The sequence below is a fragment of the Eublepharis macularius genome, chromosome 2 (genome assembly GCF_028583425.1).
Source record: "Eublepharis macularius isolate TG4126 chromosome 2, MPM_Emac_v1.0, whole genome shotgun sequence".
NCBI classification, from domain to species: domain Eukaryota; kingdom Metazoa; phylum Chordata; class Lepidosauria; order Squamata; family Eublepharidae; genus Eublepharis; species Eublepharis macularius.
This window is the reverse complement of record NC_072791.1, coordinates 233,880,437-233,996,314: the sequence shown is the minus strand read 5'-3', so window position 1 is coordinate 233,996,314 and position 115,878 is coordinate 233,880,437. Positions and strand designations below refer to the sequence as shown.

The following is a 115,878-nucleotide window of genomic DNA, read 5'->3' as shown; positions in this document are numbered from 1 at the left end:
CTCTCCCTGACAAGTTCACTGTCCCTCTTTGAACCTCTCCCTCTCTGTAACACTCTGACCCCTCCAAACGACATCTCCTCTCCCTCCCGTCCTTTCCGCGAAAGCAGGAAGGTGGGTGATGTTAGCTGCCGCTGCTGAGTACCTCAGTGGGATCCTCAGATGAGGCCTCGCAACTGTTGGGATCTTCCCAGTCCCCGGTCCCTCTTTCGACCTTGCCCTCTCTGGAACACTCTGACCCCTCCAAACAACATCTCCTCTCCCTCCTGTCCTTTCTGCGAAAGCAAGAAGGTGGGTGATGTCAGCTGTCAGCGGCCAGACCCCCCCACCCCCTAGAGGGGGGGTGGCCCGCTGCTGCTTCCCTGAGCCCACCAGGCCCGGCGGCCTCACTCATCACCCACGTCCCTGTCTGCACAGGAAAGTGCAGTGCAGTAGTCTGAGGCCTGGCAGGCAGGCACGTGGGGGGGGGGGTGCTACCAGTGAGCAGCCAGACCCCCTGCCCTCTAGAGAGGAGGCAGCTCGCTGCCGCCTCCCCGAGCTCAACAGGCCCAGCGGCCGCACTCATCACTGACATCCCTGTCTGCGCAGGAAATGCAGTGCAGCCCCTCCTGTCCTTTGCGCGAAAGCAAGAAGGTGGGTGATGTCAGCTGTCAGCGGCCAGACCCCCCGCCCCCTAGAGGGGGGGTGGCCCGCTGCTGCTTCCCTGAGCCCACCAGGCCCGGCAGCCGCACTCATCACCCACGTCCCTGTCTGCACAGGAAAGTGCAGTGCAGTACTCTGAGGCCTGGCAGGCAGGCACGTGGGGGGTGCCACTGGTGAGCGGCCAGACCCCCCGCCCCCTAGAGGGGAGATGGCCCACCTTCGAGCCCTTCACTTGTAAATGGGGCCAAGGTCAACTGATGGCTCCAATTGTATCAAATGGGAGTTTCCTGGGGGCATCAGATTTGGAAACGTATAACTCCAAGATCCGTATTGCAATCTTGACCAAACTTGAGTGATGGCTGGAGGGGAGCCTGCTGAACGCTTGCTGTGAATATGGGCTCTCTAAGTCCAATGGGGGCCATTCTGGCCCCCATGAACAACGAACAACAAACATGTTCATTAACTGGACATGTTTGTTACTGTTCATCTGTCCGTGTTCGTCGATGGCAACGAACTACGAACAGCATGTTAGTTTTTTTCCTGTTCGTGCCCATGTCTAGTCATCATCACCCCTGATGTCACAGACACTGTCCAATAGGCGCTTGCAACACTTGCACATCCATATCCCAAACAGAAATTGCAAGGCCAATGGATGAATGAGCCAAGGGAAATGATTTCATATTCGCAGCAGCAAACAACAAGGTTTGAACTTTGAATAAATACAAGGTTATATCCTGTGCTAACCTTGAGATCCCCTGGAACAAAATGAGCATTGGTTAAAAAATGAGAGGGTCACCCTGAGTTGGTTTAAAGAATGCTCACTTGCATGGTTTAAGTGTCTAAAAACCCTGCAATTGACTTATATGAAAACAAGAAGCTACATTGGTCATTATTGCAGATGGTCTGTGCTGGGCTAAAGCTGAATCCAGCGTTTTAATCATCAGGATAATGGAAGACAACTGTGAATTGTACTACTACAAAGTAGTTTTTCAGCTGTCTTTTCACCATACATAGAGAACCTATGCAGAAAGATCACCAGTCCTTAAGTTGCTAAAAGAGCCAGTGTAGCCAAGATTGACAACCCAGAAGGGAGGGGGGACAAGCCCTTCAGGAAAAAGGAAAAGGACAGGCCATGCAGGGAAAACTGAGGTTCTCTCATCCCTAGCAGAGCCTTAGAAAAAATCTGGGCCTCCCAACTTGCATGAAATGTCTTTCTGTTGGAGCTTGCGAGCAATTTGCTTTTCTGTTAGATAAAAGCTGCTATCAGACAGCTGAATGCCTTAGCGTGAAATTATGTTATCATAATATAATAAATATAATACAATACTGTATAAATTCACAATATGCTACAAACACAAATGCCAAACATATGAAAAAATGCAAAATAACAGAAATCCTATGCGTAAGGTATATTGATAATAAATACAAACTATACATCCACGTGTACTAAAATATACACATAAACAAGCAAGTAAACTACAATACCAGCCAGGAATAGAACGAGCTGAAATTTGCTGTCTTCAGAATTATCACAGCAAGGCAGCGGCCATTTCCCGCCCAGAACTGATCTGCAAATGGGAAACTTGTACTGTACAGCAGGAGATGTATTACCTCAATCTTCTTATCAGAGGCAAAGGAATTACTGTCACTTTTACTGTCCTTCTTATGGCCTATATTTAGAACTTGCTTCCTTTCTTCTGTTGTCGCAGACGAGAAGGTAAATGAGAAGAACAGAAAAAAGAAAATTCAAGAGATGACTTCACGAGGGTGCATTCAAGAGTACGTCCAATGCCTAAAGTTAATGCCATAAAATGGCAAATCAGTAGCTTGTTGTGGAGAGAAGAAAATGGGGCACGTGACATCAGAGAGCGAAAAGAGGGAGGAGAGCACGGAGCCGGAAGAAGGTGGAAACTGGGGCAGGCTAGACGTGGAGTTGTTTTATTTGCTTTGGTTTACTTATATTGCATCTTTTGTTTTTGTTGTGAGCCAATTTGGGTCCTTTGGGGAGAAAAGTGGAATCCAATCAAACTAACAAATTCTTGCCTGTGTTAGGGAATGCTTTAATCTATATGACACCTGCCCATCCTTTAAAATACACAGGTGACAGACTGACAACGAAGCAACAGAACAGGGTCTTTATTGTGATGTTTCTCAATAACTTTACTCTGTGCCGAAGCCCATGAGCCTTCAGGCAACAACACAAGGCAAAATTTTAAAGGTACACTTGAAGGTTCTGAGATAATTTGGTTCTTTCAGGCTGAATATTGTTTCAGTAGATCTTTCCAGTTGATTTCATTGTAAGATGCTTTAATTGGTCTCTTGGAAAGGCAGGACATAAACTTACAAAGAACATTGTCAGGATATACTTGAAGTACAAAAGCAAATAGGAGGCAATTAAACATACAATGAATCCTCAATCAATTAGGGAACATTTTGAGAGGAGAAAAATGCCCAGATGGCTCAAACCGAGAAGAGCGTGCAGACAGGCTTACGAAAGAACTCTGTTTGTGTAGTCTTCTTACAACCTCTTTCTGGAGATATTGTAAGGTAATGTTCCCGCGCACCATAACTTGGCAGCAAGACTGACTCAGCTCAGAGGGGCTTACTTCAGGATAAACACGCACGAGATTAGCCAGCAGTGCCTCTAAGGTCAGCGATGAAATGTTGTTAGAGACAAAAATCCCTGTTGTTCTCTCAAGCTTCCTACTGGACAATCACCAGGCAGACTCTGCAGAGGAAGGCCCTGGCAAAGCCCCTCTGCTTCTCACTTGCCTTGAAAGCCCCTTCCTGGGGTCTCCATAAGTCACTTGCAACTTGAAGGTGCACGCACGCACGCACGCACGCACGCACGCACGCACAGTGAGCAGCCCCTTCTGGACTACAAGTCACTATTGCAGGGGCCACTGAGCTCAGCAGTATCAAAAGGGGGGGGGCGGGCAGTCGCTCACTTATTGCTTCCACCCACAAACTGGAGGCAGTGTGGGAGGGGCCACTTGGTGAACTGACACCGACGGCCATTGCTGATAAAGGGGCTGAGCCCAGAAGCCCCCCAGGCATTGGCAGAGCTGCTGAGTCTTGGCTTTGCTTGTTCCTAGCCAGGGAATTTCCTTGTAAGGTAAGTGGTCCCATGGGCCTAAATAATTCAGACAGACATTCAAGGTATTTCCAGCAACTGGTGCCCTAAAAGACTATTTCAATATAAAATACTAGCTTGACTATTTCAGTATAAAATACATGCTTCGCTACGGTATTTAACTACTTTAAATTCCATTATAATACTGATGGGTATGTAACATTTTTTGGTTTGTGGGGTTTTTTAAAGTTGGTTTTGTAGCATAATAGCATAGTACCTGCGCTTCACAAAAGTGTTTGAATAAAACGGAGCATATTGATGCCTAAAACTGAAGAAGTGAATTTTGAAATGTAACATTTACTGAAGAGAATTTTAAAAGGAAAAGAGTGTAGTGCAATAAACAAAGTGAAAAATACGTACCACCTTTTTTTTTTCTACTGAAGGACCTCATTGGTGGTTTCCCCCCACTTTGGAGCCCCCACTTTGAGGAGACGCTTCTGGGCTGGGAAGCCAGGAGGGCTGAGCATGTTGAGGAACTCCACGGGGTAGTGGACCGCACCATCCACTGGCACCGCTGAGTCCACAGATCTGTACTCCAGTTCTGCCCCTTCGAGGGAGAAGTTGTGTTTCATTAATGATGGCAGCCTTGCCATTCTTAGGGGTCAGAATGGCACGCTTGCACAGCCCGTCCACGGACTTCTCCCTGATAGTGACGATATCAGGGCATATCGTGGCTGTTAGGTCTCCTAGGGTCATCACTGCTGTGCCCAGGCCTGCAGGGATGGTCACCTTTCCCTTGGACTCGGGACGTGCTGGTACTTGCCCACTGCTGCTCAGTGCACTGCAGGAGTATGATGTGCATATTTCTTTGCCGCATCTCTAAGAGCCAAGCTACAAGTGATGCCTGACACAGGCTGGACACTTGTCAGCTTCCCTCAAGTTTTGATGGGAAATGTAGGCAGCTTGGCGGAATGTTGGACAAGTGACAGTTGAAAAGTTCGTTGGACAGCAGCCAAGCTGCAAGACCAGGACGCCTACATTTCCCATCAAAACTTGAGGGAAGCTGACAAGTGTCCAAGTGACAAGTGTTATAAAGTTCATTGAAGCTGTGGTTAGAACTATATTGATTTGAACTTACTATGACAACCTCGTGAAATGCTATTTTACAAAACGTGTCATGTTCAGTCTTATTTGTAATGAACCTATTTTTTTCATGGCAATTCTGAACAGCCATGTGGAGCCATGATGTACAGATAATTAAGAAATACACTGGGGTTTCACCAGGGCCAATGCAATAATCCTTCTGGCATTCGCTTATAGAAACTGTTTTGAGTTCAGGTGCCAATTAATAGATTTTTGAATTTATACTTTTACTTAGATGGATCTTCTACAAGATTCTTTTCTACCTTTTATTACACAGGTGTTCAAAATCCTATGCCATTTTTAATTAGGAATCCTTTGAAGACAAAAATAACCTTTCAAGAGAATGCCAACAGACTACTAGCCCACCGCTTACCCCGCTGGACACAGTTTTGTTTTGAGCAACTTAGGACAACGAATACAGTGATACAAACACACAATATTCTTGCCACCTTGGCCAACTCTAGTCAGTTTCTGGATCAGTTATAGATCAATCAGTTCCTGATGTGCTACAGATCTAAGCATGTGTCCTCTCGCTTCTTCTTCATTTCTATCCCCTCACTCGTTTCCCTGCTTGGCCCCCGCCCCTCCTTGCATGGTCACTGACACCACAGTATTCTGGGTTTCCAAAACAAGCTCCCAGTGGCAAGGCCTCTGTTGCATGTTTTGTTTCTTTAGTTGCCGAAGGGTTTAATGCCCTCTGCCAAGGTTTGCCTTGACAGCCCAAAATGACAACTGAGATCGGACCATTGGATACTCACCGTGAAGGGTCCTTCTCCTCTGAGGAAAGGAGGACATCTTGATGGGTGATTCCCACCCTCTAGTCAGGGAGGCAGGAACAAATTTTCTACTTCCTGTCTTCCTAGTGGGAGTCACTCTTTCTTTCAGTTTTGGCAACTCCAAAAGCAGTTATAATGTCATAATTATGAATACGACACTCTAGAATTGAATAACAAGGAGAAAGGTGAGAATAAACATGTTAAGGGGAAACATCAGGACAGGAAGTAAATTGGTCAGGCAGAAGAGAGTGAAAAGACAATGATTTTGGGAGGGGCAAGATGTCCTCCTTTCCTCAGAGGAGAAGGACCCTTCACGGTGAGTATCCAATGGTCCATTCTCCCTCTGAGGCGGAGGACATCTTGATGGGACCTCCCAGAGCAGTGTCCCTATTTTCTGGGTGGGTCATTGTCATCTGGTCATATGTTGTAATACTCTTCTGCCAAACGCTGCATCAGCTGAGTTGTAAGTGTTCAGCTTATAGTGTTTAATAAAGGTAGATACAGACGACCAAGTAGCTGCCTTGCAAATCTCTTAACTGTAGCACATCTGGCAAATGCTGCGCTGGTGCAGCACTTCATATTGAGTGAGTAGTAATCCTAGCTGGTATGTCTAGTTTTTTAATTTTGTGTGCTTTGATAATGCATGCCTTGAAGTTACTGCTAATGGCAGATTTAGACGCCCTCATTCCTTTATTCGGTGAGGATACAGAGATAAATAAGGAAGCTGTTTTCCAGATCTGCTCTGTTCTATAAAGAAATGCTTTTAGAATAAGTCTTATGTCCACAGCATGCCACATTTCTTCTTTGGGGTGAAAAGTATTTGGTCAACTGATAGTAGACATAATTCCAGTGATCTGTGTGAGAGATCACTTTTGGTATGACGGTAGGATCTGTTCTCAGGACCGTTTTGTCCTTGTGTAAGATACGTAGCTCAAGCTAATTGACAGGGTACCCAGTTCCGAAACCCTTCTTGCAGATGTAACTGCGGAGAGGAACAAAGCCCTCAAGCACATAAGAGGAATTTCCTTGACAGAGACTGAGGGCCAAGCTACACATGACGAATGACACTTGAACGGCAAGTGTATTTCTCCCTGTTCACTTGCCCTCCACTCAATCCACTTGCCATTCAAGTGTCATTCGTCATGTGTAGCTTGGCCCTCAGAACCCTGGGGAGAGCAGGCCCCATTCCCTGGAGGGAAAAAAAGGGCACGTAGGCATATATGGAACCAACAGGGGGAAAAGACTTCACTCTCTGCCCACGTTTCCCTTTCCCTTTCTTTTTCTGGTGCAGGTTTTCCTTTCCGGCTGCCTCAGAGGGCCTGCTAAGATTCCCTGTGTGAGAAACGGCCTCTTCCACAGTTCCCTGTTTGGGGGGGTGGAAGGCCTGGAGGAAGGGCCACAGGGAGGCCCGTCTCTTCCCTCAGCACTCTGACAAAAACTGGCAGTCTCACTTTATGTAACCAAGTTTAGGAAATCTGGAAATAGCATTGCAGTGCCTGACCCAATTGCTTTACTCACAAGTAGACCGTCAGCAGCACTGGACTCTGGGGCCACTGCTATCGGGTGCTCTCGCTGGGTCCTGCGCCTACTGATTGCTTTGGATGTGGGAAACCACTCCGCAGCCACCTCCTGGTCTGTTGGAAAGAAGAAGGGAAAATTCCCTGCAGGAAGCAACGACACTCAATGTGCAAAATCTCTCTTATAATAATAAATATTTGATTTACAAAGTGCACGTGCCTCTTACTTCTTCAAACAGTGTTACAAATCCATTCATAACTACAATTCCTAAACATACAATAATCCAAAGACGGCGCAGTATACAAATGGACTTAGGTTTGGTAGAAACTCAGTCCAGCTCCAGTCCTTCAAATACTTCCTTTAGTTAGTTTGTTCATTCTTCTCATGCTGTTATTTCAATCCCAGGTTCTTCCAGGTAGGTGATACCGTTCTTAATGTTAAGGGGAAAGAAGGACCGCCACGCTCAATCTGGGGCCGGCTGCGAACACAGATTTCGTGCCACCTTCTTCAGGAGTGTGTCACACTCCCCCTCCGAGGAACCATCACCACTTCATATCTCTCCCGTCCTGGACAATGTCTAGACCTGCGCTCTCTTGCGTGCACATTGAGTGTCGTTGCTTCCTGCAGGGAATTTTCCCTTCTTCTTTCCAACCGGTATTGTTGCAGGAACAGCCATTTTTGGGTTACCTCCTGGTCTGTTGGCAAGGCCAGAAATGGCTGCCGTGGCTTTCTGAGGTAAGATAAGCTAGTTGTTTTTTTAAAATAATGTCTAATGACATTTAGGCATTCCTGAGGTACTCCCACAAATCCCTATCCCATCACATTACTCATGAGTAGCCCTCCTTCATTCGCAATGGGCTCTGGAGGCACAAATGATGATTGAATCTCAGGACGGCTTGGCTGCCCCGCACTGGGTCTTACGCCATTAGACAGGCTTCAGGATGTGGAGAAATCCACTCCATAGCCGCCTCCCAGCTGGTGGGCAATGCTGCTCTCATTTGCGAGGCCAGAAATGGCTGCCGTGTTTCCCAGGGAGGAATAGCGCCTTTTGTGCTTCTGGTCTCTTTGCAATACGAGTGGCCGCAACTGCGGCTTCCTCGCGGTTTGCCCCACTGTCTCTGGGGTTGTTGCCAGAAAGCAGTGGTGACGGGGGGCTTCCAACTCTCCTTCGGAGAGGAATCCAATTGTGATGGAAGAGCATGTTCCGCTGGTCCATGATTCTGCCTTGCCATGAAATGGCTGCCACAGCCAAAGGAAGGAAGGAGAAAGCTTCCCCCGCAAGCCTTCTAGCAGGCGCGCAGGGAGAAAGAGAACAGCAAGGAGGTAGAGCAGAAAGGAGTAAACAAGGCCAGGATCAGGTTCTGGAAAGTTCAAGCGAAGGAAAGGAAGAAAAACTGTAGAAAGCCGAGGCAGCACACGGAAGAAGCTGCTCTCCCTGTTGAGGCAGGAATGAAACTGAAAGGAAGGGTGACTCCCTCTAGGAAGACGGGAAGGAGAACGCTTGTTCCTGCCTCCCTGACTAGAGGGTGGGGATCACCCATCAAGATGTCCTCCGCCTCAGAGGGAGAACTCACAAGGTGTTCCTGTGAGACCTCAGGCAGCAAGGAACTCCATTATTTATTTCTGCAACGCTCAGATATCATTGGTACGGTTTGGAGGGCTTTTTAAACACCTCCTTTTTAACAATTAGCAGCTCCCCAGTGTGTTGGCAGGAACTGATAACTTAGTCTTGGAGGCTCCACTGAGCACATTTCTTTGCATGTGTGAGGGGCACCTAGGACAACTGAAGCCAACGCTTTGTTTCAATCAGCAAGTGCTACCTTTGCAATGGGCTGCTGCTAAAAAGAACTGAATGGAAACATCCTTTAAAATAAATATTAACAGAATTAATTACTACTCTGTCTACAGAAAAAACACCTCAGAGCGATGAGGGAACCACGTTAAAATGGGATTTGTAGTGATTTCTACAAAAAAAAAATCACAGAATTAGCAATGTTCTTTATTATGAAAATGGTTCCAATTACAGTTACAGCTCCAACAGACATTTTTTTAAAATAAAGGAGCTACACATAAGCCATGATTCAAACGTCCAAAAGTTATTTGCATTGGCTATACTAACTCAAGTTAATTTTAGCCAGAAGAATATTTTCTGTATCTTCCACTCATCTGTGACAGGCATAATAAAGAACAACACCTGTTTTATGCAAGATGTCAGCAAACATTATCTGTATAAACGAAGAAAACAGTACGTCACAACAGGACACATAATAACAATGAAACAGACATTTTTTTGTGTGTGTTTTTATATAATACTTCAAAAAATAGCATTAAAAAGTGTGGGGTTTTTTGCCAGTTCAGAAGAAATAGGAGCTGCATGTCTCTTGACACGTTAAGCTTACATCTTGATTTTGATCTAGACCTGGGCTTCACACAAGACTTTCGACCCATTCATAACTTGTATCTTTTATTCATCATAAGTCTTGGGCATCCAAAGCTCAGAAGTATGAAAACCACGAGTTCTGTAAACATATGAAATACCGGTTTTAGTGCTGAAGTTTATAAAGGCTAGTGCTTTGCTCTTAAACAGTAAGCAAACAAACAAGACACGAACTGTCAGGCCCGGTGTCTTTACCACCATGAAACCACATTTTGATGGTTTGCAAAGCAGCACCGTCAGCTGCTGCCTGTAACTTTACGTACACAGAAAGAATTCTGCAAGTCTTTCTGAGTGAGAAGTGCAGCAGGCTCCCGATGACGACATTTCTGTTTTAACTTCGGTAGCTGAATTTAGAAAGACACTGAGTGGTTCTATAGTGCATCACAATCTTTCAGCAGCAGCACATGAGTCGAAGGCCTCTTCGCGACGAGGAGAAGTGAGCGGCGCATCCTCTGACCCTGCTTTTATGTGAATTCCATGGAGATGGTATTGCCAAGTCATTTTAATGCCACTGCTGTTTTGGGAAGAACAAATCAATCTTGTCACTTCAAAGGTTACATTTTTTTCCCTTTGTTGAACAAAGCTGCCTTTGCGGTTTCCGTCTTTTTCCTTTTCAGCTGATTTTACGGCTTTTCTGTCCTTTCACAAGGTCAATGAATGACATCCACAGAGTGGTCATACTCTCTCCATTTTAAGTGCTGTCGCAGGGAAAAAGGATAAAGTTCTGCTCAAAAGAGTCCTCCGTTTAGATGGCAACAGAATGCCTTAAGTCAGCTTTTCATGCTGAATCTGGTAGTAACATGCCTGAATGCAACAACAACAACAAAAAAGCGCAATGCATTATTTTCTGTGATAATAATATAATATAATATAATATAATATAATATAATATAATATAATATAATATAATATAATATAATATAATATAATATAATATAATATAATATAATATAATATAATATAATATAATATAATATAATATAATATAATATAATATAATATAATAGAGGAGAGGAGAGGAGAGGAGAGGAGAGGAGAGGAGAGGAGAGGAGAGGAGAGGAGAGGAGAGGAGAGGAGAGGAGAAGAAGAGAGGAGAGGAGGAGCACCTCATGAAAGCCATTTTACATAACCAATCTTACATCCTGGTCCACTTCTAAGCAAAAGCTCGATTTTCCTGTCCACAGTACCAGTAAACTGAAGGTGCTGCCTGAAAGTCTGAGCCATGTTAATGCACCAGCTACTTATAATCATTTGTGAATAAGTTTTGGCTTTCAGCTTCCTCGGTTTCTGCTGACTAAAAAATCAAAACTAGCATCTCGTACTCACTATCAAAGCTGGTGAGATATTTGGTTAAAACTTCAAACAATTCTCTATGTAAATATCAGAGATGCTAAAAGACTTTAAAAACTTTTGCAACGGACACGTGAGCATACCTTCTTTGAAATACCCATGCCAGCTGACTTCTGATGGCACGCATTTTTGCATCTCTGCTGGGTTAACACAGACTTGATGCCATGCCTCAGGTCATAAACAGAGGCTTCTTTTAAAAGCAGCCAAGTTATGCTGCATTTCTGGCTTTGGCACCTGTGCAGTTGGCAACATCCCTCTCGTTCCCTTGGTCTTCATGATCAGGACTCTGTGTCTAAGAAAACCTTGACCCGTTTCAGACTTCCAGGCTCAAAGCTGTGCTCCTCTGAATTAATACACCGAGTGCTAACCCCCCTCCAATAAATGGAAAGTTTCCTAGCAATGCAGAGCAAAACTCCAATGGCAACCTCGTGCGTGTGTTATGTGCTGTCAAGTCACCTCCAACCTATGGCAATCCTATGAATGAGAGACCTACAAAATGTCCTATCCTTTACAGACTTGCTCAGATCCTGCAAACTGGTGGCCGTGGCTTCTCTGATCAAGTCAAGCCATCTCGCTTTAGGTCTTCCTCTTTTCCTACTGCCTTCTACTTTTCCTAGCATTATTGACTTTTCTAGAGAATCTTGTCTTCTCATAATGTGACCAAAGTACAATAGCCTCAGTTTTGTCATTTTAGCTTCTAGGGAGAATTCAGGCTGATTTGATCTAGTACCCACTAGGTATCCACAAAACTCTCCTCCAGCTCCACATTTCAAATGAATCAATTTTCTTCAAATGAATCATTTTTCAACCTCATAAGGTAGCGTTTTATTTCTGGGCAGAAAATGGCTTTATAAAGGGAGAGGTGTGATGAAGAATTACCAGAATACACATGCCCAGATTATTCTCAACCTGAACGGTTTGTCTGCCTTTCTTAAAGGCAGTGGTAAAGACAGAGAAACAACACCTCTGCAAACCACCCATGACTGGCTGGCTGACTTTATTTCTCCCCAGTGGGAACCCAAAGCAGCCCGCGTACTTTTTCTCCCTTCCAATTTATCCTCACAACCACCCTATGAGATAGGTGAGGCTAAGAGGGCGTGACGGACCCAAGGTCCGCCCAGCAAGCACCCATGGCAGAGCCAGGGAACCGGACCCACGTCTCTCAGACTGCAGAGCCTAGCACTCCAAGCAGTGTCCTGTGCTGCCTCTTCCACTATGGAAACTAGCTGTCCTATTGGGCTTAAAGGTTGCAGTTCACAACAGCAGTTAGGTGAAGCCACGGAAAACCAGTATGTGACTGTGCACGTCTAAACTGTTTGAATATAAGCATTTTGTCAAATGCAACCACTTGCAACTGGCAGATAGCTGGGCAACTGGATTGTCTGGATGATTGAGCATCCCTGAAAAATAATGGTCTACAAAGAACAGCAAATGATAAATGGTGGGCAATTCATAGAGAAGATTATTTAAGGCTTGCCTTCAGAGTGGTAAACATAATGCCCTGTTCCCCGTGCTGGAGGTAGGGATCCATCAGGTCCTCGATCAAATGGACTTCAGACCCCAAATTCCTTATCCTGCCACAAAAGGGAGCAGATGATCAATTTAATGGGACATCGTTTCGCAAGATCTTGATCAGAACCAAAGGAATAAAAAGCATGGGAAAATGTTCATACACTCTGCAGGTCATAAACGGAAGCCTCTTCTAGCCACCCTGTCATAGTTTCAACACAAGTAATATTATTGTACTTGTATGTGCTACTGATTTTACGGAAGTTTTTTTTTTTAAACGACACCTCATTTCATAAATGTTACCACATAATCCCCACTTCACAAATACTAGATATTGTGAGGCACATTTTCAGGGTGTATCTAAGGGGAATCATAACTCCAAATGTGAACAGTGAAAGCTCAGCTTTATCTTGCTAAGACCTGACAACACCTGCAGGGCTTGCTTCTGTGCCTGTGATTATTGCCTTATATAAACTACCTCTCTGTTGCTGTAGTCCACAGTATTTTTTTTAAAAGAGCAGATCATGAGAGGGAGGGCAGGAAGGGTTACATCCGGGCTTAGTTCTCGTGGCTCCTTCTTACATGCCCAGGGTAATACCGGTTGCCACTTTGGGGTCAGGAAGCAATTTTTCCCCAGGCCAGTTTGGCTAGGGATCCTGACGGTGTCTTGCCATCTTCTGGGCATGGAGCAAGGGTCACTGGGACGTGTGGTGGGGAAGTAGTTGTGAATTTCCTGCATTGTGCAGGGGGTTGGACTTGATGACCCTGGAGATCCCTTCCAACCCTATGATTCTACGATTCTAATATGGCAGCTGTTCCCTACGCAGGGACCTATTCTCCTGAACTGCAATAGACTTGCCGCAGCAGTACACCAGCCTATCCCCGTGTAATGGATCAATGCAATAAAGTGCACTTTAAAAAAATCAGGCAGGAAGTCCCTTAATGATTTTAGTACAGCCTTAAAGATTTTTTCTTCTTTACTTGAATTCAGCTCAATCCAAAATTGTTTCATTGTTTACTGAACCTCAGATAGTCAGAGTGTTCATTCGTTACAGGATTTGGCAGCGCCTTTCGAAGTAAGACTGCCCACCTGGCACGCAGCACCACATACAGAAATACAGGAAACAGATCATCCATGGACCAAAGGAAATCTTCATGGAGAGTCTCTAGTACATTCTGCGATATCTCCTCGAAGGTCTGCTGGATCACCTTAAGCTTGTCAGCAGGTGTAAAGGTTGTACTGTTGGAAGGGGGAGAGAAATCAACATTATGGTACTATTTAAGTCATTTGTATGCTGCTTTTGGGTCTCCAAGGAAGCCAGCTCCACTAATAAAAACAATCAAGCCTCAAATATTAAATCATGGTCATCCACAGGACACAATGAAAGAGGACAAGAAGAGAAACATCTTTTGAGTATACTCTGGAAGGCCTATACTGATGCACCAGCCTCACTTTCCAGAGAAAAAGTTCTGTAGCTTGTGGGGCTGCAACTGGAAAGGCCTCCCTGCTGGTCTCCCCCCAGTTTTGTCCCAGACAATGTGGGTTATGGCAGGAAGACCCCACTTACTGACCTGAAAGCTTGGGCAGGTTGATACAGGAGAAGGTCCATGAGGCCCAAGCTGTTTATGGAAGAGAGGTTCAGGATCAGCACCTTGAACGGAGCCTGGGAGATCAGTGAAGGTGCAGAAGAACTAGCTATATATGTTCATTTCATGGGGTTCCAGTAAGCACCCCGGCTGCTGTATTTCGGGCTAGGTGAAGCTTCTGCCCCATCTTTAGCGGGCAACTCCACATAGGACATGTTGCCGTGGTGTAATATGGGTGCTACCGAGGCACGTCATGCTTGTGGCTAGATCGCTTTCTGCAGAATCACTAGAGCACTGGCTGATCATACCAAGCTGGAGTAAGTGGAAGTCTTCAGGACACTATGGCAGTAGAAGGGCTCCGGCAAATATGCTCCTTTTGGGGGACTGTAATCCCTTATCATCCACATACCGGCAACAGTATGATCTCTGCCAGTGGTACCATGTAAATGTTAATAATGTCGGTGATAAGACTGGACCTTAAGGGACCCTAGAAGCCAAAGGACTGAACAGAAATCTCTCAGCACCACCTAAAAATGGAAAAGCGTGTGGAGCTGGCACTTAGGAGCAATCACCCATATCTATGACATCATTATGTTACCTCCTGCACAATTAATTCTACTTGCCCTCAATCATTTTGGCCCCGTGAAAGAATAAAACATAGTCACTATGTCCAATAAAAGCTAGAAATTGATGTATAATTCTATGACAAAATACTGCAGAAAGAAAAATATTTCCTTAAATGAAAAAAAAATCCCTTGTCAATTCTGAGAGCTCAGGAGACAGAAAAATCCAAAGACTGCCACCTATTCAACCTCTCCTAGGAAGGGCAAAGTTAGAACACTGCATCCCAAAGTAAAAACCGGCACAGCTGCACCATTCAGTAGACAGACAGGCCAAGATCCAAAACACTGCAGAGATTTTCAGTTCTGGTTCCCTTTCCAGTGGCAGTCCCTGTGTCCTTTATACCAATCTCTCCTCATAGGCAAGAACTCCTTCCGCTTTTTCTTCCAGTGTCTAAATCTGTATTTTGTCTCCAAGTTATGTACGTTAGGAAACTTGTACAACAATCATCTCAAGAACTTTACTAGTGCTCAGAATTATAGATCAAGCCCTTTTGAAGAAAAATTTGTTGGCATATTTTTTCAGCTAATATATTTTTCACCACTAAGTTTTGTTTCAGAACTAAGGGCCATTTTGCACCAAACTTCCCCCAACCCTATTTAACCTCACAGGTGCTGGCATTTGTCAAAACAAACAGGAGGGACACTGAAGCGCAAAATTCAAGGCAATTCTTAACCATGTTGTTTCAGTACCACTTAATGCTACACGCACAGTTCAGCAGGCGGGGGCAAGTCTGGAAAGGCGGCAGGGCAAGAACAAGTCCAGCCATGGGATTACCTGATCTGCTGCAAACACTCCACCGCTGACGCAAAACAGGCGTCTTTTGTATTTGGCAATACCTAAACACAAGGAAGGGTATCTGTGATTACTGCCCGGTTACTTAGAAAAGTAGGTTGAACCACACCAATTTTAGGAATCATTAGGAAAACTGGATTAGGACTGCCAGAAATCTCCACCATGATTATATAATTTCGGAGTTAATCCCAGTTTTGATAGAACACCTTGGAGAGGCCAAAAGGTGGGAATTTTAATTGGTTTTGATTAGAACTGCAAACTTTAAATTTAATTTGGCAAACCAGCTAAACCACAGTTGAAGAATCAGCAGAATTGTAACTTGAGGGCACACTTATCTTTTAAAACTATTTTTTTTTTGGTATTGTTTCAGCACAGTTTTTTTTAAAAAGACGGTTTCTCCTAATTTCAAGTGATAGTTTTTATTTATTGAAAGGCAAGCTATAGCTATACCAAAAAGCCCCTGAAACTGTAGCTTGACTTGGCAGGGAGAGGGGCTTGTGTATAACCCAGAAACGAAGCAATGAGGGAGGCTGGACTGGGCCACACACGTGTTCTGGCCTCCAGCAAACTGGGGATGTCACCTGGTCTCTGAAGCCCAACGGCACCCAGGTTGAAAGGCGAGTATCCCTCCCACCCCCACCCCCGCTCAGTGATAATGCTGTGGGGCCCACACCTGGCATGGGGATGGGACACCGACGGTATACTTGCGAGCTTCCAAACCTGAGGACAAGGTCATGGGCTTCTGATAGAGGAGACAGCCCTTAATAAATCCACAGAATATTAACATTTAAAATGAAACAGCGAACATACATACACAAAGCATCTCCTTCACCCAACCTAACAATTTTTCAGATTGTATGATTAAGTAAAGCACATAAATCTAAGGATCATTTAACAGTTTCAGATATGAGATAAAAACAGGAGAGAATTAGAAATATTACATGTTTTTGGAGCCACGAATCTGGAATTATGAATTAAGGGTCACGGGGAGAACTGTATAATGTAAAGATGATTGACATACAATTAAGAAGTGTCTTACATACTAATAAAAAAGAACAACAAATTTATTTATAACTATACCTACCCACTATCTCTTAATTCAACTCAAAGGCTTAGTACACAAAAATATTAACATACCTTTTTATTTTCACCAAGAATGGGCACAGTTGTTGGCCAAAATTTCCTAAAAGAAATATCATATGTAGAGTTAATGGAAGATTTATTTTGTTTCTGTCATGGAAGGAGGGGCCTTACACTCTCCCTTCCCACTCCTTATCTATCAAGGAAACAACAGACTCATTTTTGACGGGCCAAGGTGTACAAGGAAATAAACCAGGTTTTGAGCTGAGGCTCAGCACTGGCTGCCACAAAGGAGCTGAGGTATTTCACAGATACCAGGTGGCTCCTGGCCCAGTCTCTGGCCACTGTAGACAACACATGATTTGATAGCTTTCAAGTTTGCGTTTTTTCCCTCCTATTTTGCCACTGTCTATATGAATTAGGGAACGGGGATTCATCTGGTTACAAAAAATGGATACTGTGCAGAATACATGATGGCAGAATGGGCTAAATAAAAATTCAAGCTTATGAGGTTTATTATTCTCTCAGTATGAAGCAATGCAAGATTATTTTTTTTAATGGTTAAACACCTCCCTTTGTTTTTACTGGTGTCTGGTCATCAAAATAGCAGGACACATAAGCCACTAAAGATTCCTGTACTTCAAACTGTAGACAATAAAATCAATCTCTTTAGATTACTTTTCCAGATTTTAAACTGTAGGCCTTTTGATCAGTTGAGGGCTACTCAATTCCACGTTAGCCAAGAAGTCAGTCCTTCTATTTGCTGAAAGAAAAGCACACATTAAAGAGACCCCACGCCTGCTTCCTGGGCCTCCTGGGCTGTTCCAATTTATACCCAAGGCAAACTTGAGCGCCCCTAAAACCCCACATGTGCTTTTACATTCACACTGCTCAGGAAAACGATTTATACAAGTGCCTATGAGCGATCACAAGAACCTCCTGTCTCCTACCAGATAAAGGGAATTTATTGTTCTTAGCACCAAACACAGAACTTCCTCCTATTGTCAGACCGTTCAAAAGAGGACCAAAGCAGAAGAAACAAACCTCCTGCCTTTGCTTCCTGCAAGGTCTAGTTATATTTCTTGGAGAAACATCTGAGGCACGGAAAGGCAGCCTTAGGCCCAGATCATGCACAAAAGCTACTGGCCTCCAAGCTAAGAGGCCATCATTGGTCTCAATTCAGTGAAAAACAGCAAATGAGAGTACTATCAGAAAGTACACAAAAACAAAGGCAATATCACATTCTTGCTTTAGTGTTTGAATCCATATTTTCAACGACATCTCGAGGAATGCTTACATCTGTACTCCCAGAAAACTCAACAGAGCTGTGTCCGGCTGTTTGTTCAGACGCAGAACGCACTCCCAATAAACATCTTCCTCGCGTTCATTGTCCAAGGCATACAGCATAAACAGAGGAGGGTACAGACGGGGCAGCAAGACGGGAAGCAACAGCCCGGAGCTGGTGACCACATAGCTTAAAGAGAGAAAATTGAACAAAAATGTTTTAGAATTTGCACTGGATATAATTGATGCCTGCGAAAAGTCAAGAAACATCGATAGCTTATATGTCTTATCAATACCACATTGCTGAGACAGAGAAAATGTATTGTGAAAATTAAGGACATCAGAAATTCCCTCTCCTACACGTCATCCCACTAAGATTACTCTTATGTCACTGAAACTGTGCACCCACTGTTATTCCTGAATGGTTTGAATGTTTATGAGCATTCAATGATACCCCATCACCTAAGCCTGTGAGGAAGAGGATCATTTCAACAAAGTGCAAGTTTATCTCTGGCCACCTGGACTCAACCCAGCTATTATGAAGCCAGCAAACAGGCAGCTCTCTCTCTCTGTCTGCGGTCCTGTGCCAACTCCGTTAATCGAGTCCAGGTCTCACGTATGTCCCCAGCCATGAAAAGGCCAAGGCGGTGGTGGCCCTTCCCAGGGCTTCCTTGGTGGTGGCCAGATGCTGTGCGAAGAGCTGCACTTGAAGTTTCAGACCACCCCAGCTTTCCCTGTCTTTTGTGAGCAGTTAAAGGCTTTCTGGTTTGGAAGAGGCTTTGGTTAGTTATACTATGATTTTATTCCAGCTCTGAGCTACTGGATTTTAAAAGCCGATTTTCATTGTGTAGTATTTGTTATTCTTCTTATCGATGGCTTTTGGTGTATGTAAAACTGCCCTGACTGCAGTTATTTCAGAGAAAGGTGATCTAGAATTCAAACAAACAAGTTCACCAATTTACTTCCTGAGCTATATACTTCAGCAAGATCAGTTCCATAAGCACAAATCACTCATATATGTTAGCTTTCTGAGTTAAATTCCATATTAGACAACCCAGATTAAAAATGAATAGCATCCTTATTTTGTTTATTCACCTATGCAACTAGTTAAAGCATGTGGCAGGGGGTGGGGAGGACTCTTGGGGGTGGGGGGCAGAAACGATGAAGCAATTTTGTTTTCCAGATGTCTCATCACAAGCTCTTGAATAGAAATACCTCACTAAAGCTGGGACCCAAATGAACTCATGTCTCAGCCAACAAAAAGATATTTTTTTAAAGTTACAGACCCCGGTTCTGGAGACTCAGGCCTGGAGTCACTTTTCCCACTGCGGAAGGATCGCCTTCCCTTGGTCTCGGTTACCAAAAGCGGAACTGTGCTGCCCTCTTCAGGGAGGTCAGGAAAGAGGAATCTTGAAATCAAAACATGTAACCCATACATCCAGAAATCACTATCGATGGAATTTTTAAGCAGTTGCAAACAGCAGCACATTAAAAGTCACTGCATCCTAATATCATAGTAGTATTTTTGTACAAGGTCAAAAGCCATTACAATTAGGACATAAAAAGAATGTAAATAAACTACAACAAAATAACATTTAAGTGTTAAAAGCATATAAAAACACATTAAAAACACAAAGGCACCATCTCTAAATGCAGATGGGATTCTAATATTCCATATTGTTTCTTACCTGATCAACTGAAATATGCGTTTGAGGTAGGATTTAATTTCCCTGACTGCCTCCTGTAATAGCCGCCGATTGGCTCCTACTCCTACGTAGGTCATACGGTATACAGCTACGAGAGTCTCCACAAGTTTTCCCAAAGGATGCAAAGGGGTATCACATGCCTTAAAAAAAATGAGGAATATAAAGTCAAACAGCTCTCCATAAGGAAAAGAGGCTGTAGGAGCAAGTTTCACATTTTTAAGATTCTTAAAATAGAGTAGATGCAACAACTATTGAAATGGACAAATGCATCATATTTGCATCTCACACAAATTCAATGCAGCTGATCTAAATTAATATTCTTGCTCTTGTGATCTTTTATAGCAGGGCTGGGGAAGAACTGGATATGATGCTCTTACAAATCTATTAGCAGTGTGCAATGTCGACAACAAGAGGAATTTCAGTAAGAATACATGGTAGTAGACTCTGAAGGTTTTTAGGGTACAAATTTTCCTAGAAAGGAACTTTCCCCACTGGCATACTTGTCAATCAGTTTGACAAGCATCAATCAAAGGAAGCTACTAGCAAAGAATTTAATCAATTTACAGAAAACAGCATCTATTTATTTTGTTTTGATACTGATTGTAAGTTCAACTCTATCAGTAGACAGGAAATATGAATGCTTACACACCAGATAACACCACAGTAGTCATTCATAGGCAAGATACCTTTATTAGATATTTCTTGATGTTCTCATATTTTTCCAGTGTGAAGGCACCAACATGTTGTGGAATGAACTCCAGACTTTCCAGCGTTTGAGTGTGTGATCGGCTTAAAAGTTCTGGACTGTAATGACAGAAAGGACAGATATTTCTCTACTTCTGCACCACTGAAGACAAAATCTTGATGAGCACGTGAGGCTACATTAGCTAATTTCTACTGTCCAGACGCACACTGGAATATTTATATTCTACCAGTATAACATGCTAGGATGGTAAAAACTTTCTGAAAATTCAAGAAGCACTTTAAAAAATGCTTCTACTTCTTCATACAAATGAGAACAAAGTGTACATATTTCACAGTATATATCCCAAGGAAACTCCTAGCAATAAAAGATTTTAAAAAAATAACTGCTGAATTAAATCCAGAGGAGTTAGCCGTGTTAGTCTGTAGTAGCAAAACAGATAAGAGTCCAGAAGCACCTTTAAGACTAACCAACTTTACTGTAGCATAAGCTTTCGAGAATCACAGTTCCGTTCATCAGATGCATGGAGAGTAAGAAGAAACTGGTCAGATATATATAGGTGGTGAGGGGAGGGGGGAGGAGATGCAATCAGTAGCTTCTAATAATGGGATCAGTTTGCTTCTGATAATGAAATTGGCTACTTCTGATAATGAGATAACTATTCATAGTCCCTATTCAATCCAAGCCTGACTGAGTCAAATTTACATATGAATTCCAATTCAGCAGCTTCCCACTGGATTCTGTTTTTGAAAGGTTTATGTTGAACGACAGTGACCTTTAAGTCCTTGATGGAATGTCCTGGTAGATTGAAGTGTTCTCCCACTGGTTTCTGGATGTTGCCATTTTTAATGTCAGATTTGTGTCCATTTATTCTTTTGTGCAGAGGTTGGCTGGTTTGTCCAACGCAGATGGACATTATTGGCGCATGAGGGCATATATCACGTTGGAGGATGAGCAGCTGTAAGAGCCAGAGATAGTGTAGTTGATGTCATTGGGTTCTGTAACTGTATTTGCTAGGCAGATATGAGGGCAGAGCTGGCATCTGGGTCTGTTGCAGGGTCTGGTACCTGTGTTGGTGACTCTGCTAGCCGATTCATGGTTGTAATTGAGAAGTCGTTTAAGGCTGGGGGGGTGTCTGTAGGCAAGGAGAGGTCTTTCACCCAGGGCTGTAGGCAAGGAGAGGTCTTCCACCCAAGCTACTGATTGCATCTACTCCCCACTCCCCTCTCCACCTATATATCTGACCAGTTTCTTCTTGCCCTCCATGCATCTGACAAAGAGAACTGTAATTCTTGAAAGCTTATGCTACAGTACAGTTGGTTAGTCTTAAAGGTGCTACTGGACTTTTCTATTTTGCTGAATTAAAATCGCTGAATTTCATATAGTTACAAAATCATTATTTCACACTGCTTGAAGTAGTTCTATCCCATTCTACTGACCTGTCTTTGTGTTGACGCCGATTAGTTGTCAGGGCAACCGCAATATTGTCCCAGGCCTTCCACCTGTCCCCTTGGCCGGGCTGCTCACAGCCTAATTGCTGCCAGCTTTCTTCAAACACTGCTTTCCACTTCTCGTCTGCAGGGACAGCAAGGATTCCAAACTTCCGCCTGGTAACATTTAACAATAATTGCAACTCATAGAATTATTTAATTATACTCACTTATCCCAGAATGCTAACGTGGGTGACCGATGCTTGTGTTTGCTTTGCCATTGAACAAATACTGCCCTGGTTACAAAGTCTTAGGCTACAGTACTTTCCTTAAATTTCTCAAGGTTACATTTTCAAGACTGCAGTTTTCACAATGAAATTGTTGGAAACCAATAGCATGACACATTAGCTAGCACTGGTGTTTGGTATGCTTAATATGAAGTAGGTAGTTTTTCCTAAATATAGATTATTAATTAGTTCTGCTACCCCAATAAGCTGTAATGGAAGATTTGTATTCACTTGCCGTGAAGCTTCCTTTCTCAGTGGTCCAAGAGTGGGGCAGTCCATACTTGTGGGAAGTAGCTCTTCCTCTAGTGCAGGGTCGGACCGAAATCAATCCCGGAGGGGAGGGGCTCTTCCCTTGGCGCACCAGTCTGTTTTCAAGCCCATATCTCTCCCAACAGTCTCCTATTTCTTTCTTCATGCATTGTCTTCCCTTGTCCTTTGCAACTGGAACATTAATCTATCAACTATACACCTCATTAATAACAACATATATATACATGCGTATATTCGTATAATTCAATCAAACACTATAAAATAGAACTTATATAACCTGGGCAGGTTTTGGACTGCCCCACTCCTGGACCACTGAGAACAGAAGCTTCACAGTAAGTGAATACAAATCTTCCATTCTCCCGTGGTCAGGAGTGAGGCAGTCCATACTTGCAGGATATATACATAGCAGTGCCTCGTTGGGTGGGTTTGCTGTTTTCTATCTTTACAGTATGTGTTGAAGTACCTTCCTCCCAAAGACCGCCTCAGTTGAGGCTATCTGATCTATCTTGTAATGTTTTGTGAATGTGTGTACAGACTTCCATGTAGCTGCCTTACATATCTTTTCTAGGGAAGGGAATGCCCTGTACGCTGCCGAGGTGGTTGCTCCTCTAAGTGAGTGTGCTGTGTGATGTGATTCCCTGATTCTTTGTTCTGTAAGCTAACAGAATGAACTTCCTAATCCATCTGCTTATGGTAGATGTCGACAACTTTTTCCCTAATGAGCCTTTCCTAACAGAAACAAACATGTTCTCTACCTTATGGAATTGTTTGGTCCTTTCTATATAGTAACTAAGGGCTCTCCTGACACCTAACATACCACTCCCTTTCTTTTTTATGTTTAGAGTTAGTACAGAAAGAGGGAAGAACGATGTCTTCCCCTCTATGAAAAGATGAATTCACTTTTGGTATAAAGATTGGGTCAGGTCTTAAAACCATCCTATCATTATGGAAGATACGCAGGTCTCTGTTCACTGATAGTGCTCTTATTTCCAACACCCGTCTTGCCGATGTTACTCCTACTAGGAAAACGGTTTTGAGAGTTAGTTCTTTCAGAGAGTACGTCGCCATAGGTTCAAAGGGTTCCCTTGTGAACACCATGAGTACTCTGTTGAGGTTCCATGTGGGGAACCTGTGAATACTAGGAGGGTTTATCAACATGGTTCCTCTCAAGAATCTTCTAATATGGGGGTGCCTTGTGAGCGATGTTCCCTGCTTGGATCCCCCTACTGCTGAGATAGCCGTCACTTGTTGCTTTAAGGTACTAGTGCTAAGACCTTCGTCCAGCCTCTCTTGTAGAAACAGTAAGACTTGTTTGATCAGTGTAGTTAGCGGATTTTGGTCTCTGTCCTTGCACCAGGAATGGAACGTTTGCCATGTCTTATTATAGCTCATATTTGTTGATCTTTCTCTAGATGCAAGCATGGTTGAAATTACCTTCTCAGAATATCGCAATTCTTTCAGTTGATTGTACTCAGTTTCCAGGCTGCTAGGTTTAGTGATGTCGGGTCTGGGTGTTGGAATCTCCCTTGTGCCAGCAAGTCCTGCCTGTGTGGCAGTTGCCATGGTTCCTCTACTGATATTCTTTTTAATTCCTGGAACCAAAGTCTCCTTGGCCAGAAAGGTACAATTACTGTCACCTCTACTTTCTGTTCCCATATCTTCTGAACAACTCTGTTCATGATTTTTATTGGAGGGAAGGCATACAGAAGAGCCCGAGGCCACTCCTGATTCAGTGTGCCTACACCTATAGCTGTCTGTTCCTTCCTCTTTGAAAAGAACCTTCTCACCTGAGTGTTCTGCGCCATTGCAAACAGGTCCACCTCTGGTTTGCCAAATTTTTGACATATCTATCTGAATACCTGTTTGTTCAGCTTCCGCTCCATCTGGTCTATGGGGCTTCTGCTTAGCCAGTCTACTACTGTGTTTTGCAACCCTGCTACGTGTACTGCTTTTATTGATTTTATGTTTTCCTCTGTCCAGAGGAAGTCTTCCACTTCCTTGTTCAGTACCTTATATCTCATGCCCCCTTGTCTGTTTATGTAAGCCTTTGCCATTGTGTTGTCGGTCTGTACCAAGACATGTTTCCCTGATAGGCTGTCCTGGAATTTCATTAATCCATTCTTGATGGCTCTCCGTTCCAATAGGTTGATACAGGTTTTCTCCTCCTCGTTGAGCCATGGTCCTTGGGTCATCTTGCCCTGTGTGTGGGCTTCCCATCCCTTCAGGCTCGCATCTGTTGTCATTACTACTCTTTTTGGTTCTCTGAGTGGAGTTCCTTCGGTGAATCTGTTTGGTTTTGTCCACCAATTTAACTCCGACTTTAGAGCATTTGGAATCTGAATTCTTTTCCTCCACTTGTTTGCTACGAAACTTGAAAGGGACGCAAAAAACTCTGTAGAGGGCGTGTATGGAATCTAGACCATTGTATGATCTCCTGACAGGACACTATCTTTCCTAGGAGTTTGGCTAGCTGCGCTATGTCTGCTGTTTCCCATTCTGGAATTGACTGTATCATAGAGAAGATTTTCTGTTGTCTTTCCTCTGACAGGAAGGCTTTGTCCTCAATTGTGTCTATTGTAACCCCCACGTGCTGGATCCGAATAAGGCTGCTCTTTTTTGTGTTGACCACAAAGCTGTGCCTCTTCAGACTATCTATGGTTTGCTTCACTGCCTCCACACCCAAGCTCAGTGAGGGAGCCTTGATAAGTATGTTGTCCAGGTATGGAGACAGGGCTATTCCTTGGAGTCTCAGAAAAGCTATCAGGGTCTCTAGGAACTTCGTAAACACTCTTGGAGATGACTTTAGGCCAAACAGAAGAGCTTTGTACTGGTAGTGTTCCCCATCGTACACAAAGCATAGATATTTTCTGTGTGTCTCCCTTATGGGGATGTGTAGATAGGCCTCTGATAGATCTATGGATGCTAGGAACTCCCCTTTCTGGATGGCTTCTGTGGTGGACTTCATAGTTTCCATTTTGAATTTGTGTGATCTTACGTAATGGTTCAGCCATTTCAGATCCAAGATTGCTCTGACATCCCAATTTTTCTTTGGTATGATGAAGAACACTGAATAAACTCTCCTATTCCAGTATTCCTGCGGTACTGGCTCTATTGCTCGTATCCTTAACAGATGTTGTATCACCTTCTTTATTTTTGTGTGTTTCTGTTTCGTCCAATTTCTTGGTATTTGGACGAAGTGATTTGGTGGGATTGCTTCGAATTCCAAAGAGTAACCCTTGGATACTGTGTCCAGTACCCATTTGTCCACTGTTGTTTGTTGCCACTTATGGGCAAACTCCTGTAGGCATCCCCCTATTTGGGTGATCACCTGTTGAGGCTGGTTGTCACGCCTGACCGCCTTTCTTTTGTCCTTTTGCCTATTGTCCTGGTCTGCGAAAGGAGAACAGTCTGCTGTCATTCCTGGATCTAGATTGCCAGCGGCTCTTGAATGGTTTGTCACTTCCTTGTTTGGAGGTACGCTTGGGGTCTCAAAAGGAGCGCCTGCCCTTGTTTCTCACCTCCCATTTCTTTGACAGAAGGACTTTCTTCTTTTCAGCATCTTCCACCAGATATCTAAGGCTTCTCCAAACATCTTGGATCCTGAGAAGGGTATTGCTGCTACCTTATTATGTGCAGGAGGGTCCACGTCCCAGTTCCTCAGCCACGTGTTGCATCTGATGGTAACGTTAAAACCCATGGCTCTGCCTGACGTTTGGAAGGAGTCGAACGTGGCATCTGCTGCAAAGGCTGCTGCCAGGGCTATTTTCTTGACTTCATTGATTTCTTTGGGCACTTTACTATCCGCTGCTGCCAGGTTTGAGGCCCAAGCAAAGGCTTCTCGAGCAAAGAGTGAACTGGTAGCTGACGATCTTAGGGAGGCCGACAATGCTTCAAAATTTCTACATAGCACTTGTTCTATTTTCTTGTCCAATGGGTCTTTTGGCATCCCTTCTATGTCCATGGGTAGGACTGAGGTGGTAGCCAGGCTAGTGATTGGATCATCCACAATAGGTAATTTGAATTTCTTCATGGCGTCTGGTACCAGGGGGTAAAATTTGTTGAAGACAGATTGGTACAGTTTCGGTCTGGCACGGTTTTCCCATTCTGCCTTAAGGGCATTATGAAACATTGCTGTTAAGGGCACTCCTATTTGTGTCAGTCCTGTTTTAGGTAGGGCCTTTTCTAAAACCTGTGGGTAAGTTGAGTCTGTATCTTCTTTCCCTGAACTTGTTTGGGCTATTTCCAAGGTTCTGAAGACCTTTGGTAACATCTTGGAGTGCAGCTCCTGGAGAAATAGTCTGGTTTGGATGGAGCCAACCACTTCCTCTTCTTTATCCGAAAGTTCCCCCTCCTCACTCTCCGACAGAGCATCTGACCCCATTTGTGGGGAGGGCTCAGCCGCCCTGAGCCCATTTGTGGGGAGGGTGGGGTATAAATTGAATAAAATAAATAATAAATAAATCTGACAGCCCTGATCCTGAATTGGGTTCCTCCGAGAGGCTAGATTCCCCTTCTAAGCAGTTTTCCTCTCTTCCACGCCTTTTGGTTTTAACAGGGGAGTGGGATTTTGCTGGTCTTTCGCCCTTACTAGCAACCTGCTTTTGTGGCTGTTGCCCCTTTATTTCCTTCACAGCCTCTCAGAGTTATTTCCTCATCTCATTTCATAGCCATGCCAAGACATTTGTTTTGGCATCATGGCCTGAGAGCTCTAGATCACAATCTCAACTAGGGCCTGGTAATGATTGTGTGGACAGTGGTGAACTTGGTGGCTCCAAATTACTAAGAGCCATTTGGCCATTGCCAGTGGAGTATCGGATCAGGTTCAAGGTTTTGGTATTGACCTATAAGGCCCTGTGTGGACCGGGGCCAGCGTATCTGAGGGACTGTCTCTCCCCGTATATTCCCCAGAGGACCCTCCGATCAGGAGAAATTACTATCAGTCCCTGGCTCCAAGGAGGCTCGCCTGGCCTCAACTAGAGCAAGAGCTTTCTCAGTCTTGGCTCCTACCTGGTGGAACACTCTGTCTACCGAGACCAGGGCCCGGCAGGATTTACTATCTTTCCGCTGGGCCTGTAAGACAGAGTTGTTCCGCCAGGCTTATGGCTGAGGCTGGGCCTCCACTGGCTGGAGGATATAACATCTACTCCCCTCCCTATGAGAGCTGTCCACCACTGTTCTGAAGCTGCTGCCATGTTTCAATTGCACTGCTGCACTTTCTGTAATCGCCACTAAAAAAAAAAAAAAGAGTGCTGCTATTTTTAATATCTTTATATAATGCTTTTAATGTTTTATGATAATGTTTAATGAAATGTTTTAAATGTTTTTAATGCTGTTATCCGCCCTGAGCCTGCTTGTGGGGAGGGCGGAATATAAATATGATAAAATAAATAAATAAATTGTCGAGGCCTCCTTGTTCTCCATTCTCACGCTGCCAACTCTTTTCCTGCCTAAAGTCCAAGATGAGAAAGGGTGGGGGGAAAGAGAGAGTTAAAGAGGACATAAGAACTATGTCTCATCCAAACAGTCTCCAATCTGATTGCTCAAAATCTTCTAGGGTACTCCCGGGGCATATGCTGCACCGGTTCCCCCCCCCCCACTCACCTGTAGGCCCCCCTGAGGGAAAGGAAAGGCGCGGCCCCATCTAGGCAACTTACCACGATTCAGCAAGCTGCGTGAGAATTTGTTGAGGCTCCTGCCGCTGGCAACAAGAGAACAGCTCCTGGGCTTTTCAAAAGATGGCCTTCCTTTCTGTGTGCGGTATTAGGCGGCTGTGCCTGACCTAAGCCTTCTCCCTCATTCGCACGCCCATCTCAGTGGCCTCACCAAAGCCGAGTCCTAGGCAGGCTAGGAGACGTCAGCTTGGTCACTCAACCATCCCTCGTACCTGCCGGCAAGCTCTCTTCTTAGGTAATAGGAGGGGGGGTTGGAAGGAAGGGCCTTCCTTTTACCCTGATGAGCCTCGCGCTGAATGGAGTATTCTTCTTCTTCTTCTTAAAAAGTCTGTCCAGGATCCCTTGCTCTCTGGAGCAAGAAAAAAGCGTCCGTGCCTAAGCAGGGCTGGAAAAAACTGGCACGCCAAGGAAACTTGGTGGCTCCCCTCTGGGATTGATTTCGGTCCAGCCCTGCACTAGAGAAGGAGCTACTTCCCGCAAGTATGGACTGCCCCACTCCTGACCATGGGAGAATTGTCAATGAATCTTGCCAATGGCTACAGTTATATATATTTAAAGTCTCTCTCTCTCTCTCTCTCTCTCTCAGCTACCATGGTGCTATATGAGGAAGGTATCAAGTACAATAAAATGAAAAGGATTAAAACAAAAGAACACACATCAGATTACCACAACTGTATACCTACAAAGACATCCTGAACAGAGGAGTTCTGGCTGGCATCTGTACGGAAGGATTTTCACAATAATGGGGCCGCTCTGGAGAATGCCCTAATCCTATATTCTGCTAGAAGTCATGACCAAATAGCTGGATTAGGACTTTCTCAGTCAACCTTATTAGTTGGACAGGCTTATATGCAAAAGAGGTGCTCCCCAATACACACTTTATCCAGGCTACTTAGGGCTTTTAAAGTAATTACCAGCTTCATTTTATTAATCCACTTTAGTATCAAAAGCCATTGACTAGCCAAGAAGACAAGCAGGGGCTGTTATCTCTCCTGTCAATAACCAAGGCAGCATTTCTGGCCTGGGTTAAATATTTATTGGGATGGATTTGATAAATTTAGGCCTAAATCCAGCACCATTTTATCCCTTAATTCTGAAGTAACTTCAAGGCCCTTCAGAAAGAAAGACCACAGGGGAAAAAATCTGAACTACAGGATGCTTAAAAGGGACAACTGACAACTGCAGCTTCACAGAAAGCTACATACATTTTATTCACAGACTCCTAGCGGGGTGAAAAGCAGCTCCTAAGAACCAGCCCTGAATGCATTCCAGTGTGGGAATCAGTGATGTCAAAACAATTTACTGTAATAGCAAATGGTTTTGAGAACATAAAGGGAAGCCAAAGGGAGAAAAAACCCTAAGGAGTTGTATGGCCCATAAAATATACATATTCTGCTTAATAATAAAACAATCACAGCGCTGACTTAAACTGACCGTCACCAAAGCTCTTCAGAGGTGACACAAGTCATGCACAATGCTTGGGTTTGGCATGCTACCTATTCCCCAACAGTAGTTCTCTGATGATTTACAGAAGTGCTAAAAGTCATGCCTTATGTACCAAACGTGTTTCTCAGCTTCATTTTTATTTTAAATGTGCATTTCCGGTTTTGTATATGTGAGCCTCCCCCCAAGAATATGGATTCCCTTTGTAAGGGTGGAAACCCGTCAGCTTTAAGAGCTAGTACTAATGACAACCCCAAAATGCCATTGCTGCGTTCTCATCTCATCTGCCTCTCCAAACTCAGGGCACTCCCAAGCAGGGGAACTGCAGCAGTGACAGAGGGCCCAAATTGCCCTGAGGCCCCCAACATCCTGATCCATATTGCCCGCAGTTACTGGACAAGCAATCCCCACACAATGCCACTTTCCTTCTGGAGGCGGCTAGAGCAGCGCAGTGGTAAATGGGACTTCCAGAAGGTGGGCTTTTGCAAGGATTCCCCACCCACCCCCACCCCAGGAATTAATACAGCAATATACCATTAGATCAGTATGTCAACTGATCTAAAAAACCTTTTAAAAGCCCACCAAGTGGCACAGGACTGGAGTGAGGGAGGTAAATGGCTGCCAGGGAGTGAAAATGACTATTGTGAGTGCACAACTGGGAAAATCCAGGCTTTCCTGCCCAGACAGCGGCTATCAGGCTTTGTTACAATTTTTTCCCAAAACTGCAAAGCAGGTTTCAGAGATGAAACAGAAAAGCTGCAAAAGTGCACCACAACGCTCCAGGGCAAATATCCTGTGTAGAAGAGGTCGAGGTTGTGCCCCTCTGACCTTTCAACTTTGACCTTCAGGACAGTGGCTTACAGACCCAAACAGGAAGCCTATCTAGTGAACTGGTCTTTGTGGTCATTAATTTGTCACCATTCAGTACCATGCAGATAGGGTTGGGTCTAGCCTACGTTCTTCACTCGCACAAGACACTGGTGTCAGAACAACAGAACTTTCCTGCCTCCCTCCCCCCAAATGCTGCTCTTGGGGAGACCAGAGACCCTCGGGAACAGCAGGAGAGGCAAATGGGTGGACATTTCCCACCCCTCCCATTATCAGGAAATTTAATCTGGATCCAACCCAATGTAAACTACGTAACATATTGATTATGTCAATATTCCATGTACTTTGATGCACTATTTCATCTCTTGGCAGCATTTGGGGAGACACCAGGAGATCGGCCCCAACACTGTGTCTTGCCCCAGGCTCCAAGCCGTTCTGTGCAGCGCTTTGCTGCTCTCAGGCCTGAATTACCAACCACAAACAGCACTGACTCTGGGCCATTCCTATCCACACAGCTTCAGACACATAGCTAGATATGGGCAAACCAGGTGTTATGACCCTTACTTCCTCTGGGGTAGATTTTGCCTTTTAATCTTTCCCTTAACACCCTCTGGGTAATTTGCTGCCACCAGGAATATTATATTCCAAGGTATTTTATTTAAGTTTCCCTTTTTGTAACGTTCCTAAGCGTCAGGCTCCTTCGTGGTTCTATGTGACCCTGAGGATAGGAATGGGATATAGCAATGACAGCTACTCTGGGATATAACAAAAATAAAATAAACTTTTATTTAGTCAAGAAGCGTATCGGTTTCATAAAAGTAGTTCTCGGTTCGTAAAGTTACTTCCTACAAACTCATTCACACAGATCTCTTCTAAGGCTTCACACACAGCCTCTTTCTCTAACTCAATATTCCTCTCACGGAAATGCTTAAAACCAGGGCTTTTTTTCAGCTGGAACACAGCGGAACGGAGTTCCGGAACCTCTTGAAAATGGTCACATGGCTGGTGGCCCCGCCCCCTGACCTCCAGACAGAGGGGAGTTTAGATCGCCCTCTGCACTGCTTGGCGGCACGGAGGGCCATCTCAACTCCCCTCTGTCTGGAGATCAGGGGGCGGGGCCACCAGCCCTGTGACCATTTTCTCCGAGGGCAACCCACTGAGTTCCACCACCTCTTTTCCCCGAAAAAAAGCCCTGCTTAAAACTCCTCAGGCAGCACACAGCCAGCCTCTCTTTCTCTCTGACTCTCATTCACAGAAGTGCTTAAACCTACTCAGGCCTCACACAGCTGACCTCTCTTTCCCTGACTGAGTGTCCTTTCACAAACAGGCTCAGTTCAGGTTCCACACAGGTTATATATCTCTCATAAATACTTCAATATACTCAGGCAGTGCACAGCTAGCCTGCTTTCCTCTGACTGCCTATTTTGCTCTCCATTCTCAGTCTCAAACTGCCTTCACTCCGCCCACACTCTCAGTCATCAACCAATCATATCACTCACTCATCCCTCTCCTTCACCCCACTCTTCACCTATCTCACACCAAGCATTTAAAGATACATGCACACATTTACTTGAACGCATTACACAAGACAACATAAACAGTCACTCTCATCTAAGTCAATGGTCGTGTTCAACTATTTTAACAAGTAATATGCAAAGATACAGTAGAAGCCAACTCTTATCTACTCACAGAGTTTTGGGACGGTCCTTCTCATGATCATAGAGACTGGGTTTGAAGTAGGTTCCAGTAATCTTTATCCCAGACCCCCATTCTCCATTGAAGGTACCTTCAATATAGTCCCCATTCGGCAAAGCCAGTATTCCCTTGGAGGAAGGCGGGGGGGGGGGGGGGAGAAAGCAAGTAAAAATAACGAACTCGCAAATTATAAACTCTTCTTCTATAAGGAAGCAAGCACCCCCAAAATACAAATTACAACCTTCCCATTAAGGGTCCAATTGTCTGAAAACTCTCCTTCATACACTGTATCGTCTTCGGAAAGCAAGACTCCCGTCCCCTGCGTTAAACAGATATCACAATTAATACAAAGAATTTTGGGAGCGACTTTCATATAAACGCTGGCAGACATTAGTGAAGGAAAACAGCAAGACAGGGCACACTGTTACAGGAGCACCACCCAAAACTCACTCCAGAACTTTTATGAAGCAGTTGCTTTTTTATTTCAACACTGTGAATAGCAAAGGACGATGACAACAGAGCGTTGCTCCTCACGAGCCCAGACACAACTCACCATCATTTTATTGCTGTTAAAGGCTCCTTCATAATACAGTCCAAACTGGGTCACCACAACGCCATTGCCTTGGCAAAGGTCATCTTGCCACATTCCCATATATTTTTCTCCCCTGGAGAGACAAGAAACCATTACTGTTCAAAGGTCGTCCTCATTTTGTTTTAAAGGCTCACGGTGACATCTTCTCTTTGGGCCACTCTGGTGTTTAGTCGCGGATTCCTGCCTTCTGTCACACACCATCAAGCAATTACTAGGATCATGTTAAAAAAAAAAGCTGTCTTGCGTTAGACAACCACAAACTGCTGCATGTTTTAAATGCATGTAAATAAATAATTTTCTTGACGTTGATAGATGCAAATGATGGAGAGCCTCCATTAATTATGAAATTCTTATCATCGGTGTGAAAACACTGAATTCTTGTTTTTTAAAAAACATTTTATTTGTTTATACCCTGCCTTTCCCCCCAATGGGGACCCAAAGCAGCGTACATTGTTCTCCTCTCTGGTTTTCCTCACAACAACCCTGTTAGGTAGGCTAGGCTGTGTGTGCGCGCGTGAGAGAGAGAGACTGGCCCACGTCGTCCAGCGAGCTTCCACGGCAGCGTGGGGAATCAAACCAGGGCCACCCAGATCCTAATCCATCCCCCTAGTCACACTATACTGGCTCCCAAAAAGAGTTCAGCCATGAACTGAGAATCACCATGACTAAATCTGGACTTTTCAAATACCTTTTGGACTCTGGCATTTTTGCTAAAACCTTTCTAAAATCAAAGCTTCAATTCTTAACCGCAAGGAACTGAATAGAAGCAATCACCTGGACACAGTCATTTTCACAAAATGGAGTGTTTACAATTTATATATGTTACCTCACAGTCCATCAAGGTGGTTTGCAATAGAGATGGGCATGATCCAAAAAAAACTGCCGATCCAGCTGATCGTGGATCGGTGCCGGTGACGATCCCGACTAAACGATCCAAACCGATCATCTCCCGTTCCCGATCCGTGGATCGTGGAGGCCAAAGCGCGGCGCACTGCTATTCCCAGCTATGTGGGAAGGTGGGTGTTGGCGGCAGCCACAGGGCATGGGGAGACGACGACGAGCCGCCTCCCCTCAGGCGGCAGGGGGTCTGGCCGCTCACCGGCAGCACCCCCCATGTGCCCGCCCGCCAGGCCAAAAGGGAGCGCGCTGGTGAGAAAAGAACAGTGGGTGATGCCGGCGGCATCTGTGTTTGTGTTTGGCCTTCTGTGTTTGGCCGTCAGAGCTGCCTATCAGGGTTTGCAGGGATGAGATTGAAGTGCCCATGGCTACAGAACACCCCCTTCCCCCTCCCTCCCCTGGCTGTCTTCTCCCAACTGGTGACTGCTTTGCTGCTCCGTGGTTGGAAGGAAGCCCTGCTGATCAAGGAAAGCTGGGCTTCCATTCGGGTTTCCAGGGCGACAGAAGGAGGGGAAACACAGCTCAAGCATTCCCATGGCTCTGTTGCCCCGGGAATAGATTACTGGCGCCTGAGTGTCTGGCTTCCCGATCCGAGCACGATCCAGCCCCGATCCAGCCCCCCTCCCGATCGCTGGATCGTTGGCCATGGCTGATCATGATCCGCTGAGTCACGATCGCATGATCGCCATTATCATGGGTTTTTTTGGATCGTAATTCGGATCGTGCCCATCTCTAGTTTGCAATAAAATGAGGTAAACACGAGACAAGGATCCATAGTATAAAAAAAGTGAAGAAAAAAATAACAGGTAGAAAAATCCTTGTCTCAAGCAGAAATTAGACTTTCTGTGTGTAAACAAATGAATTATTCAGATGATTGAATTATTCTCTCAGAAGGAACCTTTTCCTTTCAAGTTCAAAAGAAGCCAAAACTGTGGAGAAAGGCCTATGCAGTCCCTTTGTTTCGTTATCACTACTGCAAGAAAATCCAGTGAACAGCAAGGGCCTGCAAGTCAGGAAGGGAACGGGAATTCCAATTCCAAGGGTTCAGACCTCCCCATTACAGCTCTCTGAGTTCCTTGGAGGAAGGGATAAAAATGCTAGCGATCTAGTTACCAACTAGTGGAGCTGAGTCGTCCTCCTCTACAGATGTAACAATTTAATAAAGCTTTCTACCAGTGCACCCAACAGAGAAATTGGGCTACAGGTTTATAATTTTCCAGAAACTTCCACAGTTCGCTTTTAAAAATGAGCATTAAATTGTGTACCGTCCAATCCTCTGCGAGGGGAACTGACTTTAGCAGTACATCCCATCTTTGTTAGAGGAGCAGCAAGTTCATAGTGGAGCTCTTAAAGACCGGTGATGCTACCCAACCCTGAGGTTCAGTCAGTTCGACTGATCTCTCTACAGCTTCAGCCTTTGTTACCTCTTTTTTACACAACTCCTCTTCTTGTTGGATCCATGATTGTCAGCAGTTGCTATCCTTGAAAAAAAATTAACAGCAATAGAAAGGGAGACATTTTCTTGCCCTTTCTTATGCCTTAAAATAGACTCTTTGCGCCTTTTCCAGCTGCTTTGAATTCACAAAAACGTGGGACAGAAATCTTTGAATAATAATTTAAAAAGCCAACCTTGCTCTGCCTTTTTCTTTTTGCATCGTTCTACCCTGCTGTTGCTAAGCAACTACACAAATGGACTGCCTCATGTACGGTGAGACTATCTCACTGGTGGGACAACTGGTTTGCGAGGGTGGCCTGTGTTTGCTTACAGAGTTGCAGGCGCGGGCTGGATTTATGTCCCTCATTTCCTTTCATCCTGCACTGGAGATACATCCTACCTGAGGCAAAGGTGGATCCACTCAGCGGACCCAGGATGTGGGACACCACTGGAGATCAAACATGATTGGGACTTCTGGGAAATCAGTTGCTGCTTTCATTCAGAGACTGCTGTGATTCAGATTTCAGCTCAAGTTTAAACTTCTATAGAACAAGCAAAAAAAGAGCCCCACGACTTCTGCCATTTAGTACTAGGAATGGTTCTCACCAACAAAATCAGTGCTTTTATATTGTCTTCAAGAGAATAAACATGCCATCATTTTGTAATTTATTTTAAATACACCTACAAATATGTGACAATAGCCTTCTAAAATGGCTTGTTTAGCCGACTACTTGAAGCAAATATCAGCTAAAGTTTTAGAATCTGCAAAAATAAATGCTTATTTTTGATATATTTTTATTTCAAAGCATTAATATACATTACTGAAGATAAAGATTTTAAACGTTTAAATATTTACAATGAGTGTTTGATTATTTAACAAGCTATAAATATACATACTATAATTTGGTAATTAGGTTATTATCTGGCATTGCGGATAGGAGGACAAGTCGAAGGTTCTATTTTTAGTGAATTAACCTAGTTCTCAAGCTAAAGAGTGGAAAGAAAAGCTGATTTTATTGGGAGTGTATCGCTGTTTGAAAGAAAATCGAGGAATGGGAACCATTTTTCAATAAAATTAGTTGTTTGGGGGTAAATTTCCACTGCCTGAAGTCTGTTTGTTATTTTCTCCATTATGAACTGATCCCATATTTGGGGTACCAAGTAGTCATATTTGGGGGATTTTCCCATTTAGTTGCTATTGCTGTTTTCACTGCCACAAAAAGTGTTTCAATTAATTCTTGCTTGATCGGAAGGGAGAGCATAAGATTGCCATTGATTTAGGAAAAGGATTTCCAGTTTCATTGGGCTGTCGTAGAAAACAAAAGCTTCTGACCAGTTCTCGTCCTTCGTATGACATTGCCTCAGCATATTTGATTGGAACGTTAATGATGCGTTTACCTGGTGATATCATCAAATACTCCATATCCCGTCTTCTTATCCATCACCCACTGACCAATGAACATACTCGGTGAGGAAGACGTCAGTTTCCCACTGCGCAGGAGGCCGTGGCCATGGCGCATGTTATCTTGAAAGCTCCCTTCATACACTTCTCCAGAGGCATAGCTGCAACAACAACAACAACAACAAAAAGTCAGAAGATTGGGGGTGGGGGACAGGTAATATATTATCCTCGTCTTCTTGAAAACCCTGCTTCCACGGGTGAAACTGCAGTTATTGAAGGGTAACGTAATTGCTCACCATTTACTTTTCCCCTTTCTTTCTCCTTTCTTCTTTCCTTTTCATCCCCATCCCTTCCATTAAAGAAGTATGAGATGAATTTCAAGGGGAAGTGTCATAAATAAAAGAAGCCACGTCATAGATATGAAGACAACTTTTATGCAGGTATGTATAGGTACACTAACATGGAAGAGCCCCCTGGCGCAGAGTGGCAAGCGGCAGTACTGCAGCCCAAGCTCCACTCATGACCCGAGTTCGATCCTGGCGGAAGCCGGGTTCAGGTAGCCGGCTCAAGGTTGACTCAGCCTTCCATCCTTCCGAGGCCAGTAAAATGAGTACCTAGTGTCCTGGGGGTAAAGTGTAGATGACTGGGGAGTGGGGAAGGCAATGGCAAACCACCCTGTAACAGAAGTCTGCCAAGAAAATGTCGTGATGTGACGTCCCCCCATGGGTCATATCTGTTGGGACTGTAAAAACTGAGTGCACTACTTTCAGTCATGAACATGAGTGATGGTTAGGTCAAGGGGCAGAAATGGTTCTAGTAGCTTTAGTGGATGATTGCTATCTGAATATAAACAAAATCCATGCCTCATTATTGCTCCTCCTGGACCTATCTGCAGTAGACCATGCTATCTTGTTGAGGTGTCTGGAGGCAGAAGTGGGAATAAAAGGATGTACCTTGGACTGGTTTAAATAGTTTCTTATGAAGTGGACTCAAAGGGTTGCTGTTGGAGATCAGTGAGCATTATCTTGTAGGGTTCCACAGGGCGCACTCTTATCCCCCATGTTATTCAAACTCTATGTAAAGCCTTTAGGAGAACTTATTCACAACTATGAACTGGGATGCAGATGACACCCAAATCTGTATTTCACTATCCAAATCAACACAGGGTGCAGTAGAAATCCTGGGTTGCTAACAGCTGTGGTCAAATAGCTGAAAGCACACGAACTGAAACTGAACCCAGACAAGATGAGAGTGATGCTTGTTGGGAAAGCAGATCTTGAAGGGCGATGCACTCCCCACTTCTGATGGAGTTCGTCTGACCCCTGCAGATTCAGTGAAGAGCCTGGGGGTTATATCCAGTGCTACTGCTAGGAAATCAAGTTAAGGCAGCTACAAAAATGCTTTCTACAACCTCACTCTAGCCTGGAAGACGCCCCCCTCCATCTCTACATGGCCAATCCAGCCACCTGGATCCACGCTATGATAACACTGAGACTTGAGTATTGTAATGCACTGTACGTAGATCTACTCTCTAAGTCAACTCAGAGACTCCAGTTGGTGCAGAATGCTGCAGCTCAAGTTATTATCGGGAGCGAGCAGGAGTAATGCAGTAATCCTGCAGTTGCTCCACTGGCTACCTATCAGTTAGCAGGCTCAAAGCAGGCTGGCTATCACCTACAAAGCTCTTCACAGCCTTGGTCCCACAAACCCATGGGACCGCCTCTCTCCCTATGTTCCTTCATGGCAGCTTCGCTCATCTGAATAAGGCCTTCTGCAGGTGCCACCCTGCACATGGGCAAAGTCGACAGCTATCTCTGGGGCCACACCCACCTTATGGAATGGCCTACCCCTGAAGAAGTCAGGAAAGCCCCCACACTCTTGGCTTTCTGCAAACTATGCAAAACTGAATGATCCAGGAGGGCTTTTTGACTCCAGATAGGGAGGGCTGTGCCGTAAGGAGGTGGTCCCACCAAGATGCTTCACTAAAGAGACGTGGACCACAGACTTCACTACCGTGTGCTACTAGGTACTACCTATTACTTTGCGTATGTACTACTATGTACTGTTGTTTTAAGTATGATCTCCTGGGTAGTTCTATGTTGTTTAACATGTCCATCTTAGAATTACTGATGCTCTGGTTCAGCATTTCTTCAACTCCAAATGGGATTTCTGCTGATGTTATGTCTTTGCAAATTCACATTTATAGACCCTATTGCATTGTTTATTGAAACGGCCTTGAAATTGACTGTACTAGTCTCACACTATGTAATCCGTCTTGAGTCTCCATGAGAAAAGTGGGCTATAAATGACATAAATAAATAAAATTGCTATTCCTGTTGAATTTGTACTACTGTGCTGAGGATTATGGGTTGGACGCAGCACAAAATTTCCTCTTGCATTAAAGCTCTTGTGCAAGCAGAAGCATAAGAAAAAGGCCACAGTAGTTGCTTGTGCAAAGTCCAACTTACTTTATTCCGACTTGTATTTCTGCTTGTGCAAGATCTTGCGCAACTCATTTCTGGGTACTGTAATATACAGGGAGGAAATCACTAGGTGTTGCACAAGATCTCACGCGAGTGGAACTGTGTGACGACTGTTTAGGTTTCTGCATCACTGGATCCAAGCCCAGGTATTCACCTGTCAGGTATTCACCTGCCATAACCAACACCCCTCTATACACTGCGTGCTGGGGCTTTGATGCGATGGGTGAAGCTATTCCCTTTCTTGACGGGGAGGTGAAAGTACGCAAGGGAGGGGCCGTCTCTACTGTTATCTGTCTGTTCTCTTACGCTCCTCTTGCCTGAGCCTGGGAAGAGGCGCTTGCACGAACGCTTACAACCTTGAGACTTTTCCTACAACGGCTCTGCTCTTTCCTGCCTAGAGGCTTCTTGAACTTAGCTGACCGTTACCTCAAGTGGGTGAGGATTTGGGAATTCACCTGCGCTTAGAATCCTACATACACTTTGTGCTTGTAGAGAAACGTCATTCCTGTCAAAGATGGAGTAAGATCCTGAAACTGGCAGCTTATCAATAAAGTTCTTTAACTCATGCAGTGAAGTCTTTTTGAGGGTCACCTGGCAGATCCTTAACAGTTTCTTACATTGATAGCATTCCTCTGGAGAACCGTTATGGACCTCTGTAGAAATTAGTGTCAAGTCTGTATGGAGATGACAAACAGGTCCAAATATAGCCTCCTAAAAGATGTCCATACGGTGAAAGTCCCATGTAAGCAACAGTCATATGTGGTGATCTAAACATGGATTTAATGCTGTTTGGCAGATGGAAGTGTTTATAAGAAAAGAATAGTGCGTGATGTGGCTCCTAGAAGTCTCGGCTGCAAGTTCATGATATAAATCATTTAAACTGCTATTCTCTCTTAGACCATATATCTATGCATTGTTTGTATTTTACCTGTAGATTCCTTGGCCACACATTTTGCCTTCCTTCCAATATCCAACATAGTGGTCGCTCTTGTTCATTATTTTGTTGGGTACTTTATATTCACCATGCCTGCCAATATGAATATCACAGACATGAACAACAAAGAGAAAAATATAGTTCGATGAGTAATTCATGATTACCAGGTCTATAAACTCAGGCCACAGTTCTGTAAACATTACTGAAAGAAGGGGATTTTATCTCCCAACTAAAAATATACAGGACAGCACTGAAAATTTAGCACGTCTTATTGTTGAGGAAACAAGACTGACAGAATATAAAATGGACCAGTGATTTTCCTAGTCAAGAAGCTCTAACAAACAAACAAACAAACAAACAAACAAACAAACAAACAAACAAACCAACAAACCAACAAACCAACAAACCAACAAACCAACAAACCAACAAACCAACAGCTACACTGACTGCAAGTTAGCCTGTTTCTGTAATTTTTTGGTATCACGCTAGCTTCAAGATGCTTTGTATTTTCGCTAATACAATCTAGACAAACAATAATAAAAATGTCATGTATATTTTGATAAAGATAAAAATCAGTTCTGTACCACCACAGCATATCAACATTCAGGATGGAAGAGCCATAGAACTTCCACACACTGAATGCTTTTTAAAAATGTACATGAGACACAAAATGCATCTCATTTTGTACAACAATGCCAAATATTCTTTTCAAACTGCACAAGGGGTACTTCAGGCCCTACCATAATCAAAGTCAGGCTAATAGTATGATGTTTTAAGTTCATACTAAAAAACACCTAGAATTGCAACAGAGGGAATTTTTTCCACACAGGTACAGGCAGATCATTTAGTACAAAACAGTTCTTTTAAACAGGTTTCCCTTCTCCACCCTTCAATTGGTCCTGTTCATTGCTCTTACCCATCTTCCAGGCCATTTCGGAACATGCCAGAATACATCCTTCCATCCGCCCATTTTAAGATTCCCCTGCAACACACAGAGCACAATAAATATAACACTTTGTCACTTGGAACATTGTAACTAGGAGTGTGCATGGGGAAAAAATTCGGTTTTACTCGAAGTGGGTTTACCCAAAGCAGGAAAAAGATTTGTAATACCCCGAAATCTGAAGCAGCACGCCACTTTGGCTTTGGGTATTTAAATTGCTTCGGTATGCTCTGTAAAGATTTTGAGCATACCAAAGTGAGGGGGGAAGCTGTCTCCCACCCACCCCACTTAGTCCCCATGTCCTCCCCACCCCCACCCCACCCCACTGGCTGTGGACCCAAGTAAGAAGACCAGCTGGGCCGTGGGGTAGGCTGGAACCCGCGCTTCTGCGGGCCGTACTACCTCCTCTGCCGCCGCAGCGGCCAGCTGGGCAGTGGGGAAGGCTGGAACTGGCACCTCTGCGGCCTGTGCTGCCTCCTCCGCTGCCACAGCAGCTAGCTGGGGGGTGGGGAAGGCTGGAGCCAGCACCTCCGTGGCCCGCACCACCTCCTCCATAGCCAGCTGGGCAGTCGGATAGGCAGGAAACAGCACCTCCACCGCCCGTGCCGCCTCCTCCACCGCAGCGGCCAGCTGGGCGGCAGGGAAGGCCGGAGCCGGCACCTCTGCCGCCCGTGCTGCCTCCTCCGTTGCTGCAGGGAAGGCACAGGTAAGTGGAGTGGTGAGAGGGTGCTCTTTAAACTTCAACTGACCCGCAGGGGTGGCATTCCACTGCGGGCCAGTTGAAGCCTAGGAAAGGCCCCAAACCTTCCCGAAGCGACCCAAATTGCGACCCAAATTGCTTTGGGAAGCTTTGATTCAGGGTTTCCAAATTGGAGGCAGCATGCTGGCCCTAAATCGGAACCCCCAAATCTTTATCAATCGGGTCCAAATTGGGCATTTTTCTCAAATCAGATATCCAAAGCGCACACTGGGGGGACTTCTGGTTTGGATCTATGGCAGTCTGACGTGTTCCAGGGAGCTGGAAAACAGGGTTAACATACCTGTAACTTATGTTCATCGAGTTCTTCTGTGCTGACACACATGGGGACTGTGCAGGCGCAGGCCAGCCGCCGGAGAATTTTCTAGAGCTTCCATGGCTCCGAAGGGGCCGTTTGTCGCGCGCCTCAGCGACCGTTTTCCCGCCCAAACGGTCACGTGATCCTCCAGCGACCAACGGCCCCTTCCCTCAGTTCTCCTTTGCCGCCGCTTGACCAACACACTTCAGCCATAACACCTTAAAAACACCAATTTCCGTTACAGCCAACACATTATAGTGCATTGGAGTTCACAGCGGGGTAGGAGGGAGGGTTGTGTGTCAGCACAGAAGAACTCGATGAACATAAGTTACAGGTATGTTAACCCTGTTTTCATCTTCGTTCTTCTGTGCCTCCACACATGGGAGTGTACCAAGCTTCACACAATAAGGAAGGCGGGGGTGAAGTCCAACACAATTTTATTGAACAAACAAGAACAACAATAAATAGATATGCATATATACATCTATGTAAAAAATACTGTGTAAGGACACATAAATACTCAATAGTTACATATATACACACCCCCAGGTACATATATACACACTTTCACTCAAGGGTACCCAGCAGGTACGCCAAGAAAGTCATTCCTAAACTCCCTTAGGAAAAAAGGGAGTGTAAGACAGCCTTGGCCACAGATACATCCTGTTCCGCATTGACATCAACGGCGTAATGCCTGACAAAGGTGTCTGCAGAGGACCATGTGGCTGCTTTACAAATGTTAACCAGGGGCACCCCCCTGAGGAGTGCCGAAGAGGATGCTTGGGACCGCGTGGAGTGGGCTCTGACATGAAGCGGGCAAGCCACCCCGGCCAGGGAATAGGCCTTGCTAATGGCCGTCACAATCCACCTAGACAGGGTCTGTGAGGAAGCCCTGCTACCCTTGTCCTTGGCCCCAAAACATACAAACAGGTGAGGACAGGAGCGGAATTCCTTCGTCCTATCCAGGTAATAGGCTAGGGCCCTCTTCAAGTCCAGGGAATGAAGGGCCTTTTCCCCCTTAGAGGAAGGTTGAGGAAAGAATGCAGGCAGTGAGATATCCTGCGAGAGGTGGAAGGCGGACACCACCTTGGGCAGGAACCCGAGGCAGGGACGCAGGACCACCTTGTTGGGATGAAACACAAGAAAGGGGGGGTCAGACCGCAGTGCAGACAGCTCACTGACCCTTCTGGCCGATGTGACGGCCACCAAGAATGCTACCTTGTAGGACAGCATATCCAAGGGGCATGTAGCCATAGGTTCAAATGGAGGCAACATGAGACGTGAGAGCACCAAGGACAGCGACCACTGAGGCACTGGCGCCGACACAGGTGGGTAAAGATTGTACATGCCCTTAAGGAACTGGCGGGATTGTGGGTGAGAAAACACCGTAGCACCCTCAACTCGGGCGTGAGCAGCTGATATCGCTGCCAAGTGTACCTTGAGGGAGGACACCTTCAAGCCCAGGCCACGCAAGTGGCACAAATACTCTAACACAACCCCCAAGGGACTGCTGTCAGGCACCACTCCTCTGGCAAGTGCCCAGAGCTCAAACCTGCGCCACTTGGCCGCATAAGCGCGCCTAGTGGATGGCCGACGAGCATTCAGGAGGACCCTCTGTACCTCGTCAGTAAAGCCTACAGGGGAGGAACGATCCGCCAAGCCGTTAGGTGCAGCTTCCTGGGATCGTGGTGGACTAGGCTCCCGTTTAGGAGAAGGTCTTGCCGAGGGGGCAGACTCACATATGCCCGTTGGGACATCCGCAGGAGCTTCGGGAACCAAACCTGCCGTGGCCAGAAGGGGGCCACTAGGATGCAGTCTGTCCCGTCCTCCTCTATCTTGCACAGGACCCTGGGAATCAAGGGGAACGGAGGAAACATGTAGTGCAAGCCCTGCGTCCACGTAAACTGGAAGGCATCCCCAATAGAGAGGGGGTCGCTCCCTGCCCTGGAACAGAACGTGTGGGCCTTGGTGGTCGCCGCAATGGCGAACACGTCTATTACTGGATGACCCCACATCTGGAAGATCGGCCCAATGCACTCTACGTTCAGTTCCCACTCGTGGTCCAGCAAAGGGACCCTGCTGAGGGCATCTGCCCGGGCATTGTCTGACCCAGCCACGTGCATAGCACGGAGCGACACGCCGTTCCTGATAGCCCACTGCCAAGTGAGCGTGGCTTCCCGGCACAGGGCCATGGACACTGTGCCCCCCTGCTGATTCACGTAGTACATGGCAGTCGTGTTGTCCGTCTGCACCAACACCTGACGATTTCTCAGCAGTGCTGTAAGAGACACAAGTGCGAAACGAATGGCCCTTAGTTCAAGCACATTGATATGGAGGGTCTTTTCCCTGTCAGACCAGACATCTTGCACAGACACATCACCACAGTAAGCCCCCCATCCCAACAGAGAGGCATCAGTGGTAACCGTGATGTCATGGTGTTGATACCCAAAAGGGGTCCCTTTAAACAAGTTGTCATCAGACAGCCACCAGTCCAAGGAGGAGAGGATGACCCTCGGGATAGAGAATTTGAGGGACGGAGGGTGCAGTAGAGCATCGTACCTCCGCACAAACCAGTTCTGGAGAGGGCGCATACGCAGCCTAGCGAAAGGCACCACAGAGGTGGCCGCTGCCATATGCCCTAGTAAGCACTGGATAGAGCGCACAGACTGGAACCGGTTCCTTTTAAACATGGACACTAGGCCCCGTAGGGACCGAGCCCTCTCCAAGGGGAGCAGGGCCTTACCCTCCACAGAGTCTAAGAGTGCGCCAATGTAGGACACCTTGCAGCTGGGCACCAGTTTGGATTTCTCCAAGTTCACCAGGAGCCCCAGGCGTTGGCAAGTGCTAAGTACCAAGCCAATGTCCTGCACCAGCCTAGACTCCGATTCAGCCATGATGAGCCAGTCATCGAGGTACGGAAAGATGGTACAGCCTTCTTCCCGTAGGAAGGAAACCACAGGGGCCACACATTTAGTGAACACTCGTGGGGCAGTGGACAGGCCAAAGGGGAGCACCTTATACCGGAAAACCCTTTGCCGGTAAACAAAGCTCAGGTATTTCCTGTGCTCCTTCCGTATGCCCACGTGAAAGTATGCGTCCTTTAAGTCAAGAACCGCAAACCAATCTCCCTGCTTCAGCAAGGCGATCACAGCCGCCAACGTAACCATTTTGAATTTGGTCACCTTGAGGTAGGCATTAAGGCCCCTCAGATCTAAAATGGGACGTAAGCCCCCATCCTTCTTGGGGACCAGGAAGAACCTAGAGAAGAAACCCTTTACAGAATCCTCATAGGGCAATTCTTCCACAGCACCCTTGGCCAAGAGCGACACGATCTCCGCATCCAGCTCGGCCATAGTGTTATTGACAGCCGTCAGGGGTGAACTGCATCTAGGCAGCTCAACAAACTCCAGCCCGTATCCCAGTTCAACAATAGTTAAGACCCATGAGTCAGATGTTATTGACTCCCACTCAGAGAGGAGTGGACTAAGTCTGTCCGAAAAGTTCGGGGATACGGCTGGCGTGACCCGTCAGTACTGCCTCCCGGCGCCCTGCTGATCTTTCTGCTGGGCCGGTTGTTGTGACGGGCGAGGCTTGAAGGGCCGACGCCTCCTCTGCTGTTGTGCGGGAGGGTATGGCCGCTGCTGGTAGGCAGGATACGGTTGGTAGCCCGGCCGCTGATGTTGGTACCTGCCCTGGTAGTGGTAAGGGCCGGACCGGGGAGCGTACCGTGGCCTGGAGGAGGGCTTGTCCGCCGGAGCCAGACCCAAGGACCGTGCCGTCTGCCTGTCCTCTTTTTTCTTTTTCAGGGTCTCGTCGGTCGATTTGGAGAACAGCGAGTCCCCTTCAAAGGGCATGCTCTCCACCCTGGAACGCACCTCCTGGGACAGGGCCGTAGACCGCAACCAGGAGTGGCGCCTGAGGACCACCGCCGAAGCCATCCCCCGAGCAGCAGTGTCAGCAGCGTGGCTCCCGGCATTCATCTGCTGCTTAGACAGCCGGACAGCCTCTGTCTGCAGCAGGGACACCACAGCCTTCTGCTCCGGTGGAAGGTCCCGGGTATAGGATGCCAACTTCTCCCAGAGGTACAGCTGGTACCCTGCCATGATGGTCTGGTAGTTGGCAATCCTCAGACCCAGCGAAGCGACGATGTACTGGCGCCTGCCCATGGCATCCAGCTTCTTGCCCTCTTTATCGGCAGGCACCGAGGAGTGACCCGACCGTCGGGGGTTGAATTCCTCCGTGACCAAGGAGGAAGGTGGAGGGTGTTTCACCAACGCCGGCCAGGTGCCCTGCTTGATCTTGTAAAGCTGCTCGATGCGCTTGGATGTTGGCGGTTGATCACAGGGCACCTGCCACACCTTCTCCACAATCTCCTCAATACCCTCGAGCATGGGGAAGCCAACGTACGCCGGATTATCCCCGTAAATACGTTTGAGGAGCTTGTCCTTGGTCTTTGGGGCTGCTGAAGAGATGTCCATCTCGAGAGCCTTGGCCATTCTTGCCATCTGGTCGGCGTAGATGCGGAGGTCCTCGAATGGGGAGTCCGCAGATGGCACTAGCTCCTCAGCTGGCGATGGTTCGGACCAGGACTCCGACTGGTAGCCGCCAAAGCTCTCCACATCCTCCTCATCGGAACCGAGCTGGGATTCCGGAACCTGGAGCGGAGGGGGAGCCCACGCCGACCTCGATGTCGAAGGCCTCGGTTCCGACACGGAGAAGCCTGCAGGTGCCCCTTCCCACTGGCAACGGTATGGCGAGGGGAGGTAGGAAGCCTGTCGATGCCGGGACGCAGTGGACCGGACCGATCGGACACTGTCCCCGGAACCATGCTGTTCACGACCGACCGGAGGTGGAGACGGACGGACAGGCGACGGATGGCTCCGACGAGGAGACGGGCTCGGTTCCAGCCTCGGCGACCGAAGGGGAAGCGATGGTCGGCTCCGACGGCGCGGGCTCGGCTCCGGCCCCGACGAGAATTCCGCGGGCACCGTCTCGAAGGCCATCGGATCCGGCACCGGCACGGAGATGTCTTCTGGCTCCGGGGAGCCCAGATGAGGGGAAGGCGTGTGAGGAAGCACGATGACCTCCTCCTGAGGAGCGGGACGCGGCGACCGGTGATGCTTGGTCTTCTTCTTCTTCTTTGCTGGTTCCGAAGAAGACCTCGGAACCGACGCGCTCCTCGCCTTCGAAGGGGACCTCGGCTTCGACCTCTTCGCTTTGATCGGGATCGAACCGGCCGTCGGTTCCGACCGGGGACTCAGTACCAGGATCCTCGGTTCCGAAGCTGGTCTCGGATCCGACCTGGTAGATGACGCGCTACGGGGCGGCCGCACCGGTCCCTGCGCTGGAGAGGCCGCTCTCGACGCCGAGGCACTCGGGGGACGCGGTTTCGACCCCGACCTCGCGGAGGCCACTGAGCCAGCTCTCGAATGCCGTTCGGCAGAGGGGCTTGGGCCGGCCTTGGAGGAGGGCAACGGAGCGCCTCCGGACATGACCTTCTGCCACAGGGAGGAGTTTAGTCGGGCCTTGCGCTCCTGCCGGGCCTTGCTGGTGAAGCCCTGGCAAATTTTACAGGCCGTCACATTATGGGTCTCCCCCAAACAGAACAGGCACAGTTCATGGCCATCGGTCTTGGCCATTTTTGTGTGGCATTGCAGGCAATGCTTGAAGAGAGCCTTAGAGGCCATCTTCAGGGGCACGCGAAAGGAAGGTCAAAACAGTCCGAGTCAAATTACCGATTCCACAACAAAGTCCAAAACGAGATCCGAAGAATAGTCGAGGTCACGAAGTCCGAAGTCAAAAGCCAAGCAATCAGTCAGAATAAAGCACGAAGCACAAAAGCACAGAGCAACGAAGCTCACGTTCTCTCCAAGCGGCGGCAAGAAGAGAACTGAGGGAAGGGGCCGTTGGTCGCTGGAGGATCACGTGACCGTTTGGGCGGGAAAACGGTCGCTGAGGCGCGCGACAAACGGCCCCTTCGGAGCCATGGAAGCTCTAGAAAATTCTCCGGCGGCTGGCCTGCGCCTGCGCAGTCCCCATGTGTGGAGGCACAGAAGAACGAAGATGAACATCCGAGTTGTTGTTTGTTAGGCTGGCAGGTGCCTCGACTACCTGCAGCCCCCCGTTTACAGGAAGAAAGCGGGCAGGAACGCTTGTGGCCCCGAGAGTGAGTGATCTCGGCGGAGGGGGGGTTCTGAATCAAGGACTCTCCCCCTGCCTTGAGGTCCCCTCGAAGAAGGGCGGCTTTTATCTCTGCAGCATCTTTGGAGTCAACGAAGTGGCATAAGATCGTCATACCCAAGCCTCAGTAACAGATTTGAGTGACGATTAGCAAAAGGAACAGCGATTACAACCCAAAAGAAGGATTAAGAGGTAAAGATTACTATCTCCCCTTATGGACGCGATTTCGGCTTAAGGACTAAAGCTTTAATTGGGAATTCAAGATCTAATTAAAGGGGAAGAGCTATTAATGCCACCCAGGAAATTTTTTTGAGATTTTGAAAAACTTTAAAACGTAAATGAGCCAAAAAGAACTTTTGTTTACATACCTGTGGTTTGGGAGATAGCGACGCGAAGGGAAGGAGCGTGGGAAGCAGCAGAAGTATTGCGAGAAGACAGTTTGTTTATGAGAGCAGTGAGACGTGTAAAGAAAGGCAGGAAGTGTGTCGGAGAACCAACGGAAGGAAAACATCAGAGGATTGACAGAGGAACAGAAGAGGAAATGGAAGTATGCCATTTTAAGTAAGGGAAAGGTTGAATGCTTCATCATAGAGTTTACCATAGAGAAAAGATGCCCGACATTTTGCCTAGCGCAACAAAGAATTTTGGAACTGTATTTAATTTGAAAAGACATTTACAAATATAAAAATTGACAGACGAGAAAACGGAGCTTAGAAAGAGAGCAGACTCGTGGGCAGGTACTAAAGCAAGCCCAACAATGTCGAAAAAAGGTAAGGACTGGCAGATGGCTATTGAAAACTTGGACAAAAAGTTAACAGAGGGCAATAAGGAGCTTAATGAGACTATACAAAAATCACAACAAACTTTGCTAACGGATATTAAAGAAGCAATAAAATCAGAAGTGGCAGAATTGGCAAAAAATATTGATGTGATTAGAAAAGTGCTCCAAGTAACCCAACAAAAGGTTCAGGAGGTGGAGAAAAAAACAGAAAATTTGGCTACAAATTTAAAGGTAGAGACTTCAGTGTGAAGTGACAGGATGGCAGTTATGGAATGTAAAATCACGGAAAAACAAGTGAGATTTAGAGGCGTCCTGGAATCTATGTCAAAATCAGCACAAGATCAAATCACAGAAATATTAGCAGATTTTTTAAATAAACAACCAGAAGAGAGTGCAGCTAATTTAGACATAGTTTACAGAATTAATTCAAGCTATGCACTGCAAAAAGACTTGCCAAGAGATATTATTGCCCAGTTAACCACCAAAAGAATGAAAGAAGAAATCATCAGGAAGCATTCTGAGAGCCCGTTAGTGATCGAGGGAAAACGTGTGAGAATTATGAAAGAGCTACCAAGGAGAATCTTGGTAGCCGTGAAAGCCTTCGACAGCCTCCAGCCGTGAAAGCCTTCGACAATACAAGGAGAATCTTGTTGGAGAGGAAGAAATACAGAGATTTAACCCAGAAACTAAAAATCCTGAACATAAGGTACAGATGGGGAATACCGGAAGGTCTGAGTTTTGAATTCCAAACCTTGAAGAGAGTTATCAAATCATGGCATGACATGGAGGTTTTCTTGGCAGATAATGAAAGTGACTTACCTAAAGCAAGTAGACCTTGAATATGGAGAGCAAATTAGTATCGTGGAATGTAAATGGACTTAATTCACCTTCAAAACGTAAGGCATTATTTCATTGGCTAGCAAAACAAAAGTGTAATATAATTTGCCTACAAGAGACTCATATAAAAGATCAGGACTCTAAATATTTAAAAAACAAGAAATTGGGAAAGGAATTTGTGGCTTCAGCAAAACAAAAGAAGAGAGGAGTTGTAATTTATATAAAAGAAGAATTGCAACCAAAATTGGTTATTAGTGATATTAATGGTAAATATTTGGCGGTGGAATTTACCTGGAATGCAAAAAAACCCTTAATTATGGGAATTTATGCCCCAAATGGATCGAAGGAACAATTTTTTAAAGAAATAGTGGCACAATTAGAACAGTTGACATATGATCAGGTGATAGTGGCTGGAGATTTTAATGCTGTTGTGGATTTGCGATTGGACAAAAAAAAAGGCAGTTAAAAACAAAACAGGAAGATCGCTAAAGTCTTTTTTTGAGTTGGAAAAACAGGAAAATTTGGAAGATATTTGGAGGAGATATAATTTAAAAACGAAGCAATATACCTACTTTTCAGCAAGCCACCAATCACTATCAAGAATTGATGATTTGGGCATCTAAAGAATTAGCTATATGGACAAAGGACGTGGAAATTATGCCAAGAATAAGATCAGACTATAATCCTATTTTATGGAGATTTGGAATGGGACGTAAAAAATTAAGATGGAGAATAAATGAAGACTTTCTCCAAAATCAGAGTAACTTGAATGTCCTTCAGAAAGAAACAAAGTACTTTATTCAGTATAATGTGGATCAAGGGGTGCCAATCCAGAAGGTGTGGGACGCATACAAAGCGGTTATTCGGGGAGTATTGATTGATTTAAATATTAGAGACAAGAAAAATAAGGAAATGAAAGTAAAGGAGATACAAGGAAAAATTGTCCAAAAAGAGCAACAATTAAAGAAAAGACCAGGAAAAAAGAAATTGCAACAGGAGATAAAAATTTTACAAGAACAAATAAAAGTAATGGAAAATAAAGAGTTGGAATGGGAGTTGAAAAGATTAAAGCAGAAGTCCTTTGAAGGAGCCAACAAACCTGGAAAATATTTAGCATGGCAAATGAAAAAAAGGAGAGAGAGAAAATTTATAAGTAAAATAGTGGAAGATGGGAAAGAATTGATAGATCAACCTGCAATAAGTAGAGCATTTTATAAATTTTACGCCAAACTGTATCAGAAAAAACTTGTGGACATCAACTTGATTAATGAATATCTTCAGAATATAAATTTGCCAATTATATCGAATAAATTGAAAGAGAGATTAAATGCTAAAATTACAGAACTGGAATACAATACAAGTAACAAAATTGGGAAAGGCACCAGGACCAGATGGAATATCTGCCAAATTTTATAAGATGATGGCTAAAGATTTGACGCCATTGTTGCAGAAGGTAATGAATGGAATACTGGAAGGAAAAGGACTGCCTGATATGTGGAATGAAGCAAATATTATATTAATACCAAAAGGGGAGCAAGATTTATTGAATGTGAAAAATTATCGACCAATATCTCTAACAAACAACGATTACAAAATTTTTGCTAAGATATTAGCAGAAAAACTAAAAGGTTGGTTGATGGAATTTGTGGCAGAAGAACAAGCAGGTTTTTTGCCAGATAGACAAATTAAAGATAATTTGAGAGTGGTAATAAATGCAATAGAATATTACGAAAAACATCCGGGGAAGGAGGTTGGCTTTTTCTTTGTGGATGCAGAGAAGGCCTTTGATAATTTGAACTGGGATTTTATGTTTGCAGTTATGGAAAAGATGCAGATGGGCAAGGAATTTATACAAGCAGTGAAAGCAATACATAAAGACCAATGTGCGGCAATTGTGGTAAATAACGAGTTATCAAAAAAGCTGGAGATAAGAAAAGGTACAAGACAAGGTTGCCCACTATCGCCATTGTTGTTTGTGATGGTATTAGAAATTTTGTTAAGACAGATACGGGAAGATGACAATATAAGAAGAATGAAAATTAAAGGTTTTTCATATAAAGTAAGAGCATTTGCTGACGACATGATGGTTATAATTGAAGATCCAATTCAAAACATGCCAAAGTTGTTAAATAAAATAAAAGAATTTGGTGACCTTGCCGGGTTTTATATCAACAGAAGCAAATCCAAGCTGTTATGTAAAAATATGACCAAGCAAAAACAGCAAGAACTAATGGAGATAACAAACTGCGAGGTGGTACATAAAGTAAAATACTTAGGGATTGATCTCACTGCTAAGAATATTGACTTATTTAAGAATAACTATGACAAACTGTGGCAACAAATAGATAGGGATATGATGAAATAGAATAAGCTAAATTTGTCACGGTTAGGCCGTATTGCAGTGATTAAAATGAATGTACTTCCAAGGATGATGTTTCTACTACAAACAATACCAATAGTAAAAGACAAAAAGCAATTTGAAAAATGGCAAAAAAAGATACTAAATTTTGTGTGGGCAGGAAAGAAACCTAGAGTGAAAATGAACGTGCTGTATGATGCCAAGGAACGAGGAGGACTACAACTACCTAACCTGCAACTTTACCACGAAGCAATTTGTTTAATGTGGCTGAAAGATTGGATGTTACTAAAGAATCATAAGTTACTAGCCTTGGAAGGACACAATAAAATATTTGGATGGCATGCATATCTATGGTATGATAAGGTCAAAGCAGATGCTATGTTTTTACATCATTATGTGAGACGGAGTTTATTTATGGTTTGGCAAAAATATAAGAGATATTTAGATGAAGAAACCCCATTGTGGATTGTACCGGCGGAAGTTGTAAATCCTAAAACGGAATATAATGGCGAAGAGTGGACGACATACAAAGAAATTTTGAGAATGGAACAAAAAACAGTTACAATTAAAGCAAATGAAGAACTACCATTTCAATATGGGTGGTTCCAGTACAGACAAATTAAAGATTTGTATGATTCAGATCGTAGGAAAATAGGATTCAGATTAAAAAATTCAGAATTGGAAGAATGTTTACTACAAGAAGGGAAAAAAATGGTATCTAAGATATATAAGATTTTGTTAAAATGGTTTACAGAAGACGAAGTAGTAAAAGTGCAAATGGTGAAGTGGGCAATAAATTGTAACAAAGATATTACAATGGAAGCATGGGAACATTTGTGGAGAAATACATTAAAGATATCAACATGTACTAATATAAGGGAGAATGTGTACAAAATGATGTATAGATGGTAATTAACACCAAAGAAATTAGCTTTTGGGAATAGCCAAATGTCAGATAAATGTTGGAAATGTAAAAAACATGAAGGGTCGTTTTATCATATGTGGTGGTCTTGTGAAAAAGCTAAACAATTTTGGGGGAACATTGTTGATGTTATGTCAGATATAGTACAGAAAAAAGTGAGTAAAAACCCAGAGTTATTGCTATGTTTAGGTTTAGAACAGGGGTGGGCAAATTGCGGCCCGTGGGCCACATGTGGCCCGCTACAGAGTTTTTTTGTGGCCCGCCAAGACAGTCAGAAAAATCCGCCTTGAACCGAGATTTCGTTCCCGTGAGTGACCGAAGATTCGTCTCGTATTTTCCACTAGGATGGCTACGTCAATACGCATGCGCAGTGTAGATACGCGCTTTTCCAGTTGATCTGGTTAATTTCAATTTTGTCTTTGCAACAGTAAAACAATAAATAAATTGAATAAAACTACCACTATTTTATTTAATTTATATTTATTGATTTTTATGATACAATTTATACCTTTTCTGAAATGCAAAGTTAACTAATGAATGCAATCATTTTAAAAGGTGCGGCCCTCCGCTAACCTCCGCTCCCACAAAGTGGCCCCCAAGCCAAAACAATTGCCCACCCCTGGTTTAGAAGATTTTGCGACCCAAGACAGAACGCTAATGTTTTATATGACAACTGCAGCAAGGATGTTGTATGCACAATTATGGAAGACACAAGAGATACCGACAATAGAAGATTGGATACAGAAATTGCTGTACATGGCAGAGATGGACAAATTGACAAGGAAAATAAGAGAACAAGGTTCTGAAGAATTTCTTATTGACTGGGGGAAATTTAAAAGATATTTGGAAAAGAAATGGGACGTAAGGGGGAAAGTGTGGTCATTGGACAATTATTGAAGGGGAAGATAGGGTGTCTTTACTGATGGAAATAATATTTGGAAAGTAAAAATAAGTTAATAGTGTAAAAATAATATTCTTTTTTTAGATAATGTATTAGTTGGAATAATAGATACAATTAGATAATGGGTTGGAAAGCTGTTGGAAGTCTAACAAGAAAAGGGGGGAGTGAGTGAGTGGGGGAAACAGGAATAGGTGGGGAATTAGAATGTATATTAAATAATTTGTATGTTGACTCACCCAATAAAAATATTTTTTTTAAAAAAAGATATCCAAAGCCTTAATTGTAACACATTTTATGTAGGACTACTGCAGCTGTCGAAGACATATGAGTGGTTGTCAATCGGCTTTTGAAGTTTAGGATTAAATACTCTAAATATATTTTATACAACCTTTTTAACATGTTCTTTCATTTATTACCTGATATAAAGTTTAGGTGCCCTGACCTGGATAGTCCAGGCAAGCTTGATCTCTTCAGATCTCAGAAGCTAAGCAGGATTGGCCTTGGTTAGTAATCAGATGGGAGACCATCAATGAAGACCAGGGTTGCAGAGGCAGGCATGGCAAACCATCTCTGTTAGTCTCTTGCCATGAAAACCCCACCAGGAGTTACCATAGTTCAGTTATGACTTGACGGTACTCTCCATCACCACATAATTTTAGGTAATTTCCTCTCATTAAACAGACACATACATACAAACATTTGCACTTTTTCACCTTCCATGCGGTTTTCCAGAGAGCCATCGTCCATTGTAAGAGGCATCCTTAAGCCGAGGATCCTTGTAAAAGGTGTATTTCGCGCTCCGTGAAATGGGGGGTTCTTGCCTCTGAATATTTCCACCACTCATGTAAGGTGGCAGGTCAGATGTCCCTTTTAAGGCCTGATCCACAGCTTGACTTATAGCTCTCAACCACTTTGCCTGAAACAATTGCAGTGAAAGTATTCAAATACATGCCTATTCTTTGTATTTCCTTGTTACTTTCCCAACCACCGCCTAAATTACTTTTCTAGGAAGGCTGCAGGAACAACAGGACATTTGTCCAATAGAGCTGCATGGAACCAACTACGGTAAAAATCACAGGACTTTAGAAGTCTCAAGACCATCGAATCCAGTAGTCTTTAATTTATCTAAGCCTTAGCGATACCTTTATCTTATACCTGTTATATGAGATGAATTTAAAGGTATTTACCATATATATTCTCTTTTTCTTCCCATCTTTCTCCCACTTAAAAATTCTTTAAACCATTTTAAAAGAAGGAATTTGCAGTGATGCCACTGATGTGAGATCTTAGGTCAAAGAGCACCCAATTGTGGGTCACAATCTAGTCCAATCCTTCTCCTGTGGCAGGAGACTGAATATTAGCAACTAGGGATGTGCAATTCAGGTTTGGGATTCAGCTTAAAATACCGAATTCTACTTGATTTGGTAAAATTTGGTATTGCCAAATCCAATCTGATTGAAGTTTACCAAATTTATTTGGTAAAATTCGGCAAACTTTGGGAGCCACAGCAGCAGCATTTCGTGCTATCAGCAAAAATCACTGCATCCCACCTGTTTTTCCAGGGGTCGGGGGGGGGGGCAGTTTTGGAATGAATTTTACCAAATTTGATGGGCACCTTCTTTGGGGGCCATATTTGGTAAAAATTGGTCCAAAAATGGCCCTCCCCAGGCCGCTGGAAAGCCCTGAATCGCATTTCCCATTGAAATCAATGGCCGAATTTTACTGAATTTGCCTCCTATTGCTGGGGAATGCTGAATTTTTTTCCTGATTCAGCTTTACCAAACCCAAATCAGCCATTTTTTTTTCCAGTGCACACCTCTATTAACAACATCCACATGACATATTATCTCCCTACAAAATAAACCCAGTTACAGTGCAAAAGAAGCACAGAAAAGATTATGAAGCGCCCCATTCCTTAACTATTAAAGAACAGCTAAGGAAAATGATTGACATAGCTCTAAGAAGTAAACCAAGCTGTAGTCTATGGAAAAGTAACCACCTCCTTAACTCAGTAAGCCCATTTGACTAGCACAACAAATCAGTCTCTTTGCCTACCTTCTCTTGTGGTGTTGATGAAATAAGAATGAACTGCTCCTCAGGTGTAGTGACTCTCAAACCATTTCTGAAAGGAAAACAAAAAATACACTAGAGAAATAAACTAGACCCTATAAATAGAAATAAACTAGACACAATTTCATTCATTATTTTGTCTCAATGCTAAAGAAAAATAGGTTGCACTTACTTGTAACTGTTCTTCAAGTGGTCTTCTTCACAGTCCCACCGAAGGCCGTGGATGGATCTGCACATGTGCAGTCCAACCGCGGATATTCTAAAGCTCCTAGAGGTTTGAGACACTCGCCTAGCCTTTCCACGTACATTTCCCCCCAAGATGTGGCTATAAAAGGCGGGGTGAGCAGCTCCCTTCCTCAGATCTTTAAGCTGCTAGTGCAGAAGGGAGGTAAGAATAAGAACTCATGAACAACAGTTTCAGATAAATGAAACCCTGTTTTCATTCTCATGTCTTCTGTGCACTCCCAGAGTGTGCAAAAGTCTTTCTGCATCATCCTGAGGAGTCAGAAAGAAGAGGGGTAGGATAATGTCTGGATTCACATGAAAAGTAGAGATGACCTTTGGCAAAAAAGGAAGGCTCAGACAGAAAATGACCTTATCTGAGAATATCTTAATGAAAGGGAGGTCAGATTCCACTCGTGGAAACAGTAGAGTCCTCAGTAAAGAATTCTAGTGAGGATGGTTCTGGTGCAAAATTAGAACTGACGGCAGAGTAGGCATCCAATTGGGTGGAAGGGGCCAACGTCAGTTCTGGCGGTGCATTGCTTTCTGGGATTGTACAGTAGGGTGAACTATATGGTGAGTAATGGAACTAATGGAGACAGACTTCAGTGGTGAACCAATTCCAGTTGACTTGTTATTGTCAGATGGAACCAAGGAATCTCTACGCATCTTGGACGAATATACAGGAGATGGCGATAGTGATGAAATAGCCACAGGTAGATTAATGACGTTGGGAATTCCCACTTTGGAAAAGGGAGGAACCGAAGCAGGTGTCTCAGTGCTGGGGAAGGTGTTCTTAGAACCCTGGATGAACACGGATGATCCAAATGTAGCTGGATTATGACGATGTTAATTTCTTCTTCTTGTGGCCTTCAAAGGCGTGGCCACATGTTCGGACTTAAGTTTCACCTTCTTGGCAGGTGGCTCCGACTGGCATAGATGTGAAACAGACACAGACCCACCGGGAACTGGCTGGTCCTTAGCAGTCAAGCCAGGAAATGAAGAAGCCAAGGAGGTACTGCGTCTTTTCTTTCTTTCTTTCTTTCTTTCTTTCTTTCTTTCTTTCTTTCTTTCTTTCTTTCTTTCTTTCTTTCTTTCTTTCTTTCTTTCTTTCTTTCTTTCTTTCTTTCTTTCTTTCTTTCTTTCTTTCTTTCTTTCGGTAGCATGACTGAATTCGGTGGAGCCCTTAAGGGACAACTCCCTAAGTGCCACTTACAGCCACAATGCCCTTTCAGGGAGTGCTTTGGGTGTAAATTGTTTACAGACTTCACACTGCAAGGTGTTCTGTTCTTGGTCCAGACAGAACAGGTATTTGTTGTGCCCATTCATCAACTGGGCCATCTTCATCCCACAATGGAAAAACTTCTTGAAAAGGGCCTTCAACAGCACAGAACCAAAGGCCCTGACTCACATTCACGCGATGGATCCAAGGAGCAGAGAAAGAACACCTCCTTCCTCAGCAGCAGCAAAAGAAGTGCTGAGGGAGGGAGCCACTCACTGTCCCCTTTACAGAAAAGCTGGGCAAGCGTCTCATGCTTCTACGAGCTTTAGAAGGTCCACGGTTGGCCTGCGCATGTGCAAATCCCCATTTGGGACTGCTCAGAAGACACAATGATGAACAGAAAATCACCTGTAATTAGCTCGTATAAGCTATCAGTATCTATTCTAGCAAAAACTCACTGCATAATTTATAGAGAGCTCTGCAAATAAAGTGATACACAATTTAAGCAGAACTTGGTACATTTTATTTCACTTCTATCTCCAGTTTCTACAGTTCCTATTCAGCTGCCCCTCATGCTTCTGAAAATTCACCAGCCTTTCCGCACTTATTTACAGACCTAACTCCGTAATCAAATGAGTTATGATGAACTTATTTTCTTAAATGTATAGTCTGCCCTCCCCAAACAGGTGGGCTCAGGCATCCTCAGGATGCTGAGTAGAAAGCCTAATGCCCGAGCTGTGATTTTCTTACTATGTACCTAAGTTATTGAATCCATCATATTTTCCCCTCTCGAACACAAGAAACCCTAGTAAGTAACAATGCATCCCTTTAAACCCTTTCCTTACAGTTCGAGCCTCCTACTTGTGTAAAAAAGCCCTCCTGAATAATTCAGCTTTGCATAGTTTGGGGCAGAGCTTTTTTTCCTGGGAAAAGAGGTGGTGGAACTCAGGACCACACAATGATGTCACTTTGGGTCAGCTGGAACAAGGGGGGGAGTTAAAAAGTTTAAATCGCCCTTGGTGAAAATGGTCACGTGGCCGGTGGCCCCGCCCCCTGATCACCAGACAGAGGGGAGTTGAGATTGCCCTCCGCGCCGAGGGCAATCTAAACTCCTCTCTGTCTGGAGATCAGGGGGCGGGGCCATCGGCCACGTGACCGTTTTCAAGAGGTTCCGGAACTCCGTCCCCCCGCGTTCCAGCTGAAAAAAAGCCCTGGTTTGTGGGAGGCCAGGAGAGAGGGGGCCCTCCTAACCTCACCAGGTAAGCCATTCCATAGGTTGGAAATCAGCACGCTGGCATCAAATAACAACATTCTGACATCTCAAGGGCACTACTGGGCTAGACTGTCAAGGAAATTAGAATTTTGTTTTTAAAAGAAGAAGGTTCCACGAAAAAGCAATGATGTGTAACTTGAAAGAGGGCCCAGAAATACTTACATATTACCGGACTCTTCAGAAACAGGCTCTACCCACAGTGTGGACAAGGAAAAAATGTGATGAGTTGAGAACTGCAAAAGAAAAAACATACAAAAGATGAAAAACATATATAATCAGATTCACTTATAAATACTCTTTCACAGCTGTTCTGTTTAAGAACCAGAAATTTACAGCGCAATTCTAAAAAAAAATAAAATCCTGGGACTAAGCCCCACTGAACAATATTCTGAGTAGTCTCCGCTTAAGATTGTTCTCTTAGTTGCTTCTGCACAGGGAAGTGAAAACTTGAGCTGATTCAAGAGCTCCCCAAGCCCAAGCTGCTATTTCCAAGTTCAAATTAACAACATTGCATGATGCTTACTTGCACGGCAGGCTGCAACCTCGGCTGCAGTAAAAACAATGTCCTATGAATTCAGCGACATACCCTGACCCTGATAGATGTGAGTGACACCAAAGGATGGCACGGAAGTAAACCAGCTGGGGCTTGGGTAGTATTAGCAGCGGGTCTTTCCCAGCACTAGAGGCTAGAAAATGCTCAAGGTAGGGTTGTGCACATGAGCAGAACAATCCTGTGGCTTATGCTGTTTTTTCTAGGCAAAGAGTGATAGTTCCTTTCTATTTTGGACCTGACGGTGTCAAATAATAAACACAAGCACAGATGGCAGGAAAAGTACTGGTACTGAATTGTGTTCTGGAGCATCAGCAGACAGGACGTGTTTGGGCCTTATTAAACATTTTTCAAACAGAACTGGCTCCGGACTGTGTTCCACCCACACTAGCCCTAATGAGAATCTTCTTGTTCCTCTGCGGCAAAATGGGCCCTGCAGGGATCTCATGCTACCACGGGGACACGCGATGCGGTCAGCTGCCCCCAGCACCAAGCTGCCAGGCCTCCACTGTCCTAGTGTTGTTCCACAGCACATCTACGTCTACCAGCAGGACGGCAGTTCTGGCTGCCGGGACCCATGCTGCCGGACCCTCACCTCCTGTCTCGGCTCAGATTTTTCTTCCAATCTGGAATTACTCCCCCCGCCCCGATTCCAGACTACCAAGGAGGTAGGGGGGAAACCTTAGAAATCTCACGTTAAAATTATTCAGAGATAACAATTATTCAGAGAGGTGTTGCCTTCCCTTTGTATCCTGGCAAGTGTGAGCTGAGTTAGGCTTTCTGAGAGTGCCAAGTAGTCAGATATTGCTGACCCAGGAAATGCCCAATATTTTAGGTATCAAATCAGAAATATTTAATACTGGTCTGGGCCCCTCAACACAATTCTCAATTCTGATATTACCACAACTGATGGCAACTGGATTTGGAAACCCTCTCCAGAGGCAGGAGGGAACCCTCCCCAGCTGGTTGGGAGCACGTCGACCCTATAAACTTTAACAACAACAACATTTGATTTATATGCTGCCCTTCAGGACAACTTAACCCCAACTCAGAACAGTTTACAAAGTGTGTTATTATTATCCCCACAACAACAAACACCCTGTGAGGTGGGTGGGGCTGAGAGAGCTCTGAGAGAGCTGTGGCTCAGCCAAGGTCAGCCAGCTGGCTTCAAGCGGAGGAGTGGGGAATCAAACCGGGTTCCCCAGGTTAGAGTCCCACTTAACCACTACACCAAACTGGGCCATTACTTTCAATGGGAACACCTAGCTTTCTACACTCATTGAAAATAACCTCTTAAGGGCCAGATGTGCTGCTGACCAGCTGGGGACCAGGGGCCCTTCATTCCTCTCCCTCCCACCCCTGTTTTAAACCCACATGGGAAAGTTGGAAAGGACGTGCTTATATTTTTAATTAAATATCATGAGTATTGTTCTGATATTTCTGGAATGACTGTCCAGAACTACAACAGTTCTCCCAGTTTTTAATGAAAACGATAATTATGCCCTTCCTAATATAGAATTCAAACAGTAATTTTGCTAGCGCATGCCCCTAAAATACAGAGACCACCATAATGCCAATCTCAGAAAAAGAATAAATTGTGTGTGGTTATTTTAGCAGTCACTGGTCACAGTCAGCCCGATAAAAACAAAGAATTCAGATCTAGGTGCCAAGTGCCAGCTCACCTGGGCGTGGACCAAAGCATCATTGAAGAGGATGAACCAATTCACTGAGAACCTCCCGGCATGCTGCAGAGACAGTCCTCGATTGCTGCTTTCACAAATTAATCGCCGCTCTGGCTTCCTCAAGGAGTCCTAGAATTAAGTGAAACAGGCCACCCCAAAGAAGCTTGTCAGTGACAGACTAATACAGACCTGATATCGTCAGCTGTAGTTAGGCGTGCAGAAAGCGGCTGAAAAAACAGAATACAGGAAACTGAAGATAACCTTTCTGGAACGGGAAGTGCTTCCAGATGAAAACAAGTGCAGAAGTGGGGGGTGGGGGGGAATGCTGCATTAACACCAATGGAAGCGCCCCTGGTGCTGGGCTTGTGCTGACAGAGAGCGGCCAACTGCGGGCGGCCAGGCTGGCAGCTGCCAACATACCGTCATTTTCCCAGGGAAGGTCTTCCAGAAGCTTAGTGTGTACTCCGCTTCTTTCCTCTTCCTGCCAAGATGGAGAGCGAGGGATTCATAGCAAGCACTGGAATCCTGAAGGCTCTGGTATTCCGCAGACGCCTGCGTGGGAAGAAAAGGGAGACCAGAGAGTGAGCCCGGTCCCAACACTCTGGGGGCGAGAACCTCCAGTACTGGGAAAGGGGCACACTCGAGAACTCAGTGAGGCCGATCAAGTAACAGCAAATGCAACCCTTGTGCGTGGCGCAAGGGGACAGGCTCAGAGTCTTGATCCAAGAAGTTCAATTAGTTGTAAGGCCAGGCTGCTTAACAGGTTGGTAGTGTTTTAAAAAGTTAAAAGCCTCTCATCTTTTTTTTTTTTTGCAGTTCTCTAGAAACGACTTGATAGTTCATAGGGTCTACGAACTTCAATGTGGTTCATAACTAAGTGATTTCCAGACTGTAGCCTTAGAAGATACAGCCCATTTTCTAAAGACCTTGAAGGCGGATGTAAATCCTTCAGTCCGAGCAAGACTCTTCTGTGAGGCACAGCCTGCAACCAGCTCCTTTGCACACAAGGACAATTTCTCCACAGCTGCTGATGCTAAATGCTATGGACTCTGTGTGGAGAAGCTAACACAGGCAAACAACTTTGCAAACCTGCATTTATATATCCTATTACATTGTTTATTGAAGTATCTTTGACATGACAGTACTGACTCACACCGTGTAATCCACCTTGAGTCTCAGTGAGCAAGGTGGGATATAAATAACGTAAATAATGAGTCCAGTAGCACCTTTAATACTAACCAACTTTAATGTAGCATAAGCTTTCGAGAACCACAGTTCTCTTCGTCAGATGCATCTGCTGAAGAGCTGTGGTTCTTGAAAGCTTATGCTACAATAAAGTTGGTTAGTCTTAAAGGTGCTACTGGACTCTTTACTATTTTGCTACTACAGACTAACACGGCTAACTCCTTTGGTAAATAAATAAGACAGCCTCCACACAGGACCTGTAATGTGTATTCCTTGACATACAAGGTGAATGATATTTTTAACCCCTTAAAAGTGAAAAGCAGGAAGTAAATAGCTAAATAAATCAATATATTCTGGAGCCACTGAGAAAGGACTGGCCTAATTCTCCAGAAGTCATGTCACTGGACAACCTCATTGAAATCTTAAGCTGTGGTTGTAACATGAAGGCTATTTCAGATCACTAATTTTAACAGTGATACTCTCCAGTAATTAATATGATTAGCACAGATTGCACTCATTGTTAACACAGGCAATCAAAAACCCATAGCCATGCAAATAAAGTTCCTAAAATTCAAGTTAAAAATAAATAAATTATGTAATGCTTTGTAATGATCTCCTGCCCTGTGAAGGCTATAATAAAATGTTTAGTTATTAAAAGGAGTACCTTTATACCCATATTTCTTTCTCGTTGTAATTAAAGACACAGGACAATACCCTACCACTGTGCACAGCTAAGGATGTTCCCAGCACATTCTGCTAGCACGAGGCATGCTCCGCCTGAGCTACAGCCTCTCGCACTGATGGAAGGCACGTGGCATTTGTGGAATGAGCTGCCCTTAGCTGTGTGTGGTGGTAGACTGACTTCTTTTGCACACACAAAGCAAGATTAAAACAGTAGTTCTGTGAACACTAGCATTATTAAAGGACATGTTTTGTTAGCCCTCAAGTAACAGAAGCTTGTGTGTCCAACAACTTACCACTTCAAAACAAGTAGCAAGCTTTAGCAAAACTCTAGCATAATTTTGAAGTCGTCTGACAGGCAAGAAAAATAAAGAGTTGAGCATTTCCACCAAAGGGTAAGCGTCCTCATTTGTCTCCGACAAACCCTGAAGCAACGCCTGGTTTTTACTTAAGAAGTCCCTATAGGTAAAAGACAGGTGTGTGTTAAAAGCCTTGCTTTCAGCACTAAAACAGATAAATTGTAGTTCAGTTGAATCCTAAACCAGTGGAGACTGAGGAAAATCTAGAGAGGGTGAAGAATTCGTTCTCTTGTTCAGTACAAAGGGAGGCAATCATTTGACAGGGTTTTATGCTGAGAAAAGATACTTTGAAGAATTATTTGTGTGCATCGTTTATCCTCCGCTCTTCTTCCAAGAAGCTCAGAACAGCTTACATATTATTCCTGGGCACATGCCCATTCAGGTACGCTTAGTTTTAGTAGAGGCATTGGATCGTATTACTCCAGAACACTGTTTAGGCCAGGATTCAGGGCTAGGTGGTTTATCTGTTATCTGAACCAACTTCTACAAAGGTAACAGGGTGAAAAACAATATGCCACGACTGTTTGGTGTAGTGGTTAAGAGCGGCGGGACTCTAATCTGGAGAGCCGAGTTTGATTCCCCACTCCTCCACTTGAAGCCAGCTGGGTGGCCTCGGGTCAGTCACAGCTTCTAGGAGCTCTCTCAGCCCCACCCACCTCGCAGGGTGATTGTTGTTGTGGGGATAATAATGACATACTTCGTAAACCACTCTGAGTGGGCATTAAGTTGTCCTGAACGGCGGTATATAAATCAAATTATTATTACTGATAAGACTCAAGAAGCATGTTTTAAGCAGAAAACCAAGTACTGAAATTACACTTCCATTTACATAGCCCATAGAAACTTCTCTAATGTTTCAGATCTCCCAATTAAGCCCTGCTTCAAGCTCCATCCCCAGTGAATGCTAGTGGGGTCTCCAATAATAAATGGGTGTGTGTGTGCACACGGTCGCCTAAGAGTTTTAGAAGACTCTCTCAGGAGATCCTTCTTTGGCTCCCCCTCACATGACCTTTCGTTGTGGCTTTCAGCCATTTTGCTCATATTGCTGGTGTTCATTTTATCTGCATTGCTTTGTACATGCTTTAGGGGTCACAGCTGAAAAGAAAGAAAGGAAGAAAGGTAGAAAGAAAGAAAGGTAGAAAGAAAGAAAGGTAGAAAGAAAGGTAGAAAGAAAGAAAGAAAGAAAGAAAGAAAGGAAGGAAGGAAGGAAGGAAGGAAGGAAGGAAGAAAGGAAGAAAGGAAGAAAGGAAGAAAGGAAGAAAGGAAAGAAGGGAAGTTGCTAAAGAAAGTTAAAGTTCCAATTAGGAAGCCATATTGTGCCTCACCCTCCTCCTCACCACAGAACTTATTAACTTTTCAGTGTGTTTTTCAAGAGGTAGTAAGTTCAAAGTAGTGAAAAATGTGTTCAAAGGATATTACACCTGAATACAAGGTTAAACACAAAATGATGTACAATTTTTTATTCATCTCTATTGCCTTCTGCAACGATATATGTATGCATCAATGTATTTATAGAGGGATGAAATAAGTTAAAGAAATTTTGAAAGGAACAAGCAAGGTACAGAAGACAAAAATCAAAGCTTTGGGAACAAAGGAGCAGCTTAGTGAACTAAACAGCAGGGCCACTCTACATGATTAACGAGGCGCTGCCTCAGAAACATCAAACGAAGGGGCCTTGCCTAGTTCCTCCATTTTCTAACCAGCTTCAAGAAAAAAAGGGCTCTCAGAAAATTCCTTTTCTCAGCCACTAAGATTAACCATCTGGATAGCTTACATTTTTAAAGTGCTTTGAGGGCAAGCTTGGAAGGCACAATACAAGCCTCAGGGAGTATCAGAAGTGCCACAAGACGCAAGTCTTGGCTAATGTCTCAAAGGAAACACTGCAAAGTTGCCTGACAATGAGGGATCCTGGGGAGTTTCTTCTTCCCTTTTAAGCTGCGTGGCTTAAATGGAGATCCTGAGGAATAGTCAGAGAAGATAACAGGGTTAACATACCTGTAACTTATGTTCATCGAGTTCTTCTGTGCTGACACACATGGGGACTGCGCAGGCGCAGGCCAGCCGCCGGAGAATTTTCTAGAGCTTCCATGGCTCCGAAGGGGCCGTTTGTCGCGCGCCTCAGCGACCGTTTTCCCGCCCAAACGGTCACGTGATCCTCCAGCGACCAACGGCCCCTTCCCTCAGTTCTCCCTTGCCGCCGCTTGACCAACACACTTCAGCCATAACACCTTAAAAACACCAATTTCCGTTACAGCCAACACCTTATTGTGCATTGGAGTTCACAGCGGGGTAGGAGGGAGGGTTGTGTGTCAGCACAGAAGAACTCGATGAACATAAGTTACAGGTATGTTAACCCTGTTTTCATCTTCGTTCTTCTGTGCCTCCACACATGGGAGTGTACCAAGCTTCACACAATAAGGAAGGCGGGGGTGAAGTCCAACACAATTTTATTAAGCCAACAAGAACAACAATAAATAGATATGCATATATACATCTATGTAAAAATACTGTGTAAGGACACATAAATACTCAATATATATACATATATACACACCCCCAGGTACATATATACACACTTTCACTCAAGGGTACCCAGCAGGTACGCCAAGAAGTCATTCCTAAACTCCCTTAGGAAAAAAGGGAGTGTAAGACAGCCTTGGCCACAGATACATCCTGCTCCGCATTGACATCAACGGCGTAATGCCTGACAAAGGTGTCTGCAGAGGACCAAGTGGCTGCTTTACAAATGTTAACCAGGGGCACCCCCCTGAGGAGTGCCGAAGAGGATGCTTGGGACCGCGTGGAGTGGGCTCTGACATGAAGCGGGCAAGCAACCCCTGCCAGGGAATAGGTCTTGCTAATGGCCGTCACAATCCACCTAGACAGGGTCTGTGAGGAAGCCCTGTTACCCTTGTCCTTGGCCCCAAAACATACAAACAGGTGAGGACAGGAGCGGAATTCCTTCGTCCTATCCAGGTAATAGGCTAGGGCCCTCTTCAAGTCTAGGGAATGAAGGGCCTTTTCCCCCTTAGAGGAAGGTTGAGGAAAGAATGCAGGCAGTGAGATATCCTGCGAGAGGTGGAAGGCGGACACCACCTTGGGCAGGAACCCGAGGCAGGGACGCAGGACCACCTTGTTGGGATGAAACACAAGAAAGGGAGGGTCAGACCGCAGTGCAGACAGCTCACTGACCCTTCTGGCCGATGTGACGGCCACCAAGAACGCTACCTTGTAGGATAGCATATCCAAGGGGCATGTAGCCATAGGTTCAAATGGAGGCAACATGAGACGTGAGAGCACCAAGGACAGCGACCACTGAGGCACTGGCGCCGACACAGGTGGGTAAAGATTGTACATGCCCTTAAGGAACTGGCGGGAGTGTGGGTGAGAAAACACCGTAGCACCCTCAACTCGGGCGTGAGCAGCTGATATCGCTGCCAGGTGGACCTTGAGGGAGGACACCTTCAAGCCCAGGCCACGCAAGTGGCACAAATACTCGAACACAACCCCCAAGGGACTGCTTTCGGGCACCACTCCTCTGGCAAGTGCCCAGAGCTCAAACCTGCGCCACTTGGCCGCATAAGCGCGCCTAGTGGATGGCCGACGAGCATTCAGGAGGACCCTCTGTACCTCGTCAGTAAAGCCTACAGGGGAGGAACGATCCGCCAAGCCGTTAGGTGCAGCTTCCTGGGATCGTGGTGGACTAGGCTCCCGTTTAGGAGAAGGTCTTGCCGAGGGGGCAGACTCACATATGTCCGTTGGGACATCCGCAGGAGCTTCGGGAACCAAACCTGCCGTGGCCAGAAGGGGGCCACTAGGATACAGTCCGTCCCGTCCTCCTCTATCTTGCACAGGACCCTGGGAATCAAGGGGAACGAAGGAAACATGTAGTGCAAGCCCTGCGTCCACGTAAACTGGAAGGCATCCCCAATAGAGAGGGGGTCGCTCCCTGCCCTGGAACAGAACGTGTGGGCCTTGGTGGTCGCCGCAGTGGCGAACACGTCTATCACTGGATGACCCCACATCCGGAAGATCGGCCCAACGCACTCTCCGTTCAGTTCCCACTCGTGGTCTAGTAAAGGGGCCCTGCTGAGGGCATCTGCCCGGGCATTGTCTGACCCAGCCACGTGTATAGCACGGAGCGACACGCCGTTCTTGATAGCCCACTGCCAAGTGAGTGTGGCTTCCCGGCACAGGGCCATGGACACTGTGCCCCCCTGCTGATTCACGTAGTACATGGCAGTCGTGTTGTCCGTCTGCACCAAGACCTGACGATTTCTCAGCAGTGCTGTAAGAGACACAAGTGCGAAACGAATGGCCCTTAGTTCAAGCACATTGATATGGAGGGTCTTTTCCCTGTCAGACCAGACATCTTGCACAGACACATCACCACAGTAAGCCCCCCATCCCAACAGAGAGGCATCAGTGGTAACCGTGATGTCATGGTGTTGATACCCAAAAGGGGTCCCTTTAAACAAGTTGTCATCAGACAGCCACCAGTCCAAGGAGGAGAGGATGACCCTCGGGATAGAGAATTTGAGGGACGGAGGGTGCAGTAGAGCATCGTACCTCCGCACAAACCAGTTCTGGAGAGGGCGCATACGCAGCCTAGCGAAGGGCACCACGGAGGTGGCCGCTGCCATATGCCCCAGTAAACACTGGATAGTGCGCACGGACTGGAAACGGTTCCTTTTAAACATGGACACCAGACCCCTTAGGGACCGAGCCCTCTCCAAGGGGAGCAGGGCCTTACCCTCCACAGAGTCCAACAGTGCACCAATGTAGGACACCTTGCAGTTGGGCACCAGCTTGGATTTCTCCAAGTTCACCAGGAGCCCCAGGCGTTGGCAAGTGCTAAGTACCAAGCCAATGTCCTGCACCAGCCTAGACTCCGATTCAGCCACGATGAGCCAGTCATCGAGGTACGGAAAGATGGTACAGCCCTCTTCCCGTAGGAAGGAAACCACAGGGGCCACACATTTAGTGAACACTCGTGGGGCAGTGGACAGGCCAAAGGGGAGCACCTTATACCGGAAAACCCTTTGCCGGTAAACAAAGCTCAGGTATTTCCTGTGCTCCTTCCGTATGCCCACGTGAAAGTATGCGTCTTTTAAGTCAAGAACCGCAAACCAATCTCCCTGTTTCAGCAAGGCGATCACAGCCGCCAACGTAACCATTTTGAATTTGGTCACCTTGAGGAAGGCATTAAGGCCCCTCAGATCTAAAATGGGACGTAAGCCCCCATCCTTCTTCGGGACCAGGAAGAACCTAGAGAAGAATCCCTTTACAGAGTTCTCATAGGGCAACTCTTCCACAGCCCCCTTGGCCAAGAGCGACACGATCTCCGCATCCAGCTCGGCCATAGTGTTATTGACAGCTGTCAGGGGTGAACTGCATCTGGGCAGCTCAACAAACTCCAGCCCGTATCCCAGTTCAACAATAGTTAAGACCCATGAGTCAGATGTTATTGACTCCCACTCAGAGAGGAGTGGACTAAGTCTGTCCGAAAAGTTCGGGGATACGGCTGGCGTGACCCATCAGTATTGCCTCCCGGCGCCCTGCTGATCTCTCTGCTGGGCCGGTTGTTGTTGTTGTGACGGGCGAGGTTTGAAGGGCCGACGCCTCCTCTGCTGTTGTGCGGGAGGGTATGGCCGCTGCTGGTAGGCAGGATACGGTTGGTAGCCCGGCCGCTGATGTTGGTACCTGCCCTGGTAGTGGTAAGGGCCGGACCGGGGAGCGTACCGTGGCCTGGAGGAGGGCTTGTCCGCCGGAGCCAGACCCAAGGACCGCGCCGTCTGCCTGTCCTCTTTTTTCTTTTTCAGGGTCTCGTCGGTGGACTTGGAGAACAGTGAGTCCCCTTCAAAGGGCATGCTCTCCACCCTGGAACGCACCTCCTGGGACAGGGCCGTAGACCGCAACCAGGAGTGGCGCCTGAGGACCACCGCCGAAGCCATCCCCCGAGCAGCAGTGTCAGCAGCGTGGCTCCCGGCATTCATCTGCTGCTTAGACAGCCGGACAGCCTCTGTCTGCAGCAGGGACACCACAGCCTTCTGCTCAGGAGGGAGGTCCCGGGTATAGGATGCCAACTTCTCCCAGAGGTACAGCTGGTACCCTGCCATGATGGTCTGGTAGTTGGCAATCCTCAGACCCAGCGAAGCGACGATGTACTGGCGCCTGCCCATGGCATCCAGCTTCTTGCCCTCTTTATCCGCAGGCACCGAGGAGTGACCCGACCGTCGGGGGTTGAACTCCTCTGTGACCAAGGAGGAAGGTGGAGGGTGTTTCACCAACGCCGGCCAGGTGCCCTGCTTGATCTTGTAAAGCTGCTCGATGCGCTTGGATGTTGGCGGTTGATCACAGGGCACCTGCCACACCTTCTCCACAATCTCCTCAATACCCTCAAGCATGGGGAAGCCAACGTACGCCGGATTATCCCCGTAAATACGTTTGAGGAGCTTGTCCTTGGTCTTTGGCGCTGCTGAAGAGATGTCCATCTCGAGAGCCTTGGCCATCCTTGCCATCTGGTCGGCGTAGATGCGGAGGTCCTCGAATGGGGAGTCCGCAGATGGCACTAGCTCCTCAGGTGGCGATGGTTCGGACCAGGACTCCGACTGGCAGCCGCCAAAGCTCTCCACATCCTCCTCATCGGAACCGAGCTGGGATTCCGGAACCTGGAGCGGAGGGGGAGCCCACGTCGACCTCGACGTCGAAGGCCTCGGTTCCGACGCGGAGAAGCCTGCAGGTGCCCCTTCCCACTGGCAACGGTATGGCGAGGGGAGGTAGGAAGCCTGTCGATGCCGGGACGCAGTGGACCGGACTGATTGGACACTGTCCCCGGAACCATGCCGTTCACGACCGACCGGAGGTGGAGACGGACGGACAGGCGACGGACGGCTCCGACGAGGAGACGGGCTCGGTTCCAGCCTCGGCGACCGAAGGGGAAGCGATGGTCGGCTCCGACGGCGCGGGCTCGGCTCCGGCCCCGACGAGAATTCCGCGGGCACCGTCTCGAAGGCCATCGGATCCGGCACCGGCACGGAGGTGTCCTCTGGCTCCGGGGAGCCCAGATGAGGGGAAGGCGTGTGAGGAAGCACGATGACCTCCTCCTGAGGAGCGGGACGCGGCGACCGGTGATGCTTGGTCTTCTTCTTCTTCTTCGATGGTTCCGAAGAAGACCTCGGAACCGACGCGCTCCTCGCCTTCGAAGGGGACCTCGGCTTCGACCTCTTAGGCTTCATCGGAACCGATCCCGTCGTCGGTTCCGACCGGGGACTCGGTACCAGGATCCTCGGTTCCGAAGCTGGTCTCGGATCCGACCTGGTAGATGACGCGCTACGGGGCGGCCGCACCGGTCCCTGCGCTGGAGAGGCCGCTCTCGACGCCGAGGCACTCGGGGGACGCGGTTTCGACCCCGACCTCGCGGAGGCCACTGAGCCAGCTCTCGAATGCCGTTCGGCAGAGGGGCTCGGGCCGGCCTTGGAAGAGGGCAACGGAGCGCCTCCGGACATGACCTTCTGCCACAGGGAGGAGTTTAGTCGGGCCTTGCGCTCATGCCGGGCCTTGCTGGTGAAGCCCTGGCAAATTTTACAGGCCGTCACATTATGGGTCTCCCCCAAACAGAACAGGCACAGTTCATGGCCATCGGTCTTGGCCATTTTTGTGTGGCATTGCAGGCAATGCTTGAAGAGAGCCTTAGAGGCCATCTTCAGGGGCACGCGAAAGGAAGGTCAAAAACAGTCCGAGTCAAATTACCGAGTCCACAACAAAGTCCAAAACGAGATCCGAAGAATAGTCGAGGTCACGAAGTCCGAAGTCAAAAGCCAAGCAATCAGTCAGAATAAAGCACGAAGCACAAAAGCACAGAGCAACGAAGCTCACGTTCTCTCCAAGCGGCGGCAAGAAGAGAACTGAGGGAAGGGGCCGTTGGTCGCTGGAGGATCACGTGACCGTTTGGGCGGGAAAACGGTCGCTGAGGCGCGCGACAAACGGCCCCTTCGGAGCCATGGAAGCTCTAGAAAATTCTCCGGCGGCTGGCCTGCGCCTGCGCAGTCCCCATGTGTGGAGGCACAGAAGAACGAAGATGAACATCTGATATCATTAACCACTGACAGTAGTATCTGGCTCAACAGATGTCATCGCCTGAGTCAGTCACGCTAAACATATAACGGTTAGCCACAGAGACCCACATCCTGTAGCCTTTGCTATCTCTCACTGAATAAATGCTCCAATGGTTTTCCAAACACGTAAAAAGAATGTAACTAGTACTTGGTAAGAGACTAGCCACAGGATATGACACTTAGGACTACATATAACACCCGAAATTAACATTTAAACGGAATCGGTGCTAAGTAGGGGTCATCAGTTGTGCCAGAACCTCAGGTCCGCTAGTAAACTTCTTTCCTTCTATCTCTACACAAATTATAAAGACAGGATATTTTCATAGGCAGACATTTAGCAGCACACTGCTGGTTCCCAAATCCATCCTAATTGCTATTCCATTACTCACAATACCGTGTTAAGGATGAAAAACAGTATTTTAAAGATTTGCCTAAGGAGAAAAGATGCAACTTTCCAGAAAAGTTGAAACCACATGGAAATAAGGGTTTTCCAGATAAAAAGACTGAAATTTTGGAGGAAACCATATGCAGTGTTTACTATCTTACTAAACCTTATTAAACTTATGTTACTGCTTTCACATAAAATATTTATTTATTTAAAACATTTCTATGCAGCCTTATCTCCTCCGATTCAAGGTGGCAAACAATGCACCTTGCACCAATGCACCTATGCAGCTAGATTATGAGGATGCACAATGTAATAGTCCAATTAACAAAAATTAACATGCAAGTTAAAATACACACATTACCCAAATGCTTTCTGGAACAAGACCGCCTTACATGCCTTCCTAAATGTAGTAAATGAAGGCATCCTGAAGAAGGGAGCACTGACTCTCCAAAGCTCACACCTTGAAAATCTTGTTGGTCTATAAGATCTGGGTAGCAGCGTACGCGAAAGAGATCTTGGGGTAAGAGTGGACTGGAAACTAAATATGAGCAGTCAGTGTGATGTGGTGGCAAAAAAGGCAAACTCAGTCTTGGGTTGTATCAAAAGGGCCATTGCATCGAAATCGCAGGAGGTCATAGCCCCTCTCTATACTGTCTTGGTCAGGCCACACCTGGAGTACGGTGTGCAGTTCTGGAGGCCTCACTTCAAAAAGTGACAAAATCGAGACAAAAATTGAGAAGGTGCAGAGGAGAGCGACGAGGATGATCAGGGGTCTGGAGACCGAGCCCTACGAGGAAAGGCTGCGGGCCTTGGGAATGTTTAGTTTGGAGAAGAGGAGGTTGAGGGGGGACATGATTGCTCTCTTTAAATATTTGAAAGGCTGTCATTTGGAGGAGGGCAAGGAGCTGTTCCAGTTGGCAGCAGAGGATAGGACTCGAAGCAACGGGCTTAAATTACATGCAGAAAGGTACCGGCTGGATATTAAGAAAAACATTTTCATGGTCAGAGTGGTTCAAAGGTGGAACCAGCTGCCTAGGGAGGTGGTGGTGAGCTCCCCTTCAGTGGCAGTTTTCAAGAAGAGGCTGGATGAGTATTTGTCAGGGATGCTTTAGGCTCATCCTGCATTGGGCAGGGGGTTGGACTAGATGGTCTGTATGGCCCCTTCCAACTCTGTGATTCTGTGAGCCACTGGACTCCAATCCTGCTGTTCTACTGCAGACCAACAAGGCAACCTGGTATCAGAAGAAGGGAGCTCTGACTCTTGAAAGCTTATACCTGAAGATCTTGCCGGTCTCTAAGGTGCCACTGGACTCCAACCCCGCTGCACCCCTCTCAATCAATCTGGCAGGCCGTTCCAAAGGACTGAGCCCAGCACAGAAAAGGCCTGTGGCCTCATTGGGCAAATGCATCATTTATTACTTAGGGAATTTTTAAAAACTACACCATTTGGCATATTTAAGGAATTAAGAAGTACAAATGCCTTAGCTGTCAACAAGCAAAACTGCCATATAACATTAGAACTTAAGAGCGAGTTGTAAACAGGTGGCCTCTATGCTATGTTTCCACATGTATCTGAATTTTTGCCATCTAAGAGACAGGAAAAAGTCAAAATTAGATAACAAATTCTCTAGTAAAGTCACAATAAAACTATGGGCATATCTGGATATCAAGTTCAACTCTATAACATTAAAAACAGTGACCATATTACCAAATATTATAGTATATTACTTGTTGCCCAAATAATTCACATTAAATATCCATGAAAATACGTTGTATATGGCTACAGTAGACAAATATCTAATACTGTAGATTGTTTCAAAAACACTTTGCTTCGTATATTACAGGACGTGTGGTATTCAAAACAAGATTTGGGTGCTGAACTTAAGTACAAATTTAGGCCTGATCACATGCTCTGCCAGTTATGGACCATCATACGTGACAGTGCACCACTCTTTCCAGATTCATAATTATGACTGTAGCGCAGAATGCCCACTTTACCTCACAGGCATGCGCTTATTTTTATTTCATGCGCTCTAGAATTTACAGTGGAGATCTGGTGCTGCAATGGGTGGGGGGAGAAAAAAAGAACACCTGGATAAAGGAAAGGGTTACACCGTAGAGAGGCATCCTTTCCACTGTTGCCAAAAAGGAACACTGAAGTCAGAACATTTAAGACGCATGCACAGAAACAATGTGCGGCTTCTGTCATTTCACCAAGTGAAGAACCCAGACAAGAGCCTGCGGAAGCGCACGGTATTGTTTCCTTCCTCTAGGTGGTGCTGCGCAGCAGAGCATGAGCTGCCGGACACACAGCTAGGGATTCATTCGTACAAGCGGGCTAGCAGACATTATGCCAATTATCATCCACCTTAGGACACATTAACTTACATTGCTGGTTTGGCCAGAATCCCAAATCCTCCCATCACTAGGAAGTTTGTCAAGGAAGTACAATACCTGAATCAGAGAAGACAAAGGAAAAGTGAGAATAACCACCTTCGCATTTAAAAGACCCTCATGAGCTTACTGGACGGGAGTGGGCAGGAGAAAGAATATGGAAAGCTGAAGGCAACTTTCCCTGCCTCTGCCGCCAATATTCCTTCTGTGATCTGAGGCTGCTCCTGCCTGCATTTCTCTGGCAATAGGAGATGCTTGGTCCAAACTGTAGAACGGGATTGGGGAGGGAGGTGGGGTACCCTCTAGCAGGGCTCCACTTTTGCTGCTTATGGCCCAAGCCACAGTAGGGGCCCTCCCAGGGCATCTCACTGAAGCAGCTCAGCTACAAGAGCTTGCCCACAAGATGGTTCATTTTATTTTATTATTAAATTTATAGTCCGCTGTCCCCGCAAGTGGGCTCAGAACAGATAACATCACATATCACATATCTCACAATAAAATCACATTGTAAAAAGAATAAAATCCAGTGAACACAGAACTCTAGGCAGCAGCTCACATTGTGTGATTAGCCTGACAAGACAGCCAAGGTGCAGGGCTAATGTCATGGAAGTTAAAACGTCGTCTTTCAGGCACTAATGTAGCTCAATGCTCATTTCAAACAGGTTCTGCGCAGGTGAGCTAGATGCACTGCGCTGAAATTAATAAGAATTCCACATTGTGAGTGCTGGATAGACGGCGTCTTTAACAAACAGTGTTAACATTCCACTTCACTTAGTGGTATGTTATTGTTTATATTTGAACATTCAAAATTGCCCACTCATTTCATTTCAGTATTAACGTAGCCACAACCATAGCCAGGCATCTATTCTATTGAAGTATTATGTGAGGAAGGACCTTAAAAACCACAAGCCCTCCACTTTTTAAGTCCAACTTGTCATTTGGTTGAACGCTATTCGGTTTACAGGTTTTAACACCCAAGCAGACGATTCAGATAACAAGCATAAAGCCTCAAATATTTCATTTTTGTCCATTACAGCTTCTTCTGCTATACAATAAGCCTCCAGGTAATATATGACAGAATTGGATACTTGCTCAGTGTAACTTTCCATAAAAAGGCTCGAATGCTTCAAGACAGCCAAGTTCTTTGCCTCCTTTGAGCCCTGAAGGAAGCTGGCTAAGGAGGCTCCGTGCTGGCCAGTCAGGTAACACAGCTTGCTGAACAGGCTTGCCATCTCTTGCAGTAGCTGGACTGCTGATACAGTGCCTAAGTTATCTGCACAGGTTAAAAAAAAACTGCATTATACCAGATAACGGTACAGAGGTATACCAGCAGGTAGGAACACAGCTGCTTCAATACATCAGCACAGATTAATTCTTGTTTCTATCAAGAATTCTATTTTAGGCGTGACTCCAAAGAATGTCATTTAACTCATGAACAAGTGTTGATTCTCCTACTACAACTAGAATGCATGCACATTAGACAGTACGCCAACGATCAACAGCCACTGCACTTTATTTGGGCAGCACCAAACAGCTCAGCTGCCACACAGCATCAGGAGAGGTAGAGGCCGTTTGCCTGGATAAAGGAGGGTCCCTTGGGAGGGTAGCAAGAGATCAGGACCCATGAGGACACTGGGTGGGGGGGAGAATCCGGAAGGAGCATCTGTTGGCCACGAAGGAAGCAAGTGCGTAGCAAAGGGCCGGTGTGAGTGTGTCAGCTGTGGAACAAGCAAAAAAAGGAAGGGATATTTTTGCTGCTGCTACTTGTGTAGTGCAGCAACCCCCCCCTAAACTCAGTGGCTTGCCTGGTATATTAATACTACAGAATCAATGTTATGTCCTGAATAGACATGGGCATGATCGGAATTACGGTCTGAAAATTGCCCCAATTTTGGCGTTTGCGCCATCGGGACCGGGCTGATCGGTTCCATCCACGGCTCCTGGTTCAGTGGTCGGGTGGGGCGCTCTATCGGGTCTCGATCGGATCGATCGGTTTATGTTCGGGATTGCAGTCTGCAGACAGTCTGGTGCCAACCATCTGTTCCCGGGGGAACGGAGCCCCATGGAAACGGAGCCTGGGGAATGCCGGAGCTGTTTGCCCTCCTTCTGTCGCCCTGGAAACGCGAATGGAAGCCCAGCTTTCCTTGATCAGCAGGGCTTCCTTCCAACCACGGAGCAGCCAGAAAAGTGCACGCCCGTCTCGTCCATTTGGGAGAAGAGAGGGGAGGGCGGGGGAAGGGGGTGTTCTTCTGTAGCCATGGGCACTCGAATCTCATCCCTGCAAAGCCTGAGAGGCAGCTCTTACGGCCAAACACAGCCCTCCTGCGTAGCAGACCCAGGCTTTATAAATAGCCATGTGCTGCGCAACAAAGTTTCACTTTCTGCTCGCGGGTGGAGTGGGACAGAGGCGAGCTCTCGCTTGCCACTTTTGGAGAGAGAAAGCGCAAGAGAGGGGGGGAGCTTTAGCTTTGAGCTTCAGCGGATAGGGAATTAGGGAATAGGGAGCTATCTCCTCTGGTTCCAGGGCTGCCGCCTAGCTCTGGGGCCAAGCTTGGTGGGCACCTCGGCTGAGGGCTCAGGTCTGGGGGGGGGGGTGTTGCAGCTGGGGTTGGGCTCTATTCCTATTCTCTCTCTCTGCTTTCAGGGCTGCCGCCTAGCTCTGGGGCCAAGCTCAGTGGGCACCTCCTTGGCTGAGGGCTCACACAGTATTACACACTCTAGTGCCTGGTCACTCTGGTCTGGGGGAGTGTTGGTAGTGGGGCACCCTCCCGCGTCGGCCTTCCCGATTCCCGATTCTGTATTGGAAACGGGACTTGATCGGCGAGGTTCGGGTACCTGGGTTCAGCGCCGCCGCGGAATCACGATCAGCTAAATCGGGATTATTTTTTGGATCGTGCCCATGTCTAGTCCTGAAACACGAGATCTAGGAGAGTGCTAAAAGGAGAGCACAGAAAGTGTGCAGTCCCCCCTCCCCCCGATCTGAATTTCTCAGCAAATGCAGTGCATAGCTGGTATAGAGGGGATTCCTGGTCAGAGAGGTTTTAGCCTGTATTAAGACAGAAGATTATCAACGGCAATCTCATCAGACAAAAAAAGGAAGTCAGATTTTAAAAGTCAGAAATAGGTCAGGTACAGAAGATGACACTTCGAAGAAATGTCTTACCTAATCCCAAGAGAGGTCTAAGAACCTGCGATTTTATAGCACTCAGTTTGGTGTAGAATTGTCTTTCTGTTGAGGCCAGCTCGTGCAGACTGGCAATGTAGCCCATAATGTTTTTATCCACTAATGCCAAACAGTTACTTTCCCCTGCTGCCACACTGCTTATATACCCTAGCTGGAAGACAAACCATTTTTAAAAATAAGACAAAAATTGCAGTTAACTCTAATTTGCATAGCTATCTTCAACCTTACATATTTTACACACCAAACTCAAACATACAGCAAGGTGGATCTTCGTGAATTCCTTACTTCTAGCCTCCTCTGCATCTCCAACATTTGCCTGGCAGCAGCAACTAGGAGACCTTGTGATACAGCCCTTCCTTAGCCCTCTGAAGCAGTCCCACAAAGAATCATGGGAAAGGCAGTTCCTATTGCTCATGAGATGGACTACAGTTCCTGTGCCTGCCGCTGAAGGGTCAAAAGCCTAACCTAACGGGACCCCCACCCCACCCCCGGCAAGGGCTTCATGTGGCTTCCAGGTAAGTTTTAACTGGACAGAAAATGGTGGGTGAAGGTGTCAATGCAAGCCCATTATGAAACGAGTCTGAACTCTGCTGGGGTTTGGAGCTCAATTTATAATGGGCTTTGTTACGACCCCTTTCTTTTTCTTGGGTAGATTTGGTCTTTACACCTTTTATTCTTGCCCCTTTGCTGCCACTAGGAATTAAATTCCAGAATAACTTAAATTTCTCCTTGCCCAAGGGTCAGGCTTTTTCGTGGTACTACGTGGCCCTGAGGAAAGGAATGGGATATAGGAATGACAGATATTCTGGGATATAAAAAAAAAAAACCAAAGTAAACTTTTATTTTTATAGGAAGCGTATCGGTTTCATATTATTTCTAAAACATGATGGTTTCCAAAGAGTAGTTCTCAATTCTTAAAGTCACTTTACTTGAACCCAGTCACACAGATCTTCTCTCAGGCTTCACACACAGCTTGCCTGCTTTTGATATTGATTTCTCTCTCAATTACAAGTAGGACCTTTTCTCAGGCGCACACACAGAGTTTGCCTGCTCTCTCCTGACTGGATGGTCTTTCACAGACACACAGTTCAGGCTTCCACACAGGTCATATTTCTCTCAGAACTGCCTAAAAATCCTCAGGCTGCCCACAGCTGGCCTCTCGTGCCCAGACTGACTCTTTTCTCTCCGCTCTCAGTCTCAAACTGCCTTCACTCCACCCACCCTCTCCGTCATCAGCCAATCATCTCCCTCACCCATCCCTCTCTTTCACCCCTACTCTTCCTCTATACCACACCAAGCATTTAAAGACACACACACACACGCATTTACTTAAAATCATTACAGGCTTCAAGGAAGAAAACAGGGTTGCGCCTACCTGTAACTGTGCAGTTCCCATGTGGGACTGCACAGAAGACATGACAATGAAGTAAATTTGCATTTCTACAAAATTTTCAGTTGACACCAAGCATAAAAATAATCCATACCTTACTACAGGATAGCAACAGTGTCGGACTCTTTAAGCAGCTGTTTTCAGATGAAACATCACCTTCTTTCCTTTCTTCTTGACCACTATAATATAATGAAGGCTGGAAATCTTCTCCATCTACCAGAAACAATGAATAATCTGGGCCGGCGACTGCATGCCAGACATGTGTAGCATTGTTTACCTGGAACCACAGGGAGAGGGAGAGGGAGAGGGAGAGGGGGAGGGGGAGGGAGAGGGGGAGGGAGAAATCAGACTAGGATTCTAGTAGAAGGATAAAGAGAACGTCTCAACAATATAAAGAAAGGGTTATAGAATATTTAATCTGAAACAAGATTCTTGCACATGGAAATTTGAGAGCTTTTCCCTGTTGTTCTTAATCATGGTGAATCACCTTCCTTACTTAAAAAAATCTAAAGATGTCGGTGGTACATCACCTTCAATTGCATAGGACGATAGGTGAGATATTTCTGCAAACAGAGAATCCCGAGGTTTGTAGAAAAATCTCACGGGCCTCTACTTGTTTCCAAGAATCTGGAAACATTTCAGGCTTCAATTTTCCACAGAGTTAGGCTGCTTAAATAACACTGACTTCTTCTGCATTAATGAAGCCTATAGACACTATTGCCCTGACCTGGATGGCCCAGGCCAGCCCAATCTCATCGGATCTCAGCAGCTAGGCAGGGTTGGCCCTTGTTAGTACTTGCATGGGAGACCACCAAGGAACCACCAGGGTCACTGTACAGAGGCAAGGCCACACATCTTGCCTTGAAGACCCTACGGGGTCACTATAATGCGGTCACAACTTGACAGCACTTTCCACCACCACATACGCTGTTGCACCCTGCATGCTTACTTGGCAACATTTACGATGCAAAAAGGAAATACCTGTTTATTTAAAAGAAATGCAATGATTACCCTAGCTTTCCAATTCACGCAAATATCATGAGTAAACAGAAAAATTAAATCATAAGTACCTTTGCAAGACGAGGGACTGTGGTTGGAGAATTTGAATGACAAAGCTGCCCAAAAGTATTACTGCCCCATGAATACACCTGTGTAAAAAACAAGGGCAGAAAGGGAAAAGAACAGATACTTGACAATATTTAATCCAAAGACAGTGAATTATGGCATTATATCAATGCGTCTTACGCAACATCTGACGAAGAGAACTGTGATTCTCAAAAGCTTATGCTACAATAAAATTGGTTAGTCTTAAAGGTGCTACTGGACTCTTTTTGATTTTGCTACTACAGACTAACACGGCTAACTCCTCTGGATATTACGCAACAGCTACTCATATTTTTTCTAGGTTTTACAGAGAGTCATTCTTTAGGAGATGACCGCCTTCTGAAACACACTTTGGCACCTCTGGGCAAAAAATAAATCAGTTCACTTGCATGCTCTGAAGTACCACATGCAGGCTGCTCTTCCCTCCCTACCGAGTAGCTACAACCAATGCCTCACAATGATTTTTTGGAAGGGTTCCTGGGCCTTCCAGGTCTGGTTAAGAGCACTGGTCAGTCTCTTGAGCATGCTGTTCCACGTCTGCTTCTCTCTTCTGCTCCTTGGGTATGTGCGTTTCTCGTGTGTCGTTTCTCTCCACTTCCTACGTTTTGGTCAATGATGGGGGAATCTTTGGCATCGCTGGCTTTTTATTAGACTCTGCGCTTCCTTTAAGGCTCACCACTCTTGTCTCCCAGCATTTCTTGCCCTTCACTGCCTCCCCGTTCCCAGTTCATGCTGCTGTCCACTTTTCTCCTGGAGAAAAATGAACTCACGAGGACTCGGTCGAGGAGTGGAGGACAGGCAGGGGCATTCCTGCCAGAAAACAGTCCAGGCCCTGCCCACAAGCCATCATATGATGCCCCCCTCCCACTTTAAGAGGAGCATACCTGCTGCGTTTCAGCAAATGTCTTCATATAGATGTGCATTCTTTAGTCTAAAACCAAACGCTTCATACTTTAATATTTTTATACTTTTCATTTATAATTTTCATACTTTTTTATTTTTTAAATACTTTTTACATATATGTGTACCTTTGTATCAAAAGTTGTCATGTACACTGCTTGAGGTTCCTTTCAACAAAAGCTTGAAATCATGTCAAAGTCTGACTAGGGGAGCTGGGAGGGAGGGGGAAGGACCTTAGGGGGCACAGGCATCACCCTGGAGGCACAAGCAGCAAACACGGTTTTAATCTCCTACCTGTGACTTGGCAGTGAGCGCCAAGGAATGGTTGCCCCCGGCAGATAAATGGATTACTTCCTTCCCATCAAGGCTTTTTACGCATAACGGCTGGAGCCTGCGAACCCGCAAAATGCAGTCAGTTTTCCTCAACAGAAACACACAGCACATAATGCAGCAAAGGTGTTTAGCAAAATACAGATTCTAACCAACTTAAAAAGATCATCAGTGACACAGAGGAGAACGTCTTGCCAATCTGGAACACGCCCCGCCCCCCACCCCCACCACCGATGGGCTTCTCTTAATGACTGAAGCGTAGAACAAAACTGCAAACAGACAGCACAGGAGTTTAGCGGTTCCCACCAGTGGCTTTTAGCTAACATCCCAACAGCCACCCAAGTTAACCTGCCAACCCCCACTCCGTAAGTAATGGAACAGACTGCTGGCCACGGCAAAAATAACCCCCCTGCCTCCTACCGGCTTTCCTCCTTACCTTGGTAAGATATCCCCGTGCCCGAGCTGTCCTGCTTTCCCCTTCCCCCAGCTCCACACCTCGGTTCGTAAGGACGGGAGGAGGGCATCAGCTTCACCGCTGTAGGTTGGTGTGAGAGCCACTGCCCTCATTTTAGCCCGTCCGACTTTCCTCAAGAGCCTTGGAGAAACTTTTAGAAAGGGGACCAGAAAAAAAACTCCTCAGAGCACAGAATCAAAGAAATGTTTTCTTTCCGTAGCCAATGCAAATGATCCACATAGCCATCATTTCATGTCAGAACATTTGTGGCTGGGCCTATTTTGAAGCAGCCATTTGGGCAATTCAGTACAATATTTTAGTTGATCTGGGTTAGAAATGAAGAGCAAACCTCCATCTCGCAAACCTTTCCACATCAACTAAACCAAGAATAGAGGAGTGTTCTCAAAAGCCCCCAGAGTTACTGACAGTCACAATTCAGAGCACAGCAAGGGCAAACCTGCCGATGTGTCTCTTGAGGAAGCAAGGATCAGATCAGAAAAAACAGTGCTCTGCCATGTCCCCTGAACTACAGATGGGCTACCATCTAAATTCAGCCAGCCAGAAAACAGAAGGAAGCCTTTGCCCCTAGAATCTGTAGGAGGGACAGTCCCGTCCCACATTAGCTGTCAGTGTTTTGGAAGGAAAAACGTAACTAGCAGAGTGACAAGATGGGGAGGATGCTGGCCAGGAAGACCAACGTTTTGGGAGAGAGTTGAATTGCCGACTTTAGATGGTATGGCCTTACCGTTAACGGTTAAATGCCTAAGCATCTTTCTAGACCCAGTCTTCTTGAATAGCAGATGGCAAAAGGGTCTTTCTTCAGCTACAAAAGTTTCATAATTATCAGAGCAATATTGTCCAAGTTCCAAAGAGTTTATTGTCTATAGCCGTAGGCCGTCACAATTTACCAAATATCGACTAATAAACAGTTAAATCCATTATCACCGTTTGTAAAGGTTGATTAAAATTAATTAAAACTATGCCAAACTATCCCAGGAATCACAAAACAGCCTCATTCGGTACCACCTTAGATCTTATCTTTTTGGCTGCGAGTGCAAACTGAGAGACTCGGTAGGACACATGATTATCAGTGTCAGGCAATATTGTCAACAGAGTTAATTTTTAAGATACGCTGTGTACTGCAGCAGTCCGAGTGCTGGACTAGTATGCGAGAGACCCAGGTTCAAATCCCAGGTCTGCAACAGAACCTCACTGGGTGACCTTGGGCCGGTCGCTCACTCTCAGCCTAACCTACCTCACAGGGTTGCTGTGAGGATAAAATGTAAGAGAATGGCGTAAACCACTTTGGATCCCCACTGGAGAGAAAGGAGGGGTACTAATGACATAAATTAATAAATTTCTGTATTAGGAACCATAGTGAATACACAATCGTTTTAAAAAAGAACCACTTCCATATATGTTACCTTGGGATAACAAACCAGGTAAGGAAAGTCTTCGACAGATTCCTTCGGACTCCTCTTCCCGAATGTCCACCAAGCTGGAACTCTTCTTCCCCTGCATGGATTCCAGCTTGACCTGCTCCTCTCGGCTCTCTTTCAGCCCATCTGGGCCTGGAGAACCAGTCCTTGAGGGAGATGCTGCCTCACCCGGAGTCGTGCCATAGAAGTTAATTACCTTCTTCAGAGACAAGGCTTCATAGGTAGCAGCCACTCTCACACCAACTGCTGATGCACAAGAGACAACCAGGCTGTTAAGGGCAGATGTACTAGGACCGGCTGGGCCAGGTAAGCAAGCGATGAGATCCTCTTCTTGAGAGTGCTAGAAATATAGTAAAAGAAACTCAAGAAGTCTCTCATATTGGGCAACCGAGAATCGGAGAGTTTTAAAATACGATCAAACACCTTTCACCTCAGCTTGATTTATATACTATCAAAATAGTACCTGTATGCGCACATGTCCTTTTCACAACACTTCCAAGCCAGAACGGATGATCTCAGTTAATTCAATTAAACGGCTGGCATTCTAGGACACATGCGTGTTTTGTTTTGACAAAATGATTCTCCACAAAAACTACAACCAGATTCACAAGTAAAAGAGCAGAATTTTATTGCATTTAACCAAAAGTTTAGATTAATTCTGTGCTTCCTCTCAGCGAAACACTTCTGTTGCTATACTTGGGTTTGTCCAACCACAAACATTCCACAACAGAGGGACTCGCTATAGAGTCAGACAGAAAGATAACTCCTTCACCCAGAAGTCAAAGCACTGGCACTCTACTGCTTCGGGGTCAATAAGAGGGACACCCTTTTAAGTTTGCCAACCAGGATACCATTCACTGCTGCTGACGAGGGGACGGCGTCCCCTTGGCAGCCAACCTCAGAACCTCCAAATGAGCTGAATAAGATCTGAGCTGAGCACCTGCTGCTCCCCATTTTGCAATTCTTTGAAGCCTGGGCTTGGCCGGAAGCACGTCTCATATTCCAGGCTTGGCTGCTACCAGTAAAAGGCGGCAGGGGGAAGCAGAGAGGACCAGGCCCACGCCAGCGACCACCAGGCGACTCGGTACTACCAACCTGCACAACTCAGCAGCAGCTGCCCCACAATGGGCAGTGTTGTGTAGTGGTTAGAGTTTTGGACTAGGAGCTCTGCCGTGGAAGCTCGCTGGGTGACCTGGGGCAGTCAAACATTTTCAGCATAAACTCCCTCAAAGGGTTGTTGTGGGGATAAAACAGAAGAAAAGGGAATGTTGTTTTGGTCCTCATGAGGAGAAAGGTAGGATATAAATGAAGTAAATAAATAACAAATATAACAGGGGGCAGCTAAAAGGCAGACAGGTTGGTGCATGGGAGGGAGAGCAGGAAGAGGGGAGAGGATATGGAGTCTGCTGAGAGGAGGAAAAGAGGGAACAGCGTGCGGAGGGTGACACAGGCGAGAGCGAGGAACCCCTGCAAGTCCTTATGGATTTCCCCACTGCAGAACTGGGGACCGCACTGCATGACTTGGCCTTCATTTTCCCAGACAGAGGCTGCCATGAGGAGCGAAGGAGGGAAAGATGAAGATGGGGGGGGGGGGCAAATAAAACTAGGTGGGTGGGTGGGTGGGTGGGTGGGTGGGTGGGAAGGAGAGGCGGAGGCAGGGAAAGGGGGTTTCCAGGGCAGAGAAAGCAGAAACGGCGGGGCTGAGGAAATGAGAGGTCCCCAGCAAGTCCTTGGCGGACGCCCCACTTCTTACCGCCACACTCTTCAGCTAGCACACAGAACAGAATACCTCACTCAATCATGCTATATATGAATACAAAGAAAAGGGAAGTTTTAAATTTTGATTAGATGCTACAATATGTTTGTTTGTTTATTTACATTTTAACTTGCTAATTCTTAAAAGTTTCGCTTCCAGTCCAAACAAATTGAAGCCTCCATTTTTTTATTGGGCCAGTTGCTATACTCACTACCTCACTGTAGAATAATAAAAATTAACCACTGACACTCTGACAGCTAGACAGACATTCAACATTTTCAGGGTTTCAGACAAGATTCAAAGGGAGCTAGAAGAATGCATCACATTAAAAATCGTCTGAAATTATGACTGTCTCCAAATTAAACTAATAACGAACTATTTCTCACAGTCTCCAAAAAGTTCCACAATCATTACAAAGCTTGTATATCCCTGGACTCACATACTCTGCTTGTTTACTTCATGGGGGTATGGGCGGGGAGGAACTATGTGCATGTGGACATTAATACCAAGTATTACTAGTCAAGTGATGTTATCCCTCATGTTTCAGGGAAACGGGGGCAATTTTCCAACAACATTCCAGGTGCAGGCTATCACCAGAAGAGGTTATTTCCTCATACTTGTCTTGAAGAAAACAAGCTACTGGCATCGTTTTTCAAGAGCATAACCAGCAGCCACTCAGGACTCTTCATTGGGGGGGGGGTCTTCCCTAGCAGTTCCCAGCATGTCAATAAACAACTCAATCATGTCTCAACTAAGCAAGCCTCAGTTCTTTTCAGGCCTTTTCAAAGCCAGACACTCTGAGAGGTACATGTATGTCTTTCTCTTGAAAAGCTTTCTTTCATAGAGGAACACTTCAGATAACTTTATACAGGATTTTTGGATACCGGCTAAAATTCCCAAGGAGGTAAAGATAGCCAACCCAATTAGACACAGACAAGATACTACTGCAACGAAAGAATAAAATCCAGTGCCTCTGTAATCCTTGAAGCATAGTTTTGGGGATCCAAGCCACATACAGAAGAGGGGATATGATATACTCGTGTGATAAACTATTGAGAAATATTGGGCTTCGAAGTCCCAACAGGAGGCCAAAGGGCAAAGCAAGAACTGCAGGTGACTGACCTGCACTTCCCTAGACTGATCATCACGCACGACACGTCTAACGCACATATACAACTGCAGCTAGGGAAAAAATCCTCAAACTGCACTCGAAGTGTAACACACAGCACAAGGCTATTTACAGTAAGAAACAAAGACGGGTTAAACTGAAATGGCCTTTCCACCAAGCAAAAACGTTTTGAACACATCATTACCAACTAGGGCAATCTAATTTTGTCACAGCCAGAGACCTTCACAGCACATCGCGAGAAGAGGTATTTATTATAAGGGAAGTGGCTTGGACACCGCTCTCTTCATTAGGGAAGAGCAAGGCTGACACGGCTCCTCACATAGTATCATGAAAGTATGTAGAATCACACCCATTCAGTGCCATGAGACTAATGAATTCCTGGAGTCTTGTTTAAACCAGGAAGGAGACAAGATCAAACATTTGCTACCGTACAATCAGATATGCTTAAGGAAACTGGAATGCTTCAGATATGTAAGGCAGCATGGATCCTCTCCGTTCCCTTAGGCACTGACCAATCTATACCATGACACTGGAAGTACTGAGAACTGGACCCTGTGTTAGGAATTCCATAAAGATTGCAAAGTGTAAAGTGAGTAAGTCTGCCACACTGCTATAGATTTTCGGCAGCATTCTTTTTTGGAGTTTTTTAAAAATTATTATTAAAGACATAGGGGAAGTACCTAGAACAAATATTTCCTGGTGTAAACCAGGGCTTGCCAAATCCCAGTTACCACAGCAACATGGTGCCCAGGAATTTCACAGTGGTACCTAGTGTTTTCAGCAGTTACATATCATAAGTGCTTCTTGTTGATTCTCAGTAGAAGTATAAAGCTTGTTTAGGTAGGAGGTAGGATAGAGGTCAGCTTTTTGTTCTGATGACAAAAGGTTACCTCCTATTTATTCATATGCTACAATAGTTTTGTTATAGCTTTAAAAAAATGACAAGAAATCATGAAGAGTTTATGATTAGGTTTTGTGGTAGCGATAATTAAACAATGTGATCAGTAAAATGTAAGTCCCTGAAGGTTAAAAATAAGTCTGGCTCCTAAAGTTTTGGGGTGGCTCATATAGCCGAAGAAATTTGTCAAGGTCTGGTATAAGTCATCCACCAAACTAGAACTTCAGACTGAAAACTATACTGGAAAACATGAAATGATTAATGTTTAACCCACGTTTGGCAGAGGCAAAGCACATATTAGGCACGTGCAAGACTCATCACAGAGCTTTGTAGCATTTTAGCTACTTTCAAAATACGAAGGATAAAAAAAATTCTGTACCAAAACCAGCGCTCACTTGCTAAGACGAAATCATTCCAGTTAAGAGGCGAAAGGAATGCACTTAAATATTACTTCACATATCCTAGAGTCCACATATCCTAGCAGTTCTGTGGTTAAGCCCAAATTAAGCTATTAGTCTGGTCCTTCAATTTCACACTTTAAAACAAGACAAGCAGACATAAAATAATGTGCACTTAAAGCAACCAAGACTGTGAAGAGGCAGCATGGCCTTTATAGAATACTGATCAGGAGATTGCACCAGCTAACCACAGCCCACCTTCAGTGCTTAGGTGAACAAAGACTGCACACATCACCTGCAGCAGCGCCTTTCAATGTGTGTTCCAGGGAACCCTGGGGTGCCTCATAACTTTATCAGAATTCATGAATCTGAAAATCCGTTATGGAGGAAAGGGGTCCCCGGAAGACGACTGTCCCGTCACTACTGCTCCCCTCCCGCAGTCTGCACGAGCAGAAGCACGTTTAATTGACTGCATTATCCCTTCAAAGCAGGACAACAGCAAGATCGACAGACCCAGCCACATACGAACCAAGTGGACTTCGTTGCAGAACCCACTGTAACACGCTGGGGTTTTGTGGCAGGTGCGCAAAGGTTCAATCCCAATGCCCCAGGATGACATCTGGGTGGTCCCTGGACTTAGGCCCCCCGCCCCCCCCCCCCGCCCACCCCATCCATCCAGCAGGGCATCCCCAGAGTCCGTGACTTATCACCAAGCCTCAGGAGAGAGACCACAGGCCGTCCTGAAGCAGCCAGCAGGCAACGTCCACGGAAGGGCAGGTGACCAACTCCCTGCTGATGTTGCCAGGAGCCAGCCCCGGTGTGCCTTGGGCAGACGGCACCACCACCACAAGGCACACGAGGTTCCCATGAGGCTGACTCACGAGATCTCCAAGCAGCAAGAGGAACGGAACCGCCCTGGCTGAGAGCCCCATGCGGTAGAAGGGGAGTGCCCTGACACTGACTGTCTCGATGCTCCACCCCACCCTGTCTCTGGAGCAGACACTGGGCAACCGGAGTAGGGCAAGGCGAGCCCTGATACCTGTTCAGCCTCTGCAATGGGGCCTCAACTGCCAAGAGCCAGAGGGGGCAGAGCCTGAAGAGGAGGCTGCCCTAGACGGCGCTCCAGCTATGGGCCACCAGGCCTGGGGAGCGGGAATGGGGAGGTGGGGCTGGGGGGGAAGGCGAGGGGGAAAGGGAGCTCTGAGCACAGGCTGGGCGGGGGGCAAAGCAGTGGGGACGAGCTGGATGAGAGAGCGGGGGGAAGTGCGCTGCTGCCTTCCGAGGGGGCTGCGAGTGCCCCCACCCTGCTCTCCCACTGCTGAGGCCTATGGGGGGTGCCTGAAGGGGGAAGTCAGGACGGGGGACGGCCGGGAGGTGGATTCTGCCCATCCTGACGGCTCACACACAAGCAAGTGGATGCAAAACCTGTTTCCAAAAAGCAGGAAGTTCAAAAACAAGAGAGTGTCAGGAAGAAACACCGTGCAAGTGGTTTTAAAAGTTCTTTTGGTAAAGGGAACTGCTGCAGCAAAACCTTCAAGGAAACCTTCGGCAGGAGGAACAGTTCCCACCTATATATACGCAAGACAGGAACTGGGCTTTTTCAGAGCCGCAGGTCTTGCTCAGAATTAATCCCCCAGAACTGCAAGAGTCCAAGAGCACCACAAGAGCATAGAAGCAGCAGCAGGGTAAATATCAATCCAACAGAAGCAAGTACCTGTTCAAGTTCTGCACTGATTTGCTTCTCCCCACTTTCCTTCAACAAATGATCCGGAAGGCCCCCCACGTGTGGCTTCGAAGCCATTCTGTCCCTTAGCAAAGGATTTCCTGGGCTGGAAATGCCGCTGTCCTCCTGGCCGTCACTGTCCGAACACACACTTGCCACCTCATGCTCTGCCCCAACAAGCCCCTGTTCTTCCGCAAGGGCTTTCCGACAGTCCTCCTCTTGGCTGCCCGTCATGCTCTTCCCATCCGCAGTTTCCAAAGAGGAGGAGGAGACGTGGCTTTCTGCTTGGGAGTCCGCCAGGGCCACCCCTAAAGGGCAGCAGTGGCTATCCGAGATGATGACGTGATCTTCTTTGTCAGTCATGGTAATTAGCAGCTGGCTGCAATGACTGCACCTCTCCGGGATGGGTTTCATGTCTTGGGCAGGGAGGCACTGAACCAGAGCCAGGCTGTGATGGGCCCCGCAAGCGATCTGAAGCACAACCCGTCCGGCCAGGTGCTCGACCTTCTGGGGTTTGGTCACTGGGGAAGTCGTGGCGATGAGTCCCACCTGGCAGCCACTCCCCCAGGCCCATATCTCTCTGCTCAGTGAGAGTGCCAGGGTGTGCTCCTCTCCACAGGCCAGCTGCAAGATCTTGACGGGCAACAGAGGGCGAGTCTCGGAGTCGGAAATGCTGACAGGGTTTGGTTCAGGGATGGAAGCCTGACCGGCCACAGCGCACTGGCCGGCAGAATTCCCCCCCCACATGTACACCCCGCCACTCTCAGTCACTGCTCCATTATGGAAGCTGCCAGCTTCCACATTCACCACATGTTGCCCACTCAAAGCCTTTTCCAAGATGGGACAACGGATACACGTGTCCTCCAGCCCAGCTTTCCAGGGAAGGTTTCCAAAGCTGTAAACTTCACCACCTGGAGAGGGGGGGTGGGGGAGAATCCAAAATGAAATTTCATAAAATTAGCAAGAAAAAACAAAGATCGTGTTAACATGGAAGTGTAATATAAGAGTTCCATTATTACATGATTAGCTGACTAATGCACTAATTATCACAACTTGGAAGGCAAATGTACAGGGAACTCATTTGGCCCAAAGCACGGTCCTGTGGCTGTTTCACTAGCAGAGGCCGATCTTTCGCCTTCCCCATCAGCCCCCAGTAAACCCCTCTTTCATTTCAGAAGGGCATTGCCAGAGGTCAGGGGACCCTCACATGCATAAAGAAACACGCCGAGGAAGGAAATATGGTAGGTTAAGATCCCCCTTCTTCTGTCAGCAAAAGAGTTTCTAGCATAAAAGCCTACACAAAACGAAGGCAAAGTTTTGAAGAAGTCAGGCACAATACTGCAAATTTCTTTAAGGGAATACGTGGCCATTTTTTTATCTGCATCCATTTATTAACTACAGAAAATTTAACCATGCATCCATTTATGCAACTTCACAACTTATCTGTATTTTTAAGCCTCCACCCAATTGCTCTATCTTGTGCCCCAAGAGTGTCCCATGGGCTCTGTTATGGGAAGCCCACACAGGTACACTTAGTGGGAACCTATACAAAACCTTCTCTGCAACTGCCCTTAACCTTTGCTATTCACTACCCATAAGCTCCACTTAGCCCACCTTGCTACAGGCCTCCCATCCTCAACCTATTTATTCCTGGGCTTTAACTCTGTCGATTGTATCTGTTATTGTATCCGTTGGGAGCTGCCTTAGACATCTGTCATGGAAAAGCAGAAGGAAAATGGCTGAAATAAACAATGTAGAAAAACTACGGTTGGCACTACTTGCTAGTACATTTTCACCAATGGAAAATCCTCCAAAATGATGTAGATGGTCTAAGGATAATCATTATTCCATACCAACTGATAGAAGCACGCCATGGTTTACTCCAAGTGCTGCCTGCAATACGGTCTTTCCACTCCAGCCAGGGAGTCTTTCTGGTGTTGGACAACAGCAGCCAGCTCGCCACGTATACACCAGGCCCCTCTCTCTCGTGCCTTCTTGCTCTGATGAGCTATTTAGAAAGCAAAAATAAATTCACGCAGCTTAAGACGTCCCTACATACAGGTTGTACTGATCTCTCTCCCCCCCACACACAAACACACACACGTTATTTACACTTCGTTATCTGTAATATATATTACCCATAGATAATGTCAAGCAATCGATCAAAAATGCCTCCTAACAGTCCCCATGACCTCACCACTGACTAATGGAAATGTGGAAAGAATCCACTGTGCTCGTTTCTCAGCCTCCCCTTCCAAACGCACAGCCAAGATGCAGAAGCCTCAGGGGTCGGTGGCCCTGGAGCCAGAAGCTGGCTCTCGTGGAAGCCGTCTGAAGAGGAGCTAAGTTTTCAGTTCCAACCAAGCGCTAACAAAAACGCAGGTGGGTGGGAATTCTGTACAAGCGCCGTTCTCTTTGTCCTCTATACTTTGGATCTGAAGAAGATGTCACAGTTTGAGTAGTTCCATCATATTATTGATCATTTATGCTGAGTGTGCCCTGAAGTGATTTATGGTCTTAAAGGCACATGTACAACATATTAAAGCAAGCCTTGCACACAAGTTCTCAGTTCTTCCAAGCACCAGTTTCTTTTCTTTTTTCCCAGGTCTGCCTGCCCAGATTTAAATGAATGCCAGTAATTTTTTACTACAGGCTAGTTTTCTGGGGAAGCCTGACGTGGTGCCACAGTTGCATAAGCGCCGGTGACTTCCAGACTAGACTATTGTTGTGGGACTGCCTTTGAAAAGTGCTTGGAAATGTCAACGGATATGAAAATACCTGGTTACCAATGAGACGAGTGGCTTCCGGTGCCGTTTCACTGTCTTCCGGTCTGCTTCTGGGCCCCAATTTAAAACATTGGCATTGACCTTTAAAGCCCTAAACTGTATGTCCTTATATACAAGTACTGTTTTTTCCAGCACAAACCTATCCATATACTTAAGTTGTCGAAAAGACCCTATTCTCAGTTCCCCTGCTGGTACAAACTGGGCAGGAACTATACATGATAAACCTTTGCAGTACCGGTAACAAGACTTTAGTGTTATCTCTTCCATGTTTTGGCCAATCTCCTTCAGTTTTATCAAGAACGGTTAAGGCAATTTTGTTTCAGCTGGCTTTACATTTTGGTTAATGCTGATTAGGAAAGGTCTTGTTTTCTGTTGTTGCTTTCTATGACTGTGTATGTGTGACCCCACAGGATTTCAATGCAAGAGACATTCAGAGGTGGTTTGCCATTGCCTGCCTCTGTGTAGAAATTTGGGCATTTCTTTGAGTAATTTCTTCACATGTAATACAGGTAATGTTGTTTATTTAATCAAGTGCCAGTGCAACTTACTGTATGTTGGAAATACAACCCGTGTGATCAGGCTGAGAATACAAGAGCGCCTCTCACGTATTCCGGGAAATGTACTTAAAGCACCCTTGGTTCTGCATTTCTCACAAGTAGAACATCATGACAGGGACTTGCTTTTTACTGTATTATACGTCAGTAGGGTATGCGCTTCGGGTTTCCGATTTGGATAAAATACCCGAATCGGATCCGATTTTTAAAGATTCGGGAATCCTGAATCAAAGCTTCCCCAAAATTCGGGTTGCTTCAGGAAGCTTCGGAGCCAGTTTAAAGGGCCCTTTCCCTGCCTCTTGCAAGCAGCAGGTCTCTTTAAATGTCCCCACCCCTCTGAATCTTTATGGAGCATTCCAAAGCGATTCAAATACTTCTTCGGATTTTGGGTATTTCCAAATTTTTTTCAGGGTGTACACCCCTATACGTGAGAAGATTCACCAGTCCTGAATTTATTAGGATCTACTCAGAAAGGAGGTGTGGTAGATTTTTAAGTTAAATACTGTTTCCCTTTCCGGTTTAAATATTAACATGGATTTGTCTTGTTATTTGACTTGATTTAATTACGGTATGGGCATATTGTTCCGGCTCTTTAAATTTGTGAAGGAAGGGTTTTCCCTCAGCTGCTTCTCAGTATAATTAGACAGCTTCTCCTTTACTTTGCTGCTGCCCTGATGTATGCATGAGCATGAGATGAATTGGAAATGTTCTTGCTTTTGAATCATGATGTCCTTTGTAAATATATCAGAGAATCGTTCCTTATTAACTTTCAATATATTGTATAATTATGTTTTTATTGTCTGTGCATATGAATTGTTTTTTATATTGTGGTAATTGCCCAGAAGAAGGACAACAGAAACAGGACGGCAACACTAGTACCCCCGTTGCAGTTACACCTCAACTATGGAATATCTCCTCCTTGGAACTCGATGGACATTTCCCTTTGAATTTTGTATATTCAATTCTTCTATTGTACAATACTTGTAACTTGAGGCACTGTCACTTTATATTTATAAGCACTGGTTACTTTACCTGTATTTATTGATACTTATTGTAGATTAGCAAATTGCACTTTATTATTGTACTTGAATACTGCAGTATCATTGTAAGTTTGTGACCTCTATTGTTGAATGTTTGATTGATTTATTGTTGAGCCTCTGAGTTCTTTGTGGCAGTCATGTTATATGGTTCAATGAATACATGAGACTGAATACTTCTTTCAATATTGTTTATTATTTCGACTTTTGTTTAGGTTTTTGTATAGTTAGTTGTTCATGGTGCCTGTGCTGCTTTCCTCTGTTGCCTCTATGTAGTGACCGTGATATTCCCGGGGGGTGGGGGGTGTCTCTCATTCAAGTACGAACTAGGGCTGACCCTGCTTAGCTTCCAAGATCTGATGAGATAGTGCTAGCCTGGACTATCCACCCTACTGGCTATTTATCTGCTATCCACTGCCTAGATACACAAGAGCCATACGTTAATGGATATTTAACAAGCTCATAATTAGTTTCAAAAATCTGCAAAATCTATATAGGTTCAACATCATATAGTCTTACCTTTTCTCCTTTGAGTCCATTAGTTAGTAAGAATGCTCCACCACAAAATCATTCTTCGGAGAACAGAATGGGATAGTTATAAACACCATTAAGCTGGAAGTAAAATACAAGTTCATCAGCTGACACTTCCCCAGTACACAAACACTGAAAAGAACAAGGAAACAAAAGTCATCCCAGATACCTAATGAACGAACATCCATGCAAGAGTGGAATGTGTCAAAGCATTCAAACTATTTCCTAACAAGCTAGCAAACAAAAGCTCGGCAGTAAGACTGACTCCGCCCACCGGTCCTATGATAGGCCTCTATGCTGTCAGAACAAAAGCTGTTTGAAAAAGAACACGCCTACACCATTGGACTTTTCCAGTCAGCACCAGCCCTATTATTCGTTGCTAAAAGACCTGCAATTAAAGTTGCTGAAATCCTCAGAAGAGGGTTACATTCATTCAATGTTATCTTTTCTGAGAAAAACATTGTTTTGGACACTTGCCTTAGCTGACCAGTAACTAGGGCCAGATCTTATAACATCCATAAATGTGAGTGTATTTGCAAAGTAGAAAATACGAGCTATAGAGAAGCTGTTAAGGCGTCAGCTTCCCATCAGGACAAAGCTAGAGAACTACCCGAGTGTCACCACCTTCTCGTGACACCTGTGCCAATCCTGGGTAGCCACACTCATTGTCACAGGCCAAGATGGCATCCCTACAAGGCATGCATGCAGGTTTCCTTTCTCATGAGGGTCCTAAGGGTAATCATAAAATGAAAAGCAACTGTCATATTGCAGTTCTGTGCAGAATTACTCCAGTCTATGCCCACTGGTTCCAATGGACTCAGGCTGGAGCAACTCTTTACTGCACAATCACTTACACTAATAGCTGGGCACAAACTTTTTAAAAAGTAATCGTCTTTATCAGTGAATTCACACTAGAAACAGGATCTTGCACCTATAATTCAACTCCTCAAGTATATTACCACAAAGTACCGATTCAAGGCATATAGAAAAGGTATCCAAGGTTGGCTTACTTATTTCCCAAGCTGCCAGAGACTGCTGGACCCATTTAGTGCTGTCTGGATTTCAGCTCTGTATTCAGACTTATGCTTGTTTTCACAATTCTGTAATCCCTGCTGTATAGTTTAATTAACATCCCAGCCATTGTTTACATCGACTTACATGGTATAATCTGCCTGGAGTCTCAGTGAACTACAGATGAAGGGGAACCCCGACGGAGGAACTTGTGTTAAACTCCGTGTTTGTATGAACTCAAGACAAGAAGGAACAGCCACATGGTGCTTCCTGGCTATTGACTGAACACATTGTCAGTATTTATTATTGTATTCGTTGTGAGTTTACTATATTTAATGGAGTTATATTGTATACATACTAGCATGACTTAGGCTAAATGTCTGTGATTTATTTATTTATTTTATTCGACTTATATCCTGCCCTCCCCACGAATGGGCTCAGGGCGGCTCACATCATCATTAAAACACAATAAATTAATAGTCAACTTTAAAAACAGATTTAATAACTTATATTAAAATACTCCAGCACCATTATACGTAGACTACTTTGGATACTAATAAAAGACCTGCATAGGTCCTAGCTGTGGGTAAAACGCATAGCCGAGGGCAGTCACAGAAGAGGTAGCGATCTTAGATAGAATAAGGGGAGACACCTGCTGGTCCTCAACCAAAGGCCCGGCAGAACATCTCCGTTTTACAGGCCCTGCAGAACAGTAATAGGTCCTGCAGGGCCCAGATCTCCAGCGGGAGAGTGTTCCACCAGGCTGGGGCCAGGGCAGAAAAAGCCCTGGCCCTGGTGGAGGCCAGCCAGATGTCCCTCGGGCCGGGGACCACCAGGAGTTGTTTATCTGCAGAGCGTAGCAACCTGCAAGGGACGTACTGGGAGAGGTGGTCCTGAAGGTATGCCGGTCCCAGTCCATGGAGGGCTTTAAACACCAAAGTTAACACCTTGAACTGGATCCAGAACTCCACTGGACGCCAGTGCAGCTCGCACAGCACAGGATGGATATGCACTCGAACAGGTGTTCCTGCAAGAACGTGTGCCGCTGCGTTCTGGACCAGCTGCAGCTTCCGGGTCAGGCCCAAGGGCAGCCCAGAGTAGAGTGACTTGCCCTAATCTAGCCTGGAGGTGACCGTTGCATGGATTACTGTGGCCAGATGGTGGGATGAGCCAGTTGGGTGCCAGTTGCCTGGCCTGTCGAAGGTGAAAAAAGGCAGACCTGGCAATGGTCGTGACCTGGGTCTCCATTGAAAGTGTGGTGTCCAAAGAGATGAAATGTTTGTTGATTTTGTAGCACTTAAGCTATATTTATTAATATTTATTAACGCTTGCATTTCTTAATACAAGTTCCTTGGTGAGGGTTCCCCTTCGTCTGCAGTTCAGCTTCATACTGAGGCTGCCTCTTTGTCGTTCAGCTGGAGCCTCCGTGAGACAGGCGGACTAGAAATCAATCAGTAAAGAATATTCCATCAGCGCCCCCTGCCTTGACTGCACTTGACCTATGCAGTCATCTTTCAGACTCTTTTCTGCTAACTGCAGAACTCCAGCCATGGGTGTGACCTGGAGGAACTCACGTCACAAGCAGCCACACAGCATAATCCTTGCAATGTCACAAAGGAGACACACAGCTGAACACTGGGGACATGCACAACTGTGCACAACTTGACCAGCATTTTCTGCAACACTGCACTGATTTGAAGGCATGCTTCTTGAGACGCACGCTACTTCATTGGCCTAAAGACTGCGCTGCTGCAGCAAATAACCATTTGTGGAACAAATCCAGTCCACCCATGTCTCCATCTCAATTCAGCTACCTGAATTCTCAATCTAGGTCATTCCTGATGCAAGTCATTTTAGTTGTGTTTATAAGAACACAAGAGTGCTGGACTATGAGAACCAAAAGCAAGAATAAGGGTCAATTTTATGTTGTTTTTCCGCAAAATATGGAGAGATGCATGCTGCAGAACCAACTGGCCATTCAAATCAATTTCTTTCAGTACCATATTCCCTTAGGGCTTACTTTTAAAAAGTTTCAATACAGTGTTATAGAAATTATAACTACTACAAGCAAGTGAAGGGCACTTAATTTCACTGCATAAAACGTAACAACATAATGGATTCTAATGTTGTATCAAAATCAAAAAGAGTCCAGTAGCAACTTTAAGACTAACCAATTTTATTGTAGCATAAGCTTTCGAGAATCAAGTTCTCTTCGTCAGATGCATGATACAGAGACTGGTCAAATACAGAAGAGGAGGGAGGAGAAGAGGAGGAGAGAGAAGAGGCAATTAGGGGGGGGTGCAACCAAACTACTAGCAAAGGAATGTTTTGGTTGCACCCTCCCCCCCAATTGCCTCTTCTCTCTCCTCCTCTTCTCCTCCCTCCTCTTCTATATTTGACCAGTCTCTGTATCATGCATCTGAAGAAGAGAACTTGATTCTCGAAAGCTTATGCTACAATAAAATTGGTTAGTCTTAAAGGTGCTACTGGACTCTTTTTGATTTTGCTACCACATACTAACACGGCTAACTCCTCTGCATCTAATGTTGTATCCTAAATCATTAAACCTGTACTAAATAAAGGCAAACTTTTCTCTCTAAGGAGGAAAAAGGAAAACATCAAGAGTACTAACAGACCATTTTTAATCAGACTGGTGATAACAAGTTAACATGGTATGAGGAATTCAGTGTATGTGGATGCGTATTTCTAATAATAACATTATTAGAAGTCTCTACAATTCTCATTTGTTTTCAGTGTTCATTCTGAAAAATGTTCTTTCTTTCTTTTTTTTTTTTTTTACAAAATACCCAATTCCAGAGCATTTAAATCATCTAGACGGTTCAGCCTGGTGTCTCTACACATGGAACTGGACCCCACAAGCCACCAGTGGGAGGAGCTGGGGGTAGCAGATCTTGGCTGTGCTCCCCTCCACCCTCAGGAAAGTTCATTCCTAGGGTCAGCAGACATGCATAAATTCTAGCCTCTTCATGCTACAGCAAGGTTGGGGGTGACTTTGCCCCCTTCCTCAGTACAGCCCACTGACAAAATAGCTATATGACGCCCCTCATCAACTTTCCTGATATCAGACAGGATTGCTGGGGGGGAAGGAAACGAAAGCACAGATCCACATGACTTGCACTGACAGATTGCTACAGCCAGTCTGAGGCTTCTGTCCAGTTGCAGATAAAAGTTGCTTAAACTTCATTAACATCAAGTCAGTTAAGCAGCTTGCCAATGCTGCAGGATATAGCCAGATTCTCTAGGACATCCAACTTACATTCATTTCAGCAAAGATGTTAACAGATCATTACACATAATCTATACCAAACACTCTTGAATGCTCATTTCCTAGAACAAACGTCTAACATTAAAGCAAAACAAAACAACCAATCCCCCCCCCCACTTTTCTTGCAGTCTCCCCCCCCCCCCCCACCGTGGCAGCTTTTTGCATCCAGTGTAATCCTATCAAATAAATCCTAGGCGGTCACTTCCCAGACCGCTACTCACAGCAGCCCAGGTATGTTAAACGAAATTCATAAATGCTGCAATCTTTTTATGATTCAGGTTCACAACTGATGGAAAGGAAATATTACAAAGTCTACTTGCTGCTTAATAGCAGGCTTTGGGACAATGTGGGTCCTGCAGCTCTTCCTAGATGGCCCAAGGTCTAAATGCCCAACCCGTCTGTTAAGCCGCTTCTGCGTTGACTGGCATGACAAAACAGCCCCAAGGCAGGCCTTTAAAAGGTTTCTCCTACCAATTCATTTGCTTATGGAAAAACTCTCCAAGGGACTACGCTGACAACCCGAGATTCACTTACCTGGGAGTGAGTCTCCCTGAACTAAGTGGGGATTATTTCTGAGTAAGAATGCCCAGGGGCCGGGGAGGGGCAGGGCTCAGGGGCGGAGCTTCGCTGGTGTGCCAGACGAGATTAGACAGGTAGGTGGCAGAATGAGAACTGATAGACAAGCGCATCAAATACTTTGCTGCTGGTCTAAGCCGGTAACTGCTAACTATACCAGGCAAACAACAAATATGCATGGTTGAAAGAAGGGTAATGCATGCTAAGGAATGCATAGAAACTAAGACCAGATAGGTACATTTCACTTTAAAGAAACATTTGCAAAAGCTTTTACAACCACTCTTATTATTTCAACATTTACAAATAAAACCAAAATAAAATAACCACCCCCAAATTCTTCCCTCCCCCCCCTCCCCCAAGATGCCCTGGCAAACAGACAGAGCTTGCAGCGCCTCCTGAAGATCTCCAAGGAGAGGGATCCCCTCCTCAGAGAGGCCATTCCACAGAGCAGAGACCACGAGGGAAAAGGACAGGTGACCACGTCACCTAAAAGGTGGGACTGCCAGCAGATGGCTGCCTAGCAACCGTAGTTGGTACACAGGGATACAAGGAAGGAGGTGGTCCTTCAAATATGCTGGTCCCACATCATAAGCAGCACCCTGAAATGGACCCAGAAACAGACTGACATCCAACGTACCGAGCAGTGTGTGTGTGTGTATGTGGGGGGGGCGGTGCTAAGAGAGCCAACCTGCCCTAGTGCCGACATATCTTTCACTCACGTTAATGTAAGTTGGAGTTACTCTGGCGCAGCTCCCTGGGGGTGGCCCACTAGTCCTGCCTGCCAGCAGCCCATGGGCAAAAACCCCTCTGCCAGCATGGGACTGGGCCAGCCAGCGTGTCCGCCGAGAACTAACGGGCTCCCTAAGCTGCACCAGACCGGGAATGTCACACAACAGCTGCAGAAAGTTACACCGGGGAAAAAGACAGGGTCACCCACAGGTGCCCAGGGAAGGAGAAAGGTCAACCGCTTACCCCACACCTGCACACCGCCCCCCAGATGGCCCGGAGGAGCCCGGGGAGCCAACGATGGCTGCCATTAACCCCCTCACACCCCCTGTGGCTGCCCAGCCCCCTTCTCAGCACCCAGTCATGACTCTGCTTTTCATAAAGGGTGCTGGGGAGGAGCCCCCTCCAGGATGCCCCAGAACTCATCAGACACGGCATGCAGTACAGGACTCTGTCGCAGAGCTCTCTGCCCTGTGGACTTACAGCACATCACACCTTGCTGGCAGGGAAGGCACAGAGCAGGCACTCAGCAAGACCAGGTGAGCGCTTAGCGCTAACACTCCAGGGGGAGAACAACGTCCAGACTGTACGGCTAACCTCTCTCATTGCAGACCCCTACTAGGTACTCCTTCTCCAGCGATTGTGCTCGAAGGAGCAAAGATGCACTAACAGGTAGGCAAGATATGGCACTCTGGCTCCTCCAGCCCAGCAGTCCACATCCACCTCCCCTCTCTCTGTCACACAGGTCCAGGTGTCACCCCACAATGCCAGCTTCCACAATCAAGGTTAGTGGCCTGGGGGGATGGGGCAGCCTGAGCCTGGCCATCCAGGCACCATGGCCCAAGTCCTGCCACGGTGCAGGCTCCCAAGGAAGTCTACTTGGTTGGGAGAGCCGTCTCTCCCAAGCAGGCAGGGGCAGGGACGCCTGCAGACTCATCCAGAGCTGTTAGCACACTCCCTCAACAAAAGCCCCTTTGGGTTGCAGGACACAACTGTGGGTTGGGGCGGCTGAGCCATCGCTGTGCACGCCTCTTCTTTCCTTCATGCAGATGGCAATTCAACAGAGAGACCTGGTTGCATGGCCATTATAGTCCCTGTTGCTCTGATCAGATTCCAGTTACAGCCCAGTGCCTGGAGCCTCCTGCCTAGGGCAGCTGCTTGACCTGGGAGTCAGCCTTGCAGCAAGCATGCTAGGTTAGGGATGGGCCGCTCTGTCTCCCCATGGCCCCTGGCTGGGAGCAGCTCTCAGTGGCAGACATACTACGCTGGACAGAAGTTGACAATCTGTGTCCTCAGACCTCTACATGGTGAGGTGCAGGCTATTAAGAGTAACCATGTGCTTATATTCTGCTCTTCTGGACAGATTAGTGCCACACTTAGAACAGTGAACAAAGTCAGTGTTATTATCATCCCCACAATACAGCTGGAGAGCTGGGCTGAGAGGAGCAGCTGATCCAAGGCCACCTGCTGAGCTCATGGCAGTAGTGGGAGTCGAACCAGCAGAGTGCTGGCTTGGAGCCCAGCCACTTAACCACTACGCTACAGCAGGTCTCTCTGGGTTGTTCCACAACTGCCTCCCTGCTGTTTGTAAGCAGACGTCACTTGCTCCACACTTTCCCCTGCCCTACTTCCTCCCTTCCTGTCTCTTTCCCTGAGGGCTATCCCTTCACATGGCCAAGAAAGTGGGCCTTGATTCAAGCATGCCCCTACGGGGGTGGCTGAAGTTGGTGCTTTTGCAGCCAATGTGGCCCCTGTGGGAGGGATGGGTTTCTTGTCTGCTGCTGGGGGGTGTCCCCTCTGGGCTGGGAAGGGGACCTCCCGGGCCACGTGACTGTCAGGGTGCTGCAATCACAGGGTCTTTCCTCCGTGTCTGCTGGTGTTCTACTGGGGGAGAATGGCGTTGCAGGGAAGTGGCTGCACTTGCAAGTGCTATTCGCAAGACTGTCATCAGGTGCTGTTGTGTGATTGGTGGATGCTTCCAGCATTTCTATGTACTCTACTGCTTCTGAAAAAAAATTCACTGATGCAGCCAATATACATCCAATGTGTTGTATCAGAACGGTCAGATGAATTATAGAAAAAGAAGGCCCTGGGAGCTTTCCAAAATGTGTGTAGCATCATTCTGAAATTAAAGATGACCCCCCTCAGCAATTTCCTATGCACTTCCTTACTTGTATTTTTAAAATTACAAGCATGAAAACACAGCACAAGGATTCAGCATTTAGCATTACAAGAACACAAAGAATTACAGCAATTTGTGTAACTTTCACAGGGCACCAAGGACATAATGTGTTTTATGTGGTTTGTTATGAGGCACTACGCCCATTGCCAACTGAACTGAATCCCCCTTTGCAACTGAAAGGCAATAAATTGTCTCAGAAAATTCCCAACCCAGCTCTCCAGTATGAAATAAAAATGACGTCAGAAGTTGGCTGGTCAGCCCACTGATGACTGTATTTTCATCAAAGCCTCAGGCAGAAATAAGAGAGAAGACGGAAGGTAAACAGCTCTTGAAGCCCGTGTTGCTCTTGTATGGCATCTTTAAAAAAAAAAAAAAAAAGGTAGAGGCTAATGGTGTATGTTTGTCATTATTTTTTTTTTTCTGTTTATTAAACTTTTATTGCAGTTAAACCATTACAACATAGTAACATACACATATAACTTGAAACATTAACCAGTATAAAACTATTGTGATACAGGAGAGAGTTAAGTATATACAGTTAAAAGCTATATAGTTCAACAAAACTTATACGCTACAATGTAAAGCTTCTAGAGAGAGTAATTGTTTGGAGTATCTTTGATCTAGGCTGGATATTATTTTTATCAACATATTCAAAAAATGGAAGCCATTTTTCCATAAACTTAGAAACTGCAGGAAACTGTTCAGCTATATAGAGATCGTTATGAATTTTTTCCATTATGAAATGATTCCATACTTTTTCAAACCATGAATCTACAGAGGGTGCATGATCTTTCTTCCAGACCAATGCTATCTCATTTTTTGCGATTACAAAAAGAGTTGCAATCAATTCTCTTCTAATCTTAGGTATTGCTAAGTCTTCCCACTGGTCTAAGAAAATGATTTTGGGATCTAAAGGGACTTCATATCCTGTAATTGTTCTGATTGATTCAATCACTTTTCCCCAATAACTTTTTTTAGAAGGGCAACCCCACCAACAATGGGCAAATGTACCCGTCTCTCCACAATTTTTCCAGCATTGTGGGGAAGCAGATGGGTATATATAGGATAATCTCTTAGGCGTGAGATACCACCTATGAATAATCTTGAATGTTTGCAGCTTAGTTAGAGAGATATTTGATTTAAATATGGTTGAAGTCCAAATCTTATTCCATGTTTCAAGAGATCGATCTACGTTGCAATCTTTAGCCCAGCTGGATTGACAGAGGATTTGCTTTTTGTTCAGTGTGTTCAGTAATGTAGTGTAAAGTATGGAGATCATTCCTTTTTTTTGAGCTGTATAAGATCGTAGTATCATTTCAAACTCCGTCAGGGGAGTTTTCATTATTGATTTTATGCCGATATGTTCCATCATATTTTTAATCTGTAAGTATCTAAACCATGACATTTTTTGCTTTAATTTGTTTTCTATTTCTGATTTCTCCATCAGGCCTGAATTTGTAGCGATGTCAGTTAATTTTGTCATCTTAGCTTGCTGGAATATATTTATGAAATCTGATTCTTGACCTGGAGGAAACCAAGACTGATTAACAAATGAAGAAAATCTGGATTTTTCTGGAATTAGTTTAGCTTTAAATTTGTCCCATATCTGCAAAATTGCTAATAAAAACGTATTTTTGTTAATGCTTTTGGGTCTGTTTATTTGTTTGTTCCATATTAAATCATTGAAGGAGAATTTGTCCAATTGAGTATTGGAAAGGGTGGTCCATTCTGCTGTAAATTCCACGGAGATGAGTTGAAGTAAGTTTAGAAGTCTGATTGCTGCTTGATATAGGTTAAGATCTGGATAATTAAAACCTCCATCTCTAGATTTTCGTCTCAACGTGGAATATGAAATTCTTGGGTGTTTATTTTGCCATAAGAAACTATTGATCATTGTTTGCCATTGAGTAATTAGCGTTATGGGAATTGTTACTGGGATTGCTCTAAAAATGAAAAGAAATTTAGGTAAAATGAATGATTTTATTAAGTGAAATCTATCGAACCAGCTAAGTTTTAGTTTATTCCAATTGATAATTTCAGCTTTAATTTGGTTTGCTATTCTTTGGTGATTCAATTTGATGAGATTGTTTAAATTAGAGGTGATATTAATGCCGAGATAAGTTAGATGATTTGAGGCCCATTGATATTTGTAATGTTTACTAATTAGATTTTCAGTACTTTTAGAGAGATTGATAGGAAGAATTTGTGATTTTGATTGATTAACAATCAGGCCAGATATAGCACCAAATTCAGATAACAGGGGGTGGAGATATGTCATTGAGGTTGTTGGGTTAGTTAAGTAAATTAGCATGTCATCAGCGAAAAGTGAGATTTTAAAAGAGCTATCTTTGATATGGATTCCAAGTACATTTTCATTTTCCCTTAGAGCTATTGCGAAGGGTTCCAAAGCTATAGCAAAAAGCATGGGAGATAACGGACAGCCCTGTCTAGTGCCTCTATTGATTACTATTTTTTCTGAACGTAAACCATTAAGTCTAATGTTAGCTGTAGGTTGCGAATATATAGCTCCAATAGTATTTAGGAACTTCTTACCAAAGCCTAGGAATTGAAGGGTGTTACATAAGTAATGTTTCTCAACCGAATCAAATGCTTTTTGGATATCTAAAGATAAGAACAATGCTTCCGTCCTGTTGTTATTGCAAAACTCAATCAAATTTAAAGTTTTATAAATATTGTCTGTAATTTCTCTTTTGGGTATAAAACCTGCCTGATTGTTATGGATATAGTTGCTTATAAATGAGTTTAAACGTCGAACCAGGATTGATGTAAATAATTTATAATCATGATTGAGAAGTGATATTGGTCTGTATGAATCTGCTTTTGTTGGGTCTTTTCCTTGTTTATGTATAACTACAATATCAGCCATATTCCAAGTAGGGGGCAATTTACATTCGTCCAAAACCAGATTGCAGGTATTAGTTAGATGTTGAGCTAGCAATGTTGCATATTTTTTATAGAACTCTGATGGGTATCCATCGGGTCCCGTGGCTTTGTTATTTTTAGCTAATTTAATTGCTTCTAGGGTTTCCTGTAGGGAGATTGGTTTCTCTAAAATTAGTCTGTGGTTCTCTTCCAATTTCTTTACATTTTTAAGTGAATATAGAAAATCCATAATCTTAGTTTGTTTGGGGTTTGTTGATGAGTATAAATTCGTATAAAATTCTCTAAATACTTGCAAAATTGATTTGGAATCATGGCAATTTACTTTATTTTCATCTTGAAGTAGATGGATATTATTTTTCAAATTCTTCTGTTTTATTTTATTTGATAGAGTTCTTAAGGCTTTGGGGGTATTAAACCAATATTTTTGTTTAGACTTAATTAAACTTCTATGTACACTGTTACTATCGAGCGTTTCTAAAGTTTTACGTCGGACAGTTAACATTTGATACGTTTTTTTGCATCCTGTCAATTTGTGTTCTTCCTCCAAAATTTTAATGGACTCTGCTAAGTCCTGTCTATATTTTAGTTTTTCTTTGTTTAATTTCGCTGAAAGCGCTATAATATGTCCTCTTGATACTGTCTTAATCGTATCCCAGAGTATATTGGCCTTTATTTCTTCAGAGTTATTATCGGCTATGGCTCTTTCTATGATTTTTTCTATTTCTTTAGCTGCATGATGATTATAGAGTAAGTGTTTCGGCAAACACCATTGTTTGGAGCTCTGTTTTGGTGTTCCTGATGCTATTAAAACATTGACCCAGGAGTGATCAGAAATTAAGCACGATCCAATTTGGGAATCAATCGCTTGCTCGAGCAGTGATTCAGAAACTAAAATAAAATCAATCCTAGTATATGAGTTGTGCCTTTGAGAGTAATAAGTATAATCCTTTTCCCCTACGTGTAGATGTCTCCATATGTCAATAAGGTTATGTCTTTTTAAGGTGGGTGGTAACTTTGTCTTCCTATTTTTTTGAGCGGTTTTTTCCTCAAAATGTGTTCTATCCCATTTGTAGTCCATTATGTAGTTTAGGTCCCCCCCTACTATGAGATGACCTTCCTGAAATTTCTCCAGTTTTCCTAGTGTTTCTTCTATAAAATTTAATTGTTGATTATTAGGGGCATAGATGGATGCGAAGGTGTAGTCTTGTTCTTGAATTAAACCTTTGACAAAGATGAATCTTCCTTTAGGATCTTTGAGGGTTTTTTTATGTTGAAATAGAAGATCTTTTGTGAATAGTATTGCCACCCCCCTCGATTTTGAATTACCTGCTGCATAGTATTGTGAATGAATCCAGTTTGCCTTTAGAATATCTGTATCATTATTTTTAGCATGAGTTTCCTGTAGAAAAATTACCTGAGATTTAGTTTTGGCCAACAATGAGATCACTCTTCTCCGCTTTATAGGATTTCCCAAACCTCTTACATTCAGAGATGTCATTTTAAAATTAGAAGCCATGATTTAAAATATATAATTCTGCTTCACTTATATGACACAAATTTCAATCTACTACAATAATATCAAGCAGTAAAGAAAATACAATTTGGTGCTCTATTTTAAATCCACTCTCTTCTTTCACAAAAACTTATAGCTAATCTCTATATCCTATCTATGGGGGTTTTTTGTTTGTTTTTTGTTTTTTATTTTTTTTGTTGTTTTTTGTTTTTATTTTTGTATTTTTGTATTCCCCCCCCCCAAGGGAGTATTCACTTATAATTTTCCTTATTATTTTTTTTTCAATTAATTTTTAATTTTTTTTTTTTATTATTACAAATATAATATAGTTATCTAAGTAAATATATGAACTTTGATATGCTTCCTTATAAACTTGTTACCTTCTATACTATACAAAACTATACAACCCTTCCCTCCCTTCCCCTAGTTCTTAGAACTTGTATTATTAATAATCTTAAACCCCTAGTTTCTCCCCCTCCCTCCCCTCCCTTTACCCTTAAGATATCAAATATCTTTATAAGCACTCTTAACTAAATAACAATTTAACAATCAATTTACGTGCTACCAGCTATTTCTTAGAACTTTCAAACTGTGTCGTTAACTTCACGCCACAGTTTTGGTAGGTAAAATTCCAAATGAAAAGTTCTAATACCACGGAGCTGTGTTGAAGCCTTCACTCTCCCCCCCCACCCCCAATCTCCATTTGTATTAATTATAATATATTAGGCACAACAATAGCTGATTAATTCAATTAAAAGTTCTTATCCTCCAGAGTCTGCTAGGGATTTCTTATCGGGATCTTACTTCCCTTCTGTGGAGAAAGCATGTCCGTCGATTTTCTCTTCTGATTTTGCTTGCTTGTTTCCATGGGTGTCTCCACGCCGATGTTATTCAAGAGTTCTGTTCCGTTCCTTAAATTTGTAGCAACATGATGTTTCCCGTTCAGAATCACTAATATCTTGACATGATTTATCCATTTATATCTGACGTTGGCATTTCTCAGCGCGTCTGTAATGGGTTTCAGTTCTTTCCTTATTAATAATGCTTCTCTCGGTAAGTCCGTATATATTTGCACTGGAGTTCCATTGAACAGTATTGAACCTGATATTTTAGCTGTTTCAATAATTTTCATCTTTATTTTTTGATCAGGTATCTCTATGATTATGTCTCTTGGCACAGGTCTGTTCTTGTATTGCTTAGGAGTTCCAATACGGTAGGCTTTTGTAATCAGGGTGTTTACCCCTTCTTCTAATTCCAGGTGCTTTGCAAGCCATCTTGTGATTACAGGCATTAAATCTTCCTTTGGTATTAAAAGTTCATCAATCCCCCTCAGCTTCAAGTGATTCTGTCTCATATTGACTTCTAGGTTGATTAATCTTTCTTGCTGGTTTTCAAAAGCCTCATGCAGTAAGCCCACTTCTCTCTGTGCCGAGGAACTTGCGTCTAGAGCTTTATCTGCTTTTAAATTAGTTGCATGCAAGTCCACTTTTATTTCAGTCAGTTGTGCCGTTAGTGGGGCAATCATTTTAGCGATTTGATCTAGGATTTCATTCTTTAGTTTATCGAGCTGAGGGTCTAGGGTGATATCTGAATTATGTACCTTTTCTATCGCATGAGGAGATAGTCCGTCCGCCATTTTGGATCTCTCCATTTTTGTTCCTTCGCTCTGCGTTCTCTCCTTAGGCGCCGAAAAAAGTGGCTGTAAGTTTTTAGCTGCTTTCACTAAGTTCTTTTTCTTCTTAACGTTATTATTTTTCATAATATAACGATCAAATGTAAAGTTGTGTAGCTTTGTTTGGAGAATTGGGGGTTGGGAGGAGCGGAGGTCTTCAGCACACGTCCATCCCGGAGTCAGCGACGCCACGCCCCCCTATGTTTGTCATTATTGACCGGGAAAGGTCAAAAAGCACCATGGGACATATGGCTACCATCGAAAGCCAATTAGAAACCCAAATTCAAATTCAAGTCCATGCTGTTATTTTGAAGATGAGACAGCATAGTTGTAACAGGTTAAGGCCTTTCCAGATACTGTGGTTGTTCTGTAAGAACTTTATTTAGAACAATTCAGTTACCCCAGCAACATATATGTATCTATTTATTTATAGACTTCAACTGAAAAAGTCCCCAAGGCAAGTTTACAAAATACTCAGTAAGAAACATCAATAAAACACCATTTCCAAAAATCATGTATCAAACCATCTGCAGCAGCGCCAAGAGTGTGCTGCTGCAGCAACATTAATCTAAAAGGTTGAGAAAAACAAACCAAAATGAACACAACATAAGTGGTAATAAAGAAAAAAAACTAATTAATTCTCTGATTTTATTGTTCTATATTACATTTTTATATTTGCTTTTCACTTCTTGTATGAACTTTCATGTTTTGATTGTTTGGATTTGTTTTTTTTCAACCTTTTGATTACCTTATTTATTTAGGATTGGGTCTTCCTTCATTTTTTTCTTGTTGCAACATTAATTCAGTTCAAAGGCCCTTCAGATCTACCTAGAATACCTTTGGGGAAAACTGCTATCCTTCTTAAGAAGGAAGAAATCACGAATCAGCAGCCAAAAAAGCCCTCCCCTCGACTCTCACCATCATGGAGAAACTAGCTGTTTTCTTGACACAACTGTAGATTTTCAGTAACCACAGCCATTCTTTGCCACAGCGGACAGGACTGTTGCTCCAGCTGTACTGAAGGGACAGTACATGCAGTAATGATAGAAACCTGCTAAATCTGTGATAATGCAGTGGTGGACCACACTGACTTTTTGTCATGCAACCTGTGGCTCTTCTGAACACTATTCCCCAATGTGCCCCCTGCCTCAAGTTTCCAGGTAAGCCAACAAGCCCTTTTTCTGGCACAGCATGTGGTTCCCACCTTGAAACAGCTGGTGCCCTGAGCATCCTAGAGGCACAGGCCTCATGCCAGGGATGGGTAAATACAACTGTTCTGGTAGATGGTAAATGTGAATGTAATTCTCCATGAATCACAAAGGGAACACTATTGCGCTAGACTGTACACATGGCATCAACATCTAAAGACCCTCTCTCCCTGTAACTTCTGAAAAATTGCCACTTTCCTTTTCAAATGCATTCTCCCTTTGGAATCTGTACCCTGTGGTGGATGACATATTTTAGCAAAATATATTTACAATGTGGTATCCCCCTAGCTATAGGACTGGCTTCATTTTATTAAATGGGGACAGAGGTACCATCCAATGTTACTGGTGAGAGTCTAATAGCAAATATTACCTCAGGAAAAAAAGTTGCATTCAGAAAGGCCTTTAAACACAGCTGATAAAAGGGATGTAATCACACCTGTTGAAATTTTGCTAGAGTTTGTTACTGTTTTGGGGGGAGAATAGGGGACTGGACCACACTGTCAAATATATCTTGTAGAGTTGCGAGCTGGCCTGAAGAAAAATGTCCTGTCCCTTTAATAGAGGTTTAATATGTAGAAAGGAACAACTGAAGTTTCTTACTGGCACCCCCTGGTAAATAACACCTTCTTAGCCTTCTGTTAAAAGGGCAGGACATTATTCCCCATCCAGGCAGCTGGCAATCTTAGGCTTATGAGGAAAAAGACGACGACGAAGGCAACGGGGAACCCACAATTACTGCCTCGCTTTGACCCGCAGCTCCAGGTGACGCCAGAACTGATGAAACAGCTGCTGACCTTTTTTTTTTAACCAGCCGCCACTGCTCGGAACAAATCCAAGCCACACGCTTCATAAGCAAGCTGGGTCTTTTCAGTCAACGGCAGCCTCCTCTTCCGCAAGTCAGACAAATGTGGGACGGGGGAGGGGCACGGGGCACCCAGCAGCCGCGCCTTAGAGACCAGCGGCATTGCCAGGGCGCAAGCTTTCGAGAGCCACAGCTCCCTTCTCCTGAAGAAAGGCGCTCTCGGAAGCGCCTCCCCTGCCACAAACCGCGTTGGTCTTCCCGGCGCTCCTGGACTCCGGCTCGTTCCCGCTCCCTTCGCGCGCGCCCCTTCAGGAGGGTCAAAAGGCGAGAAGCCCGCAGGCCAGGCCAGGCCAGGCCTCTCCGGCCTCAGCTTGCAGGTTCCTTTGAGCCCCTCGAAGAAAACAGGGCAGGGCGCCTCTCCGCCCGCCCGCCCGCCTCCCCTCAGGGGCGCCGAGGCGACCACAACGCGCGCCCAAAGGCCCGGCGGGCAGGTGAGGCCACCGGGGGCGCCCGCCAGGATGCTCCGCGTAGCCATGACGACGCGCAGGTGAGGCTGTTCCAAGAGCCAGGCGCCGCCCCCGGCCCCAGACAAAGGCACGTGACTGAAGTTTCGCTCTCCGGGGGGGCCCCGACGCCGCGGAGGGAGGGGGGCAGGAGAGGAGCCGCTCGGCCGTCGGGACTCCGGCTGTTCCAACGCCCTCCCGCCCGCCCGCCCGCCTTCCCCTCTCACCTGCAGCCGCGCGCCCTCGCATCCACCGCCTAGCTCCTCGCCGGCTTCCCGGGACGCTCAAATCAGCTGATTCACGTAAAGCGGGGAAAGGGGCGGGGCCTGATGGAGGGGCGGGGCCGCCCTGCCTGCCTCGGGCTGCGCAGGGGAGGGGGGCGGGAACGGGGCGAGGAGAGCGAGCTGACGGGGTCTCGAGCGGGACAAACTACTTGTAAGGGCGTTCCCGCAAACGAGCGGGGAAGAAGCGTGCGCTGTTCTGTACGCGGGCCGGGGGGGTGTGGGGGGTTGCCGCCGCCTCCAGGCCCGGCCTCAGCGGACCCGGCCTTGGGGTTCACCACACAGCTCGGGGGAACAGAGGCCTGCAAGCGGGGCGGGGGGGGAGGGGGGATGTCGCCTTTCTGAGGCTCAAAATGGCTGCAGAAACCAGATCGAGACGGGCCGCCGTGTTAGTCTGTCTGCAGCCGTGGGAAAGAGCGAGAGCCCAGGAGCGCCTCGGAGACTGACAGCATTTGTGGCCGGAGCTGTGGCGAGTCTGGTGCTGTACCTGAAGAAGCGAGCTGTGACTCACGAAAGCTCACACCCTGCCACAGGTGTGGTCCGTCCCGGAGCCGCGCCTGGCTGGCCTCGTGCTCTTTCCCACCGCAGAAGCGAGGAGAGGCTTTGAGGCAGGCGGCCGGACGAAAGCCGAGAAGGCCTGCGCTGCTGCAGTACGCAGGAGCCGAGCAACTCGTGCCTAACGCCAGGGAAGGGACAAAGAGAAAACCTGTTAGGATGGCAGACTCTGCTGGGTTGAGACATTCCTGGAGATTTGGGGGTGGCGCCTGAGGACCAGTTGTGCTTCTGAGAGCCAAGCTAGAAGTGATGCCTGACACAGGTTGGAGGCTTGTCAGCTTCCCTTAAGTTGTAATGGGAAATATAGGCATCCTGGTCTTGCAGCTGTAATGGAGAGCCAAGCTGCAAGACCAGGATGCCTACATTTCCCATCAAAACTTGAGGGAAGCTGACAAGTGTCCAACCTGTGTCAGGCGTCACTTGTAGCTTGGCTCAGAGATCTCTAGCCACCCCCTGGAAGTTGGCAGCCCGAGTACCTGGGAAAAGGCTTTTTCTTTCACTTGAGGAAGTGAGCTTTGGCCCATGAAAGCTGAGACCCTGGGAAGTTTTGTTGGTCTTGAAGACGGTGGTGGAGAGTGCCCTCAAGTCAGAGTTGACTTATGGCAGCCCTTGGGGTTTTCATGGCAAGTGATTAACACAGGTGGTTTGCCATTGCTGGCCTCTGCAGCCCTGGTCTTCATTGGGGGTCTCTCATCCAATTACAAACCAAGGCCGACCCTGCTTAGCTTCTGAGATCTGATGAAATCAAGCTCACCTGGGCCATCCAGGTCAGGGTGGCCTTGAAGGTGCTGGTGTGAATTTCGTTGTACAGCTACGGACTATCACAGACACCTGCCTGATGCTTTCAGTTGTATCTCATGGTTAAATTTTGTATGTCATTTCAACCAATTTCAATTAAACCAATTTTTGGTTTAATTTTCAAGACCTCCAACCAAATGATGCTCCCCCCCCAACAATAATTCTGTGGTGCAGTGTGGGATTCCCTAACACACAATTCTCAGCACTTGCCTCAGCTACAGTTTCTAGGGCTGTCCAGAGAAAGGCATTGCAGTCTTAAACTGGTTTAAGGTTGTGATGGTTCTTCAGTAATTGGCCAAACTTTTCTGTCAGCTAACAGTGCAATCGCAGCATCACACTTTTCAGTGGACCAGTAAATCTGTTAGTGGCTCTAGTGTGAATGTCAGTCAGTCAGTACCTTTATTGGCATAAAACAAAGTCAAACAAGATCAGTATTTGAATATACAAAATGCAAATACAATCCAGAATCAGTCATCTCTCCAGAGCTTAAATCCTGTACTCTAATTCTCATAGCAATCCAAAGAAATCTCATACTGAGATGGTAATATGGATTGTACGCTATTGCTCCTCGTTATTTTGTGAAGTGAGAAATCACAAAAGGCTTGCGATAATTTTAAAGAACCTTTCTTTATACCTAGGACTGAATGTTCCGCTTTGTGTGTTCACATTACATATATGCTTTATGTACAAGGCAAAACTCTACAGTACAATGAAGGGTAAGATACCAGTTTGAGCAGAAAAGAAATGCACTCAACATTTATTTTATAGAGGTATAGAATAAAATATGAAAAAAAAACCTGTTTCATCCTGAGCTCTGTGCTGTCATCCCCAGATGTATAATTATATAAATCAGTGTACATAAGTTTACTGCCCCCTCTGTGTGTCAGCTTGTGGCTAGATAAGGCTCTTCCTACAGGTTCCCTTTCAAAAGCAAACAAGAGTCCATTGATTGAATAAGGAAACTTTACTGCAGAAAAGGTCCATTATAGTCCACTGCCCTGAATAGGAGACTCAGGATGGTACACAGTCATTGTTACCAATGAAGGGCAAAGCATAAGGTACAGAGTAACAGTTCCCATCTGCATCAGCCTCCCCCCATAGTTCTCAAAACAACATCTTTCAGTCTTGGGAAGCTGCTCTCCGTCAAGGCCAATGCCTGGTGGAACGGTATTAGACAAAACAGTCTCCTCCGGTGGGAAAGCTGCCTGGGAACTGGTGCACCTGCGGGGAAAGCACTTAGACACTAGAAACATTAGAAAATGGAGTCAGTACAGTTTACATATATACTGGACCTGACATTCTGCCCCCCTTAAAATAGATCCCCCCCTGGCTTATATGGGTAACGAGTATGAAAAGCTTTGGTTAATCTAGGAGCATGAACATGTACAGAGTTCACCCACTCATCGTATCCAGAATCAAAGTCCTTCCACCTAATGAGGTAAAAAAGCTGATTCCGTTTGATCTTAGAGTCTAAAATTTGTTGCACTTCGTAGTGTACTTGGTCGTCTATCAAAGTAGGAATGGGTGGAGCTTTGATGTGCCACTTGTCGTCGGTGGGAGCTCTTTTAAGGAGACTGACATGAAATGTATCATGAACATGGCGCAAGTTCTTGGGTAGATTTACAGCAACAGTCACTTTATTAATTACTTTGCGGACAGGGAAAGGCCCAAGGAACTTTAATGCTAGTTTGCGGCTCGTTTGAGCTAATTTCAGGTTCTTGGTGGAAATATAAACATGATCTCCAGGTTGTAAATTCCATTCGGCCACACGATGGCGATCTGCGTACTTTTTGTAATCCAGTTTGGCTTTCTCGAGGTGTTTTTTAATGAGAGTCCATTGCTGCTTGGCCTCCCCCCACCAGGAAGATACATCAGGCGAATTAGAGGAATGGCGGGGGGGAGTGTCCAACGGGAAGGGATTGAAGTGAGCTCCATATACAATTTTGAAAGGGGCCTCCCCAGTGGAAGCATGCACACTGTTGTTGTAGGAGAACTCAGCTAAAGGAAGAAGGTCCACCCAATTATCTTGTTGGAAATTAATGTAGCAACGAAGGAACTGTTCTAAAATTTGATTAGTTTTTTCGGATTGTCCGTCGGTTTGTGGGTGGTGGCTTGAACTGATTCCCTGCTCAATATTCAACATTCGTAAAAGCTCCCGCCAGAAGTTGGCAACGAACTGTCCGCCGCGATCCGAAATCACCTTGGACGGAAAAGAATGTAATTTTACGATGTGTTTTAAGAATAAATCTGCCAGTTTTCGAGCAGTGGGTATAGCAGTACATGGAATAAAATGAGCTTGTTTGGAGAACAAATCTACCACGACTAAAATGCAATTATGTCCTTTCGAAAGGGGTAAATCAGTGATAAAGTCCATAGATATTATTTCCCACGGTCTGTCAGGCGTCTCCAATGGTTGTAGGAGGCCTGGAGGTTTCCCTTTCCGGGTTTTGGCGCTGAGGCAAATGGGGCAGGAGCTAACGTATTGGGAAATGTCTTTGCGCATGCCCGGCCACCAGAATTGCCGTTGTATTAGATGCAACGTTTTCAGATACCCATAATGACCCGCAGTGGGGGCATCGTGACATCGTTGTAATACCTCCCGTCGGAGGCTGTCTGGGACATAAAATTTGCTTCCAGCTAGCCAGTCCCCCTGTGGGGATTGAGCCAGTTTGCTTTTAGGCGCTCTACCCCCCTCCTTTTCCACCTCAGCTTTGAGTTTCGATTTCCACTCCTGGTTATGTGGGAGGGGCTGTTTTGCGCGGCTGCGTGTAGTTACCACGCCTCCCAATTGCATAGGGGAGAAGACCGTGTCTACAGTCTCCTCCCGTTTGCTCTTGTGTTGGGGCATGCGCGATAGGGCGTCCGCAAGAAAGTTAGTTTTGCCCGGGAGGTAATTTAAAGTGAAGTTGAATTTGGAAAAGAATTCTGCCCATCGCAATTGTTTGGCGTTCAGTCTGCGAGGGCTGCGAAGGGCCTCCAAATTTTTATGATCTGTCCAGACCTCGAAGGGATATCGCGCCCCCTCCAGCCAATGTCTCCAGTTAGTGAGGGCCGCTTTTACTGCAAAAGCTTCCTTCTCCCACACATTCCAATTCCTTTCTGCTTCTGAAAATTTCCTTGACAGGAATGCGCAAGGCCGTAGTTTCCCATCCTCCCCCTTCTGCAATAATACCCCTCCTATCGCCGTATCGCTGGCGTCGACTTGCACTATGAAAGGGTAATTTTCGTTGGGGTGGCAGAGGATGGGTTCTGTTATAAATTGTTCTTTCAGGCATTCGAAAGCAGTTTGGCAATCGGATGTCCACTGTATTTTGGAGGAGGGTTTTTTAGCCTGGTCCCCTTTATTTTTTGTCCTTAACAAGTCTGTTAAGGGGAGCGTGATTTGAGCAAAGTTTGCTATAAAGTCTCTATAGAAGTTGGCAAAGCCCAGGAAGGACTGTACGTCTTTGCGGGTGGTGGGAGTTTGCCATTCTTGGATCGCTTGTATTTTGGCTGGATCCATTTTTAACCCCTCTTGGGAGATACAGTACCCAAGGTAAGTGAGCTCAGTTTTGTGGAATTCACATTTAGACAGCTTAATGGGAAGTTTATTGTTCATCAAAGTGGACAGGACTTTTTGCACCATTTGAACGTGTTCTTCTTCCGAGTCTGAATAAATTAATACATCATCAAGGTACACCACTACACCTTTATAGAGGAATTCGTGTAGAACTTCATTTATCATGGACATGAATACCGACGGGGCTCCCGCCAATCCAAAGGGCATAACTAAATATTCATACTGTCCGAGGGGTGTATTAAATGCGGTTTTCCACTCATCCCCTGCCTTGATACGGACATGGAAGTAAGCATCTTTTAAGTCTAATTTTGTAAAGATCTTACCTTGGGCCACGACGTTGAGAAGATCTCGGATGAGTGGGATGGGATAGGCGTTGTTGGTAGACACAGCATTAAGTCCTCTAAAGTCCGTGCACAGTCGAAGTCCCCCATCTTTTTTCTTCACGAAGAGTACCGGAGCGGCATGGGGGCTATTGGCTGGACGGATGAACCCTCTTTGTAGATTGGTGTCGATGAATTTTCGGAGCTCCTCTCGTTCATGGAGACTCGGATAGAGTCGTCCTTTGGGCAATGAGGCTCCAGGTACAATTTCCACTGCGCAGTCAGTTCGTCGGTGCGGGGGTAGAGTATCAGCTTCTTCTTCGGAGAAGGCATTCAGAAAGGGCCAGTACGGTTCGGGAATTTGGTTTATTTCTTCTTGGGTGAGAAGCGCCTTCTCGGTGTGAGTTGGATCACTACCCCAGTTTTGGTTCCAGCGATGGTTTTTACAGTTGGAGTGAGTGAAGGTGATGCACCCCTCTGCCCAATTTATGTAGGGATTGTGATCACATAGCCACTTGCTGCCTAAAATTAACGGGTATTTGGCAGTGGCGCTGATGACAAAAGACCTTTTCTCCCAGTGTTGGCCCATGCCGGTGATTACTGGGATGGTTTCAGTGGTAACAGGGTTCATATTGGTGCCATCCATTTGTTCAAAAATC

The 115,878-nt window shown here is 45.5% G+C and overlaps 1 protein-coding gene across 3 annotated transcripts; it reads right to left on the bottom strand.

Moving 5' to 3' along the window:
* Positions 1 to 9,130: 9,130 nt before the first annotated feature.
* Positions 9,131 to 110,023, bottom strand: ALS2 (alsin Rho guanine nucleotide exchange factor ALS2). 3 transcript variants are annotated; one of them, XM_054972525.1, is made up of 34 exons: positions 109,934 to 110,023; positions 93,312 to 93,404; positions 90,269 to 90,423; positions 88,407 to 89,326; positions 82,497 to 82,851; positions 81,055 to 81,223; positions 80,583 to 80,679; positions 79,355 to 79,432; positions 78,379 to 78,561; positions 76,874 to 77,045; positions 74,803 to 74,983; positions 73,705 to 73,770; positions 62,749 to 62,911; positions 61,007 to 61,138; positions 60,587 to 60,715; positions 58,517 to 58,587; positions 55,623 to 55,689; positions 54,281 to 54,483; positions 40,506 to 40,571; positions 39,584 to 39,682; positions 36,169 to 36,333; positions 32,400 to 32,511; positions 32,088 to 32,165; positions 31,841 to 31,974; positions 21,661 to 21,828; positions 20,205 to 20,322; positions 19,501 to 19,658; positions 19,099 to 19,221; positions 17,826 to 18,002; positions 16,586 to 16,631; positions 15,431 to 15,492; positions 13,536 to 13,685; positions 12,414 to 12,510; positions 9,131 to 10,390 (listed from the first exon to the last, which is right to left on the bottom strand). In XM_054972525.1, exons 2-34 carry the CDS (start codon positions 93,329 to 93,331, stop codon positions 10,352 to 10,354), a joined length of 4,953 nt encoding a protein of 1,650 aa, XP_054828500.1. In that variant the 5' UTR covers positions 93,332 to 93,404; positions 109,934 to 110,023; the 3' UTR covers positions 9,131 to 10,351. The 3 variants fall into 3 exon arrangements, 2 of the variants coding, with proteins under 2 accessions (XP_054828500.1, XP_054828501.1); XM_054972526.1 differs by having other exon boundaries at positions 93,312 to 93,455; positions 109,934 to 109,984; XR_008596575.1 differs by lacking the exons at positions 9,131 to 10,390; positions 12,414 to 12,510 and adding an exon at positions 16,390 to 16,441 and having other exon boundaries at positions 13,624 to 13,685.
* Positions 110,024 to 115,878: the final 5,855 nt, after the last annotated feature.

What these genes read in the sequence shown, in the direction of transcription:
- ALS2 (XM_054972525.1), bottom strand. Translation starts at nt 93,331, where the DNA reads ATGGACTCAAAGGAGAAAAG. An exon ending in TGTGGCCAAGGAATCTACAG is followed by an intron (nt 36,334 to 39,583) that starts GTAAAATACAAA and finishes TTGTTGTTGCAG; the next exon opens with CTATGCCTCTGGAGAAGTGT. An exon ending in GTATTTGATGATATCACCAG is followed by an intron (nt 32,512 to 36,168) that starts GTAAACGCATCA and finishes TTGTCTCTCCAG; the next exon opens with GGGAGAAAAATATATGGGAA.